The sequence below is a fragment of the Vigna umbellata genome, chromosome 2 (genome assembly GCF_029865625.1).
Source record: "Vigna umbellata cultivar VRB3 chromosome 2, Vumbellata_1.0, whole genome shotgun sequence".
NCBI classification, from domain to species: domain Eukaryota; kingdom Viridiplantae; phylum Streptophyta; class Magnoliopsida; order Fabales; family Fabaceae; genus Vigna; species Vigna umbellata.
In genome coordinates, this window is record NC_142166.1 from 47,687,171 (window position 1) to 47,809,066 (window position 121,896).

General features: G+C 31.5%; 12 protein-coding genes and 1 long non-coding RNA gene across 19 annotated transcripts; 7 read left to right on the forward strand and 6 right to left on the reverse strand.

The window, feature by feature from the left end:
* Positions 1-4,951: 4,951 nt before the first annotated feature.
* KCS10 (3-ketoacyl-CoA synthase 10) lies at positions 4,952-9,969 on the reverse strand. Its single transcript, XM_047314075.2, has 3 exons — positions 9,481-9,969; positions 7,114-7,742; positions 4,952-5,805 (listed from the first exon to the last, which is right to left on the reverse strand). Exons 1-3 carry the CDS (start codon positions 9,889-9,891, stop codon positions 5,241-5,243), a joined length of 1,605 nt encoding a protein of 534 aa, XP_047170031.1. The 5' UTR covers positions 9,892-9,969; the 3' UTR covers positions 4,952-5,240.
* Positions 9,970-27,586: 17,617 nt separating this feature from the next.
* LOC124838488 (uncharacterized) lies at positions 27,587-28,882 on the forward strand. Its single transcript, XM_047314098.2, has one exon. It carries the CDS (start codon positions 27,593-27,595, stop codon positions 28,382-28,384), a length of 792 nt encoding a protein of 263 aa, XP_047170054.2. The 5' UTR covers positions 27,587-27,592; the 3' UTR covers positions 28,385-28,882.
* Positions 28,883-36,761: 7,879 nt separating this feature from the next.
* Positions 36,762-42,954, reverse strand: LOC124838478 (sterile alpha motif (SAM) domain-containing protein). Of its 2 annotated transcripts, none has more exons than XM_047314083.2 (10): positions 42,274-42,954; positions 42,017-42,169; positions 41,197-41,598; positions 40,699-40,762; positions 39,835-39,872; positions 39,636-39,749; positions 38,423-38,528; positions 38,092-38,303; positions 37,370-37,473; positions 36,762-37,089 (listed from the first exon to the last, which is right to left on the reverse strand). In XM_047314083.2, the coding sequence occupies exons 1-10, from the start codon at positions 42,805-42,807 to the stop codon at positions 36,945-36,947; spliced, it is 1,872 nt and encodes a 623-aa protein (XP_047170039.2). In that variant the 5' UTR covers positions 42,808-42,954; the 3' UTR covers positions 36,762-36,944. The 2 variants fall into 2 exon arrangements, with proteins under 2 accessions (XP_047170039.2, XP_047170038.2); XM_047314082.2 differs by having other exon boundaries at positions 39,835-40,052.
* Positions 42,955-43,005: 51 nt separating this feature from the next.
* Positions 43,006-48,854, forward strand: LOC124838479 (3beta-hydroxysteroid-dehydrogenase/decarboxylase-like). Of its 2 annotated transcripts, none has more exons than XM_047314085.2 (12): positions 43,006-43,289; positions 43,379-43,468; positions 43,537-43,670; positions 43,839-44,009; positions 44,481-44,606; positions 44,914-44,993; positions 45,848-46,046; positions 46,330-46,441; positions 47,071-47,245; positions 47,426-47,582; positions 47,970-48,036; positions 48,510-48,854. In XM_047314085.2, exons 1-12 carry the CDS (start codon positions 43,058-43,060, stop codon positions 48,653-48,655), a joined length of 1,689 nt encoding a protein of 562 aa, XP_047170041.2. In that variant the 5' UTR covers positions 43,006-43,057; the 3' UTR covers positions 48,656-48,854. The 2 variants fall into 2 exon arrangements, with proteins under 2 accessions (XP_047170041.2, XP_087963321.1); XM_088107195.1 differs by having other exon boundaries at positions 43,234-43,289; positions 43,545-43,670.
* Positions 48,855-51,037: 2,183 nt separating this feature from the next.
* LOC124838476 (eukaryotic translation initiation factor 3 subunit B-like) lies at positions 51,038-55,148 on the forward strand. The gene is made up of 11 exons (XM_047314080.2): positions 51,038-51,275; positions 51,376-51,613; positions 51,779-51,925; positions 52,341-52,469; positions 52,552-52,680; positions 52,778-52,861; positions 52,943-53,067; positions 53,166-53,364; positions 53,486-54,015; positions 54,207-54,315; positions 54,565-55,148. The coding sequence occupies exons 1-11, from the start codon at positions 51,154-51,156 to the stop codon at positions 54,907-54,909; spliced, it is 2,157 nt and encodes a 718-aa protein (XP_047170036.2). The 5' UTR covers positions 51,038-51,153; the 3' UTR covers positions 54,910-55,148.
* Positions 55,149-60,883: 5,735 nt separating this feature from the next.
* LOC124838482 (uncharacterized) lies at positions 60,884-67,486 on the forward strand. 2 transcript variants are annotated; one of them, XM_047314091.2, is made up of 11 exons: positions 60,884-61,033; positions 61,921-62,093; positions 62,712-62,803; positions 63,193-63,295; positions 63,893-64,152; positions 64,341-64,472; positions 64,706-64,828; positions 65,003-65,131; positions 66,375-66,592; positions 66,698-66,851; positions 66,943-67,486. In XM_047314091.2, the coding sequence occupies exons 2-11, from the start codon at positions 62,006-62,008 to the stop codon at positions 67,159-67,161; spliced, it is 1,518 nt and encodes a 505-aa protein (XP_047170047.1). In that variant the 5' UTR covers positions 60,884-61,033; positions 61,921-62,005; the 3' UTR covers positions 67,162-67,486. The 2 variants fall into 2 exon arrangements, with proteins under 2 accessions (XP_047170047.1, XP_047170045.1); XM_047314089.2 differs by lacking the exon at positions 60,884-61,033 and having other exon boundaries at positions 61,088-62,093.
* Positions 67,487-68,592: 1,106 nt separating this feature from the next.
* On the reverse strand, positions 68,593-95,372 carry DCL3 (dicer-like 3). 3 transcript variants are annotated; one of them, XM_088107196.1, is made up of 25 exons: positions 95,213-95,372; positions 88,339-88,519; positions 87,593-87,706; positions 85,193-85,327; positions 84,982-85,051; positions 84,256-84,320; positions 83,583-83,714; positions 83,333-83,473; positions 81,698-81,827; positions 81,027-81,132; positions 80,727-80,919; positions 80,464-80,624; positions 77,850-78,065; positions 77,499-77,764; positions 75,579-75,853; positions 74,948-75,480; positions 74,751-74,845; positions 74,255-74,481; positions 73,949-74,158; positions 72,481-72,957; positions 72,126-72,392; positions 71,260-71,592; positions 70,025-70,262; positions 69,564-69,675; positions 68,593-69,296 (listed from the first exon to the last, which is right to left on the reverse strand). In XM_088107196.1, exons 1-25 carry the CDS (start codon positions 95,224-95,226, stop codon positions 69,080-69,082), a joined length of 4,908 nt encoding a protein of 1,635 aa, XP_087963322.1. In that variant the 5' UTR covers positions 95,227-95,372; the 3' UTR covers positions 68,593-69,079. The 3 variants fall into 3 exon arrangements, with proteins under 3 accessions (XP_087963322.1, XP_047170029.1, XP_087963323.1); XM_047314073.2 differs by lacking the exon at positions 95,213-95,372 and adding an exon at positions 88,916-89,140; XM_088107197.1 differs by lacking the exons at positions 83,333-83,473; positions 83,583-83,714; positions 95,213-95,372 and adding an exon at positions 88,916-89,140.
* On the reverse strand, positions 90,703-94,046 carry LOC124838480 (Tetratricopeptide repeat (TPR)-like superfamily protein). The gene has a single exon (XM_047314086.2). The coding sequence runs from the start codon at positions 93,738-93,740 to the stop codon at positions 90,768-90,770; it is 2,973 nt and encodes a 990-aa protein (XP_047170042.1). The 5' UTR covers positions 93,741-94,046; the 3' UTR covers positions 90,703-90,767.
* Positions 95,373-96,497: 1,125 nt separating the features above from the next.
* On the reverse strand, positions 96,498-102,119 carry LOC124838481 (polyadenylate-binding protein-interacting protein 7-like). 2 transcript variants are annotated; one of them, XM_047314087.2, is made up of 6 exons: positions 101,845-102,119; positions 100,144-101,020; positions 98,846-99,299; positions 98,696-98,766; positions 98,316-98,440; positions 96,498-97,177 (listed from the first exon to the last, which is right to left on the reverse strand). In XM_047314087.2, the coding sequence occupies exons 2-6, from the start codon at positions 100,930-100,932 to the stop codon at positions 96,877-96,879; spliced, it is 1,740 nt and encodes a 579-aa protein (XP_047170043.1). In that variant the 5' UTR covers positions 100,933-101,020; positions 101,845-102,119; the 3' UTR covers positions 96,498-96,876. The 2 variants fall into 2 exon arrangements, with proteins under 2 accessions (XP_047170043.1, XP_047170044.1); XM_047314088.2 differs by having other exon boundaries at positions 98,846-99,296; positions 101,845-102,118.
* Positions 102,120-104,672: 2,553 nt separating this feature from the next.
* On the forward strand, positions 104,673-108,239 carry LOC124838469 (uncharacterized). Its single transcript, XR_007028848.2, has 5 exons — positions 104,673-105,163; positions 105,257-105,552; positions 105,660-105,756; positions 105,924-105,993; positions 107,986-108,239. It is a non-coding gene; the product is annotated as an uncharacterized LOC124838469 (long non-coding RNA).
* Positions 108,240-113,855: 5,616 nt separating this feature from the next.
* LOC124838485 (uncharacterized) lies at positions 113,856-115,122 on the forward strand. Its single transcript, XM_047314095.2, has 2 exons — positions 113,856-114,192; positions 114,392-115,122. Exons 1-2 carry the CDS (start codon positions 114,179-114,181, stop codon positions 114,819-114,821), a joined length of 444 nt encoding a protein of 147 aa, XP_047170051.2. The 5' UTR covers positions 113,856-114,178; the 3' UTR covers positions 114,822-115,122.
* Positions 115,123-117,741: 2,619 nt separating this feature from the next.
* Positions 117,742-118,465, forward strand: LOC124838484 (copper transporter 5.1). The gene has a single exon (XM_047314094.2). The coding sequence runs from the start codon at positions 117,850-117,852 to the stop codon at positions 118,279-118,281; it is 432 nt and encodes a 143-aa protein (XP_047170050.2). The 5' UTR covers positions 117,742-117,849; the 3' UTR covers positions 118,282-118,465.
* A 144-nt stretch (positions 118,466-118,609) lies between these two features.
* Positions 118,610-121,524, reverse strand: LOC124838483 (serine/threonine-protein kinase RIPK-like). Its single transcript, XM_047314093.2, has 5 exons — positions 121,010-121,524; positions 120,727-120,862; positions 120,425-120,561; positions 120,057-120,183; positions 118,610-119,921 (listed from the first exon to the last, which is right to left on the reverse strand). The coding sequence occupies exons 1-5, from the start codon at positions 121,397-121,399 to the stop codon at positions 119,560-119,562; spliced, it is 1,152 nt and encodes a 383-aa protein (XP_047170049.1). The 5' UTR covers positions 121,400-121,524; the 3' UTR covers positions 118,610-119,559.
* Between the last annotated feature and the right edge of the window lie 372 nt (positions 121,525-121,896).

A 121,896-nucleotide genomic window follows, 5' to 3' on the forward strand; every position in this document is an offset into this window, starting at 1 on the left:
ACCAAACTTATATAAAAAAATTACATTTCACACATACCACTAATATCTATTATAAAAAAACTAAATATAAACATAGAGGAAAAAAAATTAAACATTGTTCTTTATCATTCCTTCATGAAAAACATTTCTAAATTTGAACTCCATATTTCTAGAAAAAATGCAAACACCAAATAGTACGAGACTCAAGCTCATTAATCAAATTTCTCATCATATTCAACCATTAGTCAATACTTTCACATTTAAAAAAAAATCTTTAAAACTCATTAATGTTTTTTTAAGTCTTTACTTTTGGAGGATTTATAATTAACTTTTTCTAGTTTACTCCTACAAATTTTCTTAAAATCTTTGTTTTCATCAAGTATTTTAATCTTAATTAAAATATAAACTAATTTATTGAATAGAAAATTAATAAAAGCAATTGTGAGAGGGTAGTGTATATTTTTGTAGTTATTGATACCAAAATATCAAGGCAAAAGAGAACATATTATATGACACAATATCTTAAATAAGTTACATAACATATATTTACATAAGAGATTTGGAGAGATATGCAATAAAGAGAGAGATTATAGGAGATTCCCTATTTACAAGGAGTAATTGTCACGGATTCCTAATCACTGTCTGTAAAAGATTTAAAATAATCTATTAAAGACACAATAAATTACATTTATACATTAACATCCCTTTCAAATTGATGTTGGTAAGTCAACAAGAAACAATTTTCTGACAAGGCATTGATGGCGCTGTTTATTTGTAACTTGTAACATGGGTAAAATTAATCACCTTGAAGATCAACAGATATGTAAGGGAGAGAGATGCAATTGTTGTTCAAGGCTTCCTGAATATAATGACAATCCACTTTAATATGTTTGATACGTTAACAAAATCACATATTTACAACAATATGAATAGTAGGGTGGAAGAAATTAACTGAACTGTATTGAACTGTTAAAACTTGTAGTGAATCAAAAAATAGTTTACCTGAACTAAAATGAATTAAAAATTAGTTTAGATGAATTGAACGGAACTATTTTTTGTTCTATCAAACTACACTCCACTAAACTACACTGAACTATAATATGAATCGAACTACTATGTACCTTACTATGTTTTCGAACTGCACTAATTTTAAACCAAACTATTTGTGAACTCTTTTTGAATTGCTTAACTAAATTATTAAACATTTTGTTTCAATTAAAAAACTAAAAAAGTAGTATTCAATCACTTCATTAATAATATACGTTCCTCATAAACAAAATAAAAGAGACATAAAACTAAGTAGATAAAAAAAAATTCTCTACTCAAGAACATAAGTTCTCCCATAAACAAAAAAATTCAAAAAATTAATACATCTTCAATTATAAGTTGCATAATAAAATACAACTTATCAAAATATCTTTAATAATCTAAATTAATAGCACTTGAACGTCCCAGTGCATCTTGAAAGGTTATCTCTACAAAAAGAAATATTTCATCATTTTTTAAAACTTAAAATATAAATTAAAAAATATATAATTTTTTCTTATAAACTCACATTGCTCAAATTTATCAAACTCTTTAGGATCCTCATAAAAAAAATAGAGAAAGGTGTTCCTTTCAACCAATCTTGTGTGCAAACAAGTACTTCCACTATTTTAGGAATTACGAAAATACGATAAAGATTAACCACCCTTCCTCCTATACTAAATGCACACTTGGATGCTATGGTAGAGATGATGGGAATGACTAACACCTCCCGAGCCATGTTTGCAAAGATAGGAAATCTAGTTGAGTTGACTTTTCACCAATGTAAAATATCAAGCTCAATTGACTTTGTATAAGATTCAGGATACTCCCTGAAATATTTATCAAACTCTTATATATAATCAAATATACATCTTGTAGCACTTAGGTAGAAAATCATGCCATGAGGAACGTCATCTTCATCATCTAGTTGGGATTCTTGCTGACTACTTTAAGAATCCTCCTCAATGCCTTGATATTGCTCATAAAATGTTTTAAAGATGACAATATTTTGATTGAAACTATCAATTTTTGTCTCTAGTGTTGATTGAAAAAGAAATGTGATGGGTAGGACATGATTAAAAAAAGAAGGAAAATACAACAACATGGTTAACTGAATTGCAAATATAAGAGGTTCAATTTTGTGAACAATTCAAAATTTGTGGCATAAGAGATAAAGATCAAGATGAAGATCCACCATATAATGGAAAGAAATATTGATTTCAAAGAAAATAACATTCCTGAAAACTCTAATGCGATGATATTGAGGATCATAACGAACATAACGTTTTTTTATTAAGAGCATAGCCTAGAAAAGAATACTTAAAATATTGGTTTGTTAGTCTGTGAAGTTCATGAACATGAAGATGCACAAAACAAACACAACCAAAAGTACTTGTACCAAAAGTACCAGCATAAATAATATTGGGATATTCAACCCATAGATTTTAAAAACCATAAAAATATTCCTCAATTGGTAGACCTCCTGTTGGAAGTCTCACATCGACTAGAGATAAGGCCAATAATTTATAATATATAAGTGATGTGAAAACTTCACCTTACAAGCCGTTTTGTGGGATTGAGTTAGGCTTAAAATCCCATTTTCTAATATGGTATCAGAGTCATGGTTAGAGCATATCCTAGCGAGTTCTAAGTGGACATTTTTGTTTCCACCCGTTGTCGGGCTGCTATTGGATCACCCCATTAATTTCTACTCTCACGCACGAGATGTCTATACCTCGGCGTGAAGAGGGTGTGTTGGAAGTCCCACATTGACTAGAGATAAGGCCAATTTATAATATATAAGTGATGTGCAAACCTCACCTTACAAGCCGGTTTTGTGGGGTTGAGTTAGGCTTAAAAACCTACTTTCTAATACCTCCTTGTGTGAAATTAGACATCTCATACTCCAATTGAAACATTTGAGTTGTGTTGTCTTAATGATATATGTTTTTAATATAATCACACGTGTCCTTAGCAATATTATAATGTCACAAATTAAGAATAAAATAAAGCTCAACAAAGCTAAGTATTCAGATCATGATTTAGGCATTTTTAGTTTTCCGTTTGTTCAAATTTGCTAGACTTGTAGGTGGTGGAATTTTGTCAGCAATATGACCCCATAAAACTTTGCCTTTGACAAATAATTTATATTGAAATTCTCAAGGAGAATAATATTTGCTATTAAACCGAACAAGATAAGATTCAGATTTATCAAAAGACACGATGAAGAAAAATAAAGCCCTTCATTTAGGGTTTCTGATTTGTTGCTTTTTAAATTGTTGTGTTCTAGTATTTGCAATCTACAGCAAACTTACGAAACTTTTTAGATCAAGACAAAACTCATAAAGAAGAACGAAATTTTTTGGATCAAGACGAAACTCATGAACAAATAAATGCGACAAATTCCAATCACCCAAAATAGGTGTTTACTCCAACTCGAAGACACCAACAAAAATACAATATTATAACCTAAGAGAAAACCACAGTTCAGAGACCAAACTCTCATACCATGTTAAAATATCAAGATAAAAAAAAAGACATACTATGCGACACAATTTCTTTGTTTGGAAAAATGCAACCCTCTAATCTTAAATAGGTGGCATAACATGTTCCACGAGATATGTAATAAAAGAAGTTGTTATAAGAAATTTTCTATTTACAAAGAGTAACAGTGAGATATTCCTAACAAATATTTATAAAATAATATATTAAAAACATAATAAATTATATTTATACTCATCAATTGTCCATTTTAGACTGTATCCACATTCCATAGTTTAACGATCTAAAGAATACATAAATTGCATTTTTTTTCACTATCCATGAAGGTGCAGGAAAGAATATGTGGGTGGAGGAAGAAATAGCCCAAACCTAGTATTGAAGCATAAATTTGGGCCGAATCCATTGAGATCCAAATATTTTTATAAAGTCACTGATACCACGTGTTATTTTTTATTAACAATCGTACAGTTCTTAATAAATGTTAAATACTGTGAAAGAGTACACAAATTTTAAACACAAGAGAGAAGCATTGCTACATGGAAAATGTTATTTGGACAACAAAAGTTTGACACAATTTTGACAACGGCGACGTGGCAGCTGTGCATTGGCTCAGTGAACCGAGGTGAGGGGTATTTTGGGTTTTCTCTGGTTTGTTTTCAATTCACTGAGCCAATGCACAGCTGCCACGTCGCCGTTGTCAAAATTGTGTCAAACTTTTGTTGTCCAAATAACATTTTCCTTGCTACATTCCTATTGAAGTTTTCCGTGTAACCTTGGCATCGAATTGAAGAACTTTCTCGCCAGCTCTTCCTTTACAGCTTTTAATGTTTTGGATCAAACCCATTAAGACTTAATTCACCATTAATAACCTCACCTATGCCTATAATAATAATGGCATCTACAGCAACTTGCCCCACTGCGCCAAAAGCTCTCTTGCCAACAACAATTAATAATTATAAAGTTAAGATATCATTTCGGATAATATCAGTACCACAAAAAGGGTTTTGATTTCAATTGCTTATGGTTCGTGTGAAAATGGAATTGTTCTGGGAGAGTTGAATTGGTGACAGTCCAAACATCATTTATAACAGACCAACAAAGTCTCTTCCGTAAGAGATAAGAGGCGCTCTCACTTTCAGTCTGCATCGTCACAGTTTTTTGAGTATACGATAGGTTAATGGATAATTGTTCCCTTATTAATAAGTAGGCAATTTAATTCAAACTCAACCTTATTAAAGTTAAAGTAGTCACTAATACTCAAACAATATCTATATATCCTCACGTGGATCTTCTTCTATAATTCATGATCTGTTTTGCATAATCGCACCTAACTTGATACATGTTTTTGATTCACAGTAAGAATGCATATCCATTGAACTTTTGAAAGGTATATATTAGCGATCAGTTTTCAAATTCTCCTTAGCAGTTGAGGTAGAGAAAGTAATTAAAGCATGGAACAATGTTGCATTGACTATAAGTAAAAGTCATCCATGAACTTTGACATCAATCATATGATCATCCTATGAGAGACAAAGAAACTAAGCAAGGAGGCAGCAGCAGCAGCCATGTGCCCAATGAGGAATTAAAAGTATAGAATCTCAAGCCAGGAATAATAAAATGAGAGAAAGAAACCGAAAGCAGTTGTAAAATCTTAAAGACGAACTTAGAACTACCCTTATTAATCCTAAGCATAGAAAGACCTCACTGATAGATTCATGACATATTAATTAGCTTCAGTTGAGAGTAGCAGGATATCTGTTGATGCAGTCTAGCCAAGGGTTCCTTGAAGGCTTGGTGACTCTACGCATGGCACGCCACACAACACTGTTGCACTTGAAGCCAGACCCAAAAGCAAGTTGCCAAACACGGTCTCCTCTTCTCACACTCTCCTTTGCTTCCATGTAAGCCAGCTCATACCAAATGCTGCTGCTAGAGGTGTTGCCAAAGCGCTGCAGTGTCATCCTTGATGCCTCCATGTTCTTGTCGCTCAGCTCCAAGTTCCTCTGAAGCTCATCAAGAATGGTCTTGCTTGCAGCATGCACACAGAAGTGCTCAAAAGCCAGTTTGTAGTCAGGAATGTATGGCTTCTTCATTGATGGAGAACTCCCATCAGTTTTGCTCCCAAATAGGTGCCTCCACACAAGGGTCCCAAAGAACAGAAGCTGCTCAGAAAAGGGTAGCACCAAGGGTCCTAGTGTGGTGATGTTGGTCTTTAGGGCATCGCCACCGATCTCGATCAAGTCTTTGCTGATCTTTAGTCCCTTCAGTTTATGCTCATCTTCTTCTTGGTACACACACCTAATTATGTGACACACATTTATTATCAGTCACCAAATAAGAAATGCTGCTTTTCGTTCATGAATGGTTATTCGTTGCCAACAATAGAAATAGGATGAGAAACTTGGCATGTTCCATTTTCGTTAAAGTGTATTTTCCTTGTGGGACACTTTGTTTGAAGGAGGGGTCCAACGTGTCTCCTCAGTTATTAGCTTCACGGTTGGAGGATGGAACTAAAATGTCAACCCTCTTTAAACATACACTAATGATTTTGGAGATATTTTAGCTCAATCTTGTTCAAGATTTTCTCAAGTAATAGCCACTGGTTTTGTCAAGTTGCAATCTGCTTTTTCAGTCAGAATTGGTGTACTGTGATGATGTTGAACTTAATATGGGATGCAAAGTACTTAATTTTCTACTAGTAAGTCCACTATAAAGAGTTATCTGAATTGGTCAACATAAACAGAATATCTGATGACAAAGGAGGATTAAATCCACAAATTTGATGTGATGTTTGACTGATATATTTTTCACTATTGCATTTTTTTGACATCAGAATACGTTACAGGACCTTGTGATGTGAAAAGTATTATAGAAGCTCTTAAAAGTCCAAATTTAGACGGCAAAGTCTTAATGATACATCCCAACAACCTTATGTCTCTGTAATTTTGGTTAAATGCATTTTCTATTCACGGGTCCACATCGAAAGTGGAGTATTTCCTAAAGGTTCAACTTAATAAAATAAATCATCTTATCTTGGTAGGGGATATATAGCTCTACATGCTCGTGTTTTTAAAGAAAAGAATTAAATTGAAATGTGTTCATAAATTGTGTAAAGACATGCATTTTTTGAAGACAAAAAATCTGCAAAAATGTCGTTTTTACAAAGTTAATTAAGAAGAAGAAAGAAAAACAAAACTTTCTGTAAACAAACAAGTGATAATGTACAAGAAGGCTTATGTTATCTTGTCATTTCACAGGATTTTGTTTAGTTACGTAAAAAATAGAATCACCAACACATCTTATTTAAGAATTAAAAACAATGTTTATTGAAAATCTTTTTACAATAATATAGTTAAGAACAGTAAAATTTAAGTCAGTAAATAATATGTTAAAATTGAAAAGACCGAAGTCAGTGATCAGTAATTCCTGCATAATCTAACATATGGAGAAAACTCAACCAACATAACAAACCTAATAGTTCAAAACTATTCCACTCTCTTCAGTATATAATTTGTTTAAAGAGGAATTATTCATTTCTATATTTCAATTCACGCAAATTTTTGAAAGCAAAAGGAGAATGAAAATCAGAAGAGTAAGAAGGTGAACCTGAAGCTACGGTCATCAGCACCCTTGTGTGTTCGAACAATATGCTCAAGACGGTACTTGGCTCGGCTGTAGTCCCGGCGGCGGTTGGAGAGCAAGACGGCGGAGCAACCCATGCGGAAGAAACAGTTAGGAATGAGCATGGACCTGTCTTTTCCCTGGTACCAGTTGTAGCCCACCATCTCGGTGCTGACCACCACCGCGTAGTTATTAGGGTTTGCTTGCAGAATATCCTTAGCCAAGTCCACGGCTATGACCCCAGCACTGCACCCCATTCCTCCGAGGTTGTAGCTGAGGATGTTCCCCCTCATCTTGTAGTGGTTGATAATCATGGCTGACAGCGATGGAGTGGGGTTGAAGATGCTGCAGTTGACAACCAGAACGCCCACGTCCTTGGGGCGGACGCGGGTTTTCTCGAAGAGCTCGTCCAAGGCTCCGAACATGACCATGGAGGCCTCTGCACGACCCTCCTTCATGGTGGCGGTGTTCTCGGAGGAGGCCATAACGGGTTTGGGGATGTAGGTTTCGTCTCCGATGCCGGAGGACATTAACATCCTCTTTTGGAAGTGAAGACTCTCTTCGTCGAACTTCCCTGATTTTCTTGCAACTTCCATCAACTCCTCCCTTGACACCTGCCATCCCATGCAACGTATAATCATCTACTTCATCTTTTTCATACCTATAAAACTTGATGCAACTGAATACCAATTTTTTCTAATATTTTCTTTTTCCATCAAAAATTGAGTTTTATTTTGACAAAAGTATGCACATCATTAAAGATTTAAAAATAAACCTATTTATTATTAAGGTATTATCTTCAACTTGTACAAGATTCTTTCTTATAATTGTTTTTTTGTCTTATTTTAAGGTATCTCTCCACAAATTATCTCTTACATTAATTGTTTTTCTTGAGCAAAGTACCCTTGATTGTTTTGTATTTTTATAGACAATAAGCAATAAATGTTTTAAATTGTTAATATGATCTTAATTTTTTTTCTTGTTAGTATTTTTGGAAATGACTAACAAAAGTTAATTACTTGTTTTTGCCACTTCAAACTTTTGATCTTTATCCTTTTTATTTTTGTTTCAACATATTGATGGTTTTAGACTTTCAATATAAAATTAGTTAAGTGATTAAGACTGTTTTTTAGCTGAGTATGGATACTTTGTGTTTCAAGGTACTTGTAGGATATAAAATTATTTCATGAAAAGATAAATCAAGTGGTTAGAAATTTGAAATAGTATGCAAAATTATTAAAGAGATCAATTAAACATTTTTTAATTTACGTGAAAAATCTAAATTTTCAAATGGAATTGAGAAGGGTGATCAGATCACATATCATATTAAACTTTCCTGATAAATTTATTGTTATTTAACTACCTTGTAATTGATGTTATTAGTTAATAAGTGCCTTTAATACATACACATTAGAGAGGGAGAAACTAGTAAAGATTTTCTTTTGAAAAACAACTTTTTGTTAAAAGAAAGAAATATGAAAAACAAAAAGTAATAAAGGTCGATTCAATGGTAACTAATCATTTCCCATAAGAAGTTGAGTTCAACTCCTCTTTAGTTATGTAACTAGTTTTAAACGAGTTGTTTGATTTTTGAAGTATTAATAAACCTCTAAGATCCAACTTATATAACTTTTGTCGTATGCAAAAATAAAATAAAAATAACATTACTACTAGTCATTGGAATAGTAGAAGATATATATATATATATATATATATATATATATATATATATATATATATATCATTTAAAAATGTCAAACGACCAAGTACCGAGGTATTTAGATAAACTTTGTTATTATTAAAAGTTATGATTAAAATCATAAATATTATTAAAAAAGCTAAACAAACATTTCTGTTAAATTTTAAATTCAAATTTAAAAACCATATAATAGTTTTGAAAACCTAAGACAATTAAAGTGGTAATTATTTCTTCACCTACCAAAATAAATTAATAATCTCTTCTCATTTTTGGTTACATACTATAGTTTTTATAACGAATTATAATTAAAAACTCCTATAATTTTGTTTTATAAGACCATTGAATTTGAAAAAAAAAGACTAGTTATTTAATAAAAAAATTATTGTAGCATATAAACCAATAAAATAAACATTTTTAAAATACACTAGTTGGATTTATTTATTGTAATGAGAAAATGGAACAGGGTCCAGAAGAATTTAAGGTGGCCAATGAGCAGTGTGTTTAGATAAACGAAAAGGAAGTGGGTAGAATATAATGGATCCACCAATGATGCTGAAAATTCTTCTGGGTATAATCAAGCATTTATGAAAAAAAAAGCAGAGTGTTTTATATGATAAGAGTGAAAAGTAAGGATAAGGAAAGCAAAAACATACCTTGAGTTCATCATCTGGTTTAAAGCATGCAAAATCAATGAGGTAAATGGGTCGAGGGCGTGACATGAAGTAAACAGACAAAGTGAAGACGAAGACCCCAAAGGAAGCAAGAACAGTGGCAAGGTCGTAACGCGCATCTTCCCAAAGCTTCTTCCAAAGGTCCTCTTTGCTGAGGCTTCCAACCTCAGCACTGAAGACGACCAGAAGAACGGGTATGGTCAACAAGTATATGCCATGGTTTATCAGATAATGGTAACCCAATTTAACGTACTTGAGGTTAACGGACTGAAGAAAATCCGGCAAACGCCTCCTAACCCTGACGGAGAAGGTCAAGGAGCCAGCGTTTGGCCCAGAAGACTCAATCCCACGGTTGACAATCTCCGCCGAGAACAGATCACGTTCACTGGCCATGATGAACAATGATCTATATGAGATGACGATGATGATGATGATATTGTGAGTATATATATATGTATATACTCACAATTTATGTGGGATTGTGTTGTGTAGATGTTTTATATTTATAGTAGGAAAATGGATGATACACGAGGTGGGTGAAAAAGAGTTAATGCTAGCACCTAATTGATGTTTGTGTAGTTGAGACTTTTCAACGGCCTTAATTTCTTCATTTAATGTAAGTGGGTGCCTGAGTTACAGTCCTAAACCAGAGGCTTCTGCAATGCCATTGTATCCACCACTCTTTCTAACTTTTTTCCTTCTTTCTTTCCATCTTCCTCTTTTGCAAGGAACAAAAACAAAATCAAAACGGAAATTTTCTAACATTTATGTCAATCAACTTCTTTCTCTACTCTCTTGTGAACAATGAATGTTAGATCTAATTGGTCACACCAGCTGGCCCTCCACGTGTAAGCATATGCTCTTCCTGTTATTACCTCTTCCTCACCTCGTCACTTACCTTTATGCAAATACAAAGATGTTGACAACACCTTCGCTCTCTTTCTATCATTTTATCACCAAACACTTCAAATTTATCACAGTAACTTATAAATCAGAAACATATAACTCATGTTAGTGTTACTTCTATGTTTTTCAGTACATGATGAAAACTCTGACCTCACTTTTGAACCCTTTCGACCGCTTTTGTTTTGTTTTGTTGGTCTCTGCTTAAAGTACAAACAAATTTATAACTAGAGGTACATGACTTCTCGTTGACATTTTCTTTAACCTAATTTCGAGTCATCTTTTAAATATAACAGCTAATACTGTGTGGCTTTTTAAATTTATTACATTCAAAAAATAATAAGAGTAATTTCAACTATATTTATAAAAAGTTGTGACAGAAATTTAAATGTGCCAACGCTAACCTAGCGTATGGTGGTGATGCAGAGGGCGTTAATGGCGCCAGCAAGAGAATGATATGGAAGTCACGGTTGAGATGGGAAGTTCATAACGTGTGTGATGGGTTTATTGTCAGTTGGTATATACCACCATGAATGATTCAATGACAGAGGTTTATATATATATATATATATATATATATATATATATATATAATTTGGTAAATGTAATATCACTAGCCTTGAATAAGTTTAGATGCAGAAGAATTTTTTAAATTTAAAAGATTTGGTAAAAATGTAATGGTAATATTTTAAAGATTAGGAATTTGCAATTTAAATTTTAAAGGATTCGTAAGAATATGAAATTATAAGATTTGAAAGGATTTAGAAAAAAAAATGGTTTTTTTTATACGTGTTAAAAAATAAATTACAAGTATGATTTTAACTTTTCATAGTTAAATGTATTTTGGCTATTAGTTATCTTTTACTACACAAGAGATATACGATAAGTCGTCGATAAGTCGTCGATAACAATTGGTACTAAACTACTACATCATTATTAAAAATAATAAACACCTTTTTTTTTTAATTTTCATAAATTATTTTAAAGTGGATAAAATTTTAAATATCCCATAAAAATAAATAAAGTATGGGTGGAGTATAAAATGATTATGATACTAAACAAAAAATAACAAATAAATAAAATATAGAAAATACAAACTATAATAATTAATTAATTAATGGTCTCTTACTCACTATCCTCTTGTATAGCATTTATTTACAAGTTCTGTGTCCTACCTCCACTTAAAGTGTTTAATTTATATATAATTAACTTAAACTGTTTTCACATAAATCTTTACTAAAAACAATTCTCATCATTCTAATGTCTTCCAATACTCAACTATTTTCACATTTTTTATTTAGAATTTAAAAATAAAAAACTTATTTAAGGTATTTTTGAGTTATTATTACTCAAATTCCTAATTTTTTTTTTCTAGAGCTAGAATCCTTCCACCCTTTTAGCCATTAAAAAAATGGATAGGTTTATTGAATTTTTTTATTTGTAAAATAAAAAATAAAATTTATTGAAAAATATTACTCTTGTTATTTTTTTCTTCTATTTTATTTTTTCTATAATTTTTTTGTCAGCAAAATATATATATATATATATATATATATTAAACACTTAAAATGCTTCAACTCATATATGATATTATAAGAGAATTGCTTGCTAATTAAAACTGCATCCTATAATGTTTGTAATATTTATATTTTCGATTTATTAACCATAAATGAGTCTAGACCGTGTTGTTGAAGGGTCATGGCATTCTTACGACTAAAGGAAAATGTTTAAAAATTCAGCAAGCCATAGTTCAACTATGAAAAGTAAATCAGAAAAAATAATATATTTTCTTTTTCCTTCTAGCAATCATGCATAATAACATTAAAACAAGTTGATCCAAGTATTTTAAAGATTGAAAAGTCTTTAATTCTTTAGCTTTGCTTGAACATGTGTTTTATGCATTTAATTAAGCTAAAATTAGGTTATGTATGATATTTATTTTATGTCAATCAAATTTTTTTAAATAAGCTTTAAAAAATACTTTTAAGAATATAACTAATATATTAAAACTTAATCTCTTGTCAATTGTTGTAAAAGTCATCAATTGGTAGATAATAAATTAGTGTGTACCATAATCAATTATATCACGTGTCTAAGTCGTTGTAAATAAGAAATAATTAATTATTTGAAGTTGATCTCAAATATAATCATTTACATATAACAATTGTTTTGAAATTTATTATATTTGTTAAAATATAGCTTTGTATAACAAGTTTTTTTATATATTTAAAAAATAATGAGTTATGGAGTTGTTGGGTTATTTTGAGAAAGAATACACCGGAAAAATTAATTATCAAGAGAGAGTTTATGGTTTTCTTCTTTACATGTTACTTAATTTTTATTTTTATTTATTCAATGTAAGATCTTTTATTCACTCCATATATACTCATCTGAACTACTTTAGAGTCTCTTTCAGAGAAAGATACAGAGAAGATTCATTATCAATAATCCTTAAACAAAACACATGTAAAATATTAAGACACTGTATTTAACCTAAAATCTTACAAAAGTAAATTTATGAATTATTTTAATTATATATTACTCTACTTTTTTGTTTTTATTCAGTATAAGACACAAAACCATACTTAAATTCATAATATATATATATATATATATATATATATATATATATAACATGTTTTTGCTTAGATTTTTTACTTGAATTTTTTTTATATAAAAAATATGGCATAAACCTTATAAAAAATATATATCACTGCCCATATATATTTCATACTAATGCAGAAAAGGTTTTAGACGTCTGTTATTTTAGGTCTTTAACGTCAGATCCTAATTCGATGTTTTTGTGGGTGACGTTAATAGGACGTCGGACTCTATAGGTTAAATGTCTATATAGACGTCGAACTATATAGGTCAGACGTCTATATAGATGTCATACTCTATAGGTCAGACGTCTATATAGACGTCGGACTCTATAGGTCGAATGTCTAAAATATTTGATTGGATCTTTCTCCGCTTGAGGCCTCTCGAGTTGCTCCTTACTCATGGTGATTCGATTTTACAACTTTATATTTTAGTTGAAGAGAATTGATTGTACGTTTTTTTATTGGATGGTTTTAAAAATGATGTAGTGGAGGGAATTGGAGGAGTGCAAAACGCAAGAAATCGCCGCCCAAGAACGCTGTCCAAGGATACGAGCAAAACTGCACAAAAACTCAACGAAAATGTATTTTAATCGGTTCAAATGAAAGATAATTCATCAAAGAGTAATGTAATCGGAGTAAAATTAATTTTAAATGGTGCAAAAGTGAGAAAATGAACCTGAAAAACGTAACCCGTGGACAGAAAACGCGAGGAAGATGATGAATAGTGAGTGCACGTAACTGTTGCCTCGCATTCGCAGTGTTTTAATGTAGACATTTAGAAGTCGGTTCCTTCCATAATAGACGTCTATAGAAGTCGGTTCATACCATAAACAAACGTCTATAGACGTCGGTTCCCCCTACAACAGACATCTAAATGGCTTTAGAAGTCGAAGTTGCGGGATCAGACGTCTAAATGGAGTCAAAAAGTGACTTTTTAGATTTCTAGACTGAGGATTTAGAAGTCGGTTCCCGCCATAATAGACGTCTATAGACGTCAGTTCCCCCACAACAGACGTCTAAATGGCTTTAGAAGTCTGGTCCCCTCATAGTCGACTTCTAAATAATTGTTTTATTTACAGAAAATGTCATCGGTCATTTTTTACATTGAATATGTGAGAGTCAGATGTCTAAAGAGTGATGTTAAAAGCCTTTTTTGCACTAGTGTCATTAACCTTTTTATAACTTTGTTTCAAACTTTCTATAAGTTTAGGTTTCATATCTTAACACAATAAATTTTAGTATGGTGTTGTAATAATTAAATGTATCACAGTGAAGTATGATTGCAATCCAATATTCAAGATATTGGAATAATTCTATTAAGTTTTAGATTAAACGTAATTTTAAATAGAGTCAAATCAATACAAAGTTTTTTGTGTGAATATTTTCTTAACTTCTTGTTTTATTTAATTTTTTTATATCGATTTGTTTTGATTCTACTTGCTACTATTAATTTTATATTAATTTGTTATGTCGAGATATGTTAAATATAAATTTAGTGCACAACCTATTTTTTTAATGATAATAATAATGATGATTATAGAAAGTAATAACCAAAACAATACGAAGACAAAAAGTACCTAAACGTGGAAAGGTTTCTAAATAAACATTGATACATATATATATATATATATATATATATATATATATATATGTGTGTGTGTGTGTGTGTGTGAATATGAAATTTGTATATATCTTTAAATACTGGACGATTTTTTGTCCTCTTTCAAATTCACCAAGCAATTTTATTATCTCTAAAAAATATTAATTGATATGACATTAACACCTTTTGTAGTAAAGAAAAAACCTTTAAAATATTTAAATATATTTCCTTAAAGTATCACGTGGAGATAAAATTTTAAACAAAAAGAAACAGTAGAGGGATGAATGGATGAAAAACATAGAGGAGAAAAACAAGACACAGAAGATAACTGTATCCCGACAAGACAACATGAGAGGGTGTCTTTAGAGTGATCTGTAACTAAAATAATAACGCCTCTTTAAGATCTCCGCAGAGCAGAAATTTATTGTGCTTTCTGCATCTCATCTAACTTCTCTTCTCTTCACACCTATTTTATTTTCATCCAACAAAGATTTCTTTAACAGATAAATTGGATATTAAAATTAAATAACTGCTCTATTTATGAACTGCTAAATAAGTATTTCAAAAATCAATATATCGATTACCCATTTAATTAGAAGTAATCTATTGTCCGTGGATAAATGTATCTAACACATCCATTTACATAATGCTATGTTTCTTAAAAAATATAATTAATGCTTACACATGCTTTTTGTCCTAATTCTGCGGCATTGAAGATCTTTTTTAAAGATCTATATGAAAGAATCAATTAACTACACACATTATATTATAATATGTATGTATGGAACAAGACACTTATCAAGTTCCTCCAAAATTGACTTTAGTATTCTCCATATTTATATAAGAGCAAAGTATTATTCTCCATGAAAGTTATGTCTCAAAAAGACTGTACAAAAAATAAAAATGATTTATATCAATAAGAAATTTTTTAAATAATGATTACTTTTAATGATAAAAACTAATTAATCATTGTAATAACCAATTTAGATACTAATTTATGAATTAATTATAAATTTTTATTAACAATATAAATGATTTTAATTACTAATAATTTTTAACTTATAAATTAAAATCTAAATTGATCATTATGATGATTAATTATTTTTTTATGAAAATTAATTATTATTTAAAAGTTTTCTTATAGTATATAAAAAACATTACTAGCAAAATAAGAATGATTTATATATAAAAAATAAATAAAGAATATTAAACTTTATTAAGTTAAAACATTTAATTTTTATACAACTTTTATTGCGAGACTTTTTAGAAAAGTTGTATTACTTGATTGTTTTTAATTTATTGATATTCAATTTAGCTTATTGTTTTCCTTTTTTATAAGTATTTAAGTAAATAGATTTTAATCTTTTTAATGTGTTTGATAAAAAATGGATTTTAAATTTAATTAAATATCATAAAACTAGTTTATAAGACACTTTATTTCTAATTGATGTAAAATTTTAACACATTTTTTTTACACTGAAACATATGTAATTGGAATGAGACTAAACCTATATAAATGGTTTGATTCAATAACAAGTAAAATAATATATTTATAACAGATAATAAATTTAATTAGAATAGACTTTAATTATAAGATTATTATAAGCATTTAACTTTAAATTTAACTTAATTTTACAAAATCAAATTATAAATTAAAATTTACATTTACTATGTAGCATAAATTTGCAGTTTTAATATGATACTTAATTATTGATGTCTTTAATTCTTAACTTCAAATATCTTTATTTCAATTATTCAATTATTATGCTTTGTAACTTACTATAAAAATAAAACTAATTTTTTTTTTACATTAAATAAATGTCAAGGTAAATATTTTATAAATATTATTAAGAACTATAATCTCAATTTAAAACATGAGTACGGTAAGAAAATGAATTCACTTAAACTGTTTTGTCTCGATTTGTTATTATCTATTAAAATTCAGACGAAATAGATTAACTTATTATAACAAGATGAATTAAAAATGTTAACATGTCTTTGAGACCATCAACCTTGTTTTTAATTTTTATTTCTTAAAATTATATATACATATATATAAGTATATTTAATTATATAAATATTTTTAAAATTTCTTATTAATTAATATCTTTAATAAAATAAATTTAAATAATTACTATTTTAAAATATTAAATTATTTGATTATATTTAGTCATTACAACTCAAGTGTTAATTATTTTAGTTATAATACTGTTATACACTTATACCTCTATAATAAATTAATAATATATATATATATATATATATATATATAACTATTAATTTGCTTAAATACTTTTTTATTTTTAGTTTTAATTAAAAAAAGTTAACGAACCAGTTTAATAAATTAAACAAAATGAATTAAAAATTACTATAAATCGTCATTTATGAACCATTGGTAATCTTGGACTTATTCATTAAAACTTTTGTAACATTTTGAAGCAATCAAGCAAAAAAATATGCATATTTGCTCTAATTATTTATTGTCAAGTAATCAAATCGACACAACAACTATAACAACTATATTTAATTAAGTACACTAGACCAATTCAAACACCAACTTGTTAAATTAATGTGCCGTTCATTATCCTATATTTTTTAGATTGAAAGTTTACTTTTATTTTTTAGGTCGTATCTTTTGTTTGCATCAACTAATTTCTGCAAATAAATGAGAAAGTTAAGATAAATAAAGTAAATATATTTTTTATTCTAAAAAAGTATAGATGTTATACTATGTTATAAAACAAATCCGTTTCTCTTTTTTTTTTTTTTCAAAACATTTATTGATATGAATATTTTTTTTAAATGACCCATTTCAATAAATAAATAAATAAATGACCAATTTCACGAGGCACACCACCTGCTAGAAAGAACATAATTTTAACAAGAATATTCATGGTTTGAATTGAAGCGTTGCTAACGGGTGAAGTAAGCCCAGTAATAGCGTTGTTGGGCCTTGGCCTTTAATTGTTGCATTAGGACCCTTGTTCTTACCAATTTGTATACATATTGACTGATTTAAAATGATTTTGAAATTTTGGGTAAAATATAAAAATTAATACAATAAGCTAAAATTATTAATGCTGTGATTTAACGAAAAAAAAAATGAATGGAATGTAAAATTAAGTTTTAAAATAAACAATTAGTGAAAATTCGGAAAGACTCAGATAAGTTTTAAATAAGATTAAATTTAAATTATATGTACCAAAAAAAGTATAATATAATTTGTTGAGAAATAAATGTTGAAATTTATATTAAATAATGATTTAATCTCAATTCTGATTAATTTCATATTTTGAGTTGTCTCTTGTTAATTCACCTAAAACATAAAATTTATTGTTAAACCTACAATAAAACATGTTTCTGAATTTTGTTAGTGGAATATTGAATTTCTCAAATCTGAAGTAGTAATTAATCATGATTGACCCTGGATTAAAAAATCTGAAGTAATTACGACATTTTAAAATAAAATAATATTATTTTATTCTATACCAGATTAATGTGTTAAGCAGGATAAAATTATATTGAATACCACTTTCAATGCTCAGTAAATTACCAATTTATTTTTTATTTGTTTTAGGTGAACTAGAAACACAGTTTAACATATTAATCACGCTAGAAAGAAAACTGAAACCGATTTTGTAAAACCCTTTTAAAATTATAAAACTGGTTTTCTTTTTAAAAGAAGAACCAATGCAGCTATTGTGATACCACAAACGCAAAGCTTCTTTTCCAAAAATATATCAAGAAATAAAATAAATAAATATATCATTTTTATCATTAAAAAATATATATTTTGGACTTAATTCCTGAAATAAATTTTATGACATATTAATCCCTATTTGATAAATATTTCCCCAATTTAGTATATTAAGCTGTTCTTTATCAGGCATAGTGTTATATAATATAAATATAATTTTAGTTGCGGTTTATAAGGAAATATTTAAAATTTTGTAGATAATATAAATTAAAATTGAATGATAATCTAAAATGTCATAAATATTTATCCATCCAAAGTATGAATAAATTGTATCAAATGTTGGGACTTTTTCCATAAAATACATCACCATAATTCATATTGCTATAAAAATAATTTATATAAATAACTTTCAACCAAAATATATTTTATAAAGGGAAATATATCAAATTACAATAAAAATAACTAAAATAAAATGCATAAGAACAAAGAAACACAATTACAAATGACATTTTGTGTAGTCCTATTTAAATGTGTAAACTTAGATTGGAAACAAACTTTGATTGATTCAAATGTGTAAACTTCAAACCCATTCTATTAATGTTCAACAATATTAACAATAGACATTTGCAACAATTTCCCGTAGCAAAAGTCCTCTAACATGCTGTTTTTTCTTCTTCTAGAATCAATATAATTCAATTTTTTACATTTTTTTTCCTATATAACACTGTATCTCTTACATTAAGTAATAATATACTTTCTTTATTTTATCGTTATTATTCTCATTTCCATGCTTTAACTTAGATAATATTTAATGTTATTACTATTCATTTATCAAGGTTGTTAATAATGAAGATCGAGAAAGAACAAATGTCTCAACCAAAACAAAATATAAAGATTTCATTAACTGAAAAATTCTTCCAAATAGGTAAGTATTACTAACTTTTTTTTTTTAAAAAATGAAAAGGTTAACTTCATTTATTTTATTTTATTTTTAGATTTTATTTTAACACACTTGAGATAAATAAACATGATCTCTGACAAAGTTATTAAAAAATTATAATTTTTTTTTTCAGAACTTACAATACAATTTTAAAAAATTTAACCAACCAACTTTTCTTCCTTTTTTTTTACGTTATTAACTAATTTTATGTTTGTTACCGTTTCCAACCCATATAATATCTATGGTAAAATTACTTCAAAACACTAAAATGCTTTCATATTTGTTTACTGTTTTCATACAAATAATTAATTTTCATCAAACATATTTTTAGAAATTAACTAACAGGATTTAAAAAAATATTTATAGTTTATGAAAATGCAATTTTAATATAAAATTATAAATATATTTTCATAACATTTGATTAAGTGATTTTTACAAAGTCCATGACATGATTAAGTGGCACTTAATGAGAAGGTCGGTGAAGAGAAGTATGAAAAAAGGAAAATGCAGTATGTATTATATAATATAATAGAGAAGATTATCATTAATCACTTCAAATCATATGATATCGACAGAAATCATGCATGGGAACTCAAAGTCTGTTTTTTGACACCCTATTTAGTTAATAATGTTCAGTTATTGGAAGAATCACGTGGTCGGATATATGCATGTCACAGTCCTAGATTATAAAAGTCAATTATTACCAGAAATATTCTCTTTCATGTCATCTCTATCCCAACATAAATTAAAATAATATTTTTTAAAACTACCTTTTGGATTTGAAAAATAAATTGTCCCAAAAGAAAATGTATGAGGTGTTTACATCAGAAGAAAAACAGGTTATTAAATGGTAATCATTAAATTCATATTTTTGCACTCTTATCCAGCTATTTTTGTTTCATATTATGCAATTTTCTTCCCTTCCGAGTGAAATCGCAACTTGAATTCATGTTTTCTCACCGCGTGCTTACCTTTTGACTTAGTTTTCCTATGCCATGCATAACCAGGGCAGACACCCACTCGGTCTGATTTTTAAAAACATTTCTTTTTCTACAATATTTAAATATTTATACAAAAAAAGCTCACATATTTTGAATATTTCTTACTAATTATTTTTATATAATTACTGACTCAATGATTCTTCTTAACGCTCTTAAAGAAATGCGTCTCTTAATAGAGTCATACGTGAAGGCTAGATACATGGAACTATCACTATTCATGTGCTACTGCAATTTACAATGAGCATAAGTAAAACAAATTTTAGCTTATACTTGTTGATAAAAACGTTCCACAATCTTCTAACTAAGTAATAATAATAATATGATTGAATTTTTGTTGCTTATTCATTCAAATAATTTATAATTTTGTTTGATATTATTATTAAAAATTAGAAAGTTGCTTTAGTTAAGTGACTAATACCTGTTATTTTTAATGATGTTTGTGGGTTAAGGTAGGTATAAGATTTGTACAAATACATTAATCTATCATAAAAGAAGATCAGATTGAGTTAAGTTATTAAATTCTTACATTTTTTTTATGTTAAGATCTATGTAATTTATTTTACTCCTGAGAGGTTTTAATTAAGTTGAATAAATTAGGTCAATATTTTGAAATTTTTTATTTGAGTTAATAAATTAAATCGTAATAAATTTGTCTAAACTAATTTAAAATACAGAAAAAAAACATGATAAAATTTTGTACATAACACACGAACATAAAAGCGAGTTTCGAATTAAATATTTAATAATCCATTTAAAGTCATATTAAATCTTAAATATATTAGATTAAAGAAAAAAAAAGATAAGTTAAAAAATAACTTTACTGGATGAAAAAGGTAACTAAACACTATATATATATATAGAGAAGTTTCTTCGTACACATGAAAATAAGTTTGACTGGAGAAGTTAGGTGTAAGCAGGAGTAGTAACTTCTCTCTCCGTCCGAAAAACAATCTTTCCTTGTTACTCATATTTTTTTATATATATTAATATATTTTCAGTTTTTATAAATATTAAATAAAATTATTTAAAATATTTTTAAATGAAAACTTGGAATAATTTTCTAGCATGAAACATAATTCAAAATACATGTTAAAACATATACAAATACAATTAAACCACCCGAAAACAAAATCAAATAATTAATACGTTTAAATCACATTTATAATTTTACTCATCACATAATTACATGTCAATAATACAATTAAAAGTTAATTAATGTGACATATAAACTTTAATTTCTTAATAAATGTATACGCTAAATTGTATAAATATTAAAATATTATGATACGTGAATACTGTAATGTGTGTTGCATGTCTGATATTTCTTTAATCTTTGTTTTGTACGACGTTATTTATGTATTATATACTTACATTTATTTATTTTCTCTCATACGTGTGAACGTATAAGATAACATATGACAATAGATGTGATGTTATAAGAAGCAAATTGATGACATGGAAAGATGATTTGGAATAATGTTTGAAGAATTTAGAGTGTTATTTATGTGAAAGTAACAAAACAGCTAATAAATAAGAAGAAAACAAGGATATGAATGATTTAATTTTGGAGGTCGCTTTTGATGCAACACAGGTTTTCTTACCGCGTGCGTATCTTTTGACTTCATTTCTTCGCCATTATCTTATACAAACTTTCAGTTTTTTCTAAATCAAATTTTTCTGGGACCATACAGACTCAGATGCTTCTAAAACCATACAATACTTTCTGCATGCTACTTCTTGTACTGCATCCTACTTCTAAACTTCATTATTTATTTTAAACTAAATCTATTTTTAATAAGTAAAAAATGAAAATAGTTCCTCATCACAATTTTGATTTAATTTAGTTATTTAATTTAGTTATTATATATATAAGTACTTAAAAATAAAAATGAAAATAAAATAACATTGTATAAATAAAAAAATATTTTCTCCAACTAAACAAACCCTCCTTAAAAGACAGGTTCAACCACAAATAACTCGGTTCTATTACATTTCATACTTCTATGTTTTCCCACAGATTGTAGCAAGAATAGGCAAAATATAATTGCCATGTATGAATGCATGTATTCTCATGGTAAACCTTCCACATTAACAACTTCTCTAATTCTTGCAATTATATCAATAAATTGAGTTACTATATGTAGACATCTAACGAGATTAATTTTAATATTTGGTTACTTGATTCCACAGCTTCAGTACTATAAAATATGAGCTTCTTTGTTTTATCTTCAGCTATATATGAACTTAGTACTTGTTTTCTTGGGTGATTTAGTATTCTTTTAATGATACCTGTGATTAATATTCAATAAAACTGTCATTTTATCGTTATATAATACACTTTGGTGATATATAAACATGAAATTATGACATATAGCAGTTGAAGAGAGATCAACAAAACTTGTGGACGAAAAATATGAAGAAATTTTGATCAAAAGAATCCTATTTAGTGACGAAGATGATTGCTAGCTAGAGGTATAGGCATAGGTTTAGGTGGGGTAGTTTATGATGTGAGACATACTAATTTGCAGAATCGATTAAAGATATAGATTAAAGCAAGTGTCTAGAAACTCTTTGACACATGAACACCTTTCTGAAATATTGATTGGGTGGTTTGAAATGTGCAATAAGAATTATGTAGTAATCATGCTATAAATGGTGAAACGAAGACATGTATAAAACATGCAATAAGAATTATGGTAATCATGGTTGCATAGAAATGGAATTACAAACCTAAGTCCACGTTTGTGTCAGTTTGTTCGTTACTTTATTCTGAATAACTTTTCTGGGTGCCCATAGATTTCTCCGGTAGTGATTTTTGACATGTTGGCACCAAGATATCAAGATTAACAGCATAAGGTTCAACACAGTTCTGTTGTCTCGATCAATCAAAGTTAACAAATCATGAATTTAGCGAATTTCTATCCAATGATAAGAAGACTCGGTGATGGAAAGAACTATAGAAAAAGCGGCGTCAAATTTTTTCTTCGTCTAAAATAGAAAAATAACGGAGTATGTGGCAGACGAACCAAATAAGAAAGATATACATGTGCCTCACACTTTTTACTTTTAATTAAAACGCTATCAATAAATAACTTCAGCATAGATTAATATACACTGATTGCTAGTGCTTTTTTTTTTTTTTGTTGCAATTTTATTTAATAAATAAGTGTAATATATTTAGTGATATTTTATGAATAACTATCTTAACATTACCATAAAAGATTGTTTTTTTATTGTTTAATATGTAATCCATTTCCGGAAAATAAACTTTACGTAACTTGTAAATTTCATTAATAGTGTAATACTATTTTGATAAACATACCATATAAAATTTTAATTAATTAAAATCCTACAGTTGATATGATTTATAACTTAGTATTAATTATACTCTATAAATTTAATTAATTAATGGGGTTATATCAATTGATTTAAACTGTAGATTTTTTTTTCAGACTTGATTATGATATAAAAATCTCAAGCATAACAGTTAAGTTGATAAATAATGTTCACAAAATATTGAACAGACTAAATCAAAAACTCATTTCTTCTAAAATGTGTTATGCTTAACCACATTGTCAAAAAAAAAAAAAACACTTAACCACAGATAATTAATGTCAGTGAACGAATTTTGCATTTTCTTTTTCACGTAAGAGTTCTTTATTATATTATGTTATATTATCTTGCTATTTTTCATGCTGGGTTAATCGAAGGAGTCTATTGTATCTCCGAAATCTAGAATGTCCAATTTTGATTTAGTTTACATTAATTAAGTAAACGATTCATTTATTCACTTTATGGTCGGTTCAAGATTTTCTAACAAAATGTCAGTCTTATTTTAAGAAACCCTATGGTTTCAACGTATGTGATCATTAGAAGTTAGGGGTAAAAACATTTCGGTATTTGATGATGATATAAAATAAATAAATTTCAAGAACTTTTTTCATATAACTTCTGTACGAATTGAGAATTAAAATTTTTCTAATATTACTTTCTATATATTTTTTATATTAATTATAAGATTTTAAAAAAATATTAAGTGTAAATAACTATATAAGAAGAAGTCCTTAAAAATATGTTTTTTCTTTATTAAGCAAAGAATATAATAAATATAGTAAAATACTTATGGAGTGTTCTAACTCTTTAAGAAAAATTGAATTTTATATATTACCGAACTTTGAATATCGATAATATCAATTTTTTTTATAGTGGGTCAAATTTAAATATAAATAACATATAGATATTATAAAACCCTTACATAATAAGAATCTTATAAGACCTTGAGAAAGAAAATGTGTTAAGAATAATGTGATATAGTATTACCTGTAACAGGTAAATTATGACGATCTTCAGATATTCTAATATGTTTTACTCATCCACATAATTGTATATCGATTCACATGTATCTAAACTAAATTATAAAAAATTAACAAAGTTTATTATTTTTTTTTTTTAATCTCAATTTAAATATATTATTAAAGTAAAGATGAATGCTAAATATTTCAGTTAAAATAACTTTTAAATTAAGTATTTATTATAAATATATTCATACTTCAAGAAATATTTAATTAGTAAAATAATAAATCAAATATTCAAAATACAAAATATGCTACACAGTAATTAGAGATTAAACAAAAATAAATAAAACCAACCATCAAACTATGAGTTATGTTATTAATAAATTTAAATATTCAGTTAGTATGTTACAAGTTTTTTATCTATTATATTTATAAATTTCAGTTTTATAAATATATCAGTTTTATCTATAATTTCTTTTCACTCAAATTCAGAAAAGTTTATTAGTATTTTGGACACTGTATAAGTTTTTCTATTGTGTCCCTTGAAAAATGTTAACAATTATTAAGAACTTTTACAGTCAATATGTCTTGATTTCATGATTACTCTCTCACATAAAAAAAAAAACTTTATTACATGATCTCATGCACAATTACATCATAAGTGTCAACTCGTTGTTGGTCAAGACAGTTCTAATAAAAATTTCACAGCTTTTTGTTACTCAAAAATTTTCTGAGGGATAGTCGTAAAGTAAAATAAAAAATAATATGAAAATTAAAATTAATCTTTTTTAACTATGATTATTCTCTCGTTTACTGTATATGTATATCTTTAATATAAAGAAAAAAAATTGTCAACTGATAACTTTTAATTGAATACGTTATTGTAATATTGTTGCTTCTGTAAGTTTTTTTTATCAGGCTTATGTTCTTTTTATCAAATGAATGGGCCATTAGTTATTGTTATACCAACTATATTTTGATATAATGATCGCAACAACTTTTGACCTTCATCATTATACCAAGATATACTGTTAAAATGTATTTTTAAATAATTTAAATAAGAATTATAATTTTACAAATAATTTACAATTATTTAATATTTTTTATATAATAATATTAATATACTTTTTTGTCACTTTTAGTAAGTCATTCTATAGTTCGAATTTGTAAACTAGAATTCAAGTCTTAGTATTAGTTAGAATTTTAAGTTGGTATTTTGTATATTATTTTCATTTAAAATATACAGAAATGATATATTTCACTAAACAAAAGACTAATAAAAGAGTTTGATGTTAATAACTCAAAACATGAAAAAAAAATGATAATCTTTTATAGAAAACTCAAAAAGATTATTATTATGTTTTTCTATTAATACAGAAAAATCTCGGTGGAGAAAAAAATATCGATTCTCTATAATTTTTTTAGTTTTAATTATTATTAACTTAATTTTCTGCATTTTCAACCCGTAATTCATATAGCTAGAGAATATCATGTTTTTAGAATAAATAGCATGCATCCACAGATTATTGTTTACTCATTCTTGCTGCTTTAAAACTGATTTAAGAAATTTTTTTGAACTGATTTAGATGAAAATAACATATATTTTTGCTTTATACAAATTTATGCAACGTTAAGAGAAATTTAGGATAAATTAAACTATTATTATTCTATCATCATCATCATTAAAAGAGTAAGTTCCATGATGACAAAGAAATAATATTAAAAACAATACCATACAATGATTATGGATTAAAGTGATGTGATATGACATTTCTTAAATTAGTTATATTAAAAAAATGTAAAAAAGTGTTTTCTATGCATATTTAATCGAATATAAAACATACGAGAAACAACACTATATTGTACGTCCACATTTTATGTTTACTGAAAAGCAATAGTAATAATTTAATCGTACACAGTCATTGTGAACGATTATATGTATGCATGTGAATGATAGTATTACGCAATTTCTACAAATAGAAAGAGAAATGTGAAAAGAAGAAAGTGTGAGATGATTTCCAAAGCAAAGATGTAAAATCTATTTCAAGTATAATTTAAGCTCTTGTTTTGTTTTGTTTTAGAAGTAAGTGGGTTTATGTTTAGTATAAGTTCTGAAATATGTTATTATAGTTTTCGTAATTTTTTAAAGGGACGGGTCAAATGATGTTACGAGGAGCACTTCCCCAAAGTGGAGCCATAGAAAATATAGATCATGAAAAGGACCAGAGAAGTCTACACATCCCGTGCGAAACCATTTATCTATTTTAATAAAACAACAATTGACTCCTTCTATCTTTTCGACAACTTAGAATTACCACCATGTCCTTATCTGTTTTGAACCGACCAATATATAATTCACAATGCCAAATTAAGAATATCTATATGAGTAAATATTTTTATAGTGGTGATGAAAAGTTTTTGACGCTATATTGTCATGCATTTTGAGTCACTTTCTTGATTAAAATCCCAAATCATTCCATGCATGACCTAGAATTTTTAATTCACATGCTAATGAAGTTCTTCAAGTTCAGTATCATCACCAGAATAACTACTATCTTGTATATCCTATAAAGGAAGTACAAGATGGATTGTCGCCGCCATTGATATAGTGTTTGCAGAGATAATGGATAGATAAAGTGCAGAGAAACAATATCGAGAAGTAGTGTGAAGTGTGTGGTCCACCAACAAGAGACATGAGCTCAAAACGAAAGAAGGTTGAGCCATGTTAATTTGTTTGTCAACGTCGTACTCCATAATATCCACCACATGCTTTTTCTTATTATTTTTTATTACTGGATTCGAGTTGTAGAATAAAATAATTATAAGGTGGTCCTACCGCGTTGTCTGATACCTTGATGTTCTGGGTGTGACCCATCATCTCCATGCCTCTCACACTCCTTTTACGCTCCTTCTCATCAACACGTTTTCATGTTTAGACCTTGAAAATCAAATCAAAATCCAAATCTAACCCTCAACCCCACGCACTGCACAACCTAAGTATATATATATAAGACCACTTCCTCGTTCTCCTTTGCCGCCGCCAATTCCGCTTGACATGAACATGGACACGGACATGGAGAAGCAGGCGATGTCTGGTGGTGGAGATTGTAAGAGTGGCGAAAAGTTATACAAAGGGGTGAGGAAGAGAAAGTGGGGGAAATGGGTTTCTGAAATCAGACTCCCCAATAGCCGAGAACGCATATGGCTAGGGTCTTATGATTCTCCTGAAAAAGCAGCACGAGCCTTCGATGCTGCCCTTTTCTGTCTACGTGGTCGCCGTGCCAATTTCAACTTCCCCAACACTCCTTGCAACATGGACACCAATGTGCCTCTGCCTTTGCCTGCTCTCCAATCTCTTACCCCACACGAGATTCAAGAGGTTGCTGCTAAGTTTGCAAACGAGGACCCATTACTACTAAAACCTCTTGCACAAGAATCTCATGCTGATGCTCATGCTCATGCTGCTGCTGCTGCTGGGAATTCTTCGTCATTTAGGGGGAATTTGTGTAAATCTGACAGCACAGTAGAGAGTAGTTCTAGTACCCGCACGCCCACCGCCACTACCTCCTCATGTTCTACTACTATGCATGAATGTGATGGATTGGTGCAGGTGGACCATGGGGACATGGATTGGACATTCTTGAAAGAGTTTGATTACTCCAACGAAGTTTTCCCTGTTGGATCCGACTATGATCTCTACTTTGAGCTACACAAGATGCACTCAACTTCAGGTGAGTTATTGTATTCCACTCCACCCCCACCTCCTTTTGAGGGTTACCAAGAATTGACCGAAGCCGAAGAAGATCCTTTTTCTCACCAATCATTCCTTTGGAATTGGAACTTTTGATATCACTCTCCCTACTTTGCTGCCGGATAATCATAAATAAACATCCTTAGTCTTTGTATATATATATAAAAAGTTATGTATGTGATGTTTCTAAATAACAACAGCAGGGACAGGATAGGACACGACACATGCTTTGTCAGACCATATATCCCTTATCATAATTAAGTATATATATGCTTATCTATGTGGCTGGAGACTGGGTTTTTCTTGTGCAATCTGTTCAATAGATTGTCACAGGCTAACTAGCATCCACAGATGTTGTCTTGCATGTTTCTTCTTGGCAATAAGTATTATACTTTATAGGATTTTTTTTGTATACTGATATATACAAGTATATATTTATACCTAAGTATACACATGCCATTCATCTGTGATTTATTCTGTCTCTCATCTTCATATGATTTCTCTGTAAAATTAAATCTCAGTTGATTTGTAGTGCTTAATTTTGCGGTACACAAGTGTATAACGGTAAAGTAGTTGATTTTAGTTTGTGTTCTAAGTAATTATTTGAGGATATATAAAGGGTAGGCAGCTTAAAGAACATTGGGAATTCATATGTTCTTCATAGAAATATTAACACCATGTATATGATTTACTTCTCTTACTAGGGATTTCTCTACTATGTAATTTTGGGTCTGTCTTTTTTCTATTAGGTAAATTTTCATTCCCAAATTTCATAAATGGCATTTCAGGTAACTGCTGAAAACGTATATATTCAAGTTTTTGGAAGATAAATGATATTTACTTCCCACACATATTTCATCTTTAATTTGGTACATCTTGAATTATATTCTTATAAGGGTTTGTATATTTTTGTTGTTTTCTCTTAAAAAATATACATGTATAAAATTAGGGTTTCCATATTAGAGGTCTGATGGAAAATGTTTGTAAGTTACATGGGAGTACAAATAGTTATTATTTTTCTTTAATAATTTGTTACAAATCATATTTTTTTTTTACAAAATTTGTAAGTTACATATTGATTTGCTACAGATCAATATGCAAAGAAGACTAATAAGATTGATTGGTTATTGCTTGAGATGCAATCTTTGAATACTTTTGTGGAGAAAGAAAGGTTTATAAGGTTTATCATAAATCTACAATGATTGAATTCAACAGGGTAGCCCTAATCTTGAAAAGTTAACTCTGTAATTAGAATTTTATTTTGATAAAATGAACAGAATATTTGCTTCTGTTTTCAGATACAAACTAATTAACTACAATGTTCTCACTGATTTTTTTAGTTATTAATTGGCAGCCTTAATTGTGATGTGTTAGTAAATGAGGAATCTCAGTTCACAGTGAACTGTGTGATGAAAGAGTATGCTAGTTTTTACCATCAAGTTGAGTTGTCTTTGTAATGAATTAGTAAGATTGAGCCAGTTAAATTGGGTTCATTTTTTTTATCAACAATTCCTGATTTATTAGTGATTTAATTATAAATATGAAAATAATGTATTCATTGAGAGGAGAAAAAAGAAGAAGGAAAGTTTATGGCATTAATAAGTTGAGAAGGATCCTATGGTATCCAATTGTGAATAATTTATTTATGAAAATGTCTAGCATTGCAACTGTACTACATAACAAGATTAAATTCTCCGAATATTGTGTTTTATTTATGTAAAAAATAAATAAACACCATTATTTATAACAAGAAATAAACAAACCGTAGATAAATATGAAATTTTACTAAAATAGTTTAATTCAAGTTCTAATTCATAAAGTGGACATATTTTTAAAAACAATTACTTATATAAAAATACAACTTCAAAATAAATATAAGAAAACACATTATTTCAGATTGTAATATTTTTTAAAATGGTTTGTTTTAAAATATTTTTTATGGTCATTTGTGATTTATTTGTGTGGGATGGGTGTGTTTTTTTTAGTTTTATTTATTTTAATTTTTTTTAAAATTACTTGAATATAATGTTGTAACTTTTATTTTTATTTATTTCGTAAGAATTTTATATAAAATAGTTTAGTTAATTAATGAAATTACTTTGTTAATTGAATATAGTTGAAGAAAATTTAAATCAATAATGATAAATTTAAGTCTTTATTGTCATACAATAAATTCATGAAATTAAAATTTAAAGAACATCAACAAAAATTTGAATAATAACAATAAAAACATTTATTTACAAGAGCTATAATGTGATAACATGACCTTCTTCGTTTTCTTTTATATATTCTGTATGTTTTATTTGTGATTAAATTTGTGACCTTCTAATGCGAACTAATGTTAAATTTGTGATTAAACATTATTGTTAGCAATAACCTTTCCATGGCAATTAATTCCGAATGACTGATCTCTCATTTTGATTATTTTTTAAATTATGAAGCAATCTTGTTAGTTTTTAAAGGACGGAGAAGAAGATTTATAATTTTTTTTTCTCATAACAAATTTTCAATTTTATTATTTTGAATATTCTTATGTAATTTTATTGTTTTAGAAAAAAAAAACAAGTAGTTAGTATAATCGTTTTAATAAATTAATGATATATATCATTAAGACAAAAATATACGCAGACAAATCACAAAATGTAAAATGTAACAAGTCATTGTAATATTATTATCAAAATAAAAGTATATTAAATTAAAAAAGAAACAAAAGGACGTTAAAAGTAGTATTAAATAAATGAAAAATTGGTTCTTATAAAAGTATTTGAATTCGTACAAAGCGTACAAATGGTAGGAAAAGCCGGTGGTCAATGACAGAGTTGTGTGGTCTGCCTACAGACTCGTGTTAACTGCGCAGAGTCTGGTTCTCACAATTTTCCTTTTCATGAATAACCTCATAATATTTTAAAACTGAAAATAAATAATTAATGCTTTCTATTATAAGAATATTAAATTAATTTGAGATTTAGGTTAGTCAGATCTTATTTTATATGAATTTCATTATGCCACATTCTTTTATAAGATTAAAAAGTTTATTTTAATACAAAGGTCTTATTAATAGTTTTATTATTTTGTTATTATTCACAATTTAAAGTATAATTTTTGTGAAATGTTTTTTTTTAGAATATACATTTTATATGACATTTTTTATTCCCCACATAATCAAACAATTCATTTTAATTACTTAATATAAAATCAAATATATTATTTGAGAAGGAATGTATAACTAAAATATATGTTGGATTCCAAATCAAATTATACACGTTAGATTTTTTTCTTGGGCAACCCAATAATTTCTCTTTCTGAGAGAGAACTCTAAAATTTCTTGCAATCGCGAAAAAATTAATTTAAAAAAATACATGATCATTATATATGATTAAAAAAAATACTTATTATGATGCTATTCAAACATTCTTTAAAGGGAAAGATATGACATGAAGTAGTAATTAACATGTGTGTATTAATAATTAACAAACTCTTTTAACATTTAAATTTATGTGTTTAAAATTTTGAGTGAAGTAGATTTCTTCTTTTGTTCTTCATGAGTTCTTCGAGGATTTAAGTTTGACCTCTTCCTTTTTTCATTAATTTTCATGACATTTCAACGGTCAAATATTGGGTGTTTTCCCTTTCTAGGTGATATGGAATGTTAAGAACACTAGTTGATAGAATAAAAATTGCATAGTGGACTTTGAACAACTTCCCATACAAAAGTTGACACGAAATTGTTAATGTAACATGTTTCACAACGATCACAATTTTATGCCTTTTTGTTTTGTTACTGCAAAATAATTATAAAACTTTTCACACTAGCCAAGAATGTCATCATAGAGTAGGAATGAATCATAATAAATATATGTTTACTATATAAGTACAAAGTCTAGCATAATCTTTAATTATTAGAAATAATTGGTTTTACAACACTTTCAACTAATTCACCTTATTTTTATACACGACATTTATTCTTTATTTAATGTCTTATGCCTTTCTTTTCGACAAGTATACTAATTTATCTTAAGTAATTCGTAAATAAATAGATATACAGATTTATTATATAAGTATTTGATATTATAAAAGATATAAATTTAAAATTTGTAAAGAAAAATAATAAAAAAATTATTTTAATAATGAAGGTTTGTGGGAGATGGAGAGATAGTTAAAAAGAACATCATTAACATAAGATGTATTTCAAGTACATAAAACAGTATAAAAAGTTGTGTACTTTACTTTAAGAGATTGTGATGTACAATGTGATGAAACACAAAGGAGTTTAAATGAATAGCGTGAAGAAGCTTTTATGACATTGTCTTCTCAAATAACATAAAGATGTTTTATATATTTGTTATAAAAAAGTGATAATAATTATATTTGTAATATGATTTATTTAGTGAAGTCCTTTGTTTTTTGTTTAAGAGAATTTTACATAATTCAATTCATCATGAATCAATGTAAATATTGTGTTAAATTCTTAAACCATAGTTTGTAAGATGAGGTTTGCACTATAAATTGATCTTATCTATAGTCGATGTGAAATTTCCAACAAAAAGGTACTTTTATTAATTTGAGTCAAAACTCTTATTTCTAAAGCCCTCTTTCAATTGCTATTGAAACTTACTCTTTAGCTAATTTTTTTCCGAGATTAAAGAAATAAATCTTAAGCACAATGAAGAAAAAAAAAGGTAAATATCCTTTATTTAAAGAAGATATTTGCAATTTTCGGAAATAGATAATAATCACATTATTTGAATCTTATCATTTAGACATGATGAACATCCTTAAATATGACACTTATATACATTAAATAAAGGCAAGCCAATACTTAGACTTTCATAGACACAAAAGGTTGAACTTGAAAGCACACAATGCTCTCATATGCTTTTTGTTTAAAGAGAAATAGAAAGTTCATGTTTTAAATAATGGCAAAGATATGTAGAACACTTTTACAATTATGTTTGACAATTTTATAAAGGTTAGAGGTAACAAACTTAAACTCCTTATTTGCAAACATGATCTCTTTAGTATGGGAAAACACAGAGATATACACCATATATTCATTCGCTTTCAAACTAGGTAAAATGAGTTAAAAACTCTCTTAATAAACATTATGATAATTTTAAGTGTGCTGATAAAGTGTTGAGAACTTTACCTAGTATATATATGAAAATCACAAATAAAAACTTTAAGAGCCTTAACAGATGTAAAATACCATGTCTTGAAGCAAACTGTAATCTAAAAGTACACAAGTTAGAGTTGCAAAATTAGAGATTCATTAAAAAGAAGTCATTCTCCTTTAAAACTTCCAAAGTTGAATCATTAAAAGGACTTGTAAGTAATGAAAACTTGAAGACTAAGAAAAAGAAACAACATTCATCATCTTACAATAGTTGCTCCGAAAATGGAGAAGAGTGAGAGATTCAAAAGAATAAAGTGTTTATGAAGAACAAAATCCCTTATAACAAAATGGTGAAATGGAAGTGAACTAGAATATAAAAGATAAACAACATTTATTTCATATCAAGCAAATTGTTTAACTACTCATCAAAGAAATTTGATGACATGGTAGATTTCTCATGTTGACACTCTAATATTTAGTTTATCATAAGTTTCTTTCAAACTTCATTTTTTTCTTTAAAGCTTTTGAAAATGATAAATAAAAGTTTTTTGTCAAAAGAGATTGAGTATATTAAAGTTGAGTTTGTTGATGCTATATTCAAAGAAAATTTGTTAGATGTAATGAAAAATTGAATTATGAGCTTAATTGCTTGAAGGAGAAATTCAGTAAACTCACTTTAGACTATTGAAAGAAAGTGAAAATGTCTTTCTTATTTTCAAAATTAAAACTTTAAGAAAGAAAGTCAAAATGTCTTTTTTATTTTGAAAATTAAAACTTTAAATAAAAAGTTGGTTAAAAATAATTATTTATAAAAGAAATCCCAATGGCAAAACTAAGGGTGGTAAAATAGGTCGAGTCCATCAACTCACCAAAAGAGCGTGGGTTCTTGAAATTTTTAACTTCCTAGCCTTTTTTGGTTTATCTCGTCTAGTCTGATTTTTGCCTGTTAAATTTTTTCATCAAAAACAAAAAATAACTTAAAATATTAAATTTTTTATATTATATTTTTTTTAAAGATGTGTAAATATACAATACTATTATAATTTATTTAATTTAAATCATACAAATTAAATTTTCAATTATTAAATATAATAGAATAATTTAAAATGTGAATATAATTATTTTAATTTATCTAATTAAAAATATTAATTATTCAAATATGATTAAATATATTTTTAATATTTATTTACAAATATATATATATATATATATATATATATATATATAAATTTAAAAAAATAGTTAAAAAAACACAGACTAACTCGTCTTACAACAAAATTAGTTATAATTTTTAATGTATTTTTTAGTGACGAACCTGTCCCACTCAGTTCATTTTTGTTGAATCATGGACAGATCAAAAGTTTCACCATTCTAGACAAAACTTTATTATACAAATAGGATTTTACAAATAACTGATACTATAGGTTAACTCAACCAAGTTTACTCTTTAGGAAACTTAAAATTAAGTTTGATTTAACAGACCAAATGCTCGTTGGATAAAACAGGTCAATTTACTTAATGTTAAAATGTTATGATCTTCTTTTTAAATTTATTTTTTTTAAGGTTTAATCCTTTACTACATCCCTATTTATGTACGAATGTCTCAATTGGGTCCTCGTTTTTTAAAGTGTATCAAAATAGTCCTTAATTTTGAAAATTCATATCAATTGAGTCCTTTCCGTTAAGTTGACTGGACGGCGTTAAAAAAATTGATGAGTGAGATGCTAAGATGACGAACGAACGCTCGTCCACCAGTGAACGAACGCTCGTCTACCACTAACGAACGCTCGTCGACCTCTTACCGCTGGACGACCGTTCGTTCCACACTGGACGACCGTTCGTTCAGTGGTCGCCGAGCGTTCGTTCGCTGGTGGACGAGCGTTCGTTCGCTGGTGGACGAGCGTTCGTTCGCTGGTGGACGAAGGTTCGTTCGTCATCTCAGCATCCCACTCATCGATTTTTTTAACGCCGTCCAGCCAACTTAACGGAAAGGACTCAATTGATATCAATTTTCAAAATTAAGGACCATTATGAAAATTGAACAGGTGTAAGGTTAAGTAACTACAAAACACTTTTACAATCTCCTCTTCAAAGTGGTATGGCTAAGTTAACAAACAATTTGTACAGTTGTCAAAATAATAGTCTTAAATGCACAGAGATCACATATTTCTTATTTTTTACTTTTATTTATAGTTTTTGAAGTGAGTATAAAATTAGCGAGATCTTTAATCACAGTCCAACTTCGGCCCATTAGACTAATCAATATTTACATGTAAACCTACTTCTTAATGTCTCTAGAAGAATGTTTTCGGGATCAACCGTCCAATCTTTTAAGTTTATTTTGGTTTCATCACCCGGATTTATTGAATTAGACAGTTCATCTCCCTTCGTATGTAGGTATAAAATCAAATTTTAAATTACAAAAATAACCATAAAAAATCATCATATTTATGGTGACGATAACAAAAAGAAAAAAAAATATATATATATATATATAATTATTTTAAATAACGTTCCAATAAAATTTAAATAATCCAAAAAATTAATTCAGCATGCTATAAATAACAATATTAAATCAAAATCACTAAAGTAGAAGAAAAAAAAAGATCGAGATAGTAGAGCACGAAGCTAAAAAGATCAAAATCCTACACTTTTTTTTTTAATTACGTTGAGTTGTTGGAATGCATAGCGGTTTTTTTTAAACCCAACCTGAAAGAACAATATTTTTAATGAGCTAAATTCAATTTCGCTCGTAGTGGAGTTTGTAATTTCTTTCAATAAGCCCAACTCAAAGCCTGCCGAGTTTGATTGACCTCACTATGATGACTCTATACCAGAATTTGATCAATTTTCTGAATCGGATGATAAAAACACAATCCAAAGTCCAATCCTCCAGGAGGACCAAAACAATAGAACGAGGTTCTACGACGCAAAAAATGCAGTCCTACCATTCCTCCCTTAAAAGAACTTAAAATGCTAATGTAGCAACTGACGAAAACCAGTACTGTATATAGACAATGAAAGCACTAATACATTTGCTGTCTACTATATGACCATTTAACGTGAAGAGCAAGTTACGATTATCCTTTTTATGAACAACAATAACTTCTGTGTAACAATTTCACAAGTTACGACCCTGTTCAGGAAAATCAGTGGGCTGCTTAGCTTCTGAACTACAAGAGAAAAAGAAATAGGTTCTTTAAACTTATTCTATGTGAATAGGAAATGGCAATCACTTCAGATTTAGATCACATTTGACATAAACCTCGATACTACTGGATATAAGTATGATGAACAGTTCTACCGAGTATTGACACTTTGTCATCTTTTAATAGTTAATCTTTTGGCAAAGCGAAAAAATCAAGTGTACCTCTAAAAATTGATCTAGCGTGCTGGTTTCCAAAAGTTTATTTATATAAAACTCAAGCACACTGAGGTCTTCCTTAAATGCAGGAAAGGCATGGCAAAATTCATTAAACCTTTACTTAACTTTCTCATACAGACCCCATTGCAACAGAAGACTAAACCCTTTTGGTTAACATATCAAGATAACAATAGAGAAATCATTGCATCAGAAGATTCTGGTCCATCGTTATTCACACTTGGTATAATGTTGCTAGGAGATACAAGTTTTACAAACTCTTTGAGTTCTGTAAAGCTGCTATGCTCGCTGTAAGGTACTTCATACCTGATAAACAAGGAAGCTTCAATTAGTTAATAGTTGTAAAAATTTAAGAAACGAGAGCCTGATCTACTAACTACCAATGTGCACAGCTACTAAATAGTGCAGAGAATATAACTCAAAAATGTACTTATGAGACCAGCGCTTTAGTAAAACAAACTCTATTGTCCACAGGTAGAAAAAAAAAATCTTATGTGTTTTATAAGGACGTAATCCATGTATATGATTCAAGATTCTGACCAGAAGTATTTAATAAAACAAGTAATGAAGGAAATTAAAGTGTTACCTTATAATAGTACCCTGCTGCCATCTTCTTCCGGGAGACTTCTTTTTACCTTTGCCAAACGTCCAACCAGTGGGGGAGAAAGCAACTATAAGATTGTACCGGTCCTAATTAAAGAAAAGGCATCCGATGATTAGAAACGTGGAGCTAAACTGTTAAAAGACAAATGCAATTCAGTATAAATATCCTCCTCTAAAGCTGTACAATCCAGCCACCAATATATTCAATCATGGAACAGCTCTTGAAAAAATATTATAGATAAAAAATGTGTGAAGAAAAATACTACTCCTTGTTCCGTCCTATTTATAATATTCTTTAAAAGAAAACTGTGGTCTCATTCTATAACATATTTTTATAGTTGAATGATTTATTAATTATTTCTTCTTAAAATAATGTTATTCAATCGACATGTTTTTACCAAAAGAAATTCATAAATGAATGACAGTTACTCTCTAATGTGGTTTGAGAATGTTAGTACTTTCAGATACCAAAGTTTCGTTGACAAATGTAATTTTGAAAACATAATACACATTGCAATCAAATTTATTATTTGTAACTAATTTAATTAATTTTTATGTGTCAATTAATAGAAAGGGTCTTATGATTAGTGACGGAGGGAGTACACCTATATGCGTACATCAAGATATGATCCTTTTACATTGAAAAAAATACCACAAAGTTAAGCACATAGTGCCTCTGCCAGAAAAACTAGCAGTAGCACTCACCTTATATTGACTTGATATGTGCTTCAATCTTTTGAAGCTTGCGAGCGTCCACATAGGGGCAACATGAATGTTGCTTTCATGTTCATTTGAAGTGAACCACTGCATATCCTCCTCCTTAAATTCCAAACATTTTAAAAGACGCAACTTTGCCGCAGTCACGTGAACCTTTTTACTAAGCGCGCGAGCAACCTCCAAGAATATCCTTTCTTTTCCTAAAAGAACAAGTCAAAATAGGGACGGGAGGAGAAAATCGAAAATTGTATTATTTTTCCTCATCAATTTCTTACTAATGGGGCAATACTACCACAGACACAACTCTATGGAAACCTACCAATGGTATAGCTGCCGATCAGGAAAAGAGTCTTGGGATTAAAAGTTTCTGCTTGAATGGCATCAATGACGAATTGTATTACAGCCTCTTGTTTCGGAAAGTCATACTGCAAATATTGAAAGGAATTATTAGAGTCAAAGGAAAAAGCATATTACGTTATGAACTCATTTTAACAAACTGAATCTAATTCAGTGACTTATAAAACTATGTCCAATGATTTTTAAGAGAAATGGATGTACTCGTGTTTTTGGAGAAAAGACTTTGGAAAAGGAAAAAAAATCGTGCATTTTGTCACTTTTTCATTCAGTTTAGACTGGATTCTACCCAGTCTTTTATCCTTACATTCAATTTGGTCATTTATTTTCAAAAGAATTAAATTTAATCGTTTATGTTTTATAGAATAAATCAGAATATCATTATCAGTTTATAATTAATTTACTTACGAATGGTTTAAACATTAAAGATTTAGAACTGTAAAAATACACCCATTTTAAAAATATTTTCAGAAAGCAGTGAGGATTTTCACCACCACTATAATTAAAAAAACTCTAGGGTTGCATACTCGATCGTCTGATAAGAATAAAGTATTACCAACCTATTTCTGTAGTAAATTGTTCAGACCGTCTCTGTCAATCACGCTTGTAAGTTAGTATTACTTTATTCAAATAACAAGCGATATCAGGCATACTATTACTCATTAACTCAAACACATTAGTTTCTTTGGATAACTTTCTAAAGTTTTCACGTTGAACTTTTTTCCTTAAAGCAACTTTATCTAACTAAAAATGAACCAAACGGAGCTTTACTTTGTATAGAAAACTAACAACATTACTGGAAAAGATTAAAATCCAAGAAACATTCTCCTATATTTCAAAAGATTCTTCAAGAAGCTAGCAAATATAAGTGATTATTTCTCCCAAACACCCGAATCAAATTTGCATCAAATTGGCAGACTTTGGCTCTTGATAAGATATTGCACATTGCCACTGCCAAGCCAACCATCAGTTGCCATGTCAGTATCCAATATAGACAAGGATTCTAGAAAACTTCACTTTGTCTTAATCTCGAGTAGCTGGACTGTGATGTGATTCTCCATCATTAGTTTATTCTATTATTGAATAAAAAATTAAATTTATGGAGGCCAGGTTCCCGAATAAAAGCTTACACATTCATGTAATTTTTCAGATGAGTCCATCATTCATATCGAACTAACCTGTGGATTGCAGTATGTTGTATCAAGAATTAGAGTATCGATAGGACACATCTTGAGTAAGGGATTGATTGTCATTTCGTCACTAAACCGGAAATCACCCGTGTGCAGCACAGCCTAAAAGGAAAACATCTAGTCATTAATCAATTACAACATAACAATGCGAAATATAAAAAAGCTCATAAGTCAATCCAAGCCACACCTTACCATTCGGAGGTTGAAAGAGTACGAGTATGGAACCTGGACAGTGGTTGGCATCAAAGCAAGTCACATCAACACCAGCTATTTCAATCTTTTGGTTCAGAGGCAAAACATGTAATTTATCATATGAAATTCCAATGTTCGTATTTACTAATCTAGCTGTAATGGAGGAGCAATAAATCTTTCCATGATTGAATGACTTGGTAAGACCTTGATAATCTGCAATTTAACGTGATCACAAATGAGAACCAACAGCCAAGGCGTCACTTGGAAAATTTTGACTCTGATGGTAACGATCCACTTAAAAGGACCGGCACACCATGAACTCCATTAATTATTTATTTGGTAGTTTAAACAAATGTCTCCGATTTAACGTGATCTGAAACTGATTTTTCTTTTCGGATACAAACACCCAAATGCAGTTTGGAAGAAAACAGAATCCACGGTTTTATAGCACATTCAATAATGCATTTCGACGTGTAAGCACCAAAACTACTTCGTTACTACATTGTTTTTCATGATGAACATCTTCGATCTCCCACTATGAATAAGATTTCCACAGTAAAGTAATTGCATATCCAAATTTTATGACTAAAGTCAAGCATTATGTAGAGAAAACAAACCAAAACAATCACTCAAACTTACTAAGCTGACCATTTGTTGGAGATCCGTGTGCCAACTGTTACATCGAATCTACCAAGAGCTAAGAATACGAGGTCTACTAAATAGGATCACATCTCTCTGTGTGTGTACGTAAAACACATATATACATAAACACGTTTAGAGCATGAAAACAGTGTGACTCAACAAGACTAAAATTGTTTTATGATAAAGATTAAAAGGAAACATGCAGAAGTAGACTTACGGTCCAAGTGGAAGTGTGTGAGAAACCAGTGGGAACAATCTCCTCTGAGATATTTGAAAGCATCCTGCATGTAATAACGTATTTGTCAGACAGTCGGACCTACATCAAGACTTGATAGAGCGATAATGGTGATAGAATAGCAGAAGTTTCCTGGATGTTAACGTTCATAATTTATTGGCATGAATATTGCATACATATTTTGCTCATTTTCTTTAATTTTCTTTTGCTAGTTCAGAAGGTCAACATTAAACGTGATTGATGTGTATGCTCAATTTGAAAATAGTCGTCCAAGTGGCCAATAAGCATTTGAATGGATGTTGAAAACAGTTACCAAGCAGCACACTTGAATGTAAAAAACAAGGATTTTTCCTCTTTTAGGTAATTTAGAAAAGACTTTCCTTCTTGCTAAGATATTTCCAGAGTCGCAAATGGATACACGAAGGCAATATACACTAAATCAAGTCAAATACAAATGTATCATTTAAACTAAATATTTACCACTCGGAAAGGCGTTCCTTGTACAGAACACCATTTGGGAACATCACGGAGCTTTCTATTTGTTGTCACATTTTTTGATTTGTGCTTACGACCAGAATCCAAGTCACTTTTTTTCATTTCCTTTTGTTCTCCAGGAGAGGCAGGAACTTTCTTTTCTTTGGAAGCAAATCCCGAAAAATATTCAGTAATCAATTTGTTTGCTGGTGGTTTAATAGAGCCGTCAGTTTTTCTTTCAGATTTGTCTCGCTTTAATTTGACTTTCTGGTTTCTAATCCTTACAGGCTCCGCCAACGAACCCCCTTGTTTCTCATTTGCAGCGGCATCTCCTTTTCTTAGTTCACACAGGGCATGCACAATCTTTTTTCTCGGCCCAAATGCAGTGATGCCCATGCTTAAGAGATCCTGCAGATACAGAGAAATGAGGAAAAATATTGGAAAACATTAATCTTAAATAAGAAAGTAAATAGACAAACACTTAACACAAGCAAACCGTAGTATATTTGGGATACCGAAAAACAAAAGCAAAGATATCCTTATATTTCCAATGACAACCTCATTAAGATAAGCGGTCTTGATGAACACTCTAGACCACCAAAATTGCAAGTAACTACATTTCCCATCAGTGGGGGAGAGGAGAATAACAACGACAAATTCCAATTGTTTACGTAAAGCTGAAAATTAAACAAACAATTCTTCAAAGCATAAATGGAGATCAATGAACTAATAAAACCCATAAATAAATTCAAGCAGCATATGAGGCAGAGGTTATGAACCTAAAACTACTGGAATGAATGAGACCAATTAAATGACATAAGTAAACCTCTTCTGTGAGCCATTGCAAGGTGTTCCAATCAACTTCTTCCCTAACGAAAATCACTTCATACTTTCCCAAACCGAGCCCGTGAAGCCAATCAACAACAGAAGCGACTTTTGGCACATGTGGAGCACCCTTATCGTCTTCAGGAACCGCAACCTGCACAGCATTTTCACAACTTATAATTGAATTGAAATTATACAGTTCCCCCACTTCAATCACCACAAATGTTGTTACTGTTGTGCAAAGGGTGTGAATCTCACGTTATCGCCTTTGTCAAGACAATTATTGGTATGAAGATGTCTCTGCTCCTCAGTCAAATTCGAAAGATCAACATCACAAAGGGGACACCGAACGGAACTATCTACTTCCTCCAACTCGTCGCACAAATTCATCAACAGACCAAGCTCCGAATCAGAATCTGCATCTGCAGCGTTAAGCTCGCCGATTCTCGGAACCACCAGCTTCGACTCTATCGAGTTGTGAAGATAATTCCCCTTCTGTTTCAGCTCCGATAAAGACGCGGAAGAAGAATCACTGTCGTCTTGTTCTGAGTGTTGAACGCTGCAAACCGAAATACAATCTAGGGAGGAAGGAATGAAATCCAAGCTGCAGTTCAGAATTTCGCAGCCCTCGCTGGGTCGGACGTTCTCCTTGCCACTGCCACGAAGCGCCGTCGTTTTGCGTTTTGGTTTCTTCAATGGCCGTTGATTTTTGTCGACGGAATCGAGCTCGTGAAAAGCCATTGCCGTTTGAGTAAGAGGGATCTCAAATTCATCGTTCTCGTCCCAATTCATTGTGGAAATAATCTCTTCTCTACTCTACGCCAGAACTCGAAACAAATACGATACGCGTTTCAAATTTTTAAGCGGGAAGTGAGTGATATGAAATGTATTTTGCTCTTGGGCCAAGCCCATCTTCGCCTTGCGCGGGCCCATACCCAAGCCTTTTTTTTTTCGCGTTTTTTCGCATGTGAGAAAGACAAGCCTGCACTGCTTTATTATTTCCTCCACACTGTGTTTGAATCTGTGAGCTTTTTGTTTAACTATGGCAGCGGAAGACAAGTGGTGCGTGGTGACTGGAGGCAGGGGTTTCGCCGCCCGGCATTTGGTGGAAATGTTAATCCGGCACAACGAATACTCCATCCGCATCGCCGATTTGGAAGACAGCATTGTTCTCGAGCCCGCCGAACAGTTGGGGCTTCTCGGCCAGGCCTTGCACTCTGGCCGGGCCCAATACGTCTCCCTCGATCTTCGCAACAAGGCTCAAGTGCTAAAAGGTGATGAACCTTTTCTGTTCTCTCTCAATTGTAGCAACAATTTTGTCTCGCGCGCGTACTCGCTAATGTTGGTTTTACGAGTAGTGCAGCATTAGAAGGAGTTGAAGTTGTGTTCCACATGGCTGCTCCAAACTCTTCCATTAACAACTACCAGCTTCATTATTCCGTCAATGTGCAAGGTGAACCTCACTCTTCTGCTTGTTTGCTTGTTCAAAGTTTGAATCTGACTGAGATTTTCCTATGCAAGGAACAAAGAATGTCATCGATGCTTGCGTGGAGCAGAAAGTGAAGCGACTCGTTTACACCAGCTCTCCCAGCGTTGTTTTCGATGGCGTTCATGGGATTCATAATGGTGACGAAACAATGCCTTATACACCTTCGGTATACACTCTAGGAACTCTTCTTTTACTTAATTCACAAATTACCATGCGTTTCTTCACATGGAGCTTGAGAAAGATAGATAATGTATAATGTCAGAACCGGGGCTATATGTATGTTATAAGACTAGTTCGGGGTGATCCTAAGAGTAATTCTATTTGTTTGTTTCAGCCTAATGATCATTACTCAGCTACGAAAGCCGAGGGTGAGACATTGGTTATTAAAGCTAATGGGACTAATGGGCTCTTAACGTGCTGCATACGCCCTAGCAGCATTTTTGGGCCCGGTGACAGACTGTTGGTGCCTACGCTAGTTGATACTGCCAGAAAAGGGAAATCTAAGGTAGATGTTGTTTACCATCCTAATGGTATGTATTTCAGTGCCTGTATATCTAGCATCATTTCTAAGGCAGGAAATGTATCTATTACAGTTGAGTCCAATGAAATAATTTAACCTTTTGTTTGACTGTTTTTTTTTAGCCTATTGACTTGTTTTAGTATGTAACCAATTGGGCTGACACTCGAGGTTATTATTTGTTGTGCATATTTGGAGTCTTAGTAAATACATGGTACTTTTTACTGTATAAGTTACTAATTCAGTACTAATGAAAATGTAATCTTGAATTTTTTTATTAGCCTTAGGAACATCTTGAATAATCAGAGACTAGCCCAGATCGAATGAAATTGGACTCAGACTGCTAACTAAAACATTTTTCTTTATAGCTTAATGTTTGCAAAGCAATTAACTACTTATTAGCAGAAACTGCCTTCATCCTTTCTTTCATTCTCTTATTTATATTTCCCTTTTGACCAGTTCCTTATTGGCGATGGGAATAACATTTATGATTTCACGTATGTTGGAAATGTGGCTCATGCCCATATATGTGCAGAACGGGCTCTGGCTTCAGAAGGGCCAGTTTCAGAAAAAGCTGCTGGAGAGGTACCACTGAGATTTTGTTATGACTAAGTAACTTCTGTTTATTTTTATTTGTAAATGAAGATTAAAAAGTAGACTTAGAGAGATGATGATGATGTGTTTGAAGCTTTAGGGTAGAGTCTCTTCATTTGGGAAAATGAGGAAACATGAAAGGATGCTTGTTGAGAAAGACTTGCCAGAGACCTTTTTTAAATTAAGAATGAATCATTTGCATTCTCATACTAAAGGGGAGGGAAAATTATTGATTTGCAAGGTAGGAAACTTAGCAATTACTATAGTATTTGATTGCTAACGGGTATTTGTTTTTTAGGCATATTTCATAACAAATATGGAGCCTATGAAATTTTGGGAGTTCGTGTCAGTGGTATTGGATGGTCTTGGATATGAAAGGTAGTTTCTACATACCGTCACCATTAGTTATTTCTTACTTGTTAAGTAACCTCTCTCTTATTATTTTATTTGAGATTCTCCCATAGTGTAACCAAGGATTCAAACCAATATTTCATGCAATTTTTTAAGATTTGTTTTTACGAATAATTTATGAAAATACCAATTTGAATCTCAGAAAAGGAGTATTTATAATCCTAGATGACCAGTAGTCAAATCGTAATCAAACACCGAGCCTATCTATGGAAAATTTACCAATATTTAAAAATTGAGTAACATAAACTATCTTGAACTGTGGACCACTGGGTTGGTCTAGTGGTTGGGATCGTAGGTTCTAACCCCAATGCAACTGTCGTGTTAAAGAAAAAAAAACAGACATCTATTTACTCTGTGTCTCCCCTGCTGAATTCATAGTAAAAGGGAACGTGGTGGCAGTTTCAATTTTCAGATTATGAATAAAATTCTTATGTGATTATACTCAGTTAACACTTTTATATCCTTTTCATATGTTTGTTTCATAGTATGAAAGTTGCAAATTTCGGTTGTCCTTTATCATCATGAGCTCAAGTTGCTGTCAATTAGGGATGTTGAATTATGGGATTTTTTGTCTTGCTATCCTAACCAGTGGCTATTATTTTGTTATCTATTTTATTCTTAAGTATGACTTCTATATGTTAATTAGAATAATGACCTCGGTTATTAATCAATCATTCCTAAGTTTTAAAATTTCTTGCATTTACATTTGAAATAAATAAGGAATATAATTATGCCTTTTCATTCAGATAAACAAACATGAACATTACAGAGGCATTATCAAAGCTATTTTTATGTTATCTGAGTCATGCTATCTTTTGCAGGCCAAGAATAAAGATCCCTACCGTTGTTATCTTACCCATTGCGCATTTGGTGGAGTGGATATATAGGCTGCTTGGCCCATATGGGATGCCGGTGCCTCAGTTAACCCCTTCAAGGATAAGACTAGTGACCTGCAGCAGAACTTTTGATTGCTCAAAAGCAAAGGATCGCCTTGGCTATGCCCCCATCGTAAAAATGCAGGTCTCTGATATTTATGAAAAGTAATAATATATTTTAGCATCTATTATTGACATTCATCTTGTTCATGCTGAGAAGTTGGCTAACTTCATGCCCCCGAAATCACTGACAATGCCAAGTTAGGATTATATGATATATTATGAAAACAAGTATGAGATGCTATTCTTAAATAAATGATATTTCAGTGGTGTACTAAGGTTATTACATCTATTGCTGTGAGTATATACATAATCATACTTGCCTGGGTGTTTCTCCCATACTAATGATATCGTTTTTTTTCTTGCAGGAGGGCCTACAGAGGACAATTGAATCATATGCACACTTGAAGGCAGAAAATCAACCTAAAACTACAAGAGAAGGTCCCTCAAAAGCTTCCAAATATCTTGGAAGTGGAAGAGGTGTGAATAATCAATTATATGTAGACTTCTTTGTTGGACAATCTGGACTTCCTTGTATAGGAGAATTAATCTGTTAATCTAACTGCCATATATAAATAGAAACATGGCTGCTGATAAAATAAATAAATAGAAACATGGCTACTGCTCTTCCATTACTGTATCACGTGGTTGATTGACTTCGATTGTCTCATGAATCTGATTAGATTATGATCAAGAACATTTTCGTAGACATTAAATACATAACATTTATTTTCCACAGGTGAATTGTCATAGATAGAGCAGGAAGTTGTTGTTTGTACTCACAATCACATCATCATGTACTACGTATTATCCATATGTTTCAATCTTGGTAGTTTCTTTTTTTAATTTGTTATAAAGGGAGACTGTGTCTGATGTGCTAGTTCTAAGTAGCCTGAAACAGCTATTGAACTCAAAAGTTCAAATTTTGGTGTTAATATTTCTAACGTAGTTGATTATAAAAATTGACTGGTTGTTGTCTATTTACGTGATCAATGTTAGATCTCTTCTACCTCCTATGCAAACACTATAGTGTAACCGATTTGTGCTGGGAGTAATTTTACAGCTTACATTTATTTATCTGTAATTTTGATTGATCTGCTAATTTGCAGTTGCTGACACGTTGCTTTGGAAGGATAAAAAGCAAACTCTCATCACATTGTTTGTCTTCATTGCAATATACTTCAACTTCATTGCATCTGAAAATACCATCATTAGTGCTCTGACAAAGCTTCTATTGTTTGCATCGATCTTTTTATTCATCCATGGCATTCTACCTGCAAAAATGTAAGTATACTATGTACTATTGAATATTGCTGTTGCCAATTAACATTGTATGGTACTATTAACTTGTCCAATGATTTATTATTATTATGATCATCCTTAAGTCAATCCAGTTGTTAGAAGCATGGAAGTTTTTTATGCAAACATAAATGCGAACTATTGCTATATTTTATGCTTGTGCAGGTTGGGATATACTGTTGAGAAAATGCCCAAGTCATGGTTTCACTTGTCAGAAGATAGGTCACATAAATTTGCTCTCTCAGTGGCCTCATCATGGAATGTTGCTGTTAATGTTTTCAAGTCCCTTGCAGAAGGGAATGATTGGGTACTGTTATTAAAGGTATCTGCACTGCATTACCTATATTTTCTTTGCCATTGCTTGCTGCTGTGATTATGATGTATAGGATGCATTGATTTTGAAAATCCTATCCCTTTAATATATTATTATTATTAATAAAATAAAATATGCATAATAATAAAAATATCATTTTCTTTAATTTATTAATTTTTAAATTAAAAAGTATTCTGCTGTACATCTGTAAACTTGTCAGTGAAATTATGAGACGCTATAGGTGAAACCCATAATTTTGGAACCTTCATTTCAAAATTTCTATGTAAAATTTTTGCATAAAATCAAGTTTTCTGTTTACAAAAAGGAAAAATTTACCGAGTATAAGCTTCTTACGTATCAGAAATGCTGACACATCTTTCCTTTGATGATCAACAGGTTGTTCTCTCTCTGTTCATTCTTAGCTTCCTTGGAGCCTTTTCACTTCAGAACTTGTATACTATAGGTCCTCTCTCGTCCTCTCTCTCTTTCTCTTTCGTGCGTGCGCACACATGTATGCATGTGGCGACATGAATTTGTCTGTGCCGAAAATATGTTCTATGCTTGCCTCTATTTAATTGAATCTATTTCTGCAACCAGTAAAATTGTGACTGGAGGTCTATATATATTACTTGAATTCACTATAGATTTGTGAAATTGATGAATTTTGAATCATGTTTGATTACTTTCTATTTAAAAAAAATCATGTGCAATCAACATTCAGATGTCTGAGCCCTTTTCACTTATGGATACCTCATCGAATAATTTGACTTAGTATTCCTGAGGTGAGGGTGACAGGTTACATGTTACACCTCACTGTTTTTTCTATTGATTTGTGTTGTTTGAATCAGAGCCCTGAAGAGAATGATACAAGTTTTGCCTTTTCTTTTTTTTTGGGTGAGGAAATGCTAATTTTTTTTTTCTTTTTGTGGGTTACAGGAATTACATTTGCATTTATAGCTTTCTACGTATACGAACAGAAGGAGGAAGACATTGATGGCATATTTATAAAAACGCATTCTTTTAGTTGCAAATTGAAATCTGATCTCACCAAAAAGTTTCTTTCTTCAAAGAAGATTGATTGATAAGCCTTTTTTTCCTTAGATAGTTGCACATTAAATATTCGACTGAGTTTCATGTATGATTATTTCATAATTGTAATTTAATTTTATATTTGACCAACTTGCGAAATTTACTTCTTCTTGGAAAACTCTTGCTTTCGAGGTGTTTGTTACTCATGTAACTGATGGAAATTCAAATTTGCAGCGGTACTCTTTTCTTCTTTTTCTTTTCTTGTTTTCGTTATATACCTTTTCAACGTAAGCAGGAGAGCACTTCACTTGAGAGAGAAATTCCTAAAGAAATTCCTAATGATGGGCCATTCAAAAATAAATGGTTGAGGATATTTCTTCCTACTTTGGTTAAAAAAAATTATAATAAAAAGGTATAGGTCATCCATTCACTTCCTTTTTTTAATATTTTCTGGATTAAGAGTTTCGGAATATATTTCTAGATTTGAAAATATTTGATCTGGTAAATACTTTTACATGAACAATTTGGAATCATGAAAACATGACAATTTTTAGACAAAAAGGACAATTTGGAATCATGGAAACATGACAATTTTCAGACAAAATATAGAAGAAATCTTTTGCATGGCATGACTAAATGTGTAGTTATGGATGAAACATAAATTATTGTTAATTTTTTTACAAGTATTTGTACAAAGAATAATTGAGTATATTTATTTAGTTTTATCATCATACAGAGCATAAAACTTGAGACTTTGATTAGGTTGTAATACATGAATAATGATACTTAATATAAGAGCAATTATCTCTACACTCTATGATTGTTTCATTAAGATAAGTATTTGAACAAGTGGAAGATTATAACATGTTTTTATTAAAAGGTAACTTTTGCTTACTGGTTAAATCCTTTTTAGTGACTCACATGTACCATGTCAAAATTTCAAAGTCCATAGTTGTAGTGTAGAATGTATCCCAGTGGCCAATAATCAAGACTTGTTGGTTCTCGAAATGAGTTTGGTAAATCAAGTCAATTACTAACTTATTTGATTAATTTTTGAGTTAGTCTTGTCAATAGAAAAGTCTTTAATAAGATACTTGAGTTAGCTTTTAGTTAATCTTTTGTTAGTTATTTAATTATCTTTCATACATTTTAATACTCTTTTTATTATCATTGATTTTTTTTTTCTATTATCGTCTTTCTAAATTTTGTCATAAACAAATTTTATTTCTAATTTATACATACATTTTTTTTTTGTATTTGTTATATTACTTTTTAATTTTCTATGTAGTTAAATTAGAAAGGTTTTAACATCACAACTTAAAAATAACTAACGTTTCATTATATAATATTATGTTAAAATTACGTTCAACAAAAATTGTAAAATATAAACTTATTATAACAGTAGCTAAAATTGAAAATTAAAAAGTTAATAATTTTTATTCTTTTATTGTTTCAATAAATAGAGATCATATTTCTTCTTTTGGCTTTGTCTATATTTTTTCATGAAGAGAATATTAGGTGAAATGAAACCATATTTTTATTTATATATATATATATATATAGAAAGTTTTGTATACTGATATTTTCTGTAATAGAATTTTTAGTCTTGATATTTAAAAGAATTATTCAATGTAATTCTCATTTTTATTTTCTTCTATATTCAATCCTTATTTTATTTAAAGACAATTAATACAGTCTTTTATTAATAGCAAATATTACAATATTAATAGTAAAGATTATAATATTAAATTGGGTTAAATATGTTTTTAGTCCCTAAACTATTAGCAGTTTCTGATTTTCGTTCCTGTTTCAAAGTAAGGTACAATTTTGTCCTCATTCTTTCCAAAAACATTCATTTTAGTCCTCGAAAACTAAACACTGTTTAAAAATTTGGTCCTCATTTAGCAACAAATGAGGACTAAAACCAAAATTTCGAGGACTAAAACGAACGTTTCGAAAAGAATGAGGACCAAATTGTACCTTACTTTGAAAGAGGGACGAAAACCAGAAACGGCCAATAGTTTAGGGACTAAAAACATATTTAACCCTATTAAATTTTATGAATAGTAGTATAAAAGCAGTTAAAAACTTGTATTCATTTTTTTATTATGACAAAGAAAATACAATATTACGTTTTATTATATTTATTTAAAAATGTTATTCGATTTAAACAAATTATATTTATAAAAAATTGTAACAAAATAAATAACTTTTACAATTTTAGCATATATATATATATATATATATTATAAATAATAAAAAATAAATTTAAAAAAATTGTTGTAAAATTTAAAATTAAAATATTAAATTTAGATACATTAATAATATATTTATATAAACACTTATATATTATTATTTTTTATAATTTTCACTCCAATTAAAAAAGTATATGAGAAAAAAAGGCATCTAAACTATAAAATGTTCCAATTTAATCCAGTGGGGAAAAGGTATCTGCGCCGCACTTGTGTCAAACTGGAGAGAACCCTAGAAACCAAACTCTCTGCTCTTCATACTCTGCCTCCCTAAGGCTGAGACCATTGTCGCTACAATCATGGCGGATGTCATGGTAATGAAGGAGATCGAAGACACAGCACTGCGTCTGGAGGTGGATCTCTCCACTCTTGATCTCGACTCCATTCGTCTTCCTCCCGGTGAAACTTGTGGAATTGTCAGGTGTTTATTTCGTGGTTTCCAATTTATTTTTGTTCTGGCCGCTGAACTGAAACCCTAGGAAGCGGTGTTCTTACGCCTTTATTTTTCTTGCATCGTTTAGTGATGACGAGGAAGTTTACCAGGAAGATAATCTCGAGTTCGAGTCGGGATTTGGTAACATCATTGTTGTCGACAACCTCCCTGTCGTTCCGAAGGAGAAGTTTGAAAAGCTTGAAGGAGTGGTTCGTAAAATTTATAGTCAGATTGGTGTTATCAAAGAGGATGGCCTCTGGATGCCGGTTGATCCTGAAACTGATAAAACCCTAGGGTACTGCTTCATTGAGTACAATACTCCTCAGGTATATTCGCTCTTTCTTCAATGTACCTGAACAAATTGACATTTAAAAGATTTGTTGTATTAAGTTTTTTTTGTTGTTGGGAATGCCAGAGTTGATTGTGTTTTTGAAAGTTTTTCAATGGATATTGAATTGACTTTTTTAATTCTTACACTGGACTTATTTTAGGAAGCAGAGCTTGCTAAAGAGAAGACTCACGGATACAAATTGGATCGTGCACATATTTTTTGCGTGAGCATGTTTGATGATTTCGATAAATTTATGAAGGTGCCCAACGAATGGGCTCCGCCTGAAACTAAGCCGTATGCTCCAGGGGTAATGCTTATATATACTTTTCTTCTATTTGCCTCTTATGATGTATATGCTATCATGCCTAGACTTTAATATATCCATGCATAAATTACTGTTTGTGACAGTCATGGTCCTGACTTTTCAATTAACAATTGTGGCCTTTTGATACGGTGCTATTAGGATTGTTGAGGCTTTTTTACCAGTTTCATGTAAAAAGTTATGTATATGTTATCCATGTTTGCACTGCCTCACTTTTAATTTGGTTCTGTGCATATTTTTTTATTAGGTGGATTTGTGAATACAGTTGCTGTACGTGTTGTATAGTTTACTGGTTGTGCATTATCTGTTTATATTTAGCTATTATCTTGTAGCATTCACACTCGAACTTCGTGGCTTATTGATGTTTCTGATGCTCTTTGTTTGTGGCCATCTCTTTTAGGAAAATCTTCAACACTGGCTCACTGATGCAAAGGCCAGGGACCAGTTTGTGATTCGTGCTGGTTCAGATACTGAGGTTTTGTGGAATGATGCAAGGCATTTGAAGCCTGATCCTGTTTATAAGCGTGCTGTGAGTAAACATTTTATTTCAGTATCGTGTATTATAAAATATTTATTAGTGCCTATCTTTACATGATTGTGGATTGATGTAGTTTTGGACCGAAAGTTTTGTCCAATGGTCTCCTCTGGGGACATACTTGGCCACTGTTCACAGACAGGGGGCAGCTGTATGGGGGGGTTCTTCAAGCTTTAACAGGCTTATGAGATATGCACATCCTCAGGTTTTCTTTGAGATTTTATTCTGTGTAATTGTTTGCTTTTTTATGTTGTCTTCCTTTTATTTTTACCAACGATTATTCATATTAATATTAAACACAGGTAAAACTTATTGATTTTTCACCTGGTGAAAAGTATCTGGTAACTTACAGTAGCCATGAACCAAGCAATCCTCGAGATGCCAATGTGAGTGCTTCCTTTTTTGTTTTTTGTTTTTTGTTTTTTTAGTATTTCAGACACCCTTCCTAACTCTAACTTGTTTTGTAGAGGGTTATGATTAATATATTTGATGTGAGAACTGGCAAAGTGATGAGGGACTTTAAAGGTAGTGCCGATGATTTTGCTGTTGGAGGGGCTGGGGGTGTCACAGGAGTTTCATGGCCTGTTTTCAAGTACTATTTTATTCATGTTTTTTGTCTATCTCATGCAACTATATAAGCATCTGCCTGGCCTCTAATACAGTAATTCATTGTTGTCACTGTCTTTACAGATGGAGTGGTGGAAGAGATGATAAATACTTTGCAAGGATGGGAAAAAATGTGCTCTCTGTGTATGAGACGGAGACATTTTCTCTTGTTGACAAGAAGTCCCTGAAGGTTGAAAATATAATGGATTTCTGCTGGTCTCCAACTGATCCAATTATTGCCCTCTTTGTTCCTGAGATGGGGGGTGGTAACCAGCCTGCGAGGGTAAGCTTATGTTTTTCCTTTTATGCACATGACTTGAAATTGTTTTACTTAGTTATCATACTTTAATGGCCATATCATTTTGAACCGTTTTATATTTATGTTCTTTTTTACATATTTATAGGTAAGTCTGATCCAAATCCCCAGTAAGGAAGAACTCAGGCAGAAAAACCTTTTCAGTGTCAGTGACTGCAAGATCTATTGGCAAAGCAATGGAGACTACCTTGCTGTTAATGTTGAACGCTATACGAAAACAAAAAAAAGCACATACACAGGCTTTGAGCTTTTTCGTATAAAAGAGCGAGACATACCTATTGAAGTGTTGGAGCTTGAGAATAAGAATGATAAGATCATTGCATTTGCTTGGGAGCCAAAAGGCCATAGGTTTGCAGTTATTCATGGTGATAACCCTAAACCTGATGTAAGTATTTACTCCATGCGTACTGGTCAGAATAGCCGAGTTTCGAAGCTCACTACTCTGAAAGGCAAGCAAGCAAATGCTCTGTTTTGGTCACCTGCTGGTCGCTACATTGTACTGGCTGGGCTGAAAGGATTCAATGGGCAGTTAGAATTTTACAATGTTGATGAGCTTGAAACCATGGCTACTGCTGAACATTTTATGGCAACAGATATTGAATGGGATCCAACTGGAAGGTATATGGTTCGTCTAAATGCTTAATGATATTGCTAATGAAGGCAGTTCATATATTAATCTTGTGTAAAATCTGATTAAAATTTTATTTACCTTAGGCACTAATTAAGTTTTCCATTTCTGGGTTTGCTGAAGAGTACTTTTCATTCGTTTGTTGATTGTCACTAGCTTTTGCTTTTTCTTTGCACTGCAGGTATGTTGCAACTGCCGTGACATCAGTTCATGAAATGGAAAATGGTTTCAATATATGGTCTTTCAATGGCAAGCATCTATATCGGATTTTGAAGGATCACTTCTTTCAGGTACTGTATCATCTGCACTGTTATGCATTGTTGTTGGCAATTATACCCCTATTAAATAGGTTACATGGAAGAATGATGTTTGAATGTACAATGTTGAATCTATGTTTTGGTAGTATGATTGTGATAAAAGAATTTGGGTATCTTTGAAATTGTTACAATAATCTTACTGCTAATCTGCACGATGTATGACGTCGATTACCCTGTGTGTATAAATCAATCGGGTCTTATTTGTTTTCTTTTATCTTATAGTTCTTGTGGAGACCAAGGCCACCTTCTTTCTTGAGCCCTGAGAAAGAGGAAGAGATTGCCAAGAACTTGAAGAAGTACAGCAAGAAATATGAGGCAGAAGATCAAGATGTTTCGCTGCTGCTGAGTGAACAAGAACGTGAGAAGAGAAGAATGTTGAAGGAAGATTGGGACAAGTGGGTCAATGAATGGAAGCGAATCCACGAAGAAGAGAGCTTACATCGACAGAAGCTCAGGGATGGGGAAGCCAGTGATGAAGAGGAAGAATACGAGGCAAAGGACATTGAAGTTGAGGAAGTCATTGACGTAAAAGAAGAGGTCCTTCATATTGAGTACGGTCAAGAGTGAGTTTTATAGCTTGACTTGGACCAGAACATTTTATTCTCTTTGTCGAGGTTTAGTTGGGCATTTGTGAAAACCCATTTTTGTAGTCTTTCATTAGTTTTTTAATGTAGAAAGAATTCCTTTTACTTCCAAATTTATGTGAAAGACAATTTTACTGCCTCCTTGTGGCGAAATTGTTCACTCATTCCTCGTTGTCTGCTCTAACAAATGCATGAAAAAATATATTTTTATTTATTTTGTTATTGTTGTTGATGTTGTTACTCTTGTAAGTAGGTTTGTGAGTATACATGTGATTGAACATTATTTAAAGTTTGTGCTTGATGTTTTTATGTGATTACACTTGAAGTGTGTTTTGGTGTAAATAGTTTGAGTATAATACCCAGCATTTAAGATAAGTTTGTCTATATGTTTGTTAATTTATTGTTAATGAGTTTTAACTACCTATTCTGAATAATTGTTTGATTAGAATTTTTTTAGGAAGTGTGTGAATTGAGTTTCTAATTTGAATGCGTTATTGTTAGAGTTTCTAATGTGATCTGAATACATTTAGTTTTTCTAAATGAAGAATTTCTCTTCATATATTATTGATTATTGAAAAGATTGTAATCATCTTCTGCTAGATTAGGCACTTTCTCTGGGTTTTTAATACTAGAAATTACATTGTTTGATATGATGCTCGACTCCTTTAATATTTTAAAATATTTGAGTAATAATACAACAGTTGAAGTTTTAATAAAATAAAATATTAAAATTAAGATTTAGAACTTTATAAGGGAAAGTTCTTTTACAAGAAAAAGTTGAAAGCATACCCGGTTTCAAATAATAATCAAAATAATCATGATCCGAGTGTCCTATGAAAGTGGATGGTGTCCAACATTAAAACTAGTACCCTACTTGAGAATACGCTTCACAACAGCTTATCAATGCTTATTCCGAAGATTGTTCATGTACTCGCCTACTCATGAATACTGGTGTAGTTCATTATTTACGATGAGAGCTTTCAATTTCCAGATGTTGGGAAACCTCATCAAACTTGAACTTCTTTTGGATTTCTAATTTAGGAAGGACACTTGATAGGATTTTATGTTCCTGCTTAGAATCACCTTTGTTCATAAGGTGAACAAATTTAGAATAACTTAACTCCTACTTCACTTCATGACCTACAAACACTCATTTGTATGTTGGACTCCAAAATGCCTTCAGAGTTGAGTGATCAGGTGACTTGTAAAATCAAACCCCAACACTCAACAGGGGTTTTGAGATTAATAGTCGTCGACGAAGATTGATTCAGCAAGAAGCATGATGTGTTGATAGCATCAACCCATAATGAAACAATGTGCTTCTTACTCTTCCAATAAGGTCCAATTCGTCCTTTTCATTACTGTATTCTACTACGAAGTATGACAAACCGTGTCTTCATGTTTACAAAATTTGTTAGTATTGTTCATTCTTAAACACTTAACTCTCTTATCGATATGGTTTAGCATGGGCATCGTCCAATCCTTGAAGTGATCAAAAGCCTCAATTTTTTGTTTCATTACGAAAACGTGACGAACATTGTACCTTAGTACTTCATCATACACATTTAGAATTTCTCTTTATCGAAGAAGTCATATAATAAAGAAATTTACAGTATATTATAATTTTCCAACAGTATGTTTCTTCGGCTTCATATGTCTTGTTCCTTTTATGTAACAATTGATTTTTGATTGTATATAAATGAAATCTATTTACAAATGATTTTCAAATAAATGCTCTCAAATAAAATTAATTATAAATTTATTATAACAAATAATCAGTTATAAAATTATCAATTAGTAAAATAGTTTAATTTTTCAACAGTTTTTTAACTTTGTTATTCTGATTCGCAGAATGTGACCTTACTCGCTCGCATGTGAATGCTACATGTGCTGGTTAAAGACAACCACATGTTTTTAAATAATGAAATATTATATTTAAATAATAACATTAATAATAATGGTAATGATACTAAGTATAAATAAAAAGTTTAGAGTAAAAATATTAATATATTTAATCATATAGTAATTATATGAGAAAATAAAATTTTCAATTCTCCAAAAGATGGTGTAAGTCATGGACTTGCCTATTGAGAAGTATGATTCGTCACCCTTTATGTTAGTGAAATTAAACTAATTTATTTTTTTGTTTATGGCCAACTTCTTGTTTGTAAGCTTCATACAATCTTCTGTAGGCCAGCAAATTGCAGGAGTCTACTCGAAAGCATCAAGAGTTAAAATATAGGAATGAAGCTACTGTACTATTGGACAGAACAGTGCCTATTGGATAACCATTCAATCACCAACAACTAAGTGATAATTCTTATTTAGCAAATCTCACTTATAACTATAGTTTCTACTAAATTTTAACTATAAGTGGTTGGAGCAAAAGTCCTACTAAAAAATTCAATAACTTTTCTAAAATATTAATCCTGTACAAAGTCAATAAGAATTTTGCATTAATTATGATCTCCTAAGAAAATATAAAAAATATTGTCATCTTATTTATCATATTACAAATTCTTATTTAACAAGTTCTATTTATTCTATGGTCTCGCATTACCTATTTCCTTTTTTTTTTCCAAATCAAAATTATAATTTTCTTACCACCATTATTCTCCAAAGCTCATCATGTATACTTTAGTGGGGGCTAACACCTTAGTTGACTCCATTGTCTCACCCACCTTTTTCTTTTTCCATTATTTATTCTTTTTTTTTTCAATTCTCTTGCAACCATCCATTGATATTATAGGCCACTTATTAGCTAGTTTTGGCAACACACACGTGGTGGAGTACTGTATTTACACTCCATCTATGCCACAACTATATATATATATATACTTATATATATGTATATATATTGAGAGAGAGATGAATTAATTTAGTTAAATAAATAAGTTCACGGAATCTCTTGCAATGTTGTGAGCCAGAAAATCCAATGCCACGAGTTGAAGTTGAATCACAAGATCAACTCACTTTTTTTTTTTGTGTTTACTTTTATGACATCTTGCAGTGTAAAATTCATATATTTTAACCTAAACTAATGTGTTATAATAATCTTATTACCACAAAGAAGCATGGATTTGAGTTGTGGAAAACATGAAGTCAACTATATATATATATATATATATATACATGTGATTGTTTATGCTTTGTGTGATGCACGACGAATGGTTTAGAAAACGTTATCCCGACCTAGCTGTTTGTAGATTAATAAAACAAACATATAGAGTTGTAGATTTTAACGTTGGCACAGGGGCCGAGTTTGGAAAGGTAATGGTATGGGTGGGAAGAAGACGAGGGTGAAGTCAAGCCACGAGAAAATTTCCAAATTCAACCAAACTACCTTTTTTTGCACTATCACCAGTGACCACTCTTTAAGGTGGTCCTGTTTCCTTCCTCTTCTTCCACACTACCCTTTGCTACGTGACAAAGACGCATCATGTGTGCAAAGAGGATTTCATGCACAACGATCAGAATTATTCATATACTCAACCATTTTCCTACATTACAAACTTAGCTTCCCATGCTCAGAATTTTCAAATTAATTTGTAATATATAACTCACAATTATATACAACTATCTATTAATGTTTACCTTTACACGTTATCGTTTTCTCGCGCGGTATTAGGTGGATGGTTTTTAGAGTGGAAAACATGTATGTATATTGAAGTGCGATCAGCATCGTTAAATTTATTTTTGAATGATTATGATTACGTATTGAAATATTATGTGTGAATAGTATTTCTCACAAGTTATAACTCACATCATGGATTCTTTGAAAAATCACAAAATGTTGTGTGTGCTGTCAATTCAGTAATTAATGTCTGAAAGCACTGCAACAAATTCAACCACCAATAATGTTTCCAAGCTCAAAAGGGATGAGTTATGATTGCTGACAAAAATAAACAAAGGCTGATAGAAAATTAATAAATATGATAAATGATGACTTCAATATAGAAATTAATAATTGATAGTTATTTTTATTTTTAATTGAAAGTAAAAATCTAGAGAAGAAAAGGGAAAAAGTTACATCAGGCAAGAAAAATGTGCTAATCTGACTTAACGTAGTATAATAATAATAAGATAATGATAGCATGACATTGATAATAAATAATACTTAATTTGCGAAATTATAAAATGACATTGGTTTAAATTTTAAACTTATTACAAATTTGAAATAATGCACGAAAAGTGTTAGTTATCCATTAAGTTTTAGATACGTGATGAATTAAATTATATTACCATCACAAATTAAGTCATTATTTATATTAAGAGCTGTTACTAAACAACATACTATACGATAATCTTAAAACTATGACAGAAATTTGAAATATAATAAATAAGACGACTAGTAATTATATTATATAAATTATTGTATGTGTATATCTCTTGATAATAACGTAATATACATTTAGTAGTTCTTTTAGGGTAATTGTTGGGTATGTATCATAGCAAAATATGTCATACAATTAAATGCGTAGATCCACAAATCAAGAGTTGTTTAAATAGAATCAATAATTTCATTTTTTATTGAGATGTTAAGATTAGTTTCTTTCCATGCACGGATCATATACTGATCTCATATGAGGATTTGGCTTCGTCTAAATATTTAGAAAAATTAACAATAATAAATCGATAATTAAATGATTCATATTTTAATAAATATACTTTTGATACATTGCATAAATTTTAATAAATATAATTGTAACGCAAAATAATTCGTTAAACATAATCAAATTGATAAAAAAAGATATAACAATTATTTTTTAGAAGAAATTATCCAATTGAATCATGAAATAGTAGGTATGTGTTTTATCAATGTAATTTCATCATTTTCTGAGTACAATTATCTTTAAAGAAAGTATGGTTTCATACAAAAAAATGTGATATTAAATTGCTTTCTATCCATTTTAAAACATTCTTAGAACTAGTTTTCCTAAATATAACAATTAGATTAAAGAATTCTAAAAACATATCAAATATGTAAAAAAAAATCTAGATTGTGTACTAAAAGTTTTCAATTATTTTTATGAAGTTTCAATTTTTATATACGATAATGTTTAATATTAAACACATTCACTTCCAAACAAGTCCTTTAAAAACCTGATGTGTATGTTAAAGAATCATTAGATGCAATTTTAAAATAACATATACACTTCAAGTAGCAAAACAAAAATAAAATCAAGAATCTTTCGAACTTTTATCTATAAAAAAACAAAGTCTTAATCTTACCCTACAAAACTCAATAATAGAAAAGAAAATATTGAGGTGATATCTTATTTTAAAGTTACCTAAAAAAATAAATAAATCACTTTCAAATCAGAAAGAAAAGAGGAGATATATTAGAAAGAAGAAAAGAAAAATATACACTAATAATGTAAAACAGTTGTAAACTATTGTGAAATTATAAATTATCAATTACCATGCTTTTATACTTCTATAATAATTATTTTAAGAGTCACATTGAGTATATTTTCTATGGACAGAAACTTAAAACTATAATATATAACTGTTATGTTAGCTCTAAAAGAATAAGATTATAAAAGTATAACAGTAAATTATTTAAAGTTTAAAGTCTATTAACAAACTTATTATGTCTGTCCATTACTTATTTTGTTAATATTTTTTCGAGAATTATCAATAGTTTATACAGTGATATAGATTTGTTTATTTATTTTAAATTATATTCACTTTTAGATTTCTTGGAAATGTAACTTTTTTAGAATAATGTGATAAACTTTTTCATTTATATGACAAATAGTATAAAATAAAATAGTTGTAAAGAAATAAAGTTTTATATTTCTTTAAAAAATAAAAAAGAAAAAATACTATCAAATGTAAAAAATATATATATATTAAAGTATATTTTTAACTTTTTTAAGTCTGCATTTTATAAAAATAAAGATGTAAATGTAATTGGGGCAATAATAGTTTGGAGGATGAGGACATTGAATTTGAAAAGAAGGTTTCGCCGGCGTGTCGCTGAGACAGGTACACAACACAACACAACACGGACCACACAGCAGTCTCCTGTGTTGTTATGAGCAAAGACCATGAACCCCACCCAACGACACGGTCCATAGTTGAAGAGTTTAACCACAACCCAGGTGAGCTTTGTCTCTTTCCTCTTCCTCACATCTATCTTTAACTCACATTTCCTAAACCTCGCGCTCACTTTAAGAAATGGGAATCCTCCAAACTTTTTCAAAACAAAAGCCTGTTCTCTCTTCTCTCTCTCTTTCTTTTCATTTCAATTTGGGTTGAGTTAAGTTGAGACGTGAGAAGGGTGTGTGAGTGTGATTCCAGTTACTGCTTTGACCCGCTTTTTCTTCCATATCTCTCTCTCTCTCATCCCACTATTTCCTTCAGACATCACATGCATTTGCAATTTACAAAAGCAGGGTTTTTTCCTTTTTTAAAAAAGCACTATAACAAGTAGCAACTATAATGGTATGGGGGTCACTCTTTCCTGCGCCTACTCACGCAGATAAAGAAGATTCATAATTCTGACTGTGACTCCTCGTCAGAGATTACAGAGCACCACATTCAAAAAAATTCCCTTTTCTTATTGTCCCATCTCTGCTCTGCACACACACACACACTCCAAAACAAAAACGAACACATCTTCAAAATCCATTCTCTGTCCCCAACTCCACAACAACAGCAACCCCTTTACTCAAGATTCCGTTTTTTTTTTAATCTCAAAGCCCTTTTTAACTTGTACAAAATTTCAATTTTGGAACTGTTTCTTCCCTTCACGTGATCTGGGTTTGCTCCATATAAAGTTCAACTCTTCCCAGACCCGACTCTTTTTTCCCCTTTTATTAATTCGCCCATTCGTTGTTTCTATTGAATTATCGGAAACCCGTGTCATGAATTTTGATGCCTTGCGGGTTTTCAATCTTCAATTGCTGAATGATGGATAATAGTTTCTTTTGTTTTTGAAATTTGTGTGTAATAAAAATCTTGTGGCTGTTATGGGTGGTGATGGTAGAGTTGAAGTTGTGAGTGGCAAGGGGTGTTCGAGGCTGTTTTCATCTTCACTTCCTTCGTTCAGAGGTTTGCAACCATTGGAGCCAATGTCTCCTGTTTCTTCCTCTGTGCAAGTGCCATCATCAACTGCTCCTTTTGCCGGTCTCGTCATATGCGTCACTGGTTTATCTAAAGGTGTGAATTCATTCCTGTATCATTCAGCTTTTCACCTTTGGTTGGTTGAATTTTGTTTTATTTTTCTGGCTTGACACTCTCCATTGCTTTTTCTTTTCTTTGTTTCTCTAACCTTTTTGTTTCGATCAACCGATTACCAAGCCATTGGCTTGATTCAGCATAAGTGTTTAAATAACATCTTATTTTGCGAAAGAATGAACCTTATTCTTTCCATCGAGACGGTATCGACGGGTGAATGGTGGTTATCTTTTTTTTGTCAATATTAGATGTCAAATGAAACATATTTGGACTTCTGTAATCTGCTGTTCATGTTTTATCTTTCACAGTGAGCAAATGTAACAAAGGGTTGAGAAACAAAAGGGGGTTTGTTTTGTACTCTATTTGGTTGATAATAATCAGTGCACGTTTTCATGAAATTTATCTTCACCTGTTCTCTTATGTTGTCTTGTCTTTTTAGCATAAAACTTTTCATGTAATTGGCTGAAAAGGTGTAGTTTTAGTTATCAGTCGAAATGATAGTAGATATTTTGTCACGTCTTTGTTTCTCTTCTCTCTCTTTCGTGACTAGTTAAAGAGATATTCAGTTGTGTTGTTTTCTTTCGGTTGGTGATTTTGCAGAAGCAAGGAATCAGGTCATGGAGGCTACAGAGAGATTAGGTGGCCTGTATAGCCCTAATTTGCATCCTCAATGTACCCATTTGGTGGTTCAGATATCCTTTTCTGGCATAAATTATACGATTTTTCCTACATTGTGATAACAATAGCATGATGCTGTAGTACGAAGATGCAATGCTCATTTACTGTCATACCTTGATTATACACCCCATGGGGAAAAATTCTGTTCACATTCAGAAAATATTTTCTTTACTTTCTCGGTTGTGTCAGAACAAAGTGTCGTACCTTATCAATTTCTCTTCTTTATTTAAATTTACTTGTACTGAGCTCAGAAAGATGTTATATAATTTATTTATGTTTAGTGGATCTACCATAACATGATCACAATGATTGCTTGTGGCCCTTTATCAAAGCATTGGAATTCATCCAATACATTTTGTGTTGATTGGTTCATTGCCATCATGAAATCTTTAACGTGTAGTACAGTTTTGGTGGACGTAAGTTTGAGCATGCACTGAAGCATGGAACAAAAAATGGGCTTTTTATTGTCACACTGGGTTGGTTTGTGGATAGCGTCAGGAAAAATGGTGATTGACTTTAACTGTTTTCAATTTGACATGTTTTATATTTTGATTGACTTTCTTGGTGATTATGATTCATCCCTCATGCTGTAGAGTCAAACAATACAGGAACCTGGCAACTTTCATATTTTGCATCTTTAGACCCCATGTTGAATTGTACTCTCATGCTGTAGAGTCTACTTGTATGTAACAAACTACACATTCTTGTAGTGATTGCAGTCAGCAGCGCAGTTTTTTGGTGATTATCTGGCTACACACTTCTCATTCAGAGAATGAGTGGTTGGATAAGCTTAAATGGATACATATTCCTTTTTATTTAATTTTTTTTTAATTTCAAAGAATCTATTGGTTTTTTCGTAGCAACAGCATCTTGCTGCACTTGATCAAAATATCATAAATAATCCAGTAAGGAGCACTCATCTGTGTTGTCTAAGGTCAAATATTTTTCACTTTTTCTGACTAATTTTATTTTCATCTTCTTTAGCTCTATCTGGATTGATTTTAATAATTAAGTAGCATGGTTGAACTGTTGTAACTCGAATGATGTATGAATTTAAATTATGCATGTTTATATAATTAAGTACATTATTGTATCTGCTGCAGTGAGGTTGAGCGAATCACATTATAGAGTGAAGAGTTATGGGGATAACAACGTGCTCATGGAAGATTTTAGGCCGCTTTCTGAGTATACAAATGCTGATAATCATTGTCTTCCGGCAAGAATCCACCAAGTGAAGAAAGCTAATAACGTTGAGGAACTTCAAAGATTCTCTGTGAGAGAGTCTATCAGAAATTCGGACTCAACTTTGTCTGGTTGCTCCATCTATGTTGATCCAGGAATTTCATCCGAGTTGAGGAACAAGGTAAAATTGTGTTTGAGAACAAATACCTGATATTTTGTGATCATACTATACTAGTTATATTGGAAGTCTTTCACATGATATGGAGTCTGTTGCACAATAGTCAGTATCAGTTCCTTGTTTTGGTTAAGCTAGCGACTGGTTCCTGTGCTCTTTTCCTGGACGTTTATATGCTTTGCATTGTTTGGTAGGTTATTGAGTCTGCTTCAAGGGAAGGTGCTAATTTGGTGGAACAATGGTTTGTTGGCTGCAATGTTAGTCATGTAGTAACTGAAGGGACATCAATCCAAAGATACCTTGGATATTGTAATAACCTCATTACAGTAAGTCCTCCTACATTGTTTTCTAATATTTATCTAATCATAAGAAAGACCATTCGAAGGGATATAACTTTCTGAAGTTCAAACAGTTTGCTTGTCCTTTTATTTTACCTTTTCATTCTATAGCTGCACAACTCGTGAAAAACATTAATAAGCTATTTAATTGTTATACATTACGTAGGCTTCTGCAGTAATATTTATATCACAACGAAGTTCTTTGCTATGATATGTTTCAGCCTCTGTGGATAATCAAAACAGCTAAGGAGAAATATGTGCGAAGGCTTGTTCACATGTCTGTTGATTTGGCAAAGCAAGTTGGCCTGATACTTGAAGACGTTAATAGTGGCATTTCAGGAAAGGTAATTTCTCAATATATTCCTCTACAGTTTTGAAATTCATTTTTTCTTATTTTCTGTGGTGCTTTCAAGTTTAGTAAAACATTTTCAATCTAGTTTTTTAAACATTGCTATTAGGTGTTAGAACCTTGGTTTTCTCCCTTGTGAAACTATAACATGAATTGTATTGAAATGCAGGAAGTAATAAAGCAAAAAGCCACTGACTATCCTCTGGATAGTGAAAGTGAAGTCAGCTATGAAGAAAGACAACAAATTGTGAACTCTGCAAAAATTGGAGTCAGAAACCGCCGTGGCCGTCGAATGCAGGTCATCCTTTGATTCACCTCTGTTTATTCTGTGAGCTTGCTCTTGATTCCTAGCTTTCTGGCTTCCTAAAAAATAATAGAAAGTCTTGTTCTATTATTTTTCCTCTTCCTAATACAGTTGTATGTTTTAAATTTTAAATTCACCAGAGTTTGTAGCTTTTAGTCCATTTAGGAATCATGTGATCCAAGATAATAATTTGGCACATATTAGTTAAAACAAGTCTTCTTAACACTAGAGAGATTTCAATTCTGTCATACGAAACTTGGGCACCAGACACGGGAATGTTCAACCCCAAGCAGTAGTATTATCCACTCTTTAATTTATGATGCTTCTCAAAAAGGGCAAATTACATTGACACACCATGGGTTGTGAAAAAATAAAGTGATACAAAATTCAGTTGCATAAAAGAAACTCAATTGAATTGCACAAAAAAAGAACTAAATTGTTTTGTAAAAGCTTGAACTGAAATGTTATATTAATTTAGTTTTAAAAAAGCTGAATTGTTTATAAATAAATCTGTTTGAACTAAATTAGTCTATAACTTATATGATTGGAAAATATAACTTTAAAATAAGATGTTCATTGGTAATAGTTCAAATAATTCAAGTAATTTAAGAAATCCAAAACCAATTTAGAGTAGATTAATATGGTTAAGTTCACTTTACTATGGTGTAATTCAGTTCAATTAGTTTCAAACGCTATATTATTTAGCTTAGTTTTTGTAGAACTACTTTTAGACCTCTGTTTAATTTTACAAAAGACAGGGTATTGTTTGAGTTGTCAAGAAATTAGAAACAAGGGATATCAGTGTATTATTTTTCTCTTTCAAGTAAGTGTAAGAAAAATCATATTGCAACGTTTTGACATAAAAAATGTTGAGCTTGGAAAATTTTGATCCATAAAGCATTTAAAAGTTGGAAATATGAGAGGACACAATCTGATCGAATACCCATTTGCTGACATTTCATGATTTCGTCTATAGAGGGTCAACTGATCAGTTAACAAATGTGGAAAAGAAGCCTCATTTTGCTCTACTGCTTGATTTGATTGATGCTTTGGATTTATCGCTTATTTGTATAAAAGGTTTAACTTCATAAAGCATCAGTATGAAACTTTGAAATCCCAATTAGGTTGGCATCACAAAACTTCAACGATCATGTACTTCTAGAGGATGCATTAAAAAGAAAGGAAAATATACATCCTATGGATTTATCACTTATTTGATTTGAACATAATTTTGCAGACTTGTCAAACTCCAATACGTCCTATAACACCCAACAACCTTCTCGACTCTATCTGCTGGTCTATATCTGACTCAACTTCAACTGCTTCCATCTACACAGACTCTTTTAGTGTTGAAGATCCTAGTGAAAATCACGCTTCAATATTTTTCGACGCAAAAGGGGATGGCAAGGATTCAGAAGCTTCATTTTCGAACTCCACTCGTCCTCTGACAGAAAGGTTGTTTATTAACTCCCTGTGACTTGTGTTACACCTTTTCCTTGCGTAGCAACATATAATAAAATTATTGCTAGTCTTCCAATATTTTCTGAACATCTTCTGCAGTGAGAAATCCGAGTTGATATTCAAAAACCATTTCCTTACCATACTCTTCCCAATTGACCGTTTTTCCGAGATGGGTCCTTCATCGAGAACGTTTTTCAGCCATAATGGCTTTACGTGTCTTCAGGTGTTGGATCATATACATGCATTTTATCAGGTACAGAGTTTATTCTTTTGTAATACATGCATCATCATCAGCTCTATCTAATAATATGGTTTCTGCTTCTATCTACTTTACGTTATGGTAGGAGAACATGTCAAGGCAGGAAATTGAAGTTGCAATTCATAGTGATTCAAGACATGCTGATAGGCTACGATCAGTGTACTCAAGTAAGGAAACAATAGCACGTGGCCACGTAACGTTCAAAAGGGTTGAATTCTTGGGTAGTCGAACAAGTTTTGAAATGTTGAAGCGTGTAAGTGGGGAAAACAACTCCAACGTTTATGAGCTATTACTTAGGGCCTAAGGTGATATATCGTTTTACAGGAATTTCCCGTGTTGGTATGAATAGCCAAAAATGGGAAATTTTAGCTTGTGAATATATCAATGATAGATTGGGAAATATAGTTGGTTGTTGATGGTAATCTTTTCATTGATACTTCATTGTTATTTTTGTTATATTAGTTATCGAGGAAAGGGAAAAAGGGTTTCTGGTATAAAGTGCACACTTGGTCTTAAATATTTGGATTATAAGATCCATAGGATGAGTGTTCTGAATGATATTTTATGTATAGACTTTTCTGCTCTGTGCATTCAAATCAATGATAATAGGAATAGGATTTTAGTAATTATTTTAAGATAGGTTAAATTATAATGTGTTTGCTTCAATCTGTCTATTGTTTTTACTGTAAAAATACAAATTTTCAATTTTACTGCATAATAAATGACACATCGATGTTCAAGATGAGAGCTGCTGAATTGTTCTAAAGGGAAAGTTACATTCACCATGTTTAAACAATTAATTTCTGCTGGAGCATTTCTCGAATAAATCTCTTTGGAAACTTCTATAGTAAAATGGAATATATAAAATTATAATATTACAAAATCATCTTGATGTTATTGTTCAAAACTGGAACATACAAGAATTTCGGTCTATTACGTAGGTGTCAATTCGGAGGGAGGGTGGAAGAGTTACCTTTTTAATTTTTAGCGTCTTAATTGATAAAAGAAAATATCGGGTGAAGAAAACGTTCTTTTGGAAATTAATTGACAATTTGCTTGCATAGGTAGTAATTAAATAATTATTTTAATCTTCATGTGAAATTTAATGAATAAATCACCGTGGAATAAGTAGACTTGATGGCATATATCACCTGAAAAATATACTTGAAAAGTAACAGTTTGATGATTAACTAGGAAGTTACATTTGCTTTCAATGAATAATTGTGGATATAATTTTTAAGGTGATTATTAACAAAATAAACAAATTTTTTGGTACATAATGTTTCCAAAGAAAAAATGTTGCATTGCATATTTATTACATGAATTGATTTTACACGCACCTTCCCATTTTATATTGAGATGCCACCAGAGTTTATGCATGCAACCTAGCAAATCTTCCTCCTACATGCTCAACTCCGACACTGAATCATCAGAACCATGACCATCATTATCGACCTCGTTCTTGAAGATGTCTTTTATTGGATCTCTAACAATGCAAGAATTCGTAATTGAGTCCAGAGAAAGTCTATTTGGGAAACTCTAGGTAGAAAGGTATTTAGACAGAATTTAGATTGATTGCAAGATAAATCCAATCCACTGGAGATATCACAAACTGATTTAGGAAATTCTTTTGAATGTTTATTGTGAAAGGTATGCTAGATAAACATTTTGTTGAGGTATTAAAACGGCTGAGAAAACCAATGTATTTCAGACCAAAAATATATCATACAGACAGTAAAAACAAAGCATAAATTATATTAAACAAATACATTAGTTATATTTGAGTTTGTCAATCCTTTATTTTTGAATAATTATTTCATGTATTTTAAAAATGGCACACACAAAGTAGCTTACAACAATAAATTACATTTGATACACCCATACATTATAAACCTACAGACCCAATTTCAGCATTGCTTATTTGTGCAACTTTATTCTTTCTCTTGCACAGCACCAAAGGCATGTCTAACAGTTTTATTTCTAAATAAACACTACAAACTTCCCCCAGAAAATGAAAGGAAAGGAAAGGAAAAGGACCACCTCGTTGTTTCCAATCCCAATCTTTTTCTACTTTGGGTCACAATACTAGTAACACACAAATTTGCAACCCCAAAACATCAGTTCATGTTTTTTGGGGGCACAAAGTTGTAGTACCAGCCCTTCTCTTATAATCTTTTCCCTTTTGTTCCTCTTCATTTCCCTTCCCTTCCTTTCTCTTCCCCTTAACTAGAAAGGGGAGGATCAATTTCAACTTTTCCCAATTTTTGCAGCTCAAGAAGCATTTTAACTGCAGCAGAGTCAAAGGAGCTTTTCTTATCACTTCTAGCTTCTCCTTGGCACTCTATATTTCCATACTTGGGTATGCACAAGGTAACTTTCGAAACAAAACAGTTCAGTCCCTTGCTTCCTTGCAGACCTTCACAGGATTCAAATAGAGATCTGTTACAGAATAAAGACTAGTCAGATTCACGTGCCATGATATTACCAATTCTATTATCTGCACATCACATGTTTTGCTCGACACCATATATAAACAATAATATCATTTAGAGTATCCTTTTGAAACAAGTGATCTTAAAGGTTTAGGGATCGGTTCTGTTCACATATTATACATATAAGAATCCTTCATGTAATTCTACATATAAAAAATTCTGCAAGATTCAGCCAGCTTAAGCAGTTGAAAGGACAAATTAGTTCCTGGCTCACCTATCTTTATATTCTGTTGAAGCAAATGCAGGCACTGGCCACTGTAGTTTCTTACACACCTCAAATAGTGTGGTCCGTGGTCCTCCCTTTTTCGTTTTAATTGATAACTTAACTGTGTAACATGAATAAAAATTGAAGTTAATCCATAGGTAGTTAACAAATTAACTCTTATAGCAGGAGAGTGATAAATTCAGATGTTTCACATAGCTGATATAGCAGATATTTTTCCATTCTTCATAAAAAATTATAAGCATGGGTATATGGAGCCTGAGAATAAGAAAATTGCATGATAGACAATGGAAATAAACACATCACTTCAATTTGCTCTAATTTGTCTGCTTGTTCTAAAAAAATAAACATTTAACTACAAAGAAGCAAACGGAGAAAGTTTCCCAAAAGTGGACACTGCCACGGGGGTGACAAAACTTGATATCAAACAAGAAAAAGAAGTCAGTGCAAACCTGGAATTGAAGCACCAAAACCAGAGTCGTCACCAGAAGAGTATTTGAGAGGCAAAATACTTTCAGTTGGGTTAGTTCCATCAAATCTGTTCCTTTTATGTACCGACTCTGAGGAATGTTCTTCGTTAAGAGTAAAACAAGTACTAGAATCCATTTTGAGATGAGGTGAATCATTGATATGGACAGAATTATCTCTTTTTCCCTTGGACATGATATTACAATATGAAATTCCCCGCTTCTGCAGGATTACGAGTATAAGCCAATTGGTCATAAAACATACAAATTTGGATACCAGAAGAATGAAAAACATCGATAAATATTTTGAAAGCTGTGCAGGTAAGGTGGACAGGACAAAAGATATGTAGAGAAATATTTCCAATGGTTCATTTTCTAATAGTATTTAGTGCAAATGCAGACACTACTCAGAGTATTTATTTTAACCCCATGTTATAAAGTATGGAATCCCATCTGTTAGCCACTTTTTTCAGTTAACAAAGGTAGGCTATACAAAGGGAAGAACAAATTTGAAACTACCCAGGCATAACACAACTGAAATATTTTATACATTTTGTTAGCTTGATCCATTATATGTTTTCTTTTGGGATATTTCAATCATGATCATCAATTTGGAAAGTTTATTTCTCCCCGTTTTATATGTTCAGGTGAACATATTTCTATAGTTTACAAAGCATTTACTAGCATCTTATTCACCAAAAATTAGTTCTCAACATAAGAAACATTGTCCCTAAATAAACTATTCATGACTAAGATTAACACAACATGTGCATGCATTTTAGAAGACTGTTAAAATGTTCGTTATTTACATAAAGCTGATTCTGGGTGTACCTAGCTTTAGGTTAAGGAGCAGAGGCTGGAATATACTTGTACTTGTCTTTTTATATATACATACAAATATATCCGCTAAGAATATACTCATTGATTATTCATGAGATTAAAAATGATATCAAAGTCTATCCAACAAAAGTTTTATGGACTTATTGTATCTCTGAATTCCTTTGCTCGATAGGTTCAATCCTTGGTGTGAGAGATTGTGACAGGAATCCCACATCGACTAAACATGTAGCCAAATTATAGAATGTAAATAGTTGCAGATTTTACTTTACAAACCAATTTTTATGAAATTAAGTTAGGTTTATAATTCACTTTCTAGGAAAAACCTTAACACTAACAAAGAGGAAAAGAAGATTCTGGAACACAATTATAAAAGAACAAACCTCAAGGTCCTTCAACAAATGAAAAGAAGCTTCTCCTTTTGCAGTTTTCTTATTTGTCCCCTTTCCTTCACGAACCAACAAATCATTTGGCAACTGTACACTAACCTCAACATGCATCATGGATCCCTTTTTTTCACAGTTTTCATTTACTTTTACACAGTACCCAAGAGAATCGCACAATTCATTTAATTCACGAAACGGGGGCAATTCAAGTTTTTCAGGTGTAACTATGGGGGATAAGAGAGGACAGAAAACCTCCCACACTCGGTCTAGACTGAGCTTGGAATCAATTAGCATTGCGCCAACAATACTTTCCACTAGATCTCCAAGTGCCTGTGACATTTATAACAGAAAGAAACATGTTACAACTTGTGAAGAAGTCTTGCATATATGTTTTGTGCCACATGATTGAGGAATTGTTTTTATTTGAAAGTGACAATCTCTATTTGGGAAGTAAAATAGGACTTTATTTGAAATTTGTAAATCTCTATGTTGGCATGCACGAAGAAAACCACTAAAATGTTTAGATTTGCGTAATTTGATTTATTTAACTAAAAGATTCCCTTTATTAGTTTACCTATTTTCTCCATTGTATGTATGGATAAGAAAGTAAAATGAATTTCATTCATCTTTGTTTTATGTTGCAAACATTGAAAACAATCTACAAACCAATGCTAATAATATTGTTTACTGTAAGTAGATATGTAGTATTCTATTTAAGATGAGTTTATCTTCTATCTTTTAGATAGATTAGTTTATACTTTATCTTTTAGTAGGAATACTTTATCTTTCAGATAGAGTTTTCTTCTTTTTGTGTGTGTGTGTATAGGTACACATGCTATAATCCAATGATCAACAACACCAACCTTCGGAGCTCTAATGTTAGGAAGTGATCTAGGATCCGATTCAGAAATGGCCTTCACATATTCTGATATCTGGCTCAGTAATAATCCTGAGCCATGTAGGAGATGCTGGTGAAGGTTATGTCTAACAGCAACTTGAGCAAAGTTGTCATTATTGACAGAGGCAGATCGCAAGTCAGTCAACACCCCTGGATCAATATCTGTGTGACTCTTATATAAATGCCATGTGATAAGCACGTCCAACACTGAGTCACCAAGAAATTCAAGCCTCTGCCACAATATCAATAAGTTGCATTAAGAAACTTTACAAGTTAAATATTGATAAATTACTCAAGAATATATGAAACTTCACAGCTACCTCGTAACAGCAGCCAATCCCAAGTTCTTTCTCAGACAAATGTGTGATAGCCTCCAGTAAGAGTCCCTTGACAGAAAATTCATACCCAATTTTCTTTTCAAGGCTTGCAATCTCACTTTCTTTTGGCATGCAAGTACGCAGAGAGGCAGCAGTGATTGCTTCGTCAACCAAGGATAGTTCAAGTTCTGCTCCAATTCCAAGCCATTTCATCACATTAAGTGATGCAAATAGTCCACCCCCCACATAGTATGCTCCTATCAGAGCTTCAACACAGTCAGAAATAGTCTTAGAACACATCCAGCGGTGACCCCTGTCACAAAACTTCCCAACCACAACTTTGGGATCCTCAGTGTGGAATTTAACATCTAAAGGCACTTCAAGGGTTTCCAATCCACAATCACAAGAAACAGGGTGTATAGAACGCTGTCCTGGAGCAACCCAACGTCGTGGTTCAAATGCAGAGTCTCGAATATAACCCTGACAGATAAAATGACAAAACCTTACATTAATTCATTCCAATGCTTATCCACCACTTAAAGTCTCGATGATATTAAGAAGTAAAGAACAAAAATAAGGTGGGAAAGAAAATATTATATAATTTTTCAAATTTATAATGTTTCTATGTGCAAATGTTAATCTGTTGAAAATAAAGAAAATAATCACTCCCAAACTTACTGAATGTAACATTCTTAGACTTGGGACTTAAAGCTTAGCCCTGGAAAGCTTATATGTAAGTAAAGACTGCCTAAGCTTTATAAGCTCAATTTATGTCATGGTTGTAGTCAATGTGGGACAAGAAGGGTGATAACAACAAAGGCAGCTTTTTAACAAATATGATTCTAATATTGATACTGATACATAACAGTAAGGGAATAAATAAATGCATGGGTTGAACTTGTGTTTGTTAGAATAAAGAAGTATCTTAGCACCTGATCCAAATTAATCATCCAATATTTAACATGTATCAAAATTTTCATCTGGTCAAGAGTTTGATTCTCTCCCGAAACAGAATTTATTTGGCTCACAATTGATTATTGTTGAAAGTCTCACATCGACAAGAGATAAGGCTAATTTAGAATATATAAATGAGCGCAAACCTCACTGTTACAAGCCGGTTTTATGGGATTAAATTAGGTTTAAAATCGACTTCTTAACATGAGATCAGAATCATTATCAGAGTCTATCTTAATGAGATTTGTTGTTTATTACGTATATTATTCCACCCGCTATTGCGCCGCTATCGAAGAAGTCCATATCGACTAGACATAGAGCCAATTTAGAGTATATAAGTGAATGCAAATCTCATTTTACAAGCCAATTGTGGGGTTGCGTTAAGCTTAAAGTTAATTTCTTAATAATCATTATAACTCGTTATTATTGGGTTTGTGCTTTGTCCACATTTCACGAGCCTTTGACTAATACATTAAGCTCCAAAACAATAACACAAGAAGGAAACAACAAAGCATACCTGTAATTTACGTTCAATTGCCAATTTATGAAGGGTTGAATTACAAACTGCTAGAGATCGTTTGGCAGATAAATGTCCTTCATGATTCTTGGGATATTTAAGAAAGAGGTGACAGCTCACCACATACTTTAAAACAGAATCTCCTAGCAACTCAAGACGTTCCATTGAAAAATTTTCACTGCATCTCAAAGTTGTAAGCGCCTCTAGAATCTAACATTTAACAGAAGGAAAAAAAAACACATAAAAAGATTATCATAATGAAAATAGAAATCAACAATCAATGAGAACTTTTATCCAAGAACAAACCAGTGAGCTATTTATGTTGGACTTGCTAGTTTGACCATCTATCTCTTCTCTAAGCTGACTAGATAACATTAATGATTCAATGCGGTACATTAGAGATGGCAACAAGTACAATGACCTCAACACGTTTCTTTTAAATTCAAGAACATATAAAAGCTCTGGTGGGACGTGAACATGTGCAGGCACTTTGGAGGTTGTAGAGCCAATTTGTGATGATTTGTCTCGTGCATCTGCTCATCTCCAAAAACATACCATAATAGAAGTTAACCATGGTCATGCAAGGATTCAATAAATTCTATCAAGACAGAAAGTAATAGAGAAGCTCATATCCACTATCAGTTCTTTCAAATAATCACAAAGTAAAATGTAATTCCTCTTGACAACTTCAACGAAGATGGTAAATTTCAATTTTAAATGAAATTTCATTAAATCATAATACAGAAATGTGAAACAGCATATAAGAGCCACAAGATGAACACTTGAATTAGGAACAACGAACCTTCCTCATGAAAGTTAAATAAAAGATTGTGTGGATTATGACTTTGCTTTAATAGTAATAGAGCATGTCTTGGATGTCTCAGGGTAATCCCATACCTGATCAAAATTTGAAGTTGTTTAGTCAAGTATACTAATAATGTAGGAATGACAAGGCCCGCAAAATCACATGTATCGAGTGGAGTACAACAAATTATGCACCTTTTACTGAAATAATCTGAGTAGGTAAAGCGTTCCTTGGATTTTTCATTATTTCCACAGAAAGGACTTTCAGCAGACAGGTTACTGTCGATGTCAACAATACAATATATTTTTCCAGTATGAATCGCCAAAACCAACGTGTTTTTTATATTGTCAGCATCAAGCACACAATTAGCAAAGTGAATCTTGTTTGTTCCAACATATTCCATCTCCATTGAACTGGTATCCTGAGGTGATGTGATTATTCCGTTATCATCACAATCTCCAGTGACCAAAGAATATCTTCTCCTTAAGAATTCAATAGCAGATGCACAGGAATCAATTCCATGCCAATTAATTTGCAAGGTTCCCTCACAAATACCATTCAAATTCTCAAGTGGTAGAAGCAAATATAAGTGTTTTGCTGTCCATAATGATTTTGTGTCTTTTTGTAGTAAAAATTCTGTTTCTCCTCCTGCTGATTTTGACCTAAACACCAATCTACCAAACAAACCATTGAAAAAAAGCTCATGGAAGCATTTTGCTTTCATCATCTAGTAAAGAAGAAACAAACAAGGATCAAGATAACTTCCAAAATAAATGAGATTAAAAGATGATAGAGACAGGAGTATGTTAGATAAAACCTTTATACCTGTTTAGCATCCAAATCAACTTGCCCACATGAAGAGACAGAAGCTTTCACGACCTTTGAGACTAAATAAAGATCTGATTCAATATTTCCCACATCATCATCAAGCTTTGACTCAATCAAAAGAACAAACCCAGAGTATATTTCGTTAACAATACTACATGTGAATTCTAGTTTGTAGGCAAAAAATCTGGCTTCAACATCAAGTTTGTCTCCCCATGCACCACTTAGTGCACAAATGTTGGCTGTTCCATGTAACTCCTTTCTCTTTGTGGTTCCTTCAAATGCCAAAAGCAAATCAAAATGCATTTTAACACAAAGAAAGATTCTGTAGATTCCCTTACAAAAGGAACAATGTCAGATCATCACATTCTGACATAGGCACTATAAAGGTAGTTAAAATCAAGATAAAAATTAGGATTGTGAATGACTCACAATATCGTAAATTGTGGGATCATAAAACGGATTGTAGATTCTAGTCTACATAAATATGATATACATAAATACAAAATTTTACAATAAAAAAATAGTCACAACTATGAGGAAAGGAGAAAAATGTGAAATCATGAGTGAAGGAGAAAGAGTGAAACAATGAGTGGTATGCATCCTCTTAGCTTCACCTGTGGTATGGTTGAGCAATTGGAAGAGCCACAACTAGTCAGGTTTTCTTTTGGAGAAGGTGGTTGCTTAGTGGACAAGAAGGAAGGTTAAATGTAACATCAATTACATAGTTATCGCGAAGGAGAACAGTCTTTTCTATTGGCCTTGGGTTTTAACCCAAAAAGAGTTGTGCGATGCAGAAACCAAAACCCCATAATGTAAAACAAGATGGACACATGGCAATTCCACCATTTCCACAATCTTCCACAATGATCCCGCCCATTTCACTTTGGCACAATCTTGCATGGGCTCTAAATTGGATATGGTGGGTGGAATTGCAAAATCGTGTGATTCCACATTTTAAATAGCGATTTTGACCACACTGGGCACCATGCACCTTAAACATTTTAAACTTGCAAGCATACTCATTCAATCCAAGGTTGTCAAACTTCAGAGATTATGTAAGTTCATAAGAGTTTACCTTAAAGTAATATTAAAAATACATAATCATAGTATTCAATCCAAATATAACAGTCATTGAGGATTGATAAACGCATAAGAGTTTACCTTCTACCAAATAAATGGCAATAATTCATCACATGCTTGCATTTGTTCAATAATATCTATTTGTTTTATTTTATTTCTAAATTCAAAATATTGAATAATTAGAAAATAAGTTATAATAAAGGGACACATGAAGAGATGTCATATAAAGAGAAAAGGTGCACGCTTTTATGGTAAAAGACATCTTTCTCATAAAATGTATGAAATTGAAGCCTTTTTATTATTGATTCCTGATTATTTCACTCTGGTAACCATTCAAAAAGCAACTATTTAAAACATTTCATACAATCCAAATGGACACATTATCTTGAAATAACTTCAGTAAACATATCTAAACATGAAACTAATTTTGTTCTAATTGATTTTAGAAAAATAAATTACAAATATAATCAACTGATGGAAAATCTGTTGCTTACACAGCTAATCAAACACATAGGACAAAAGGTTTGTCACATTGTAAAAAATCAATTATACATATTTTGCAACCTAGACTTGGATGTTTGTCCTGATTATGCACAAACAAAATACATGATGGTGATGTTTTGTTAGTATTGAATATGAAATCAATTCTGATATGGTTCATGAAGTCAAAAAGGATAGAAATTGTATTAGAAGACCTACAGAAGATATTTGAAATATGCACAACAAGTATCTGGGAAGTCTGAGGTGTCAGCAATATAATGCAAAATTTAATAAATTAAAAGAAATATTTATCCGCAGTTTATAAAAAGTAAATACAAAATTAGCTGATAATTGTACCTGCCCCTGAACTAGATTCTTTATTTTTCACGATATGGTCATCTTCTGAAACATCTTCGATGAATGGAACCAAATGTTCATTTAAAGCACCCATTTGATGCAACTTCTTACAAGCTTCGAAACAAGCAAGATGCCTTGCCAAACGAATATGTTTTCCTAATGGACCAATTATTGTCTGGAGGACTGAATTAGATGGCAATGTTAATTTACATTGGTAACCCCCTTCCACTGGCAGAAAATCATAAGTGGGCTTTGCAGAGGAGTACCTAATCCAAATTGCATGCAGAAGAACATAAAGACTATGTTTCAAATAGTTAAAAAGAAGTCAGGCATGACAGGATCCAATCTTACTGATCTCGGGGAAGTGTTCCACAGTATCGGTGGATAAGATTTACACTAGAATCTAAAGTCACAGAAGCTCCAGTAGAATCCACATAGTATGTATCTGTTTTCCCCACAGTAAATACCCTTAAATTAGATTCATGGTCCTTATGTATAGATGCATCAGTCATGGAGCGCTCACTCCTAATGATGTCAAAGAGTTGATCTCTTTGCTTCAGGTTTCCCCTGTAGATGCAAGTGTTAATGCCGATAATTAAGGAAAGCAATTACACTAGAATTAAAGGGTTTAATCTACAGAAATCAATCAGAATTATGCAACTTGGTTTGTACATAACTAATCTCCTCTTCCTATTTATACATCCTCATGTGTATCTGTTTCAAATCAGTGAAAATATTCATTTTTCTGCAAGGTATCAGAGCTCAATCTTAACCATCTCTGGTAGTTCTTGCCAACCAAACCATGGAAGGAGAAAAACCAAAAGGCTCACCCGAGGTGAAGACTGGCACCCATCTTAACAGCTGGATCAAAGGGCCCGCACGTCCTCTCACTGGCAACATATTGAATGGACAGAGTTACATTCAATGGGAGAGGTGAATAAAGGCGACCCAGAAAATCGATTGACAGCAATGAAGGCTAACGGCTAGGGTTTGGTGTGCGACAGCAATGAAGGCTGTTCTGAAAAGGATGGTGGCAACAATGAAGGCTGCTGTCTAGGGTTTTGGTGTGCGCAGTCAGAGGCGGCACCCAAAATTCAAGAGCGCTGATACCATGTTATAATTTAGGGTAGAATGATTCATCTTATTACGCTGAGAATACAATCTATATATATAAGACTAGAAAGCTATTTTAGGAAGTATAATAATAGCTCCAAGACAAAACCAGATCCCTATAATTCAGGGATATCCCCATCATATACTGTAATAATATGTTAAATAAGGAAACAATAAAACACAAATCCTGAAAGAAATAATATAGCTAATAAAACAGATTCTAACAGTTGTTTTTTAACTCCCTTTCTTCTAACATAGACCCTCATAGTCCTATCATGTGCACAGGAAAATATTCCTGACTGAGCCTGGGGATTGGGTTTACTTAAAGATTATACCTCCTCATAGGCAAACTTCCATGTCTAAACTTCACCCTAAACTGTCAGCCAGGTATTATAGACCTTATTTGGTTTTACAAAATGTTGGAGCAGTGGCATTCAAGTTACAACTTCCAGAACAAGCCTGCAAACTTCAGTTTTCCATGTTTCTCAATTCAAGAAGGCCATAGGAGACCATCCAGTTGAATCAGATTTACCAGCAGTTATCAACCTATGCAGATTTTAGTGACCAAAAGAATAATTTGGGTACATAAATTCCTCGGGTATTGGTGCAATGATAGGGCAAGCTGCCAGAAGAAGCTACTTGAGAAGATCTGTCCACAATATGCAATCAGTTTCCAGATTTTGTTAAGAATGAATGTAGTGAACATCTAAAATGAAATCTCTCATCCAAAGGTTTCCCAGAGATAATGCTCAATATGCAAAATTAGCATCATTTTCTCTCCTCTCCTTTCCCTATTTATATCTAACTAACACCTCAAGTAACTAACTCATTAATATTCCAACCATCTTACATAATCTCTCTTCTCTTTATATAACAAAGAGCATAGTTGGGAAGTTGACCTACCAAAACTCATGCTAGAATTGATAGAGTTGACTATGTAAGTATGGCAAGTATGTCCTAATGATAGTAAAAATGGTGAACAAAATCGTAAAACAAAAAATAGAATTTGTTGTATTTCCTTCTCATTTTCTAGACATAGCATTTCCAGGAGACCATTCCCTGATTTAAAAGCTTAGATTAGTATTGTTAAGAAATGGAGTTTAAACCTAAATCAATCTTACAAAACCAACTTGTAAGATGAGGTTTGCACTCACTTATATACTACAAATTAGTCTTATTTCTAGTCGATGTGATTTCTAGTCAATGTAAGACCTCCAACACACCTCCTCATATCGAGACATATATATCTCGAGCGTAGGACTATATATATTCGTGGTGGTCCAATAGCAAGTGAAACAATAATCTCAACAAACATCAAATTTCACTAGGATAGGCTCAAACCCATGACCCTATGTTAAGAAGTGGTCTTAAAAACCTAATTCAACTCCACAAAATCGGCTTGTAACGTGAGGTTTCCACCCACTTATATACTGTAAATTGATTTTATCTTTAGTCAATGTGAGATATCCAACAAACCCCCTTTAGCCCAAACATATACACCTCGAGCATAGACTAGATATTAGTGATGGTCCGATAGCGGATGGAACAATAGAGTCAACATACAACAACCTACACTAACATGGCTCTAGCCATGTTAAGAAGTGGACTTTAAACCTAACTCAACCCCACAAAATCATCTTTAAAGTAAGTTTTACATCCATTTTTAAATTGGTCTTATCTCTAGTCGATATAAAACTTCTGGAAATATACAAAATTAAATTCCTCTTCCCATTTATACGTCCTCAGTATATCAATTTTGAATAAGTGAACACGCTTGAAAATAAGTACTAAGAGTGTTCAATGAAGAAGGAATCTCCAGCATCAACCAGGTTGTGAGAATCAGAATACTTGCCTCTCCAACATCACAACAAATTGGGAGTTAGCCTGCCTAGATCTTCCGCGAGATTGGACATAACTACGAACTGTCTTTGGGAGGTCAAATCTTATCACACATGAGCAGTTTGGCACATGAATTCCTTCCTCAAGTACATCAGTAGTAAATAATAGATTGACCTAAACAAAGCATTGATAATCTATTTATTAGATTTTCAATATCAACATTTAAGACAAATTTATTGCACATTACTTGATCCGCATGATGCAGTACTTAATTACCTTTCCAGAGCGAAAAGATTCCAATATTTCCTTCTGCCTTTTAGGAGCCACAGCATCAACCGATGTACTGTTTCCAGTTAAATAGGAAACTGAGAAATGAGAAATTTGGGGAACTTTCTTTGCAAATCTTTCAATCACCTTAGCTGTAATGATTCTATCAACAAAAATAAGGCACAACACCTGACTAGATTCGCTGTAAACACAGAAATATACATTACCAATTTGCTATATTACATAGTACAACTTTGTTTCAAAGGAAAACTATTTATATGACCATAACAGTATATCATAGTGCCATACCCAAGTGATTGGAAGATTTTAATAAGTTCAAGTAACTTTGGAGATAAGTATCCCATATCTTCTGCCTTTGAATAATCAAAATCAACCCCCAAAATGTTTTTATCATCTGCAGTAATATTAGTTAAATCAGTTGGCAGAGATTAAGTCAGAGTGAAATGAATGAACAAATTTACCGTGTCACATAAGCATTTATAGCATGGTGTCGTTTCTAAAAAAGATGTCTAAAAAGCATGCTACTGTAATTTCTTAAATAATTGTGAACCAAATAAAAAACCAATGAGGAAGATCCAGTTATCCACAACGTTTTTGCATTGCAACAGATTGCTTGTGATGTCAAAATCAGAATGCACATATGGAAAGTGTGCCATTAACACCTTCAAACAGAAAACTAAGCATTCTAAAAACAAAGGAACATAAATAAAAAATTATTGCTGATATAAAATATTGCTACATATTAAGCGTCAGCAAAATCTTGCAACATATTATCATAAATAGACTTTATAAGAATTCTTATAAATATACTAGTAGCAGATAAACTAATGAAATTATACTAGATTTCCAGAATTAAATATTGATACTTGCAATCTCAATTCTCAAATCTCATGAAAATTCCCAAAGACCGCACAAATATAGGGGGCATTTGGGAAGAAGAAACTATAGAGAAAACATACCACAATGGAGGGATTCTTCAATTAATTTTATGACGTCTTCAACAAAATTTATACACTGAAGATAACCTGTTCTGTAAATTTCACACGTTCCTTCAGTTTTGGAGAAATTCTCGTGACAGATTTTAACTGCCTGCACAAATATAGAATGCTATAATATTTGTTTCCACATCAATTAGAAATATGGTCAAAATATAATATATAAATAAGTGCAACCATCATCTTCCAAGTTATTTTCTCAGGAAATTAGGCATAAATGCACTTAAGAGAGCAACACAGTCTATCCTAACTAGATATATGATCAAATTATAATATATAAATATGTGCAAAACCTCACCTTACATGTCGATTTTATAATGGTTGAATTAGGATGGAATCCACTATCATATACATACATCTATGTGTGAGTGAGAGAGAGATGAACAAAAGATAAAACTATGATTAGAAAGTTGGAGCTGCAAATACAAATGAATGTGTAAAATTTACATTTATTTCTAATATATGGTTTTATTTTAAAATACCAAAAAAAATTGGCTTGCTACACAGCCAAAGGTAAAAGAAAGAATTTAGAGTCAAAACATTATGTGGGTTAGAGCTGAGAGTTGAAAATTTATTTTTGATTAGGAAGACAGTACTGGTTAACAAAATATAATCCCAATTCAAATACAAATGACTCTTTCTTAATTACAAAACAAAAATAGGTCAGTTTATTAAACTTAAAATAAGTTTTTTTGAAATGACCTTTTTGTTAAAAGATCCCACATTGTCTGCCTCAAGTCATGGAGTGCGGCTTATATGTCTATTGGGCAACTTCACTAAATGCAAATTGGTTTTAAGCTGAAATCTAAAGGTCATGAGTTCAACTCCCAACAAAACAATGCAACAATCGTTGTTGGAAGCGACATCAATTGTCTCGTAGGGTTAGCCAAGTAGGCCAAGTTACAATCAAATTCTGGCACTGGGATTGATATGATCTCAAGTAAACAAGTTACGCCTGACTATTAATTATAACTTTTCAACTAATGGTAAGTGTTTTATTCAACAATTGGTATTAAAGCCTATAACTCATCTTGGTAATCACCAAGCTCGCCTGGTTAAGCATGGGAGTATTGGGAAGTCTCACATTGCCTTACTGAAGTCTTGGAGTGTGGCTTATATATCTATTGGGCAACTTCACTTTGTGCCAATTGTTTTAAGTAGAAATCTAACACAAATAATCACTAATTTAAGAAGCAAATAAGATTTTCTTATTAAAATAAGTTGAAAAGCATATAAGACAAACACATAAAAAACGCAAGCCTACTTGTCTACTTATTTTATTAAAAAAACACCACAATATACCATCACCAATAACTCCTTTACTAATTTATGTTTATAAATGTGTAAATGCCATGTTATAATATGTTGATATTCCCACATATCAAAAAGACTTTCTACCCAACCTCGAATACATAAAACTTTTAAGTGGGTTTTTTCATCATATTTATAAGAAGCAATGCATTGGTAAACAAAATATAACCCCAATTAATAAATACAGACTTCAATGACTCTTAACAAAACATCAGAAATTAAGATATTCCCCCCTATCTGTTTCTTTACAGTGCAACGTTTTCCCTACAATGAGAGTTTGATAACTACCTCATAAGCACATAGGATTCCAAGATCTTCAAGGCAATGTAAAATTTTTCCAAGTTCATTGGACATTCGCTGAGACAGTGTCTTAAATTTATTCTCCACATCCATATAGTTGCTTTTATTTTCTGATAACAATGCATCAAACTGTCCAAACAGGTTAAATTCAGTCAGTATCTTTAGCTGTAAGAAATATTTAGTAGAATTGGGGAAAATAGCAGAGTACTCTGTACATAGCAAGATGATCCACAGATACCTTGGACCACAAGGCTTCAATCTTTGGTTTCAAACTCAAGGCAGAAAATCGTGCTTGGTCATGAAATCTACAACTCTCTTTAGCAGACAATATATATCTACTCATCTCTGTTCGATCTTCAACAGTATATCTCTAAAGAAACATAAAAAGAGACATTTACATTCTTTTAATGGTATATACATCCTATCACGTGCACTCTGATAGGCCAGTAGAAGAAACCAGCATGCCATGGAAACTTTGTCACCAGAAAAGAAAACGAGTAACTGAAATAAGTTATTTTCGAGGGGCTGTTATGTGTGTGGATGGATGACAGTTATTTTATCAGTTATGCTTGTCTTTTATGTGTGGGTCATAACTATTTTATAGGACAGTTATTATATTAGATAGATATGTGTTAGAGGGATATAAGTACGGCTGGCAGTTATGAGCAGGAGATAGAGAGCTCTCTGTTAGAGCTTAGATGTCTTTTAGTGGTAATACATGCTTAAATGTACGTTTGAGATAGAGAGCTCTCTTTTAGAGCTTAGATGTGTGTTTTTGTGGGTTTGTATTTACTCTAATTCTGGTTCTGTACAGAATTATCAACAAAACTGTCTCATTCATGTGTGCAATCTCTTGGGCCAAACACATACAGAAAAAATAAATCAAATCAATGCATGGAAATTGATATTACCTGAGAATCCAAGATACTTTCAAGTTCTGATATTTGATCCTCACAATCCGCAGTGGAGGAAACACCTGATTCGGGATATATAACATAAATAATGCATATAGCTTTCAATGTACAATCCAAATGCTTTCAAGTCTTTATATTCACAATCTGGACTACAAGTAATCATTTTCATATGAACCTCACAAAACAGTTACTCTTTCTGTAAGACAGGAAATTACTACTATAAACCATGCACAGAAAAGAGCTTTTATCAGGAAGCCGGGCACAGCAAATCATGGCATACATTTGGATTATTTGTGCCAACCAATGTTGGTTCTTTATGCAACTATGGATGAGTGGAACAGTAGATAAAATTAAGTAAAAAAATAAACTGTATTAAACAGCTTTTTATACTAATTATAAAAATTATAACTTTGAAAATTTTAATTTTTTTACCAAGTTATTTTTCCTAAAACATTATGTTCTTTTATTTATTTTTTATGATACAAAAAATTAAAAAACAAAATTACCTTCACTCCCCACTTTCCCTTGTCACTAGAGAAAGTTTCTAATGCAGGACCCCCACAAAAATTCCCCCTTCCCTATCCTCTAAAACTAATGACAAGATAAACAAAGAAAGAAGAACAATCTAGGGAGAATTGGTGAATAAATTGGATACTTTGAACTCACAAGGAAAGCATTCTTTAACTCACTGTTGTTAGCCAAAGTTGGCAAGTAAATAGTTACCTCTTTTACCAACCGGTGATGCTGTCATCCCAAAAATCTTTGGCTTTTCCTTTACTTGGTGATAAAATTCCTTCATTGGCATAATACAAGACAAAAGTTATTTGTAAATCTATTTCCTAACCTAAAAGACAATGTTTAAAGGAAAAAGATGAAAAATCATGTCTGATCAAATAAATACAAGGGAAAAAGAAGAATGTTTTATAGCACTTACCTTCATTATTTTTGTATAGGGATGATTGCCAGTTGCTCTATGACATTCATCAATAACAATCAAGCATATCATTTCCATACGCACGAATGCTTTTCTTAAGGCATCCAAAAGAATCTGAGGTGTCATAACCAATACCTGTAAGACAAAGATATTATTTTTGTAGCAACCACATAGCTACGTCATTATACAAATATTCAATAGAGAAGAAATGCTTGCATGCTTTCTACATTGATATTTCCTTATCAAACCATAATATCATATCTCCTTATTATGTCTCTAATACTTCCCCACAAGCCAGAGTATATGTCATGCGTCAAGCTTGTTACATATGTTATCAACACAAGAGCCCTTAAGGGATTTAGTGAACATGTTCACAAGTTGGTCAATAGAGTTAACACAATTAGTGATTATTTCTCCTAAGACTATCTTCTCTCACAAAGTAACAATTAATCTTTATTGTTTGGTCCACTCATGCACTGGATTTGGCACAATCTAAATAGACATTGATTGTGGCATGTGTTTAGTTAGTACCTTGAGTGTCTCATGAGTTTAGTACCTTGAGAGCCTATAATTTTAATTGTTTGAAGCCATGCAATCTCACAAGCAACTACTACCATGGCTTGGTACTCAACTTCAACACTCGACACTCTAAATCGCTGCCTAAGAGGTGACAGAAGGGAGGTCAGAAGAGACAGTACCAAAAGAAGCCATGGATGAACACGAGAGGGAAACCTTAACAATCTAAGATTCTTCAATCAAGGCACCTGAAAAAGGAAAAAGAGTGACCTCGACACTCTAAAGCGCTGCCTAAGAAGACGAGTCGTGCCACACGCACAATGAAAAGGGAGCAGATCCACAACTTCAAAAGGTGTTGAAAGCGCGTAAGAGCTTTGATGAATGCGTCATTGACGACATGATGGTCACCTGGCCAAGACGATCAAAACCATGTGATCGTCAGTCAAACCTGAAACTCCGATAGTGGCAGTTGTAGATGATGGAGGTAGATGACGGCGTCGTCGACAGCAGTAGACAGTGTTGTCGCCCGCAGCAAAAGGTGTAGTGGCAGAGTCAACAAAAAAAAGTTTTCCTCAAAAGAACCTGACTCTAGATACCTTGTTGAATATAGTGAAAACTATGTATAAGATTAATCTCCTCTCTTGTTAAATATACACATAGGATACTCTATTTATAATAGAAGAAATATGGGCTAAAACAAAAATACAAATAAGAAATAATAACAAACTAGCTAAAGATAAAATATAAAGATAAGATAAATATAATATATCTAGCAGAACTAAACAACCATGAAACAAGGTCGTCAGAGGTGGAGGAGCTCAATCAAAAAGAAGCAAAGCACCAAAATACATGCACCAAAGAGCAGCACCTTGGGTTTTGTTTTGGGATAGAATTGGTTACTATAGGATGGAGCTTCTAGTTGTGTGGCACATCAAGAGTGGGTCATACCAAAAAAGGTGGCAATGGACAGGACAATGATGAGGCAGTATGTGGGGAATAAAAAGAAAAGGAAGGGACAAAAAACAAGAAATATGATAAAATATAGAGAGGATTGTGAAAAGGGATACAAAAATGAAAATGAGATACAATGATAAGGAATAAAATCAATACCTAATAACGATAAATATTTGGGAAGATATTTCCCTATCAAATCATAACTCTAATATGATCAAATCACATCTATAACAGGTATAAAATTCATTATTAAGAAACTTCGCAAGTGCTAGAAATTGAGCTTGAAAATCCAAACAATAAAAGAAAATGTTAGTACACAAATAAAATAGAAGATTTGTAGTTTTACAAAACATGTCAAACTCAAGCCAAAAAAATGTTAAGAATAAAATTAACAATACACTATCCGACTCAATTTGTTTATTCATTGTGCTATTATAGACTAATGAAACTAAAGTTTGAATAATTTTTCACCAAAAACATCATGTTGAGATAACTAATTTACTACTATTCTAGCTTAGCAATTCAGAACAATTAAAAGTTCCACTTCTTAAATTAATTATACAAGTTCAGGTCAATATCTCACATTAAACAAGAATGGAGAATCAAAAACCATCCAAGCATCATAAACCCGAGATCTACATAATAGTATACAAAAGTCAATCAATCAATCAATGTTGAACAAGAATGGACAACCATGGACCGAGACAGTGACAAAGAAAATACCATAAGTTTTAAATTATGTAATATCTTGTGTTCCATGAGTAAAGAACAAAAAGAATGTAAGCTGCATAATTATAAGAGAACAAAAGCAAAAATGTCATCAAGCCCAAAATAATACTGCTCAAATCAATGAATGTCGAATCCCACGTAAAAGAATGAAGCCTAAAGTATCTTTGTGAAATCAATTATGGGGTTAATAAATAAACATACATCATTGTTACTAATCTTCTGCTCCCATGTCTTCAAAGTCCATGTATCAACTCCTTTAGCCCCATAGTATTCCTCAACTTGAAAATCTGTCAGATATCTTATATTATTGAATTGCTGCAAGGTGGACGCAAACACCGTTTAGCCTCTGAATCAATAAATCAAATACTTTGTTACAAAGGAAGAGTACAACATCTCATTACTCACTTATTGGACCTCTCTATATTAATAATGTCCTTGTTATTAGGAGCTAATCATCTTGTAACCACAATTTTAGGTAGTTTAAATTCATTATTGAATAATATAGCTTTTAAACTCCCATTCTCAGAGATCTATATGACCTAAGAGCTTTAACCTTTCAACAAATTATCAAAGATCCACTGACCTTAATTACAAAAGTTTCAAAATCCTATTTTGCATGGTACAAGTAAACACATTGAATAATATATTATTTTCTTTATGACTTTAACAAAAGATGGGGTTGTTAAAATAACGTATTGTGGTTCGAAAGATCAAATAGCAGACACCATGACTAAGCCCTTCAAGTTATAATTATTTTTAGAATAAAAATTCTGCTTGGCACCAGAAGTAAACTGACAGCAGTTTGCAGGTCCTTTTATTGAAGGATGTGCTGAACCTCTAAGACAGACCACATTAAGACCATGTTAGTTCATGTTATGATGAGAACTTTATCCTTTATAAGTGTGAAAGATAAGCAAAAGCAGAAAGAGAGTTAGGATGTAAGATGCCTGATTGACTAGATGAACTGTGGGAGCCAAGAAAACAATCAGCTTCTTCATTCCCAAAGACTTGATGGTTTGACCAACCTCTTTCATAATCATCACCGCAATCAAGGTCTTACCGGAGCCTGTATCCAACACGGCTATTGTGTTCCTTCTCCGTGCAACTTCAAACACTTCTGTCTGATAACTATATGTTAAACAAAGAAGGCGTGAAAATAGCAAAAGCAGTCTTTATGACCAAATTCGAACAGAAAAGATAGAGAAAATACCAAAAAATGCAATCTTTATTATCAAAGTGGAATAAAAAAAATCGATAAAAGATAAAGAAAACAACACAAAATGCAGTCTTTATTATCAAACTAAAAAAGAAAGGATCTAGAAGATAAGAAAAACGCAATCTTCGTGATCATTCTTCCCAGACCATTATGCCTAAAACACGAAAAAACATAATGGGGGCGTGCATTTTGCAAAACCCATAACAATTTTTAAAACTCAAGAAGAAGGTCAATCAAATAAAATGACGCAACCCTTGAAAAAACCAAAAATAAAAAATTCAACCAGTGTTTGAAAAAGAAGGAACCACCTTCTGGGGTTCATGTTGGAAGCAGACAATTCCAGGGATGTATAATTATCAACATCGGGTTGCTTTCGTTTTTTACTTTGATTTTGGTTATGGTGTAATGAATCATGGTTGAAATTCATGATCAGAGTTTGCTGCAGTAGGGAAAAACAAAAACTGGAAAAGGGGTCAGGGAGAAGTGTGCCCTGTGAAGACTGAAAGCTTTGAGTAGAGAGGGACTAATGTACTCAGTTCACATAAAGTAAACAAAATAAGATTCCGTCAGTTTTAGGAACAATAAATAATAAAAGTTATTTTATTTTAAATATTGTTATTTTATTTTATTTTTTTATTCTATTTCTTACTACAAATATTTTTAATTTTTCAGGTACTAAACTCTCATTTTCATGATAATTCTTTATGTATAATATTTTATATCAAATTAAAAATAAAAAATGGAGGTGAAATTTTGTAAAAAGAAATGTTCAATAAAATATTTAATATAAGACATCAAATATAAATTTAAGTTTCTGATGAACTTTTTGTGATATATATAAAAAAAAATTAGCTCTTATTTTTAGATATACGATATAATAATTATTTTTCAGCAAACTTATTGGGCTTAACATTATATTAAAGATAAATTAAAAATTATTTTATTTATATTTTAAGTATCCGAGTAATAATGACATAAACTTTCAAATTTAAAGTAAAAATATGTAATTAAATAAGTAGATAATTTTACTGCGTTTGAACATTCACTTCTTTTTTTATGAAGACGATGGAGTGTTTATAAGTTTTAAAAAATTTTAGGTAAAATTTGAGCTTTCAAAACGTTCAAAACATGTTATTAACTAAGACACAACCTACCAGAATGCTCCTCTTTATAATATTTGAAAATAGGGATCCCCATTTCAATATCATTAAAAAATTTAGTAGCAAGATTTTCAAATTTATTTATTGATAACTAATAGTAGAAAATTAATTTTAATATTCTTAATTTTACGTTTAATTGGATTTAGATAGAAAGATGAAACTGCATGTAAAAAATGCAAGTTACTTAAGAGGAGAGATGTTTAGAATTATAAGTAACTTAATTGAGTTTTATTTTAATTGAAATTCTTAATTTTAATGTTATTCTAATTGAATTTGGATATTTTTTAATTGAAATCTCGTTAAGAAAAAAAAAGTAGGATAATGATACTTTGACAACATTTTTTGACAATATTTTAACATCATCTACGTGTCATTATTCTGTGATTGGTTCAAAATTACTCCACAATCAATAATAATAATCATAAACACTAACATGGATCAATCATAGAATGACGAGTAAATGATGTTAAAATGTTGTCAAAAAATATTGTTAAAGTATCATTATCCAAAAAAAAGTAAATAGGTTTTAAAGATGAAAAAGAAAGGATGAATTTTAATTACATTAATTTTAATTGAGTGGTACTACTATAACACACATATTCACCCAAAAGAAGGTGAACAATAAAAAAACTGATAATCTATACGATTTTGTTTATCAGTTCTAACAATTTCAGATTTTACAAGTAAAATCTAGATTTAAACTCCATTACAAATGGCATTAGTTTCAACAAGCAATTTGACTGACAAATTTGACCTTGAACTATGTGAGAGTACATGGGAATTCTATTGAAGTTATGGTTGTCAGATTTTTTTTTCATCCACCACTAGAAAATAATTATGGTGAAGTTATGTAGTAAGCTCCTTGATAATTGTGAGAATGGTTTCAAGAATAAATGGTCCAAGTATGGCAATACTCTAAGTATTTGGAAACACTCTGAAACTTTAATATTAGCCCAATTAAATAAATGGGGTACCAATTTATGGAAAGATTAAATTCACATCACCAGTAATCGCCGCAAGAGCAGATCCCACTCCCGAAATGATGAAATCGATTTGCATCTCTCAAAACAATTTCACGCTTAAAAACCTTTGATATATATTTGATTGCGCTATGGCAATCTCCACACACTCTGAGGTTTTTAATTACCCTTAATGTTGTGGATGGAGGAGTTTTTATAAGCCCATAAGCTATTGCTAGCTTCTCACTGTGATAATACAAAGAACACTCTTTATCTTCTTCTTCTACATCAACAAGTGCAAATTCCGTATCAGGGACATATCCTTCTTCTCTGATCCTCTTCATAACATACTCTAACTTATTATATATCAAACCAGTTTCTTCGTGTGACCTATCGCCAGCTACGAACAAATGCACTCTGTTCTTCAAATCTACCCAACTAAACCCCGGATCCTTCTTCACGTTTACTTTTCTCATCATATTTCTGGCACTCACCACATTTTCCCATTGGTTTGCGGCGGCATAAACATTGGATAAAAGAACATAAGCTGCTGAATCTGATGGCTCCAAGGTCAAAAGCTTCTCTGCTACACGTTTTCCTGTCTCTTTGTCTACCTGAACCCTACAAGCATTAAGCAGTGTTCTATACATTGAAGCAGAAGCTTCAAAAGGCATTGATGATATCAACTTTTCAGCTTCCAGTAGCTGCCCCGCTCGGCTAAGGGCGTCAACAAGACAAGAATAGTGCTCAATCCCAGGTTCAATACCATAGTTTTTCTGCATGGAATAAAAATTCTCATAAGCTTCGGATATCAAACCAGAGTGGCTGCAAGCAGAAAGAACCCCTATAAAAGTAACTCTATCCGGCATTAGACCCCTAGATTTCATGTCTTTGAAAAACTGGAGGGCTTCCTCAGCATTTCCGTGTTGAGCTAATCCTACTATCATGGCATTCCACGAGGCAATCCTCTTCGTGTTCATTCTTCTAAACAAACCACGTGCATCTTCTATGTTCCCACACTTGGCATACATGTCAACGAGTGAGGTCATCACAAAAGGATCAAAAGCACAGTCTAGTTTTACAATATTTGCATGAATCTGTCTCCCTTGTTCCAATGCTGTTAAAAGAGAACAAGCCTTGACTAGGGTAGCAAAGGTATATTCATCAGGCTGCACCCTGGAAAGTCTCATCTGATGGTATGTGGAAAGAGCATGATCCTCTTGTCCATTTTCCACACATCCTGATATCATAGTAGTCCAAGCAACATCATCAGGTGAGGGTATCTCGGTGAAAACTCTGCTTGCACTTTCCACCTCTCCACATTTTAGATACATGTCAAGAACACCACTGATGACAAACAAATCTAAATTAAACCCTCTTTTTACGACAACAGCATGAATTTGCCTCCCTTGTTCAAGCCCCACCAATCCCCCAGCAGCTTTAGCTGCATTCGCCACAGTGATCTGATCCCCTCTCTCTCCACTCTCATGCAATATCGAATAAAGCCTCAATGCTTTGTGAAAATCATCACGCATTATATACCCATGCATCATAGCATTCCAAGATGCCAAATCATCTTGGTTAACGAAAAGAACTTCTGCCTCCTCCGTCCTCCCACTCTTGGAATAGACATCAATAAGAGTTGTTGAAACAAATGAATCCAAGACAACACCAGCTTTCATTGCGTAAGTATGAATCTGTGTGGCAAGATGGCCACCCTGTTCAAGAGAGGAACAAGCCCTCAAAACGCTCGCAATAGTGAATTGATCCGGCAACAGGCCATCACGTAATAAATCAACAAAGAAACCAACAGAACACTCCTCCAAACCATTCAGTGCAGAGCCAGATATCATGGTGTTCCATGATATCAAATCCACTTCATTCATTTGACCAAACACAGATCTCGCACGAGAAACTGAACCAGCCTTAACATACATATTAATAAGGCTGTTTCCAACAGAAACAACTTGATCCAGTTCCGTCCTCATGACAGTACCGTGAATCTGTTTCCCCAGTTCAAGGCAATTCAAACTGGCTGCCACAGACAACATGACAACAAAAGTCAAGCTGTCACAAGCAACACTTGACTTTATCATATCCCTAAAACAATCTACAGCTTCCCAAGCTTCACCTCTCTGAAGACACCGAGATAGTGTCTTGTTCCATGCAATAACATCCGAATTGTCACAGTCGCGTATAAACAATTTTGTGGCATAAGCTCGAAGCTGCTTCAACTGCGATTCGAAAGCAGTATTTCTACTCATACCAACCCCCGCGAGAGTACGAAGAGTGACGTCATCGGGACGCAGTCCCGTTCGGTGAAACTCTGAGAAGAGAAGCAACGCTTCGTGTTCGAGACACGTGTCGACGTAAGCCTTCAACATGAGGTTCCAGAGCACAACGTCCCTCACGGCCATTCCATCGAACAAAAGACGCGCCTCTCTGATTCGTCCAAACTTGGAGTAAATGTTGACGAGAGCGCCGGCCACGAACACGTCCCATAGTAACCCGATCTTAAGGGCGTAACCGTGGAGGGACGCGGAGGCGAAGGAGGAACCGGAGAGGAGACACATTTTGAGGACGGGAGCGAGAGTGTGGCGCGTGGTGGACAGGGCGGAGTGGCGGAGTTGACGGAAGAGGTGGAGGCCGTCGTAGGGGTTGTCCGCTTGGGCGTAGGCGGCGAGGATGGCGTTCCAGGTTACGAGGTCTTTGGCGTCGTGGGGCGTTGCGTCGAACAGTTTGCGCGCGGAAGAGAGGGAGCCGCATTTGGCGTACATGGTGATGAGGTTGTTGGTGAGGAAACGTTCGGGATGGTGGCCGGACGTTAATATGCGGGCGTGGGCGCGCTTTCCGAGGGGCAGGTCGGAGGCGGCGATGGCGTGGCGGAGGATGGAGAACCATTGAGGGGGAGAGTGGGGGTGTGAGAGGGAAAGGGAATGGGAATGTGAATGGATGTGGTGTGCGCGTGGGGTTAATGCGTTGGCAGTGGAAGTGCCTCGCATTCGCAACTGCATCTTTGCATTGGGAACTCAATCTCAGACCATGCTGGGTTCGTTCAAAACCAGTTTACTGCATTGTTTGCTGCTTGGACTTGGAACATGGAAGTTGGAACTCAGGTTTGCATTACAGCGGGAAGTCAGAACATGACATCTTTCTAATTTTTTTTTATTTTTATATTTACACGCTAAACTAATAATAAATCATCATTGATATGCTCTTAAGACTTAAGCATAGTTTCTGTCAACAAAAAATAATAATTAATACAATATCTTGGTAGTTTTGATATCATTTTCGATAATAAAAAAAAAACAGAGTTTTACTTTATTATTTGATATTTAATACTGGCGTTTATTAAGTGGAACTGCCAGTGTAAAAGCTATATTACTAAAAGTTCAGAAAACTTGTTATTTCACCAAGTTATCCAATAATAAAAAAATATTTTAATATAATTTTTTAAAATTATTATAAAGTCAACAAATTTAATTATACATAACAATTTAAAATTAGATGACAGTATAAAATATCCCATTCTCAATGCATAAATTTTGTTCTTATTTTTTTAAAGTCCGCGGTATCATTTTGATATAGTATTTTCCATTTATTAAGTCAAATGAAAAATGGTAAAAAAATGGCACATCAAGCCACTTGGTTTTTCAAATATATTATCAGAATAAAAGTTCTTTATTTTTATTACATGTTATCGGAGGGTTTATATAATTAAAAATTATTTAGTTACATTATAAACTCACAAAATCATACATAATTTTAAAAATAATTATAAACTAATAAAATAATTAAATAATTAATAAAATTAAAATTTTATAACGTTTTAAACATAAATTAAATTTTGACATCAAGTAAATATGAGATATTCACATCCGATATCTATAGACTCGTTTTAAATTTATTTTTATTCAAAAATAGTTTTATTAATTATAATAAATTTATAGAAATTAATTTATATGAATTAAAAATTATATAATACATTATAAACTCATACAAATTTTTAAAAGTAATTATAAAGCAATAAAATAATTAAATAAGTAATATAATTAAACTTTTATATGGATTTTGACATTCGAACTTGTAAATATCATATATCCAATCTGATTTTTGTAGAATCGAATATGCATATTCGATAAGGTTATCTTAAATAAATATTATTCAAAATTTTTATTAATTTTAATAAATTCATAAAAATTAATTTATATGAATTAAAAAGTATATAATACATTATAAAGTCATATATAAAATTAAAAAAAAATTATAAACCCATATAACAACTAATTTATACATAAAAAATATAATTTAAATATTTGACAAAGATAAAATGTGAAACAGTTATGAAAATTCGAAGGTCCTTCCATCGGGTCGACCTGCGTCTGATCTTAATAGCTGATGTTGTCGTTTTCAAATTTTCAAATCTGATTCATGTTTGTTGTTTTCTGTAACCATACAAATAAATTAACAAAAATAAAATACTAACCTCCCTCCAGTCATATCAATGCAACCAGCAAGAGTACAAGAAGACGCACTCCAAGCGCACACCAGAAAGCAAGGTAAGCTTGCTGGAAGCACCACTCCAAGCTGCACTTGAACACTAACAACCCCTCTTAAATATCTTTAATTTTGATCACTCTCAAATATAACAATTCATATGAGCTGCAAAGAAAAAACTCAAAAGGAAAAATTATTATCACAGCTGCAGTTCAAATGGGGTATTGGGGTGTTGGGTTTCTTAATAAAAATGATATGAGAATGCAGAGGTACAGGAATGCATGTATAATAAGAGAAAAACAGAGGTGCATTTAGTGCTGGACAGAGAAATTTTCAATAAACAAAAATTAATAAATAACCACTTTATTAATTAGGGTATTTTAGAAACAATTCATATGAGCTGCAAAGAAAAAACTCAAGAGGAAAAATGAATATCGCAGTTGCAATTCAAATGGGGTACTGGGGTGTTGGGTTTCTTAATAAAAATGAGATGGGGATGCAGAGGTACAGGAATGCATGTATCCTAATAGGAGGAAAACAGAAGTGCAGTTAATGTTGGACAGAGAAATTTTCAATAAACAAAAATTAATAAATAACCACCTTATTAATTAGGTATTTTGGAAACAATTCATATGAGCTGCAAAGAAAAAAATCAAGAGGAAAAATAATTATCACAGCTGCAATTTAGATGGAGTACTGAGGTCTTGGGTTTCTTAATAAAAATGAGGTGGAGATGCAGAGGTACAGGAATGCATGTATCCTAATAGGAGGAAAACAGAGGTGCAGTTAATCTGCAATTCAAATGGAGTACTGGGGTGTTGGGTTTCTTAATAAAAATGAGATGGGAATGCAGAGGTACAGGAATGCATGTATTCTAATAGGAGGAAAACAGAGGTGCAGTTAATGTTGGAATTAGAAATTTTCAATAAACAAAAATTAATAAATAACCACTTTATTAATTATGGGTATTTTAGAAAATTGAAGGTACATAATTAAATACTTGGAGTGTGAAATGCTTGAGGTGCAAGGTGAAACACCCACTGTAAATTGAAACCTAGTCTGAATCTCTTATTCGTAAGGAACAAATATAAAATATAATACGGGAAGAGTTAATTTATTTTTCTCCCAAGAGGTGTCATTTAGTATCTTTCTTTCCACCAACTTTTTTGGGTAAGAAAGATACACAGCAACTATAATTTCGGTTCCGCATCGTTGAGGGTTTCCTTATTTAAATGAGAAGATCCAATCACCAGACAATACCGTGGCCACGATCATCGCAATAAATTGTTTGGCATTGAATCTAATTTGCAAAATCAATTGTTCTATGCGTAATTGAGTCCTATCGATTACATCTGAATGAAAATGGTAAAAATGGAATTTAACAAGGAAATGAAAATTAGGGTACAAAATTAACAGAAGGAATATAATCCCATAATGTGAAGTCCTGCTTACTAATGTAAATCTGATGTCGTCGCTAAATCTTAATGATACAATTCTGCTACAACCCTTCTCTTTCCTTCTCCCCTAACTGCTTTTTTCTTTCTCTTTTTCATGTTCTTCGGGCATATACAGATACAACAATGACTAAAATGTCCGTGATCGCGGACTTTATACCGTGTCAAAAAACTTGTACACATCCTTGGCTTGGCTGGCTCAATATATCACAACGCGAAGTAGGCCTGGTTGAGGTTCCGTGAAGTCAATGCCCTCTTCAAGAAGAAAACGCTGTACAGCTATTGGAAGTCTTGCGGGAGTGCGGGAACCCCTGGTATGATGACCTGTGCCCACACAAATATACACCTGCAAACGCTGCTCAGCAGCTACGGCAGTGCTTTTCAGCACACTCAACTCATGTTTCAGCACATGAATGGCTTCACTCGCATGCAACCCATGTAGGTCTATTATCCTCTCGTGTCCTCTTCCATTGCCCTGCATCTCTGAAGCAACTGCGTTTCTGAAAAAATCAACATTTGTAATCACTGAGGCAGAACCCAAAACTTTAGAGCAATGTATATAAACATTCTGGTTCGTACAATAATATAGCATGATACTCCAGGTAGCCATTCTAGAGAGAAACTGTTACGAGGTGACCAAGAAAAAGGTCGAGCTAATGTTATCCATGGATTAAAAGTAATCGTAAAAGTACTCTCAACTCGAGCATTTTTTCCAAAGCAACCAGTTAACGAATTGGCATTACAAAATTCTACTTTAAGGGGTTCAGATTGTTCACGCATCTTAAATAAGTCAGAGACAATAACTCTCCTTCAGAACGACGTGAGGACGGCAATAAGAAACATTTGAGGAAAAGAAACAAGTGGTAAGTACGAAAAAGGGTCGAGACATCAGAGGGAACTCTTTCGTGTCAATAAACATACATAACAGATTGCTGAGGAGTAGCAAAATATTTTAACATCATAATGCCATATAATACTCCCTTTGGTCCCTATATAATAGTCGCTTTATGAAATACATTTTGTGCATAAAAACAGTACTTATATCACATTGAGAAAAATTTTCTTGTGTGACCTATTTCCGACAAAAAAAAATCAGCGATCATATTTACCAGGATTTAGATTTAAAGAAGAGAAGTTGAAATGACACTACAAATGTCATGTCACCAAAAGGGAAGTTTAATTTTTATCAAAAAAATTTTTTTTAAAAAAATAATAACTCTTCGAAAGATAATAAAATAAAATAATTTATAACAAAATAAAATGAGATACTGCTTGTAGTTATATATTAGTGAGAGAAATGCAAAAAATAGTACTCGTAGTACAAATGTTACTTATCTTCCATATGGAGAGAGAATAAGTGAGTTATAAATAATAAGAAATACAGAACAAATAAATGGTGCATTTGGGCGATAAAAGTGCAAAAATTTAATTCAATTAATATGGCTAGAGAAAACTTAAAGGGGTATAATAGGTATAGAAGGAGTAAAATTGCATTGAAGATTAACGAATCTAAATGCTTCCTTAGTTTGGGTGAAACAACCTTGAACAACTATGATACTGGAACAGAGGGAGTGTAAGTTTTTTTATAATCCAAACTTAAATCGAGAGCGAGAAGGGAAGCATTGGGGAACAACAAACCTCTGACGGTAAATGGATTCTTGAGCTTTTCCATGAGCTGCCTTCATATGCATATTGTGAAGCTGCCCTTTAGCACTTAGTTCCTTTGCCAGGGCTTTATTACCAATAAGGTAAGCTTGACGAGCCTGTTTCAAATTAGAAACGAATTAAAATTAAACGAAGAAATAGATTCAAGACCAATGCCTCTGGAAGAGACTTTGTTATCTGATTCTTGAACTAGTATCATCCCAACAGTACCTATTGAATCACACACACATTAAAAGGAGTTGAGAAAGTCAAGGGAATGCCAAAAGAATCAAATCAAGAGGTATGTAGCCAAAACCATTATTTTAAATTTTGATAGCCAGTAACTTCACCAAAGCATGAATTTGAAAACCCACCTGCTCAAAATATGCATTACGTAAGCATGCATGATCACGAGCCTCTTCCCGAAGCTCTGAATACATATTTGCTGCCATGCAAAATTGTTAACGAAAATAGTGCACAGAGAAAACACCCCACAATTGAAGCATTTTAACATAAGTACTTACCAACGGCATCACCGGTTTCAAGCCAAATTGGAGCTGCTCGAGCTGAGCCACGGTTCTGCAATCGATCACCAAAGTGTGCTCTGGCCTGTCCACCATTGTAGCCACTACCCAAAACATTTGAATTCCTACTTGAACCTATAGCAGCATCACCAGAGCCATTCTTGTCATACTTCCAAATACCACCAGAATCCTGAGAAGCCAACTTTCTAACAGCTGAAGCAAAGTCAACAGCACCTCTAGATGGAACTGAAGAACTAGATTTGAAAAGCATCACATCACTGTCAAATGACTGGTAAGGATTTCGACTTTGCTGGACATTATCAACCACGTATTTGACTGAAGCAGCCTGGCCATCTGGTGAAGTAAGTGCAGGAAAGTCCATTGCACTCAGATTGGGAGCTGACAGAGTCTTTGAATTCAAAGTTTGATTTAAACCACCATCAACTTGAAGCTGCTACAAATTTGAACAGGTGAAGAGAGAGAGATTATCAACATAAAGCTCCTAGGTTAAAAAATATTCTACAGAAATAATTACTAATCACAAGAGATGACTATAGGATTCCACGAAATGGAGAACAAATTGTACTGCTTGATCATATACAAATATATGTGTAGGTCTCGTAAAATGCCAATGGCCCATTGATAACATGAAAAGGGCACTAAAATCACAATTAATATCAGAATGTAGATCAAAATTATTTAAAAAAAAAAACAATAACAACAACAAGATTATCATCTCTAACAACACCCTCCCCCAGTACCAGGCAACTGCAATTAGAAATTGGAAGCTAGAGGTAGGTTGGACCTGAATCACTTCACAACTTTATAGAGAGCCGGATCTTCCCTGCCAAAACAAGGCACAGGTATTGCTCTAAATACTTAGTATCCATCCCATCATACTTAGCCTTGTATTAAGAGTTAATATGGATAAACTTCTCAACAAAAACATACATGAGAAGACTAAAAATAATTAAGGAGTAAGACGAGTTGAGCTTTTACCATAAATTGAAATCAACTCGTGGAATGATTTAAATTATTCTAAAAAAAGTTGAGGAAATGAGTTGATTTTAATCCATGGGAAAAGTTTGATTCGTTTCACCTCAATGTTCTTCTCCTATATGTGTTTCCAGAGAAGTTTATTCAAATGCACTAGAGCATACTGCATTGCAACAAGCAGAAGATAGATGTTGACCATATAAGAGACAACACATCCATTTTCACAATCAAATGCATGAGATAGAGCTTATAAGGAATCATTGTTTGACAGCATGTCAGTTAATATATTAAAATCAACCTACCTCTAACTGACTGAGCATCTCAGTGGTCAGATGTAAATCACATCCATTGGCAAAGTAAGCTTCTGCGAGGCTTTCTGCTGCAAAACCAGGGAACATGGAAGCTAAATACTCCAAAGGATTCATATCAGTATCATCCATAATTGCATTTTCAGCCAAAACATCATTTAAGTATCCATGTCCACTGTTGTCATCATAAGCAAGCCCACCTTGACCACTGCTAACAAGCTGGTCAGCGCTCCCAATTGGCCCCTCCCAAGGCTTTGCCAGAGCATTCAAAAAGCTTGTAGAAGATGGGTCCTCCCTGTAGCTTGAATGAGAAAACCCTATTTTATCCACAAAGCTATTGCCATTATTATGCAGTTGAGATATTTCCTCCTGCTCATTTATTATATATTTACTTCCTTTGGAAGAAGGAAACCTTGAGGCTTCATTGTCCTCATGTATGGATAAACCTGCTAAAGGAAGATCATCTAGACCTTGAGATTCATCTTCTCCCATGACCTTGAAATCAGGGGTAATATCATCAGGGAGCTGACATCGCCAGTATTGGTGCACCTCATCATCAGAATTATTTGAAATGGATGATTCTGATCTATCTAAAACTGCTTTCCCAAGAGCTCCAGCAGCCGAAAGCCCTGCTGTTGCATCTACCGAGCTGGTAGTTCCAGGTAATGATGATGATCTGAGGGCAAAAGGAATAAACTCTGCTGCATTTGGATTCAGAGTTGTTGCCTTGTTTGGGCTTAATAGCTTTGCATCCGTTTGGGATCCTTTCTTGGATAAGTTCATTATTAACTAGAATATGGACAAAATAACTACAACATAAACAGACTTTAAAAATAGAAACAGCACATGTCCAGTCAGCCTCAACCAAACCCTGAAAATGGTTCAATATCATCATGCTCATTGATTAACCAGACTGCTATAAAAAGAACAGGAAAAGGTAAAAAATAAAATCACCACAAATCCCATACATCGTACAATAGATAAATTATGATTTCAATAATATCCCATATAACATAAAAGTACCAAATAAATAACCCAATATAGAACTGCAGTTACAACTATTTTTAATATCACTGCAATGAACTATAGCTTGCCATTTTCGTCAGTTGGACTTAAAAGTGAAACTTATAAAGGTAAACTGAACAAAAAGGGAACCAGCACAAATTACGGAAATTATAGTAAAATTTACACACACACAATTAAGTTCTGGCGAACGCTGACCAGATTCAGAATGGCAGAGCAGTATAAGATTAAAACCCTAAACATCTCGAACTAAATAACTTAAAATGTCACAGAAAACAACTTCTAATAGAAATTAAACAACACCGATAATTCCCCGACAGTAACTACATAAAACCCCCAATAACACAAGGTAAAGCACCAAAAACAAAAACCTAGAAATTTGAAACCCGAATTTCACACTAACATCAAACAAAACAGAAGCAGCAACAATCGAATCAAAGCTCGAGCGCACAGAGAACGCAACCTCCAATACGGCAGCCAGGAGCTACAGAAGAGATCTCGAGCAATTCAAGGCCTCAGAAAGCAGACTCAAAAAGCACATAACAACAGGAACAACAGCAATTGAAGACAAAAAAAAAAAAAACAAATTCATGAAGGAGAAAACGAGAGAAAAAGATCTGAAAGAAATGGAAAAGTGTAAACGAAAAAAATATTGAATACATATATTTATACCTTCGCGTATCAAATCGAAGGGATCCATGGAGATGAGACGAAGAAAGAAGAGAAGAAAAAAGTGAAGGTGATTGTGTTATTTAATATTGCAAAAAATTGAGGTTGGGATTATCCAATATCATCTCCAGTACGAGTATGATTATCGGGTCGGGCTTCTTCTTCTTCTCTCTCTTAAGTCTTACCTTACCTCTCTCTTTTATTTCATTCTTTTTTTAATTTCTTTTTTCTCTCTGTGGATTCTGTTTCGAAACCTCTTAGCCAATACTATAGCAGCAGCACCAGCACCACAAAAATAAGACACCGAACCTTTGGCCACTAGATTTCACCCTTCTCTCTATAAAATCACTCTTTACTGTACACACTGTTCACTGGGATTTCGCCACAAAAATGTTACCTTTAACTTCCATGCAGTTAATGTTTTTTCTCCTCAGAAATTATATTTGTCAATATTTTTTATTTCCATATTATATTATACCTCTTTGTATTAAATAAAATACTTTAAAAATAATCATAAACCCAGTCATTATTAATCATTTTTAAAAAAATTATCACTGCTGATGAATAAAAAAGACACATGCTCTTAATATTTATTAGAGAGAGAAAAGGATAGAGTAAAAAATACAGAATGTCTTATGAAAATAATAGTTTATATTTTATAAAAACATGCTTATAACATATAAGAGGAGTATTTGACACTTAGAAAGGATAGAGAGAAGATATATTGAAAATAAATTATAAAAAAAATATCTAGTTATTTCATAGAGTAAAAATCGGTGAAAAAGATATTAAAATTAAAATTTTGAGTGATTACATTCATTTAAAACTTTATAGTTAAAAAATATGGTTAAATATAATTTTGGTCTTTTTATTTTTAGTAAAAATTGAAATTATTTCATTTTAATAATTTTTAACTAGTTTAATTTTTATGTTTAAATTTTTTTATTTAATCTTTTAATCAAATTTTATTAAATTTAATTAATATTTCAAATTTCTCGTTAACTAAAAAAATACATTTAAAATAATAAATAAATTAACTAATATTTTTGTCAAAATGATTAAATATATGTATTTGTAATAATTTTAAAGGTTAAAGACTAAATTAAACTAAAATTTTAAAAGTTAATTTGTTAAAGATTAATAAACTAAAATATATTTAACCATATATGTGACAATATTAATTAGGTTTTATAAGATGAAATGGTGATAGAATACAAACAAGGTTAAAGTTGACTTATTTGTTTTACCAATTACATTTGGTGTGTTTACTTTGTGTAGATATTTAGGGTAAGTGTCTCGCTTAGGTATACACATAAATTCCATGTTATGCCGTATTAAAAGTCAATTTCATTCCATAGAAATCGCATTGACTTATATTCAAAAAACAAAGAAAATTGTTCGAGTGATTGATTATAAATACTTTTTTTTTCTCTATATACTTTTCAAAAGTTTTAGTTCTTTAAACAAAAATTAACCATTTTTTTGTTGTTAATTGTAAATATTTATCTCTCTAAAACTACTTCTTATAAATATAATGGGTGTTGAATACTAAAACAATTATGAATATCATAAATTTAGGTTCTACTAATAATACCAATTATATAAATGAAACCATTATTAGATGGTAAAAATTAGTAGAAATTTCTCCACCTTGATCATGTGCAACATATTATTGTAGCCGCACAGGAGTGTCATTATGTGTATTAAGAAAGTTTTTATCATAAATCAAATATTAATCTATATAATACTCGTTCTCTTCAAACAGAGAAAACAATTAATATTAAATTAAGTAATTTTCGTTTTGTATTCTTCATCCAACTTCATACATTTACATTAATAAAACAGGTTTATCTATTGAACTTTCAGTCAAAGAAAACTATAAATATTTGTGATGATGATTCAGATCCGATCTAACATCAATTATAAATTATCAGCCAAATCTGATCAGTGTTATGTACTCAATCTAAAAACAAAAACAAACTCTGTAATGTCACAGTGATAAAATCAAATCAAAGATCTAACCAATTATGGCGATGACTGATTTGAATCATGGACACGGCACAAAAACGTGTTAGTTACAAATTAACAATGGCAGTGCTGAGAAAAACATTCTTCATAGTTATCAAAAACCTTTGTCAGTTTCTTCCTAGACACGAAAGTTGTTCTCATCGTTTGCAGTGCCACGGTTCGGCTCGTTTAGCCTTATTTTGCAAAAACAAAGGTTTTTCAACAAGCTAAGACACGACTTTTTATTTTGTTTATAAGCACAAAAACACCATCGGTTTACTTGTATATATAGAAAAGAAAGAAAATCAAGTTCAGTTCTGTTACGGAAATAGAAAAAAAAATGTAAAACGGCGTAAATGACTAAACTAAAGCATTTGTGTTCTGAATGGTAACGGTGTTCCTGTGTGACTAGAAAGGAAAGTATCAAATATGCTGTTTTAAAATATATTTTTTTTATGTTTGCAAGAATATTACTTATTTTTTCTATTTTATGAAATAGTTAAAATGTATAAATGTAAGAAAATAATGGAAACAAAAAGTTGAATATCTGGGTAGAGGATGAAATCTAGAATAATGAAGTGAGATTGAATTTAGTACAAGAAGTACCTGCAAATTAGTAAAAGTAAAGACAAAAAAAATGGTATTTAAGGGAGGTTATTTTGCGGAGGTTATAAAAACCCTCCGCAAATTAATATGATTTAATTTGGTTCTATTGAATTGTCAAATGCCTAATAATACCGGAGGTTTTAAGTTTTTTTTAAAGAGGTTCATAACTAATCAAATTATAATACATTTTTCTTTTTATTTTTTTTCGTTTTTCAGTCTTTTCCTTCCAAAATTTTATCTTACTTTATTTTTTCTCCAAATTCCTAAACCTAAACTTAACTTCATCAAACACTTCCTTTTTCTCATGTTCATCTACACTCTTTGAGCCGTCTTCCCGTCACAGCCATTCTCGACCAGGAAAAGCGTAATGACAACCCGCTGTAAACTGCTGAGAAGGTGATCTTGTAGAGGAGCTTGATGTCGCCTGTCATGAAGGTGGTGAGGAGTTCGGGGTCGACGTTGGACTAGACGAGGGAGTCGCAGACTTGGGAGACGCATATACAGTCAAAGGGGTTTTCAGTTCTACGTTTTCCATTTTTGATTCAAAACTCAAATCTTAAAACTCTTCCCCAAACCTCTCTTTTAGGTTTAGGTTTCATGTTTCAGAGGCTTTACCTTTCACTAGTGTCCTTAAATTCGTGAAATCATAAAACCCTAATCGAAGATGAGACAGTTCTCAAACGCCTCCGCACTTATCGCGGCCACAACGGTATCGTTTGGTGTTGCAACGCCTTTCCATATTGATTTCACTTCCAATTCAACTTTTCAAAATTGTCTCTCACATTGATTGTTAATGGTGCAGGATATTCTGGTTAACTCATAACAAGGAGTGGGGATTATTGCTGCCCTGTACGTGTTTGATGAAATTCCTAGGTTGAGTGCAATACATTTTTGTTGCCCACCATCGTTCTTCTAATAAGAAACGCATTTTTATAGTGTAAGTGCTTTGTATGCAAATTTTGAACAATGTTACACCGTATTTTGGAAGTAGTGGTTGATGGGACAGTAAGGGATGTATGGATCCCTCTTAAAAGAGTGCATTCTGGAGAATTAAGACTTCGAATATCAATTAGAGTGGATGACCAAGAAGGACCGAAGGTGTGCTTATTCACTTTGAAATTAGTGATTCTTTCAACCATTTAGTCATTTTACTCACAACTTTTTTTCACTACTTGGATATTCATGTTAACAATTTTCATGTACAGGGTTCGGGTTTTGGCTCAAGCAATGGTTGGATTGAACTTGTCCTGGGAAGGGATTGTTATTGTCTATCTCAAAGGCATAAGTGATCCATATGTGAGGGTACACTACGAAAACTTTAAGAAATAGACAAATTTTATAGTAATGACAATGAATATGTTCAATTGGCTACAAACCATTTAGACGAGGATATCAATTAGTCAAATGTATAATTGACTCATGGTTGATTTCTTAAGGTGATGATATGTACCACATGTTTGATTTCTCAGTTTCAGGTTAAGAAGAAGTTACCTTTTCTGAATTGTGACTCTTTATTAGCTCATTCTCTCATTTGGAAAGGTAATAAGATCCTAACTCATTCATATGTGCGATGTATTTGGCTGGATGACATAGATTATCATTCATATGTGCTATTGTTATTTCATAATTGATTTTCTTGAATCTGATTGCATAAGATGAACTTGTAAATTTTACAAAGTTAATTATGCACAAGAAGCATGTCTATGCACAAGAAGCTTCAACAGCTAAACTCTTTGCTACTCCTTTACATGGATCTCCGAATGTATTAATTGATAGTTCAATTCTACAACTGCTTGATCCAATGCAGCCCTGTTAAAAGATGCTCTTTAGAGTAAGTATAATTCGAATGGAAAATTAGCTACTGCAGTTTCCATGTTTAAAATTAGCTACACAAAAGACATGTATGAACTTCTTATTTAAAGAAAAAGCAAGGATATCACCTTCTGCACAACGGATAGAGCCTTATTGCTACTGCAGTTTCCATGATTAAAGTTTCCACAAGTCCCATAAGGTGTTCCAAAACTTGCAAATTTAATGGAGGAGATCACCTGATTAGGATAAGGGCATTCCAGTAACATTAGTAGGCTTTTCACCACATTTTTCAAGAAGACTAGTTAGAGTTAGGGTGTAGAAATACCTTTACCTGATTTCTTTTCATCCAGTTCTTGCTCAGAGTTATTTCCAACAACATTATTATAGTCTTCTTGTATGACAAACATGTCATTAATTTATTTATCTTTCTCCTCTGTTTCTCTCTATCTGTCTTTCTTTCTTATTGTAAAAAATTGTGTCATCTTTTGCTGGGTATGAATAACTTTCCAATTAAAGATGATGTTCTTTTCCTAGCTAACGATAAAAATGTGAGTTCTTTGTGGTTATGTACTGACTAAATATAGGTGAACTTAATAACATAATAAAGGTTAAGATATAAACATTTAAAAGAAATAATAAGTAAAAACTATCTACTAGGTGTCCTACATCCCACTTCTGTATAATTATTGTTAGGAAATTTACTTAAGATTTAACAGCACCCATGAAAAAAAATCCAAGTTTGATACTGTTATGTAGATATAAATAGGAAAATAATGTTAGTTAGAGTTAGGAAGCCAAAAAGTTGCTGCTACTGTAAACTACAAAGGGACTATGAAGACTATAAAATTGCTTTTGCTACTAAAATAGTTAGTTTATTCTTTAACACATTGCAACCTGAAATACAAACTCAAAAACTAACTAGATATTTGCAAACTATAGTGCTCATTAATACAAATAGGATTGCAAACACGATTGACCGTGTAGAAATGTACTGATATATCACCAGACTATCAATATCACTGGTGCACGTAATGTAAGTAGAATCGAAACCAAGTAGTATAATTCCAGCAAAATATTGCCTGATTTAATGAAATATAACTTTTAATGTCTTTGGACTTTGTAACGTGTACTGTACTTCTTGATTGAGAGGGCATATCACATAATTATACTAAAACATTATCATATAAATATAAATGTAACAAATCATTTAGAACATATAACTATTTAACAACAGATATTCAATTATTATATATATTTATTAAAATTTTATCTATTATAAATTTTTTATTCTCATGTAACATTAATTGAATCATGCTCCAATTAAAGTGCAACTAACTGGCACATTATTATACCTAGTGCATGAGCTACACGTCTTGTGGTTAGAAAAATTAAATTACATAATGGAATGAATGTGGATTACGATAGTAGCAGGACAACACTATATCAAAGTGAGTGTATATAGGCATGCACATATATATATATTCATTACACAACATTTGTACTGTATTTTAATTTCGATACATAAGATGATTTTGACTCAAGTATGTATATCTGTATTTATAGTTTGTAGCTGTTGTCCTCAAGTTATAAATTCGTTATACATAAGATTGATTTTTTAGAACATGTTTATTCTATTTGATTGATTTTTTATATATTATTTTCAAAATGTGAGCACATGTAATTGAGTTTATTTTATTAATATTTTTTATATTATTTCAGCAAGCTCGTGATGCATATGAGCCAGAGTCTTCTTTGGGAACAAGACAATCATCTTATGGAAGTAACTTTTAGGAAGTTTATGATATTGTTTTAGGATAAAACTATACTTAGTTTATTATGAATTGGGTAACATTTCTTTCTTTGTAATTATTTCTGCAATAGGATTACATTGACTTCTAGTCTATCCTTCTGAAACATACTATTGTTTCTCAATTTATTTTTCTAAATTCCTTCCTACTCAGGGGTTTTTGTTCTATGGTATCAATTTTTTATTCAGAGGAATCATATTTGTTTGGTATTTAATAATTTAAAAAAAATTAAATTTACTTAATTTTGAAATTAAAAAAAAAAGAAGAAAAGAAAGAAATTGGTGAAAATAGGTAGTTATTATATATTTTAATAATCATTAAACAAAAAACGATATTATATATTTTAATAATCATCAAATAAAAAAACTGACAAAAATATAGAAAACTTTTGTGATCAAATAGTTGAAAATAAAGGAGGTTAAAAACCCCCACAAAGTAATAGTCAGTAATAGAGGAGGTTTTTACCCTCCGTAGAAAAACCTCCGCAAATTGAACACGATACCAGGGGTCGCAAAAAACCCCCGCAGATAGTTTGTGGCGACTCAAACTGCGGCGGTTTGAAAAACCCCCGGAATTTATTTTGCGGAGGGTGAAAACCCCCACAAATCGAAAAAAAAACCTCCTCTAAATAACCTTTTTTTTGTAGTACGCATTGTAAGGATATTGCTGTGTCAGATTCGATCTGAAAAGTAAAAATATCCTATTCTCCTAAACTTTATGGGAGCACCTACACATAAATTATTAAGTTTAAAAAATAAAGCTTTTAAAATTGTATGAAAATTGTTATAAATTAATATTAATTTTCAAATAAGTTTTTTCTCGATAATAATTCTTTAAAAAAATTGGCCAAATATAATCATTAATTATATATATAAATGATGACACATAAGTCTCGTTATAGGTTTAATTATACATGAACTCGTACTTAGTTTAAATAATTATTAATCATACATAATCCAAGTAACAACAAACGAGTAACATATCATTTACTTATTCGTTAATACGAATCACCGTAATTATTGTTGATATTTTAATAATTATATCAAACACATTTATTGTCTATCAAAGACACCAGATAATTAAAGAAAATATTTTAAAATATTATAGAACTTAATAACTTCAAAATTTTGATATTAATATTTGTCCTGTTTTTCAATATATACATTATCATTGAATTGTCTTACAAATTTGTTTTTAACTCGGATTCACATGTGATGGGTAGTATTGTACACGTCCATATAATATCTTATGGTTTTTCACTCCATAACAGTCAACAAAAACCTATATTTGCTTTTCAATATTTAATACTTCAATTTATACAATTTAGTTATTAGTGAAATTATTATTATCTCGTCCTTATATTTTGTAACTCGATAAGTATTACTATCATCTTATTAGATACGAAATTATTCACGTCATAATTATTTTTCTCGCGCAAAAAAAAAAAAAAAATATATATATATATATATATATATATATATATATATATATATATATATATATATATATATATATATATATATATATATATATATATATATATATATATATATATATATATATCACTTCAAAAGTCAAAATTAATTATAAAACATCAAAATGATTCAATAATCAACATAACTAATTTAGGTGAAATAAAACATTAGAAATATAGAATACAAGTATAACTGGATATCTATCAAAAAGTATCAAATAAATAAGTATAAAATAAATAAGGAAACAGATATAAAAGTATTATAAAATAATAATTCACTTGAAAATTGTTATCACAGCTCAACTATAAGAGACTTAGAATAATTGTGTCAGTAGAGATTCTTCAATTTTGTCTAAAAAAAAGTATATAAAAATATTTACAATTTTCGCTAAAAGAATTGCTTTAAAATATTTATAATTTTGTTCGAAAAAATTACATAAGAATTTTTGTTAACAAAAAAATTGATGAAAAATTTGTTAATTTTTTCAAATATAATAAAAATATATTTTAAAACTATAATACACTTTATTACTTTAATCCTCCTTGCATTTAAAAAAAAATCCAAAACACATCAATTACTTATTTATCACCTTAAGAATCAAAACACAATTATCAACCACTTTAAAGTTAATACAGATACTTAAATATCTATCATCTCAATTCTAAAACATAAATGATATGTTTTTAAAGATAAAAAATAAAAATAAATAAATAAATAAATTTTAAAGCTAGAACCTTTAAGTAAATGTTATAGTCATCCTCTCTAATACTTAGTGAGCCCCCAAATAAACGGGATAGTAATGATTGTCTTTGGTAAAAACTTTTAACTGCTATTGACACCCCTCTTATCTTACAACTGATCACTTTTTTTTTTGTACAGTTCAAAAGTCCTGATTTGTTGAAACTTGATGAATTTTTCAATCTCAACCTACGATTTATTAAGTTTATATTCAAATAATTAATTTATGTTTTAATTAAATAATTTAATTCAATATACTACTATCATTATTAGTATTGTTTAGGTTGTTACAAAAATGTAGAAGGAATATAGTGGTATCAAAACATCTTTTCCCCCAAATCCAAAAGAGAAGTCTAGTTTTTTTGATATCCCCCTATCCATAATATTATTCTCACTCTCTACTCAAATATTCTATTAGTCACACAATTCTTATACTTATTTTTCAATACATAATTAATTAGTTATTGAAACTTAAACACATATTAAATATAATTAAGACTTTGTAATTAATTCACACATTAAGACAAACAAATACATTCTTACAGCCCTTATCAATTAAATGATGACTTGTCTGATTTTTAAAACATTTCATTTTATTTTGATCAATTTAACCATCATTATCTTATATGGGGTTAGTTGCAATTAGGTAACAGATAAGAACAAAAAATATGTAAAAATTTACTTTGATATATTATTTAGATAAAAACTCTTTGTAATTTTGATGATTATTTGGATATAAAAAGATTGATTATTTGTGAGAGTGAGAAAAAAACAATTAAACTCACTTGCATTATGGTTTGTGGCTGTTAATCAGTCATAATTAAAATTAAGATCTAATCTTTTTTTGACAAAACTTTTTTTAGAGGGACTGTAGATTGATCAGAATCTCCCAGGCAACAATTTGTTTTTATTCATAAATAATATTATTTTTGTTTATAAACACCATTTATGTTACATGGTACAAATATTGCTCTAGTAAGAAAACATGTTAGATATTATTACTAAGAAAAAGACATGATAAATTTTTTAAAAACGGGTAAATTTAAGAAATAGGTTGTGGGCATCCACACCGTAGACAATATTTCAACAATAAATTTAATACCAATTACCATTTTTTTTTATAAAAGGGTGAAAAGTTAATTACTAAGGTGGTAAAAAATATTAAATAAATTTGGATAATAAAAATATATGTACAATAATAATAATTTTAAAAATAAAAAAAAGTAGACCTTGTAGTATACTATACATGCTATAATAAAATCAATTTTATAAACAATTTAACTTCACATATGATATTTGTGCATGTTAGGGGTCATTCAGGAAAATGACAGTACCACTTTTTTTCTTCCAACTAATTTTGGATTTATATGAGTCTTGTCCAACACTCAATTATTATGATTACTTTAATAATATATGAACAATAAATTATATATATCAAATTCAAGGTTTTCGATCATTAAATTTTTTTTTTGTAATTATATAATTTTATAGACAAAAGTGAACAATTTATAATTTCAAGTACTATTGTTAATATCAATGTGATTATTTAATTTGTAACGAAAATGACCATTTCTCATCTACTTTCCATTTAATTAGAGTTATTTTAAGAAGTATTATTTTATTCTTAACTCAGCTCAGCTATATAATCAAAGCAATTTTAATGTTACTTTTCATTACTACTGAAGGAATAAAACTGTTTTAAATTAATTTTACTGTCATATGTGTTCTCCGTACAACTAAATTCATATTTATTTTGATATTATCATGTGTAATTATTTTCAAAAGCATATTGTACAATAATGTTTTTATGGCACTAAAAATAGGTTTTCATGATTTTGTTAACTAATGATTTAGGGAGGACATCTTTATTGTATTTCATAGTTATATTTAATTGCACAGTAACGAGTTTTAGTAAAATCATTTGGTAACAAAAAATTAAAAACCTGGCTATTGCAACTAGGTTTACATTAAACATAATAACCCAATTTAATTGATTGAAAATATCATATAAGAAATTATATAATGGTTGGATCTATTTCAAAAGTATTCAGTTCGTAATGAACTATATGGAGATCTGGAACAGTCTTTAATTGAACTGCATGTATATATATTGGTTTCTATGATAGATTAACAAGATTTCATTAAAATACAACAACAAATGCAACCATTCCTATCTAATTTTTAATTCAATTATTTTGTTTTAGCTAATCAGTGCCATAAAAAGAACACATGTTTTAAAACATTATCCACTCTTTTTAACCATTTAGTTAAGGAGATATACCTTTGCTTAAACATACTAATACAAAAGTATAATTAAAACAAGAGTTTTGGTAACCAATGACCATAAGTTAAAATACGATTTATATTTAAAAAATATAAAGAATTATTTGAAAATATATTAAAAGTTATATTTATACACGTTATTTCAATAATACTTTCATTTTTTATTTAGTATTATCTTTCCTAATTACAATCTTGAAATGACGATACTTTTCACTCAATTTATTATTAAAATGTCAAACATTAGACAAATTGCTATCATTCTTCATGTGATATTTATGCTTGTATATTTTAATTATTTTTATCTAAATAAGTTAATTTTAAAAATTATAGTCTTTAAAAAAGATTTAAAACACACACACACACACATATATATATATATACTATTTTAAATAAAAATAAAATAATTATAATTTAAAACATAATTATATATAAATTAAATATATTTTCATTCTTAAATTATTATAAAATTTGTATCATCTTAGATATTCATGTGAGATTTGATATTGTGGGTATCTCAAAATTTATCAATAATTTTTATATTCTATTTTTAAATTAAATTATAAAATATTTTGTTAGTTAGATCATACAAATTCATGTAAAATAATTGTGCAATCATTTTGTTATAATTAATATATAACTATTTGAAAAAAAGTTCACCTATTTAATAAAGATATATTTCATATAACTTTTATAACATATAAAAGTTAAATATTTTATAATTTAGTTTAAAATAACATAATTTATTATAATAATTGAAACAAGAATATCTAATTTTATATTTTTATTATTACAAAATAAAGTTAAAAAAATAATATCAAATGTGATTATTTTTGGAACTGAAGTTTCACTTATTCGAGAAGAAATATTTTTTTATTTAAAATGTGAGAATAATTATCTGTGGATTTCACGTGTTCAATGTAGTTAGCAAGGTAGTTGTCATGACAGCTGGCAATTTCAATAATATCGCACTCCCACCTGGGCTCCCAACTCCCAAGAACCCCACATCTATTGTCCCACACACTCCACAGCCAAACCTAGTCATTATCGAATCCCATAGCTCCACGTGGTGCCCGGTTATTTTATCAAGGTCACCCATCCAAGGTGTGCACAGATATATTCCCTGCACAACCACCACAGTGGAAAAAAAAACATTACCTGGTTCAAATGCTAACTTTATCTACAAATTACACAAAATTGCCAATGATTGGGAGTAGAAAAATTAAGGTTCGTGATTTAGGTTAAAACTCTGAAAACTATAACGATTTAGTATTAATAAGAAAGATGGTTTTAGATAGATAGTAGTACTTATCACCATTCCATCCAGCTATCCACACACTGCACTGTAGTGTTCAGAACTCCCTAAGGCAAAGACAACACAAGAAACAGATACACAGATCTAGATGAAAGAGCAGAAGGGGCGCATTTTCTCTCATTAGATTCGATTCGCCTTGGAGCCAATTAAGGCTCTGAGATGCACCATAATTCATTTGGGGTTCTGCTCTTCGGTGGCGAAATTCAGTGGGAGAAGGAGCGATAATTCCTCACTCCAATATATATACAACATACACCACTACTATCATTTCAGTTTATCTGTGATTTCAATCCTGCATGTCCACAACAGGGTAAAGCTAATGCTTCTTAAATCTGAAATATCATTTTTTTTTAGTCCAAACACTCCAGGACTGTAACCGAAGACCCTGATTAGTATTATTTTTGCATCCTAAATTATTACCATTAATGCTGAATTTTCAGTTCAAAGTTTGAACATTTTGTGGTCTTAACTTTGGTTGTGCTTTTTCTTTTCAAAATGATGTGCCTCAGGGTGATGGCAGCGACAGAGAAGACTGCGACGGTGATGGAAGCGGAGGTGCGTTCGGTGACGTGCTACTGTTGCGGGCTAACTGAGGATTGCACTGCGCTTTACATTGACGGCGTGAAGGAGAGGTACCAGGGTCGTTGGATTTGTGGGCTGTGTGCTGAAGCAGTGAAGGAAGAGGGTTTGAAGTTGAAAGATGTTGATGTTAACACAGATGAAGCACTGAAGCGCCACATGAAGTTCAGATCTTTTGCTTCCAGTCCTCCCAAAAAACCCACCCAAGACTTGATTCTTGCAATGAAACACCTTCTTTTTCGATCTTTGGATTCTCCCAGGAAGGATTCTTTGACCTGTTCGCCACTGGCTAGTTCCCACAAATGTTTTTCACCTGGATCCTCGAAGGGAGAGCCACAAGAGATAATCACCAGGGAGTAGTATCTGCTGACTTCGTGCATGCAGAGGAAAACTTTATTTACTTATCTTGAATAATTTAGTAATGCTTAATTTTGTATTTCTCTGTCACCTTGTTGTTTAGATTGAATAATTGGTCTGTGTTTTTGTGACATTTTAAAACTGAATGGATGATTTGGCAGGAGTCTTCCTCCTTCCTTGACTTCAGTTTAAATGTCATGAATCTCCCTTCTTTGTCTGTGTCTGTTTGACCCAGTTTAGACCAAGTATGACACTGTTTTTCAATGTTTAAACAAGTTGCACGATCATGTGTCTGTGCTGGTAATGTGTGTGTGCAGTTTCTGATATTTCTCCTTTTTACTTTTCTTGAATGTTTATGCAACTTTTAATAATGAATTTTCTTGTCTTCCGAGGGTCAGACACCAATAACAGCAAGCTACCTTTTTAGTTTTACTTTAGAAACTGTTATATCATCGGACTATTCTAGTATCACCATTTAAAAATGTCGAAGAGAATATACTAAATCTGAATCATCATTTTTTTTTGTTGTTCTGTTTTGTCATTGCTTTCATTTGAGAATTTCGGCATGTTCTGTGCTCTAACAACTAGAGCATAGTGGCAGAAACAAATCAATGTGTTACTTGCATAGTTCCAAAGTTATTCCAAATGCAAAGGTTTCATCAGAAAAAAAAAGTAATTCTTTTTTACAACTTCTGTTTCCAAACAAATGTAATGGTGCATCTACTTGCCAGATTTGGCAAGGCATGAGAAATATCTTGAGTGTCAGGACTCAGGGGCACCTTTGATGGTATGGTCTAATCCATGGGAATGGGAAATGCAGATTTTTTATTAGGGGATGGAAGATGGGTCCTTGTGCACAGTGAGTCAATGAATTTTCAGAAAGAACATTTACTTCATAGGTCCACTACTTGTACAAGTCGAAAAGAAGTTAGAAAGTGTGCTAAAAAAATAATCAAACAACCCTGCAATTTTATCTCCACTCTGTTTCGTCCCCTTCTTCGTTTCGGCATGGTGCATACTGTAGAATTCAAACTCAAGATCGTGCTTTTGGCATTGACAGACCCATTTGTTTTTCTTTGTTAGTTTTTGCTGCATCAATAATGGTTTGCCAATGTGGCACTACTAATAAGAAAACAATAGAGAATTGCTATCATAAAAGTTTGGGTTTCTTTAGTCATCTTCTGCATCAATGATGGTTTGTCTATGTTTATAATGTAAAAAAAAAAGTTTTATTTTGGATTTAAAATGTATTCCAATAACAATGAAAACTTTAAATGATGTACTTTTTAAGAAAATTATTGTTTCTTCAAAAATGTAAAAATTATAGGTTTATATATGTACTCACAAAAAAAATTTATATTCAATTCTCTAACTCATTGGAGCAAAATAAACTACAACCATTATTTTTGTAATTATTAAGTGTTTATGAATAAAAATGGAGAAGAACAATGTGTGATGGATTTGAATTATTTAGTGCAAATTACTGTATTAACAAATAATATTTATTGATCAACAAAAATTGTGCATAGTGATAAAATAAGAAGTGAAACTAGCATGTGATTAATGTACTTTTCTAGTTGAATGTCTCTTCTTAGAGTTTATTACATACCACTATCACTATTCTTATTAAATATCAACTATTAAGCATAGTGTAAAATGTGCACATATGCACTTATAACCCGTCTACTTCACCTTTTTCTATGATTATATAATTTCTATATATTATATAATTTCTATATATTTCTACTTCACTTTAGTCTATGATCATATACTTTTTATTCTAGATGCTAACAAAAACAACATATAACATTTCAATAAATTGTTTATTTGATCAACTAAATTTTTTTGATTTAACATTAGGTTGTGGTAAATTAATCAAAATGAATTTTTTGATCAAGTTAGAGAACTCGTGATATATATTTTACTTTGAAAGAAAAACACCTTATTCTCTCAATAATAAGAAGATTTTCTTTTTTTATAATTCAGGATGAGTAAAGAATAATTTATATTTTATTATTTATAAGTATGAGTTTACTTCACACACCTTATTGTGTTACTGAAAAAAGAAAAAAACACAATTTATTCAATTAGGGTATTATACAATCTTTTTGCTTACCATGTTTTATTGTTCTCATGGAGAGAGTAAATTAATTTCCTTAATATTAAGAATTATTTTTACAAGTATTTAATTGCAAGAAACCTAGTAATCAGTTAGACCTAATTAAATCAATCCATCAAAGTTTACTTTTGTAACTGGTATACTTGACCTTCTTGATTTATAAAAGTTATAGCAAAAATACTTAGTGTGTGTGGTTTAACTGGAAGATATTGCAAATCAAACTTCAAAATAAGCTACGATAATAAACTTTTAAAACAAGTTATTTTTTGTTTTCATTTAAAATAAAGTTATTTTTTGTTTTCATTTAAAATGAGATATTATTGTACTCTTATAAGTACTATTACCCTCCAAAAATTAAATTAGATTTCCTAAATTTCCATTGTTTGATTTACCTGTACTACCATTTGAACTTCCATTAGCCTGTTATTTTGTGCAGTACAAGGTTCTTTCATTTCATTTATGTACTACCAGTTTTGTATGTTTGAAATTTCACAAATAACTTGTAGCATGAAAAGCATCGCCCAGTGAAAATGATGGACATTCAGAACTTAACCTTTCCTTCAAGGATTAGTATAAGAAACCTAATTAATACAATCATTTATTCCACTTTTAAATTTAAAAATAATTATTTTAAATAAAAAATAAAAGACAAAAAAAGAAGAGGAGAGAACGAAAAAAACTACCTAGGATTCAAAAAAAAGCATTTGACAGACAGGTAAAAAGGATAAGGAGAACAAGACAGCTATTAAGGTCATTTTAGGAATTCAAAGAGTTGTCACAAAAGCTTTACAAGAAAGAAGGTCCAAGACAACTAATTGCATTGCATAAGCCTTATTAATTTGTTCTTGTTGTTTATAGCTGAACACTTCATCTATTTTTGCAAACCCTTGAAATAAGAAGTCGTCGGCGAAGATGATGCACATGACCTTTTACTGGAGCCGGAAGGTCAATCTCCTGATCGATTCCTGGCAGACCCACGATTGGACCGATTATCTTCTCACCCTTCTTGCATGCCTCATCGTTTCCGCTTTCTACCAGTTCATTGAGAATCGTAGAATTCGCCTCAAGCTCATCGGCGCTGGAAAACCCTTCCCGTCGGAGATCCAGACCCCTCTGTTAAAGCGGAAGCTCACCGGAAACGGGGCCAAATTGGGCGTAAAGGTCGCCGGGGCGATTCTCTTTGGGCTGAGCTCGGCCATAGGGTATTTCTTGATGTTATCGGTTATGTCCTTCAACGGAGGGGTCTTTGTGGCCATCGTCTTGGGTCTCGCTGTTGGTTACTTTTTCTTCAGGAACGAGGGTGAAGATTCCATTACAGTAGACACTTCTTGCGCCTGTGCTTAAATTCAGTCACTTTTAAATCTTTCAATCTTCTCAGCTGAAAACCGTACTTGTTGTTTATTATTCCCTGTTTTAATTTAGTCCTATTGATTATGGATATGTAATTTCATGTATGGATATGTAATTTCATGTATGGAATTGTAATTAAATATAACTGTGATAATGGGAAGTGGGAACCCTTGATTGATTCTAAAGTTTAATATATTTTTCGGCAGCTTTTTATTCCCAGGAAAATCCTTGTGAGAAAAATGATTTCTTGAGTTCTTGTAGTTATATAATTTTTGGTAGAGTTGAAACTGTGAAGGGAAGGAATTAGATGAACAAGGTTGAAAAATGGATTATGTCATTTTTCGAACAGTTTTTGTCAGATTCCTTTATTCTGTTGGAAAAAGCTTAAAAATAGGCAGAAGATTCGTTGCATAAGTGGATATGTGGCTATTGCAGTAGTCTTAATTTTAGGTGGCTGTGTTTTTTTTGGGAATCAGAGATCCTATCCCTTACAAATATCAATACTAAAGCACAGACTAAAACACCTTGGCTTGAATATCTTGTGGTGGGCCAAGAACTACCTATATCAGCGCAAAAACACTACTTTATAACGGAGAACCTCTTTGTAGCTGACAGATTTTAAAAACAATTGGACATAAACAAAATCTGTTTTTCATTCTTAACGCGTAGACAGATATGTATGAAGTTGTCGACTAAGCAATTGTCAATGTGATATCCATCTTTTATATGTAGCAAAATCTTGATATGCTCGCATGTTTGCCTCCATTTAATTGAGTGATTGATAGAGGGATCTTTCTCCTCGACTCAGTAGTTTCAGGGGTTGAGCATTTTTTTAATTTAAAAACAATACTTTTCTATATTATTGTGTTTTTCTTGATATACATCATCTGTCATAACATTGTGCAGCAAACAGTAGTAATGCCTGAACAAATACATACATCCCCCATTAAATACTTGTTGCATCCATTCAAATCTGAGCATCAGAGTCAGCATTTCTGATAAGTAGTGTATTATACACATTTCACCTCAAACAAACATCATATACTTGTTACAGTAAAGCTCTCTATTTCTGACAGAATCAGACTTTACTACATAGTTACTTACACTTTGCTTTTCTGTAGACCATGCATTACAAACTAAAAATGGAAAAAACAAGATTTTCATCAACTATTGCATCATTTGTTTTTCTATCTACTATATTTTATCTACGTTGCTGATGAGCTGGTGTTAACACAGACCTAGGACTCCTTCATGCCCTTTGACAGTAGCATCTCATTGGCTACTTTCACTCACTGCAACATACACAAATGGTCCTATGATCACATCGTCAAAATCCTGAAGAGACTCTAGTATCTTAACCACATCACTCATAGCTGGCCTTGGATAGGGGTGGTGGCTCAAACATTTATAGGTCAATGCAGCAACCTTCAAAGCTCCTTTCCTAGGAAACTGCCCTTCTAATCTAGGGTCTATTATATGGTGCAACTTTCTTTGATCTCTCAAAAGAGGCCTTGCCCATTCCACAAGGGTTCGTTCTCTATTGGGTCGGCACTTATCCACTACCCTTCTTCCTGTAAGCAATTCCAACAAAACGACTCCATAGCTATACACATCACTCTTGGTGGAAAGGTGACCTGGGGTCAGGCAATGAATTAATCATGCGATTCTTGAGAAACAAAAACAAAAATCACTGAGTTTGAAAGATCTTTGAGCCTTTGAAATTAATCAAGTTACCACAAAAGGCAAAGTTAATGACATCTTATGTATACCTGACATGATGTACTCAGGGGCAGCATAGCCTCGGGTTCCCATTATGCATGTTGTCGTTACATGTGTGTCTTCCCCTTCAGGACCATCTTTTGCTAGCCCAAGATCTGATAATTTAGCCGTGTAATCCTGGATTTGTAAAGATAAAATAAAGAGTTTGTCTTTTAATCATGATTTTTCATACAATCTTTTACAATAAATTTTTGAAGTTCTAGAAAGATTTCTGATTAGTTAGACAGCGTATCAACATTAAAATGTAACATAAAATAAACAATCATATATACTGTAAAAACTTCTTGTTGCATACAAGAAGATGATGTAGGCCATTAGAAGATATCTTATCATCCGTCAGAAAAGATATTGAACATACCGAGTCAAGTAAGATGTTTGAAGTTTTGAAATCTCTGTATATTACAGGTTTATCTGCTTCGTGAAGGAAGGCCAGACCCTTAGCTGCACCCAATGCAATCTTCATCCTGGTTGACCATGGCAAGGCAGCAGAGTATCCTGCTTGAATTAGAACAAAACTTAGGCTTAGTTTATATATACCACTGAATCAATCAGAATACTCACACAGAATAACCCAGGGACTTTGTACTTGATTACGCTCCTTCCTTGATGGGGATAAGAAAGAGAAAAATAGGTAGAATAAAGAAAAACATCATTACATACTTCTGAATAGTTGATTCTCCAAGCTGCCTCTAGCCATGTATTCATACACAAGAAGCCTGTGCTCCTCCTCACAACAGTAGCCAATTAACTTAACAAGATGTGGATGCCTCAGCTGTCCAAGAAATATAATCTCCGCCTATAGAAGAAAATTATGTGCCAAGCTAGTGTCAGATATTCTTCAACCATGTTTCATTAGCTAGATTTTATTCATTGGACTAGTATATTTAAATTGATTTACGACTATATTAGAATGGGTTGAAGCAAAAAATGCAAACAGACTAACCAGCCACTCCCTGTGACCTTGGAAGCCATCCAAGTTCAGTTGTTTTACTGCTACAGACTGAGCCTTCAAACCAGGCCTAAGTTTGTCATCAACAAAACCTTTGTACACAGGTCCGAACCCTCCTTCACCCAGAAGATTACTCCATGAGAAATTATGTGTTGCTTCCCTTAGCTCCTCTAGGGTGAATGTGTAAAGCTTTGGACCAACAAGGGAAATGGAAAGATCTTCAATGGCCTGAGGGGAGCTAGGAATGCTTATATCCGAGAGGCATAACCTTTGGAAAGAACCTTGTTTCAAAACCTGTTTCTCTGATTCCTGTAAGGAACTTTGAGTCTTGTAACAGTTTAAGATCAACACAATAGACTTCCATGTAATCTTTTTAGAACTCATTTAGAAAAACCAGTATGTGTATGTATGTGCAATACTCTGAACAAAACCACTTCCTTTGCTCTTAAGCCTAGGGAATTATAAAGACAACATAGAAAATGACTTAACTGATAATATTAAAAAAATATATGAAGGGTGAGAAGTTTGTAGCACATACATTCTCCCAAGTCCTAACTACCCTTAGAAAAAAAAAAAACATAGAAAGATTCCTTGACTTCTAGACCTCTTTCTGAATTGGGATGCCATGCCATATTGCCCCTTGGCAGAGTAATACTACATGCATGAATGACTTTTATTTTATTTGCTGTTACAATATTTTTATGACATAATTATAATTGTTGTCCTATTTTCAATTGATTAGATGTCAAGAAACTCGACTACCTATAGACTTCAATGTTACCCAACACTTCTCCAACCCCTTACAAACATGTATCCAATCTCTATTTTGTCTCCATAGCCATTTAGTCGTACACTTATTTTTGTATAGCTGTTGATGAGCA

Bases quoted from the DNA above. Each gene is read 5' to 3' on its own strand.
- KCS10 (XM_047314075.2), bottom strand. From the start codon at position 9,891: ATGGCCAGTGAACGTGATCTGTTCTCGGCGGAGATTGTCAACCGTGGG. The intron at 7,743-9,480 runs GTATGTTTTTGC...ATGGGATGGCAG, and splicing joins AACCAGATGATGAACTCAAG to GTGTCAAGGGAGGAGTTGAT. The intron at 5,806-7,113 runs GTTCACCTTCTT...TCACATAATTAG, and splicing joins GCTGATGACCGTAGCTTCAG to GTGTGTGTACCAAGAAGAAG.
- LOC124838488 (XM_047314098.2), top strand. From the start codon at position 27,593: ATGAACATGGACACGGACATGGAGAAGCAGGCGATGTCTGGTGGTGGA.
- LOC124838478 (XM_047314082.2), bottom strand. From the start codon at position 42,807: ATGAATTGGGACGAGAACGATGAATTTGAGATCCCTCTTACTCAAACG. The intron at 42,170-42,273 runs GTGAGATTCACA...AATGCTGTGCAG, and splicing joins GTCTTGACAAAGGCGATAAC to GTTGCGGTTCCTGAAGACGA. The intron at 40,763-41,196 runs GTAAATATTTAG...TATTACATGCAG, and splicing joins AAGGAACGCCTTTCCGAGTG to GATGCTTTCAAATATCTCAG.
- LOC124838479 (XM_047314085.2), top strand. From the start codon at position 43,058: ATGGCAGCGGAAGACAAGTGGTGCGTGGTGACTGGAGGCAGGGGTTTC. The intron at 43,290-43,378 runs GTGATGAACCTT...CGAGTAGTGCAG, and splicing joins CAAGGCTCAAGTGCTAAAAG to CATTAGAAGGAGTTGAAGTT. The intron at 44,994-45,847 runs GTAGTTTCTACA...TATCTTTTGCAG, and splicing joins GATGGTCTTGGATATGAAAG to GCCAAGAATAAAGATCCCTA.
- LOC124838476 (XM_047314080.2), top strand. From the start codon at position 51,154: ATGGCGGATGTCATGGTAATGAAGGAGATCGAAGACACAGCACTGCGT. The intron at 52,681-52,777 runs GTTTTCTTTGAG...TATTAAACACAG, and splicing joins TGAGATATGCACATCCTCAG to GTAAAACTTATTGATTTTTC. The intron at 54,016-54,206 runs GTATATGGTTCG...TTTGCACTGCAG, and splicing joins GAATGGGATCCAACTGGAAG to GTATGTTGCAACTGCCGTGA.
- LOC124838482 (XM_047314089.2), top strand. From the start codon at position 61,904: ATGGGTGGTGATGGTAGAGTTGAAGTTGTGAGTGGCAAGGGGTGTTCG. The intron at 63,296-63,892 runs GTGATTGACTTT...TATCTGCTGCAG, and splicing joins GGATAGCGTCAGGAAAAATG to TGAGGTTGAGCGAATCACAT. The intron at 64,829-65,002 runs GTAATTTCTCAA...ATTGAAATGCAG, and splicing joins ATAGTGGCATTTCAGGAAAG to GAAGTAATAAAGCAAAAAGC.
- DCL3 (XM_047314073.2), bottom strand. From the start codon at position 89,034: ATGAATTTCAACCATGATTCATTACACCATAACCAAAATCAAAGTAAA. The intron at 87,707-88,338 runs GCATCTTACATC...TCCACCTTGCAG, and splicing joins CAGTTCATCTAGTCAATCAG to CAATTCAATAATATAAGATA. The intron at 81,828-83,332 runs GTAGTTATCAAA...ATATTTGTGCAG, and splicing joins GAATCCTATGTGCTTATGAG to GCAGTTAAAATCTGTCACGA.
- LOC124838480 (XM_047314086.2), bottom strand. From the start codon at position 93,740: ATGCAGTTGCGAATGCGAGGCACTTCCACTGCCAACGCATTAACCCCA.
- LOC124838481 (XM_047314087.2), bottom strand. From the start codon at position 100,932: ATGAACTTATCCAAGAAAGGATCCCAAACGGATGCAAAGCTATTAAGC. The intron at 99,300-100,143 runs GTAGGTTGATTT...TCAAATTTGTAG, and splicing joins AGATGCTCAGTCAGTTAGAG to CAGCTTCAAGTTGATGGTGG. The intron at 98,767-98,845 runs GTAAGTACTTAT...TTTGCATGGCAG, and splicing joins TGAAACCGGTGATGCCGTTG to CAAATATGTATTCAGAGCTT.
- LOC124838484 (XM_047314094.2), top strand. From the start codon at position 117,850: ATGATGCACATGACCTTTTACTGGAGCCGGAAGGTCAATCTCCTGATC.
- LOC124838483 (XM_047314093.2), bottom strand. From the start codon at position 121,399: ATGAGTTCTAAAAAGATTACATGGAAGTCTATTGTGTTGATCTTAAAC. The intron at 120,863-121,009 runs GTTAGTCTGTTT...TTTCTTCTATAG, and splicing joins AAGGTCACAGGGAGTGGCTG to GCGGAGATTATATTTCTTGG. The intron at 120,562-120,726 runs GTATGTAATGAT...TAATTCAAGCAG, and splicing joins GGAGAATCAACTATTCAGAA to GATACTCTGCTGCCTTGCCA.